General features: G+C 37.0%; 3 protein-coding genes and 1 long non-coding RNA gene across 9 annotated transcripts in view; all 4 read left to right on the top strand.

Moving 5' to 3' along the window:
• Positions 1-47,222: 47,222 nt before the first annotated feature.
• Positions 47,223-75,568, top strand: LOC149078570 (uncharacterized). Of its 6 annotated transcripts, none has more exons than XR_016193844.1 (13): positions 47,223-47,269; positions 53,065-53,155; positions 57,303-57,386; positions 62,202-62,286; positions 65,475-65,610; positions 66,213-66,261; positions 66,674-66,745; positions 68,119-68,226; positions 68,389-68,421; positions 68,575-68,603; positions 70,791-70,850; positions 71,041-71,096; positions 71,517-71,547. XR_016193844.1 is itself a non-coding variant. In XM_089240686.1 (10 exons), the coding sequence occupies exons 3-9, from the start codon at positions 65,550-65,552 to the stop codon at positions 70,829-70,831; spliced, it is 393 nt and encodes a 130-aa protein (XP_089096812.1). In that variant the 5' UTR covers positions 54,443-57,386; positions 62,202-62,286; positions 65,475-65,549; the 3' UTR covers positions 70,832-70,850; positions 71,031-71,096. The 6 variants fall into 6 exon arrangements, 1 of the variants encoding a protein (XP_089096812.1); XR_016193848.1 differs by lacking the exons at positions 47,223-47,269; positions 53,065-53,155 and adding exons at positions 71,680-71,832; positions 72,072-75,568 and having other exon boundaries at positions 54,422-57,386; XR_016193847.1 differs by lacking the exon at positions 57,303-57,386.
• A 7,269-nt stretch (positions 75,569-82,837) lies between these two features.
• On the top strand, positions 82,838-87,513 carry LOC149078569 (progranulin-like). Its single transcript, XM_089240497.1, has 3 exons — positions 82,838-82,946; positions 83,977-84,079; positions 86,668-87,513. The coding sequence occupies exons 1-3, from the start codon at positions 82,944-82,946 to the stop codon at positions 87,147-87,149; spliced, it is 588 nt and encodes a 195-aa protein (XP_089096623.1). The 5' UTR covers positions 82,838-82,943; the 3' UTR covers positions 87,150-87,513.
• A 3,638-nt stretch (positions 87,514-91,151) lies between these two features.
• On the top strand, positions 91,152-102,699 carry LOC149078568 (uncharacterized). Its single transcript, XR_016193828.1, has 3 exons — positions 91,152-91,291; positions 98,429-98,528; positions 102,459-102,699. It is a non-coding gene; the product is annotated as an uncharacterized LOC149078568 (long non-coding RNA).
• Positions 102,700-135,524: 32,825 nt separating this feature from the next.
• The window catches only part of LOC149078567 (protein FAM117B-like), a 22,139-nt gene continuing 13,484 nt past the window's right edge, over positions 135,525-144,179 (top strand). Inside the window, exon 1 of the mRNA XM_089240685.1 lies at positions 135,525-135,930. Within this exon, the coding sequence (XP_089096811.1) occupies positions 135,636-135,930 (295 nt within the window). The 5' untranslated portion in view covers positions 135,525-135,635. The remainder of the gene's footprint in view (positions 135,931-144,179) is intronic.

The raw sequence follows: 144,179 nt of genomic DNA, 5'->3' as shown, positions 1-144,179 counted from the left end.
ATGATTGAATTACATTTGTGCTTAGAGAGATAGATGGTTTTTTTCCTCAGCGCAAGATATCAAGGAAACATTTTATTTTCTGGATATTATTCTGAGGTGAACTCGGAAAGAAAAGTCATCTCAGTCAGGGTCGTGTCCCCAGTGGTGTAGATGGTAGCATGCTTGCCCGGTATGCAAGAGGGCCTGGGTTCGTGTGTCCCGGTGGAGACAAGATGACTTTTCTTTCCGAGTTCACCTCAGCATAATATCCAGAAAATGAAATGTTTCCTTGATACATTTGTGATGTTTGTAGGTCTGTTGCTCTCTGTGGCGAGACTTTTTAACGGGGAGATTGGCTCGCATTCGCGCGCCTTGAAATTGGGAACCAGAGAAAACCAACATCAGACGTCCACCACTATGACGACGGTGGGGTTCGAACCCAGGAACTCGCGCCGGGAGTCCGTCACCACTCGACCACTTTAGCGGCGAGAGTATCTTTTCATCAACAAGCATGGCTACCTTACCTAGGAAGACAAATGTGTTTCTACTACTACATCATTTCATAAAGCTACAACCGTTTACTGCTGCCATCTATAAGTATATATATATATATATATATATATATATATATATATATATATATATATATATATATATATTTTTTTTTTTTTTTTTTTTTTTTTTTTTTTTTTTTTTGAACTAGAAGATTTATAGATTAGGTTTAAAAAACACTGGGAGCATATATATTCAGCCATTTTATAGCTACTAGAGTTAAAAGTTAAGCCCGAGTCGGGCTCGGGCTTAGACCAGGAAGTGATAAAAAATAGCTGGATTTTTTTTTTCTCTCCAAACTATCGGTTTTTTACAAAACGCAGCTGGTCCTATGTTATTGCAGTGGAACGGGAAGGATGCATTCAAACGGCATCCGCTTCAACGAATTCGAGTAACCATTCGAAAAGTCAATCTATATAGTTTATTTGCGACGACAAATATGTCCAATCAAAATAACTTGCATTAATCATTTACTCACATATATATATATATACTCAATTTTACCGGTGAATTTCTTAAGATAATGAATATTAGAAATATCATGTTTCACGGACATCTATATTTAGTCCTATTCCAGTGAATTTTTGAATTTTCTGTCATTGGTAATTAAAACATACTGTTTTCCAGCATGTGCAAGAAAAATAAAATTATAATATTTAAATAACACACACGCACACATTTCTAATATAATTAAACTTAATTATCATGGGAAAAAATACACACAGCTTGTTAGAATATTACGCTTAAACTATTTTCCTTTAGGGGATTTTATTTTATTTACTATCCCAAATTTTCTCAGATAAGTCACTGGTAATTAACCCTCTTCATTTTCCATGTCATTTTGAAATGAAGTAACATAATTATATTATCAGTTGTTTCATCCATTTATGCTCATGGACTGTGAAATCGTCATTCAACAATGGTTCAAATGATAAATTTAAATTAATATCAGCTTCTATCTCGTAGGCATCCAATCAGAAAACCAGGACATGACTAATTGACTCTTGAATGTTTGTGAAACGTATTTAAAAGATGATTTTTCAGTTTATCCTGAAACAAAAGCACTTCGGTTGCTATTCTTCCATAAAAATTACAACCAGACATTTTTTTTCGTAAACTATCGGGTTTTAACAAAAAGCAGCTGGTCCTATTATTGGAGCGGAATGGGGAGGACGCATTCAAACGGCATCCGCTTCAACGGATTCGAAGGACAATGCGAAAGTCAGAACAGAAAACCAGACGCTGTACTGGAAACTGCTTGTTTCAATAGACGAAATATCAAGTCGATTTTGCACCTTACAAGAGAATTCTTAGTTTTGATTTTTTTTCTAAACTTCAGTTTTTCTTTGAAATAGAATCGAACACAAACAACGTCAACTTTTCTCATATAATAATAATAGATATGTCGATTTCATTGCTTTTTTAGAAGTTTGAAGAACCAGAGCATTTTTCCCCCGAGCATTTCAAAGTCTTTTCTTTAGCGATTCGAGAAAATACCAGAAATTTTGAAGTTGAAAGAGAGTTTTAGAAAAATAAAGGAACGCTGTACGATTAGATTTCCAACATGGATAATTATCGCTACTTAAAGTGTACCAAATTAATTACACCACACAAAAACGTCCGAATTTTACTTTAACTTATTACAATGCGATCAAAAGTAACAGCTCTATAGATATCATCAATGGACTGAATTGTCGAATCATTTTCATTATTGGACATGGGTGTCTTTTGAGGTTTGTCTCACCTAAGTCAACGGTTCCCAACTTGTGGTATGCATGCATCCTGATGCACGAGAAAGATCGCAAAAATGAGAGATGACTAATTGAATCTTGAATATTTATGAGATGTGTTCAAAAGTTGGTTTTTCGATTCCAGTCTAAAACAAAAGCACTATTCTTCTATAAAAATAAAAGGAAAGTTTGTTAAAGCTATCGGATTTTGACAAAACGCAGCTGGTCCTATTATTGGAGCGGAACGAGAAGAACGCATTCAAACGGCATTCGCTTCAAAGAATTCGAAAAACCATTCGAAAGTCAAGTCAGAAAGAAAGACAAGCCAGACATAGTACTTGAAAAACAAACTTCTTGTTCCAAAAGACGAAATATCAGGATGATGCACCTTATATCGAATTTCCAAACCTCTTTTTTTCTTTCCTTTCTTTGAAATAGAACTAAACACTAACAACACACACATATGTTTCTTACGCAGTAAAAACTAGTTATGTCGATTTTTTATTTCCTTTTTTTAGAAGTTTGAAAAACCAGAGCATCTCTTTCCAATGCATTTCAAAGTATTTTCTTTATCAATTCGAGAAAGTACTAAAACGCTTGAAGTTGAGAGAGTGTTTTTATAAAAATAAAGGGATGATTTCCGTCAATACTAAACGATTAGATGTCCAACGTGTTTTGAGATTTGTATTACCTAAGGCAGAGCAGAGTAGTTCCCAACTTGTTGTATGTATGCATCTTGGTGTACGAGACAGACCGAAAATATTCGAGAGGGATTAATTGACTCTTGAATGCTCTTGAGACGTATTTAAAAGATGATTTTTTTGGTTCTAGTCTGGAATAAAAGCCCATCGGTTTCTGTTCTTCCATAAAAACAACCAGAAAGTTGGTTTTTATTTGTTTTTTTTTTATGTTTGTTTTTTGTAGGAGCTATCTGGTTTTGACAAAACGCAGCTGGTCCTATTATTGGAGCGGAACGAGAAGGACGCATTCAAACGGTATCCGCTTCAACGAATTCTAAAAACCGTTCGAAAGTCAAGTCAGAGAGAAAGAACCCAGACACTTGTACTGAAAAACTTCTTGTTCCAACAGACGAAATATCAAAATGATGCACCTTACAAGAGAATTGTTTGGATTTTTTTTTTCCCCCGAACTTCAATTTTTCGTCGAAATATAATCGAAAGGAAACAACCTATAAGTTCCTTTTACAAGAGAAATAGATATGCCGAGCTCTTTTAGAAGTTTGAAAAGCCAAAGCATCTTCCCCGTGTATTTCGAAGTCTTTTCTGAAGCGATTCGATAAAATACTGGAAATTTTAAAGTTGAGAGAGGGTTTTAGAAAAATAAAGGAATCGTTACTATGCAAACTGCATGATTAGATAACCAATGGGGACAATATTTTTTTTCAAATTCAAATCAAATTTATTCCAATTCAAGATATGTAATGAATTACAATGTATAATATATTGGTAGTCGACAAGAGGCCGGTGCCTGTACAGTCGACCGTAGACAATTTTTATGATCAAACTATTAGTAGAAGGGAAAGGGTAGATATTAAATGTGTTAAATTCCGTGTGGAAAACGTACAAAATTTATAACAACACACAAAAAAGTAATATTTATTGTACCTTATTACAGTGTGATCAAAATCAACAGCTGCACAGCTAAGATATCTGAGGTATGATAAGATATCTAATCGTCAGAAATACATAATTCATACGTATGAAAGCATTCTGGTGTGTGTGGCTTCCGTGTACGGTTTATCTATGGTTGGGATTTCCAACCTGTGGTACGTGACGGGACAATCGGGGGATGCTCCAAAAATAATCAGCAGTGGCAGGAAAAAAACAAGTGAAACCATGAGAAGTACTGTATGTGCAAAGTATTAGTGATGACACACACATACCGAACATGAAGGTTGTGCAAGCTACATTTCCAGAAGTGCGCATATTTCCCATGGATTTCTGGGAACACTAAAGTCTCTTGTGCATTCTATGGTCAGTAGTACTTCGTGCATATTTCTTCGGCAATGTTCTCACCAAATTGGGCAATTTCTAATGGTCCGGGAGGAGGGGGGAAGGGGCAGTAGAAGGTATGGGTTTAGTATAGTATCCTATGGGTCGTCTCGAGTTGAGGGGTGATGACAGAAAAAAAATTGTAATTCCCAATAAACGGCCAGTTGTCGTTTAATTTCTCAAAATTCTTCACTTTATACTAAATTTTCTGCCTCGTTTTTATAATCTTCCATTGATCTTCACGCCATAAAATTTCTCGTGGGACGACCTTTCCCTAAAATGCCTTTCCAGTAAATAACTCGAAACTGAACATCTTGAACCAGCAATGAATCATTTGCAATATCATATACAATTATAATTTCAAAAGATAAGCCTAATCGCATCTTTTCCATGGTCTCCGACAGCTCAAAGGAAAATATACTCCATAAATTTATGGATTATAGAAAATGATCTAAAACGTCAAAGCGTCATGAAAATTGCATTTGTAAGTCAGCAATAAGTATATATAAGCATTGTTTTTGATTATTTGCTTTTTCAAAAGATGCACATCAATTGTTTTAAACGAATGTTCATATTTTATCGAACTCGATTAGTCCTTATGGTAGCAATCCCGAGATAACTCTCTGAAAATCCCGAAACATTCTGGGTTTTCGAAACTCTCTCATAACGGCAACACCGAGCCAACACCCATCTATAGAAGAAGGCCTGCGCGGAAGCTCGGGACGTAACTACTGAACCACACATGCACCTCGTCCATATTCCTCTGCGGAACTTCTAACGAATTGGTACATGTTGGAATGTGCGTGTCCGTGTTGTGAACCTGACGCGAAGCTTGTATTTGTGTAATTCTTGCTATACTGCTGCCATCTGCTACCTATTTTTCGAACTACGAGTGAAGTGTCATAATTGAAGATTTGCCGTTGTAGGCCTGTTGCTCTCTGTGGTGAGACTTTTTAACGGAGAGATCGGCTCGCATTCGCGCCTCGAAGTTGGGAAACAACTCGTGACGTCACTGAAGAAGGTCATCACACCTATAGCCATTGGATATAGCAGCCCGATGGATGCGCCATCTTGGTCCTTTTTTGTAGTATATCCAATGACTATAGGTGAGAAGGCCTTCTTCAGTGATGTCACGATCTTCGTACAGAGGCCTTCTGCTATAGATGGTGTTGCTCGAACCCAGATACCGTCGTAAGTTTTCTTCCCCTGATAGCATACTTTCCTTCCCCGTCCCGTCCTGTAAATCAACTGCCAATGGGTGGAGCCAGGAAATTTTTAGAAACCGCTTAAAGGGTTGGTAATAAAATTCTATCAGTGTCGCACAGTCTCTCATCATAAGGATCCAGGTTTAAACCCCACTGACACCACAGTGGTGGTTGGCAGAAGGTGGTTTTTCCCGGTTTTCCCGTTTCAAGGCGTGAATGCGAGCTGGTCTCCTATTTGAAAAAGTTTCTCCGCAGTGAGCAGGCATACCTTTTCAACATGATTCTTACATAACAAGAAAATCCAAGCTTTTACCGTCTTTGCTTCTAAATATGAAACACAGATGGCAACACTAGCAAAAACACGATACAATCACAACTCTGTCAACAATAAATACTTGATGGCCATGCATATGCATATACAGGGTGGGCAAAAAGTCCATAGAAACTTTAAAAATATCATAATTTTTAAAAAATACAAAATTTTTCAATTCGTTTTCGTTCAAATTTTTTCAGCCAAGAAGTGATATATTCATATATTCATTCAGGGTATATTCATATTCACATACAATTTTTTTCCGGAAATTTATTGCTAAATTTTACGTAATAAATGACACTTTTCCAGTAAACAAATATTTCCTGGAAACCATCTTAAACCCCCTCACCCCTGAAAGTTCCATTTTAAGTGCTGACCTCTGATGAAAGCCGTCAAACCTCAAAGTTCATATTCACCATAGTTCTAACTGAAAACTTGGACAATCCTTTAAGTCAGGTTTTAACTCCGCAGCGTCAAAATTAAAAAATTTTAGTGAGAAAAAAGCAAGCCACACATTTGTGGCACCAGGGTCTGAAAGGGTTATACTGTATCATGCAAGAGATTTATTAGTAAACTTTTTTTCATATAATACGAATCGCAATTTGCAGGATTATACAGCTTGTAGAAGGAGCCTCAAAACCATCTACTTCACCATACACCACCTCTAGCCATAAACGTACGCAAGGGAGGGGGGGGGGGTTCTCACCAACCCTCCCTCAAGCCGAGATTATAGAGTTACTAGTTATAATACCCTGCGCTGCCCAGGTTTTCTTCAACGAAGCATTTTGGATCACGTGATGTCTCCCACTTTCTTTGAGGAACATGCAAACCGTGTCTAAGGTAACCAATATGAGGACTACCTGAGCGACTCATGAAAGAAAGAAATCTATATTAAAGAAACATAGAAATGAATGAATTAAAAGACAATACGGAGACATTAATTTTCGTGATTGAGAGTATATAAAGAAGAAGTTGAAATCAATGTCATTGCATGAATATCCAACTTAAAAGTAGGTCCGATTAATTACTTCATTTTTAATTTTCTGGGCTTCGTATCCTAATCGAACTCAATATTTCAAAAATCGAGAATTCAATACAATTTTAAAAATTATTGATGTGGCGGAAAACCCCACTAAATTTCTTCATTTCTACAGTAAAATCGGCAATTTTAACACTGATTTCTATGGGAATCATCCTTTGTCTTACCCTCAAAGTGATGCTGATGATGGCGTCTATTCAAAAGCTCTCATTACTGGGACGATTGAAAAAAGTGACAAACCATTATAAAAGCGTAAACTACACTGTTCAAAACAATTAGGGGAGCAAGCAAAAAAGTGAAGAAAACCGTGCGAGACAGCCACGTATTGGCATACAATGGATAGTACACGCGTATCAGTGCGCAATACAGAAAAAAGACGTAAAAAAATTTGGAATTAAGCTTTAATTCTTTGAAAATATGGAAAAAAGATGATTTAGGGCAACAATTTGGTTACATGTAAACGATAAAAAAAAAGCACTGTTTAGACATGATGCATGAGTTTTAATAGGGCGTGTGGTCTCCTCGAACAGCTAAGACTGCTGCACACCTGTTTGCCATGGATGCGATGAGGTTATCGATCAGACTTTGGGGAATACTGTTCCACTCCTCAGGAAGTGCAATCTGCAAGTCTCGGACAGTAACAGGCGGCCTTGGTCGCGCAGCAATGCGTCGTCCGATTGGATTCAGGTCAGGAGAGCACGCTGGCCATTCCATACGCTGTATTGTTTCAGCTTCGAGCATGTTCTCCACCAGATGAGCTCTATGCGGTCGGGCATTATCATCCTGGAAAACAAAGGAATCTCCAATGGCTCCAGCGTAAGGGATGACATGAGGTCGCAGTATCTCGTCTGCATACCTTCGGGCCGTCAAAGTGCCATTCCGAATGATATGCAGGTCCGTACGACCGCCTATGCTGATTCCACCCCATACCATCCAACCAGCTCGTCTGTATTGTGACCTTTCACGAACGAATGCGGGGTTATTTCGAGTGCCCCTGTCCCTCCATACCAGAACACGTCGGGTGTCACACTCCAGACTGAATCGGGACTCGTCTGTAAACAGCGCTTGGCTCCAATCATGTTGCTCCCAATCTCGATGTTCAGCAGCCCATCTTCTTCTGGCCGCACGGTGGCGTGGGGTCAACGGAATGCAGACCATTGGCCTAAGTGCATAGAGCCCTCCCTCATGAAGCCGATTACGTACTGTTTGGCTGGACACCCTTCGTCCCGTTGCCAAGAACAACCGTCTTTGCAGCTGCGTAGCATTCTCTGTTCTGTTTCAACGGGCTGTTAACCTTATATACCGGTCATCAGTTGCTGTAGTGGCGCGTGGCCGACCTTGCCCTGGTCAACGTCTAACATTTCCTGTTTCTTGGAATCGATTCCACAGCCTTGCAACAACACTTCTGGCGACTCCAACAGCGTCCGCGACACTACGTTGTGTTTGCCCGGATTCACAAGACATTCCATGGATTCCGGTAAATCACGTTGTTGAGACATCCTCAAGTCACCTTGTCTCAAAAAAAAATACTGCGTAATCGAATTTCACAGTTACGGCAGTAAAACAGACGTTTCTGCAACATCCCGATTTCTGCCCTTATCTCCTTTTTCTGATTTTTGACGTCATTTGCATATGAAGTTTTCTTCTTCCGTTTCCTGCTAGGCTTTAAATTATGGATGATTCATTTTATGTTACTTATCGGTATACATCTTTGCGTAATTTTGTTAAAACCATGTGCTCCCCTAATTGTTTTGAGCAGTGTATTATACATATATACGTATAGAATTGAAGAAGTGACAAACCATTGTAAAGCCAAGCCGGGTTTTCCTAGGAAAAGGTTTTCTACGGTGCGTGCAGCGTGAAATCGCTGATTAGTTAAAAGCCTGAAATTCACGTTTTTTAACCAATCAGCGTTTTGACGCTGCACACGGTGCAGTTAACCTGCTCCTAGGAAAATCCGGCTTAAAAGCATATACATGTCTGAAACGCATTGCTAGGGAACCACGGTAACCAAAGCAAACGTTCCGAAAGTGATTGTCGACGCCCGAAAACCATTGTTGCCTGACAGTTTTTGCCCATTTGGGGCATTTGCCCTGCTCTGATGAAATTTTTAAGTAGCCAAGTTGGGCCCCATTTGGTATATATGCAAAATTTGGCGGTGATCTAAAATTGTAGATTTGTATAGAGAACACACACACACGCACAGATAGACAGAAAATCCATTTTATATATATATATTTTGCAGGAAAAAACGTAACTCTTCCCCCCCCCCCCCACATACACGATACTGTGAGCTGTAATTTTGAAACTTGCTGAAAGTAGCTGAATAATAAGGGATTTTTTTTCAACAAATTGCTACACGATTATTTTCTGTTATTTGATTATTTCGAGAATAATCGCGTAGCATTATGCGAATGAGTGAAGGCGCGTCTGATGCTATGAAAGAGAAGTGAAGTGTTTTAGCATAACACGCGTGTACGATGTCAAAATAAGCAAACCGAAGTCAAAAATGAAATAACAGCAAATAATCATATACCAATATTTGTGGAAATCCCTTATTATCTAGTTACTTTCAGCAAATTTCGAAATTACAGCACACAATACCGCATATATCTTTTTGAATTTTCATGGCGTTTAGCTGGAATTTTCATATAAGTTGCACTTTATATCTCGAAATCAAATTGTTGAGAAATAAAATTTATATTTCTTTGCACATGCGAGATTAACAATTTACTAAAAATATTCATTTTTCATTGAATAATGATTTGCCACATTTTAAATTTCTATTCAGTATGTCTCATGTATTGCGTAATGTTTCTGCCAATTCTATTCGTTGTAAACTCGGCATGTTGTAAGCAAAAATCATGCGATGAAAATTAGAATTTCTAAAGAAAGCATTTAAAATATATTCTCGTGAATATGCACAGAAAATTTGCAAAGTTAAAAAAGTTAAAGTTTAGTAAGTTTAAGTTTAAATTTAGTTTTTTTAGTAAGTTGCAAGTCAAACCGGGATTACAGTGTAAAAGTTTTATAAAAGTACTTTTAGAAAAATTTAAAAATGCCACCAATAAGATTATTGGTTACATTCTAGAAAATGTGATGGTCTTATTGGTAGCATTTTTGAAATTTTATGAAAGGACTTTTATCAAACTTATATAGTGTAATCCCAGCCTCATTTGCAGCTTTTTTTGATACAGGGGTTCATCGACAACTTCTTTTTCTTATTTAATTTTTTGTCGGTCCCCTACATGCACCAGTGACTAAATTTTCACTGGAAATGCTAAGTACCAATGTAAAGTATATATATGACCGAAATTTCAGAACAATTAGCCCTGTATTTTTCCAGAAATTCCAGAAAATGTTTAAACCCCCAAAAAAAAGGACACACTTTCGGAAATAGCGTATAAAATAAATCTATCACAAATAATTAATATCAATTTTTTCCGCCACTGCCTGTGAATCCAGCAAATTAAAATTTTTAGAAGTGAATGAAAACCTGTCAGTTTTTTTTTATTTAATTACTCTTTTAAAATGTACTTTTAGTAAATATTTTCTAAAATTTACATCAAAATCATTTCTCTTCAAAAACGCGATATCTCGTTATATATTCTATTTTCCGTATCGTGGAAGGTTTCTCTCTAGCACTTTGGGAGCTTCTCGCCCTTTCAAATGTATTGACAACTTCCTTTCCTTAACTTATCAATATTATATCTAGCTTGTCAAACAGCGGGTACACGAAAAAGCTATTCCTATACCCTACCTTGAGTTTATTTTTTCTATTTATTTTACGTTTATTTATTTATTTTTTTATTTTGGATATACTACATATGTATATTTCCCTACTTATTTCTTTTTCCTCTCCGTTGGTGGATAGTAAATTTGTATAAGGTAAAGAGAAATACAATAAGCACGTGGCAAAAGCATAACCTTCTTTGAAAACAGCTGTCAGTTTCAGTTCTGGAGATGGTGGCGGAGAATATATACATTCTTTGTTTTCTTCCTGCCAATGCGTTTTTTTCCAATTTCACAAGTGAATTTGACACATTTCTTTCCAATCTCTTACATGCATATTTATCTCATCGAATCTCACATGATCGGAAATAAAAATATACGGGAAGCTGAGATTCTCTCACGTTGAAATGCACCGTGAGTGAGAAATGCTTTGATATTTTCGTTTTTAGACGGGCATAAAAAGTCTTCCGTTTAATGGAAATAAATATAAGAAATGCATTCAAAAGGAGTTTTACTTATTACTTTGAAGGGCGTGAGTTCTGGTGATATATAATCAGTTTCTCTCTCTCTCTCTCTCTTTTTTTTAGAATTTCAACACAAATCTGTGAAATAACATTGATGGTGACATTCTCATTTCTCCAAAAAAAAAATTTCGAATATTTCATATTTTTGAGCTGTGTAAATAAGCTATAACTCCCGTGTATATTTGAATATACATGGCAAATGCATTATCAAAAATCCCAATAAACCTCAATTTCTTTTCCCAATTTTTTTTTTCGAATTTCAGGAAGTATATCTCTTGGTGTCATTTCGATACAAAATACGGCAATGTGATACAACTGTTTTTATTTTTTTAAATCTAAAAAGAGTCGATTCTTTTGTCGGTGTCAATTTTCGATAGCTGCTGAAATTTTACGAGTTCAGAAATTTCTAAAATCTCAAGAAATTGGGGGATCGGAAACAAAGTTCAAAGTTAAAAACTATTCAATTTTGCCAAGCAAGATTTCATCTATTTATAGATAACAGTAAAATAAAGAAAAACTGTAAATTTTTTAATCGCAATATTAGTCAATATATATTAAACAATGAAAAAATACCATATTAACTAAATTGCTGTGTTGATGAATTGCTTCAATCAATCATATTCCAACACTACCAATTTACGTGCGCTCTTTTTTTTTGAAATTTCAATGTGTTTTTGTGGGAGGGTTAAAGGAATTTTTTCAAAATCCAAGATGTATATGAGAAAAATCTACTTTTAGACAAAATACGATGTGTGATATCGGTATCTGTCGTTTTTCGCCATCGACCAGTCTATGTACGAATTCTGGAAATGAAGGCATTCCACGTGAGACGCGGTCAAGTCATCCACTCATTTTTTTCACTCTGTCAAATGTCTGGAAACTGATTATTCAAGACAAACTGATTAGTATCGTCAAATGTCAGTCTGAAGGAATCTTTAAAAAGTCTGGTCACAGAGAGCAACAGACCTACAAGCAGTACAAATGTAATTCAATCATAACACAATCACTCACTTCACTTCTGAAATATAGATGGCAGCACTGAAAAATCAAAACACAACAATACATACGCACTCAGACTGTTAGGCACACACACAGCTACACCTCCGGTACAACTCACTAGATAGTAAATCGCCCGCAGATGGTGAGAGACCTGAGTTGTGCTCGGTTTGAAAAAAAAAATCTGAATGAATGATGTCACAACGACTATAGCCAAAAATTCCCTAGCGAATAGTCAATAATGCTATCACAACTGATTTTGCAACAGTGTAACGTAATCATGGAATGATTTCACCCAGCCAATACATGCACATCTTTGACTGATTTTCCTGATTCAGTCATTGCTTCATTTCGTTTTCCAATCATTACACTTCACTCATAGTTAGAATAATCAATGGCAGCACTAACAAGCATTACACAGAAACAAACTCCACGTTAAATTGTGATACAAACACACGTACACGCACTTTCCGGCGAGTAGCAATTCGTTAGAAATTTCAAAAAGGAATGTGTATGAGGTAATTGTACGGTTAGGTAGTAGTAGTTGTAACCTTTTTCACATCAAGTAGTAAAGAAAATTATTCAATTGTAACAGTCTTACTTTTTTGAAATTATAATTTTAAGATACGGGAAAATCAAAGATTTTATGCCATTTGCAGTCAAAAAATGCAAATTGGTTAAATTTGCAAACCTCAATTATATACCAAAATTAAAGAAATTTACCCCGTGATATTTGAAGAAACTATTTTGAGTTAGCGATGGTTGGAAGTAGTAATAGTAGTATTAAATATTAAATTTTGACAGTCAGTGGCAGTCATTCAGGGTTCCGACAGTCATTCGATGTAACCTTCGTATGTTATCATCCCATTGAACAGAATTTCGCAAATTTGAAATGTAATTTTCTTCAAAGCAGGTTTATTTATCAAGACAGGGGAAAAAAAGTTTCCTAAATTTCTCCACCTGATGGCATTTTGGTTGCCTCGTTAAAACGGGATTCGACTGTTCCCCTGTATTTTACGGGACACCCAGGGCCATCTTAACACACTAGTTCCACCCAGGCACGGCACGGGAACATTAGTTGCATAGAGACTTCCCCGATAAGTTATGGTACAATAATTTATGACAATAAATAAGGAAAGTAAGAGGTGGTGAAAAAGCCCTCTTTCATTTTGCCCTAGGGCTATGATGCCGTTGAGACATGAAAGTCACAGACACGCTTCCACGTTAATATTCCTAGGACACAGTGATGCTGTTGAGACACGTGTCATGAAAATTCACCGACAACACTTCACAGCCGGAAAATTCACCGACCAACAATTTACCGCCATGCAATTCATCGCTAGGGAAATTCACCGAAGCAAAATTCACCGACCAACAGTTTACCGCCATGCAATTCATCACTAGGGAAATTCACCGAAGCAAAATTCACCGACCAACAGTTTACCGCCATGCAATTCATCGCTAGGGAAATTCACCGAAGCAAAATTCACCGACCAACGGTTTACCGCCATGCAATTCATCGCTAGGAATATTCACCGCCGGAAAATTCACCGCTAAGAAAAGTGACTAAGTGATGTCACTCACTCACTCACGGACTCATTAGCTCACTCAATCACCCACTCACTCCCACACTGACTCGGTAACTCAAAATCGCTCACTCCCTCGCTAACTGACTCGCATCGAACTGTTGTCGGGGAATTTCCCTAGCGGTGAATTGCATGGGGGTGAATTGTTGGCCGGTGAACTTTCCGTAAACCGGTGAAACAGCAGTACGTACACACGCAAAAAGTGCGTGTACGTACTGCTGTACGTACAATCACAATATTGAAAATTTGTTTTGAGTTTGTGGAAAAGCCTCATTATATCACCAACGACCGCTTTGATAAGTGTTTTACTGAAAACTGCTTATTTTATGTCAATTGGTTGATTCCTTTTTCTTATTATTATTAATTTTTTTATTTCCTGGACATTTCATCCATCCTGTAGTGTTTTTTGTCGCTTGAAATAGTTTCAACAAATCCATTACACGTCATGATTTTCGACTAGAGAGAGAGAGAGAGGCTCTATCTCTCTCTATTTTTTCAACAGATTCAAACGCTTCATAAGGCACTCGTCAAATTCATCTTTTCTTCTTTACGTATTTTTTCTCATTGTTTATAAACGATATGAAATGGCTTGTTGAGTTACTCCAAGTTGCTCAAGAAGTTATTTTTATGTTTGAGACGAAAATAAAATCTCCATCCAATAACTCTTGCCGTTCTTCTTGTGTAGTCTTTTGGAAAAAGCACTCTTATGTTCTCGATCTCTCTATCGAAATCTTCAGCTTCCTTTCCTTTTTTCCGAATTTCCACATGCCTCTCGATACTTCCCCCAAAAACAGGAAGATCTGTGACCATCTTTTTGCAACGATTTTTCTTCGAATGCTATTCCGTAGCGAATAAACGTCTTGCCACTTGCCATCTTTGACGTTACGTTTTGATCCATTGCGACTTGCAGCAGCAGCCTTCTATTTTCCAACAATTGGCGATTTTTCAGCAATTTCAGGTATATTTTAATAAATAAAAAAATTATCAAAGGCAATTTCATCTTTTTGCTCTTTTGGCTGCAATTTGCAACTTCACTTAACATTGACAAAGGTTTTCTTTGGCATTTTTTTTTCTGGCTATAACTCGAAAACTCACTTATCTTTAAAAAAAAATTACGATAATTGCCCCATATAGGTCGCGATTTTCCATACATTTTATTTGCAAATTAACTTATTTTTGACAATTTTTTTTTTTGGGCTACAATTTTCAACTGTACTTAACGTTGACAATTCTATCTGGCTATAATTGGCAAACCCATCTACCTTTGACGATTTTTTTTCGATGATTGCCCCACATGGATCCCGATTTTCCACATTTTTATTTGCATATTTATCTTTTTAACAAATTGTTGGCTAAAAACAGCAACTTTACAACCTTTGATAAATTTTTCTTATAATTTTCAATTTAACTTTGACAATTACTTCTGACTATAGTTGGAAAATTTACTTACCTTTGAAAAATTTTTGGCGATTATTGCCACATATGGGTCTCGATTTCCTATATTTTTACGAAGGACATATGACCAGCTGTTTTACTACAGATACTTTTCCACCTAAACACCTTTCGCGTGGCAAGGAAATCTAGCACCCTGGCACTAAAGAGTAAAAGTGTGTACAGAATTTATCAATTTATTTAAAAAATGCCTTGAATTGTAGTTGAAGTTATTTTCTTTTTCTTTTGTTCCAGAATGTAAATAAGAGCACCAATAGCTGTCTTCTATTCCGCATCGCAGCTGAAGCATTCCAAAAAAAACCTTTAAAAATTATGTCAATCCCCGTTTGCAATATCACGGCAACTATTAACGCTTGAACAGATGCAAATTTTCTTGAATTTTCAATTTTTTTTCATCTGAAATATTGAACGCACTAAAAAAATAAATAAATAAATAAAAATGCGCTTGCGTCAGCTAGCCAGATTTGCCAAAAATTCCAATTTCCGCGAATTTTTGTTCTGTATCATATTTCGTAGAATTACAGTAGCTCTTATCTGAATAATTCAAAGCTTTGAACAATGCAGAGAACGCATTTTCTTACCTAAAACATGGTAAAAAAATAATAATAATATTCTTTGAAGCTGAAATACATATTCTTAGCTTCTTTTTTTTTATTCTCTTCCGCTGATTCAGATATACAGAATAAAATGGAAAACAAAAATTCTTCCCTTAAGGTTGGAATTCGGAAAAAAAAATTGAAATGGAATTTCTGCATGGTTTAACATTAACGGCTACGTAAGCAGACAAGTATCCGGAAGCGAAAAGTCCTCCTTGGAGACCTCCACTCGTCTTGTTTTTATTATTTTTTTTTTTTTTACATTTCACGTCATCAGAATAGTAGATATATCCGTGTACAAGTAAAATATTGGAATAACGTCGTTTTACGAAATTGAATCTGTTTTGGACCATGTCGTCCGTTCGATCCCTTCATTTCTAAATGAGTCTATCAAATGACTGCCCATCATTCGCATTCATGATAACATGGGATAACATAAACTTTTATGGTTCTCATTTCATACGTCAAATACCTAACAGCCTATTTATTTATTTTTTTTTCCGTATCGAAATGATTATTACACTTATTTTTTGACGTGAAATTCAAAACGTATTATGTTTTTTCAAGTATAATTCCTGATATAATTATATTTTTGCAGTGAATTATTTCTTTGACAAATAGAAAAAAAAACCGGTAAATGGTAAGATTTACCGAAAAAAACTTGTTCTACAAAATTAAGGGGTTGGTTGCAGGCATGTTTGCCAAAAAAAACACGTTTTTTCCCTAAGTTTTCAATTTTTAAGTAGCTGCTATAAACTTTTCTGAGTCTAAGGCTGGGATTATACCATAAAAGTTTGATAAAAGTCCTTTTATAAAATTGAAAAATGCTACCAATAAGATCATCGGTTGCATTTTCTAGAATGTAACCAATAATCTTATTAGTGGCATTTTTTAAGTTTTATAAAAGGATTTTTATCAAACTTTTATAGTGTAATAATTCCAGCCTAACTGCATTCGAGCTTTTGTTCTACTCGCACTAAAATATGCTTAATTTTTTTTTTGATATGAAAGAATACATGTCCATTGTGCATTCCGACGGACTTAGACAATTTCAGCAAGACAATGCGACACCCCACACGTCCAGAATTGCTAGAAGTGACACTCTTCTGACTTTAGACACTTCCGCTGGCCACCAAAATCCCCAGACATGAACATTATTGAACATATCTGGGATACCTTGCAACGTGCTGTTCAGATGAGATCTCCACCCCCTCTTACTCCTACGGATTTATGGACAGCCCTGCAGGATTCATGGTGTCAATTACCTCCAGCACTACTTCAGACATTAGTCGAGTTCATGCCACGTCGTGTTGCGGCACTTCTGCTTGCTCGCGGGGGCCCTACACGATACTAGGCAGGGGCACCAGTTTTTTTGGCTCTTCAGTGTATATGTTTAGATAAATATAAGAGAAATAGAGATAATAATAAACGTGTGTGTGAGAGAGAGAGAGAGAGTGAGAGAGAGAGTAAGTGAGTGAGTGAGAGCTAATAGTAACAAAAGTAAACAACAACAATTTTGAAAATATTGACAATGATTTTTATATCAAGACTACCATCTGAAATACTTATCATTCTATAATTATGTTTTCTTTGATATTTATGCAGAAAATACTTCCAAAAAAGTGAACTAAATAAACAGAGTCTTAAACGAAAAGTTCAAAGGAAGATTCCGCTACGTAACTACACATGAATGTAATATAGGTATTAAAATACTCAAAGAAAACTGAAATGAATTTTTCATTCATGAAATAAACTTAATTTTCATATAAAGATGAACATTATTTTGCGGGAAAAAGTAATAAATGTGTGACACACATATACTCACTTATTTATAAGTGTTTGCAATTTTTCCTCAAATAATCTTCAATACCATAATGTTTTTATGTTTTATTCTTCGATGCTTTTTTTTCATAAATACAGCTCATTCCAGGATATTTTGCATGGAAATTGAATAAATTGAAATGATTAGAATTTGTTCAAATGACTCAATTTTGTCTTTGTGTGTGTGTCGTTTGAAAGATTGAGAAATATATTCAAGGATTTATTTAAATAATTAATATTATAAATGCTGCTTCGAAAATCTACTGTTCTATTCACGAAAGACATAAATGAAGATATTTCTTTGATAATAGAAAGGTTCGCGAATTATGTGTACTCATGCACTAGCACCTTAGTGTGTAGTGATAATTATTCACTTGTCATTTTTTTTGATAGCTGTATACAGTCGATTTGCGATAACTCGAACTCCAATAGCTCGAATATCTGTTTAGGTCAGTTTTCACTTTAGTGTTAAATTTTCCCTTTAACTCGAAGTTTTTGGGAAGAAGAAAAATTTAAAAAGTACCATATTTAGCAATAGAATTTAGCATTTAGCAGATTTATTTAGCGGATTCATTTGTCGTCCGTTTCCATAATATTATATATGTATGTCTAGTTTATTTCTAAATATATTATTTTCATTAAATAACTAAATGTGATTAATATAGGAAATACCTTATCTTTTCGAATTTCTTTCACATGCTTTACCAAAACAATATTCGTAAATAGCGGTGTTATTTTAATAAATTTTCCTTTTAAGACTCTGAAATGGGAATTTTTCCGATAAGCCGACATAACGATAAGTTTTTGTCGGCTGTTGCACATTCGACTTATCCAGATTTCTCTGTATATATTATTCTCAAATCGTTTTACGAGACCAACTAATTACATGCATCTTTTTAAAACACGGTAGGTGTATTATATTCTTTATGACTTAGCTTTCATCGTGATAGAAGTTACAAAATTTTCCCCAGATGTGACATTTTAACTCCGGGTGCACAACCTCCTGCCCACGGACCAAATGCGGTTCACCAAGGGGTTTTATCCGGCCCGCGAAAGCTGTTCCGGGGGAATCGTATCAACACACACGCACAACACAATAAATATATGGGTTGACAATATTTCTTTCATAAAAATGCGGGATATCACCAAATGAATTTTCAAAAACAAGTAAAGGTGGCTAGTAAAGGTGACAATTACAACTGAAAGAATTTGCAAAGGCAAGTAAAGTTGCTAGCTATCGTGAAAATTGCTGTACTAATAAAATAGTGTGTACTGCAAATCAAAATGTAATTCACCAAAAAAAGTAAATATTTGACAAATATGAGATGGATATATCATAACTAATTGTAGTCAAATAATTCGAGTCATACTTATAATAATATAATTTATATTATATTTATAAGTCATGAAAGCAATCTAAATTCATGGTTTCAAAAATTTAACTAAGCTTCTTTAAAAATACGGGAAAAACGGGGCATTTTATGAAAAATGTGCGACAGCTGAAAATTTACGGGAATATCCAGTAAAATACAGTTCACATATGGCTTGTTATAGTTCATTTGGCTTCATATACAAGTTCCTGGCCAGCAAGGGGTAGAAATACCGTAAATATGTCCCGCGGACTGAAAAGACTGTATACCCTGTTTTAACTAGTATAGTGTCTTGTAGCGCGTGTGAGCGTAACTGCACCACAAGGGTATTCAACACATAGCCTCCGAGTTAAATGTGGGCCCTTTTCAGCGTGGCCCGCTGACCATTTTTAGGAGAGAAAAACATGGAAATAAGATCAAATTAAAAATTTTAAAATTCAATGGAACTCCTTATTTCACTATCATTAATGCTGTGTATCTGATACATTAACAGGGCCATATGTTGGCCGTATGACTTCGTCTTATGGAGTTTGGGAGGGAGAAGACTTTTTGAAGCCCGTCATTTTCATTATCTCAGGAGGGAAGAGTGAACACTTTGAAGAGACATACATAGTTACACAGTTTACAGAATTTTTGAAAAACTGTAAAAAATATAATCGTTTCTGAATAAGTGACAGAGAGAGAAAGAATTTTAGAATTTTTGGAAACAAATACTTGCAGAGTTTTTCAGATAAATAATTCCAATATGAGTGACAATTAAATTCTCAATTAGTGACAAATAATTCCAGAATTAATGACAAATAATTCCAGAATTAATGACAAATGATTTCAGAATTAATGACAAATGATTTCAGAATTAATGACAAATGATTTCAGAATTAATGACAAATGATTTCAGAATTAATGACAAATGATTTCAGAATTAATGACAAAAAATTTTCAGAATTTAAAAAATAATAATTTCAGAATTTAAAAAAAAATAATTTCAGAATTTAAAAAATAATAATTTCAGAATTTGAAAAATAATAATTTCAGAATTTGAAAAATAATAATTTCAGAATTTGAAAAATAATAATTTCAGAATTTAAAAAAAAAAATTCAGAACTTTTGAAAAGAAATTTTCGAAATAGTGGCAGAAATATTATCAGAATTGTCATTGTATTTATTGCATCATTGGCGGTGACTGCCAGTCGAGTGATTAGGGAACTAGCTTCTCACTGTGCAGGTCTGGGTTCGGCGATGGATGTGTACTAACATTAACAAATTCCCTGGGCGGATCATGCTTATCCCTTGGAAATACGTGAAGATCACGCTTTTAAAAAATTTAATGATAATAATAATTATAACATTAAATAAAAATGAACATAGTATACAGGATATCTCGTAAGTCCTGATGCGGCCTTTATTTCATCAACAGTTCATCGAAGAGAAATGGTTAAAATTTAAAAAATTTTCACACAATATGTTCAGAAATACAAGTTAGAAGCAAATCATTTCAGAACTTTCAAAACATTTCTGAACTTTCAAAACAATCATTGCGGAACATTCACAACATTTCAGAACTTTCAAAACACTTCAAAGCATTTCAGAACTTCCAAAAAACTTCAGAACTTTAAAAGAAAATCATACCAGAAATTTCGAAACAAATCATTTTAGAATTTTCGAAACAAATCATTTTAGAATTTTCGAAACAAATCATTTTAGAATTTTCGAAACAAATCATTTTAGAATTTTCGAAACAAATCATTTTAGAATTTTCGAAACAAATCATTTTAGAATTTTCGAAACAAATCATTTTAGAATTTTCGAAACAAATCATTTTAGAATTTTCGAAACAAATCATTTTAGAATTTTCGAAACAAATCATTTTAGAATTTTCGAAACAAATCATTTTAGAATTTTCGAAACAAATCATTTTAGAATTTTCGAAACAAATTACTTCAGAACTATTGAAACAAATCACTTCAGAACTATTGAAGCAAATTACTTCAGAACTATTGAAACAAATCACTTCAGAACTATTGAAACAAATTACTTCAGAACTATTGAAAGAAATAATTCCTGAATCAGTGACAGAAATAATTCCTGAATTTTTAAAAGAAATATTTTTTTCAGAATTAGTGGAACAAATGATTTCAAAATTATAATGAAAAATGATCGAGAGAGAGAGAGAGAAATATTGAAAGAAATAATTTCAAAATCACTGAAATAAATCAAATTAGAATCAATCAAAATGATTTCAGCATTAATAAAAGAAACAGTTATTCGAGAGAGTGAAAATACAGTGTGTCACAAAATAAAAGAAATCTAAATTTTTCTATGGTCACCCTGTCTTAAAAACACAAGAAGAAAGTTGCTGTCCTGTTTCTCCTGAGGCCAAGAAAAAAATTCACGTTTCTAACTGCAATATCATTTGAGCTATTCAAGTTTAAAAATCTGAGAAAAGTTGGGAAAGAGCAGTATATAAACTAACGGTAACGCTTTTTTCCCTTATTTATTTTTTATTTCCAATTTTTTTCCAATCCCTTTCCCAATTTTTCACCATTTTTTGCGAATTGAAATATGTCAGCGAATATTGCATATTAGAAACGCAATGCTTTTTCTTCGTTCGCCTAAGAAGAGACAGGTCAATAACTTTGCAATTGAAAGTTAGATGATAGAGTGACCGTATAAAAATTTCGTTTTTTTTATTTCGCGACACACTGTATTTTTACTTTCAAAACTGGAGCAAGTTGATTTCGGAACACATTTTCATCCACCTTTTCAACTGAAACCATACTTCCACGACGAATGATTGATGAGATAGATGCCGAATTAGGACTTATGGTCACGGATATTTTGTTGATAGAACAATCGCCCTGTATTACGAAAATTGGGTTTACTTCACGGTCACCAAGTCTTGGCAGCCACCGGCCAGGGTCATCTTTAGGGGCGGCTTGGCAATCGGGCGACAGGTAAGCTTGAGCCTCCTCTGTCAGCCGTTATGCATAATAACCGGATTTATCATATTTAATGTAACATAATTATGGTATCTGCGAAGTTATACCTCTTTCGAGATTTTCCATCAAAAATGCAACTGAGTATGAGTTATGCGAGCAACTCAGCTGTCGAGTGATTTATAGATGCCTTGTGTTTCGACAGGTGTGGATTCGAATCGCAGAGAGAATATATAGGCAGAGATGCCTATATGCGTACTCACCGTAGGCCAAAATCGGCTTTCGCGTGCATGAATTTACAGTAGTGCGTTCTATAGAAAATGGTTACGCTGCAAAAATATTCACCTTGAAGGTAAATTATATTATTTCCTCTTTTTTTAGTATCCGAAGTAAATCGGAAATTCACGTCAGTCTTTTTATTCCCTACAGATTAAGGTTTACATCTTATCAATCACAGAATTGCATAATTCATGATTCTAGGGACAGTAATAACACACGAATTGTGTCTTCTTTTTTTTCGGAATCGTGCATAATTTCGATCTATTACCTTTACCTAATTTACGACTGCTTTACCCATGTGAGGATAAATTTTTGTGAAATTTGAAGTTTTTCCTGATTTCACACACACACACATATATATAAACAGCTTTATAAACATTTTCGGTGATCGCAAAATACCGATGTTACGCTCTTGGAAGCATGGAAACAAATGAATTTGAAATTAAATTCAAGACGATTTTGAACGAAAAATGAAAAAAATATCGTTGTAAAGGGACTTACGGTAGAGTATGCCGTTGTATCGAGGGGTGTTTAACGTAGTCTATAAGCAATTCGTTGTAGATTGATTAATTGATGACCGCTCACGCCCAGAGCTGTTGTGCAAGACAACTTCCTCTCTTCACCTCCTGGGAAACTGGATCGTATTGGAGAGTACATCTTCTATTTATTCAACAAATGAAACAGTTATATACACTCTATGGAAACAATCCATCAGAAAACATTGAGCACGATACAATCAGGATTAACATAAGAATGTCGTTGTAGGGGGATATCGTTATATCGAGTATCATTGTAGGATGTTTTACTGTATAATGATATTGAATATATCATCATTGATACCCCAGGTTTTGACTTGCTTGTTGGCATGACACGTATACGGGACTTCCCGTTTTCATAAAAAAATTTACAGTTTTTCAATGAAACCTTACTTGAATTCTCATTCTTTACTAAAATCGGGGCTTTAGATAATGTGCGTAAATTATATAAATGTGACTCAAACATTTCTCCTGTTTCAATTTTTTTTCCTTCAAGAAATTCATTTTTATTCACCGCAAATTTTCTGGTAGCACGCTTTATTTCCCGCCACATATTATTAATGCGCTATGCTTGGCAATTTCGGCAACAAATGGTAAAATTTTTAGTTAGTATTGGCAACGTCCCGAATTCATTATCCTGATTTCTCCGTATTTTTCTGGCTAAAATATAGCTTTCCTAATCATAATAAAATAAAAACATCGCGTATAGCGTTTAATTGCATCTGGTTATGTTTTCGTATTTCAAAGTTCTTGAAAACGTTTACCTTGGTTATAACGACAAACTTTGTGGAATCTTAGATTTCGTTATAACCGAGTTCAACTTGATTCGTCTTTGTTTGAATTAGACTGATCACAAATGTCTCATCATAGTTTTAGCTTATTTAGCATTGCACTGGGATTGTCACACCAACTAATGGGAACTAACAACTGCAAACATGACAAATCTTCAGCTGCTCCTTCATTTCTATGACTAATAATTCTCTGAGTTATGGATTTAAAGTATGAAATGTTGAGTCACGATGGAAACTAAAATTGTCAACATTAATTTATCCCACTGACGTCAGATCACGTTATTTTTCATAACTGAAAGACTGCAATGTTGACGCTGATAGAAAATCCCCATTTAGTGGAGTTGCTGTAAGCTACAATAGATTTTTTTACGTATTTCATTAACGCGGCGGATTTCATTAAGTTACCTACCGGCGAGTTTATCTTTTTTTTTTCTTGTATCGAAAAAAGATCCCGACACTTAGACATGTCTAAAGCCGCAAAACGCCACCCAGTTTGTCAATTTGTGGATTTTTTTTATAATTTTTCTTGTAGTCCATCCAAATTTATTGGACGCTCCGTACCTCGGATATACTCTAAAACTGGATCAAATTAAAACCTAAAAAGTTAGACAAAGCACTCGCACCAACCATATTCTTTACCAGGGGTGTTACATTCAACTGAACCTTGGGTCATTTGCTTCAAAATTATATCTCGTAAAGTGGGCCACCAATTATTAAAAATTAATAACTAAAATCTGTTGATGAATAGCAAAAGTTTTGCAGTTAAAAATCGATTATATAAACATTTAAAAAAAAACTGTTCGAATGAAATGGAAGAGAAGTGAAAAATAAGAGATTTTAAACCATAAAATTACCCACCACCTCTGTACGAATGGAGATTCCAAGGTTCAGTCCAGGGCCATCGTTTCATCTTTTTACCGGGGTGGGTGATTCCCCCCAAATCACGGGCCTGGTTCAAACAACTGTTCTGCTTTACTACTGTTACTTTGAAGCACTGTCACTGATAATTAACATCATTTAGACACTACATATGATACCGGCATAATTAAGTGAAAGCTTTTTCTATCAGTCAATGAATGTCCCTTTATTGTTAATCAGCCGAGGAAAAAATTTCTCGTGGAATTAACATTTTCCTGCCAAGTATTTATTCACTAAGATATTTTTGGGGACATAAATACCCATTGCAATCCTTGAATAATGAATTTCTCCTATAAAAAGTTCCCTGAATGTAATATAAACCTAATGATCTTAACGTCTTTATAACAAAACTTTGGATCGATAATCCATAACGATGACTAGAAATAAAAGATACTGCTAATCATGATATTAATGGAGGTGGTTCTTTGTTGGCTCAGATCTTCTAAGCCCTTTAAATCTGTTAAGTCACCCCTGGCGACGGAGTAAAACATAGATAAAGTGCATTACGAACACCTGCTGTTGTTGGGATTAATCCTACATTAAAGCTCTTTCAAGAGCGCAATCAAATGATCTCGATCTTTAGAATGAAATCTCCTCTTTGCAATCTCAAAACAACTGGTACATTGTAATCACGTTGTAAGTATCATTATTCAGTTCTTAATCAGATTGTGAATCAAAAATTATCCTTGAAATCACTAATTGATTATTTTGCTTTCATTTGAAATCATTATGAAATATTTTCGAGGAAAACAAAAAAATACCAAGTAATTTAGTTATAGATTCTCGGAGAATTTACCGTTTTTCTTAACCATTTACGTGTTTTTTTTAAATTTCATTGATCCTCATTATAACTCCCACAGTGAAATTCACTATAAACCCTCTCTGAAAAATACCACAATTTTTCAAGAATTTTTTCCCCAATTTTGTGCCGCTGATAACACTTTCTCCCCCAAACAAGAGTAATAAAATACCAAGAAAGAGAAATATTCTGACTTTCTTTCAATTATTCATACTGTACGATATTCCTATAGTTCACCCTGAAGGGAAAACATAAAACCAAACCATCGTTTCTCTCTCTCTCTCTCTCTGTCTTGTGACCTCCGGTTAATAAACTTTGAACAAAAGCTGATTCCACTCACTGGCAGATGATCTGACAGATTTGGAAGAGCATGTTTAACTGTAAAAAAAAAACACACACACAACGCAATGTCTAGGATTTTCATTGCGGAAATAAAAGGGTTTTAAGGAGACCAGATATCTCGTAATTGCCGAAATAAAAGGCCTCGAGTTAGATGAGATAACTCGTCGATGCCACTGCAAGGGTTAACCTTTTTTACGCGGCACAGTAGAAATCACTAAGCTCCAATGAAATACCATATCTTTTTGTTTTCTTCCGATTTTCAGCATCGGTTATAGGGAGAATTGTTCCTCTCATTGAGAAATCATCTTTACAACATATCTCGGCTTGTCAATGCCAAAATAGGATTTTAAGGAGGCGAGATATCTCGTCAACGCCGCTTAAAGGGTAAATGGTTGGATTGATTGCAATTAAATGCAAATGTATATTGAATTTTTAAAATATTTATTCCATTCCAACGTAGAAAAAATAAAATCGGGGATAAGGGACAGTGCTGAACTGATACTGCTGAAATGCTGAATAATACTCTTATAATTATGGGCCCTTCAGCTTTAAACGTTGGTGATCGAAACAAACTTTCAATTAGAAAAAGTATCCAAAATAACGTACCGGTATTCATTTTATAAATGGGTTCTACTTTTTCTTCTATTCGGGGTCGTATATGTACTGAGAGTGATACAAAATCTAAAAAATATATACATACCCCAGTAGCACAAAGATATAGATCTATCTACGTACAGTTAAATAGTAGTGTTTGTTTTCAGTCCAACGAAAAATATTATGTGTTTTAAGTGCACTTTTAACCAAGATATTTGAGTTCGAAAATCACTGGAAATCAATAGGAGAAATAACAGCATATATATCAACTGACCAATTCGAGATAAAATTGGAAACATTCTTTTCCAGTTTTTCAAAACTTTTATAAATCCTGAAATTCTTCCTTAGCCGGTTCGCTTACAAGTTTCGGCGAGAAATTCGGATGATCTCTATTTGACGAATGGACGAAAAATATTCTAAACTCGTCCTAACCTAACCTCACGTTAGAGAAAGGTAAATAAGTTGAAGGGGAAAAAAACAAATGAAAGAAAAACAGTACATAATACATTAGGCAGATAAGAAATAGAGATAAGATAGTGTAGTTACACACGATCTGGCTGTTGCGAAGATGAATTTTTGGAAAGAGAGAAAATTCAAGTGCCTTTGCGGGGAATCGAACCCACGTCCTTGCCGGGTGAACGCTCTAGACCACTAGACTACAGGGGCAACAAATCTCAATATCTTTTACTCTTCCAAAATTGTTTTCTTTCTTTCCAAAAAAATTTTCATCTTCGCAACAGCCAATCAGCAGTTGTAAGCTCGGCCTGAGAGGTCCGGCCGTGCATGTACGGTCCCTATCAGTACACACGAGCTCCAAGGAAAGATTGAGAGATTCGTTGCCTTTGTTGTCTAGTCCGTTCACCCAGAAAGTGAAAGGACGTGGGTTCGATTCCCCGTAAAAAGGCAAATGAATTTTCTCCCTTTCCAAAAATTAATCTCCGCGACAGCCAGCTGTTGAAACCTTCGTATGGATAAGCGGAGAGTGACGTCATCCTTTCATAATATAGTTAGTTATAGGAAGTGAATTTCTCTTTTCACCTCACCCAGCCAGTTCTCTTTAGCTCTTATACGTATATAGTAGAAGGATATATCATATGTGGGGAAAAAGTCACTAATAATTCTGTAGAAATAAAAGAAAGGTAATAAGAAAACAACTCCGTAGGATTACAACAAAGTCTGACGGCGATAAGAGAGGAAAGAAAACAGAGAGAGCTTGTTTGACTTTATTCCAAAGCCGTTTGGATGTAATATTACGTCCTTTATCGTAAAGTGGTTAAATTTCGACGAGCAATACCCCGATGAATATTGTGCTTGGAAACGTGTACTTTATTTCCTTGAGCTGCGAAGAGACAGAGCAAAAATATTTTGAATCGGAAGCTAGAGAACAGGAAAACCATATAAAAAAATCAAATGTTTTTACCTCAGCACATATACGGCCCGAGTAAAATAAATGGCATATACAAATTGGGCAGGTAAGTTCGGATACTTTTCTAATTTAAAATGTCTTAATAAACAACAGTTCAAAAGTGAAAGGGATGTATGAGGACTTCACTATGTACACACATTGTACATGAATATATGCCACCTACATTCTTTGATATTCTGTATACAGGGTGTCCTGTAAGTCCTAATGCGGCCTTACTTCTCATCAATCGTTTGTCGTATAGGTATTTTTTTCCTTTTAAAAAATTCTCAAAAGGCGTTCAGAAATCACCCTGTAGCAGTTCCGAGAGTGAAAATACAGGATGTCACAAAATAAAATAAAAAATCTAAATTTTTATACGTACAACCTGTTCTAAAGAAAGCAATTAGAAAGTTTTTGACCTGTGAGGCCAACAAAGAAATCCCTCGTTTTCAAGTGCAATATTTGCTATGATACTGTATTAAAAATTCGGAGAAAACTTGGAGAAGAACAGCGTTAAATGAGGGAAAGATGCTTTGTGTGCGTTAGTTTATGCCTTTCTTTCCCAAATTTTCCCGGATTGTTAATTCGAATAAATCAGCGAATATTGCACCCTTAGAACTTCGTAATTTTTTTGGATGGCCTCTGAAGAGACGATGCAACAACTTTCGATTCCGAAGTTAGAGGGCGGAGGGCGACCGTATAAAAGTTTAGATATTTTATTTCGTCACACCCTGTATCTTCACTCTTAAAACTGGTGCAGGGTGATTTCTGAATCCATTTTTGAGAATTTTTTTAAACTAGAACCGTATCTCCTCGACGAATGGTTGATAAGATGAAGGATAAATTAGGGCTTGCATTACACCCGGAATACATGCAATTATGAAAAAAAAAACAATAATAAGTCTAAATTATTACATATGTGTGAAATGAATTTAATGAAGATATCATTAATGAAGATATCATTTAATGAAGATATCATTTAATGAAGATATCTGCACGATAAACTGCCTAAAATGATATTTTATTTCGTTCCTAACGATACCTATAGAATTACGAGGTTTGACGACGATCAAAGCAATTTTGTACGATCAAAGCAATTTTGTACGATCAAAGCAATTTTGTACGATCAAAGCAAAGTTGTGTCAAACAGGAGGTATGGTCAGCAAGTTTGAAAACCAATCGCTTCCGTTTTTTGTAGCGTGCAATGTTATAAAATTTATGTGATATTAAAACAACTCAATTTTCTCACATTTCAAATTCATTCATTTAATCATATTTGAATTTCCAAACAAGTATATTTCGCTCGTCATAAAAAAGGAAATACAGAAAATTGAGATCCTAACTGTAGGAAAATACGGGTCATCGCCAAATGTCATCAAAATTGCTAATTATGTTAAAATGGGTACTTAACCGTACATGCACCTCGTACACTTTCCTCTACGGAATTTCTAACGTACTGATAGGTGCCGGAATGTTTGTGTACGGGTTGTGAATCTGACGTGGAGATTTTTCTGTGTAAATGTTCTAAAATAGCTGTAACATGGGTGTGAAAACTGCGGGAAAAAGAGCTGCTGCCGATCGTAGTGAACTAAAATGCATTTAACTAAAAAGAAAATTAAATGACAAATCTCATAATTACTATAGCACAATAATATTCATAAGTTATATGAAAATGTCATTTTTGATTTCAGTAACAAAGAGAATTTTTCAACTTCGTTTAGAAACGTGAAAAAACGATTTTATGGGGGAGAAAAATGAAAATATGAGAATGTGCTGTGTAATGTACGGATCATATGGTCACCATGATCTGTCCGTAAAATATGCAGAGATGTCTCTAGTGGAAGTTTTTTTGATCAATTCACACAGCATTTTACGATGTTCCTTCGAAATTTCACTCCAGTCCGTATATTTTCCCAAAGATGGCGACACTTGCCTTGAAAGGATATTTTCTTTGCGACTTCTTTCGTAGATTTCATTTCATAAAGTTTGCAACTTTTAAAAAATCCAACCAATAACGCTAATAGGTTACATTCGAGCCGGTATTGGTTGAATTTTTCATGTTTTATAAGAGGGCTTTTGCAAAACTTTTATAGCGTAATATTGGCCTTAGGCCGGAATTACGCTATAAAAGTATTAGGCCGGTATTGCAGTATAAAAGTTTTTATAAAACTTGAAAAAAGCAGCCAATAAGACTATCGGTTGCATTTGCGTGAATATAACCAGTACGATCATTCGTTGCATTTTTCAAGTTTTATAAAAGAACTTTTACCAAACTTTTATACTGTAATACCGGTCTAAGGCTGGTATTATACTATAAAAGTTTGATAAAATCCCTTGTATAAAACTCAAAAAATTCAACCAATAAAGCTCATAGGTTACATTTGAGCAAATGAAACTGATAATCTTATTGGTGGCATTTTTCAAGTTTTATAAAATCACTTTTATCAAACTCTTATAGTGTAATCCCGGCCTTAGAAAACTCTTTTCTGACTTTTCTTCTTCCAGGACGAACAGCCAACGATCCTTGTGGTTTCGAATTTCGTTATCATACTCCGAAGGTTTTTGACCTTCGTTGGACCTTTCAAAGTCCGATATTTCCGTAGAGAAGTTACTGCGGAATCGCTGTTTCGGTAAAACAATTTGACCAAGAAAGCGCGATCTCGTAAATTTATAGTCATTGTGAGCAGCAAACATATTGAGAAACAAGATCTCCGCGAGTGTTTCTAGGTTTTGTAACATGCGGAATGCGCATATAAATTCACATCAGGTATTAAAAGTGGAACGCCCTCTGGTAGCGACATGTGCAACTAATTTGTTTTCCCCCTTAAAACAAATACCCATCCACTTCATGAAATCCTCCACAAAATTTCACACTTTTCAGTGTGATGTGTGTGTGTGACTGGTTTTACCTGTAGACTACTTTAAAATAGGGTCTTTTAATTATGGACGCCCTATATACAAACATTTTATAGTGCAATTCCGACCTTAAGGTAATAATTTCTTTAGTAAATACTGAATATTCCTTCACAGTAACTCTGTATTTCCATCTGAAAGAAATTATTCTGGAATTATTTCTTTCGTTTATTCCGAATTTTCACGCGCGCATATAAGTTATATCTTCCAATTATTTTTATTTTCAATTCGTGAATACAGTCAAACCTCGTTAGTGCGTCATCCGGTTAACACGTCACTCCGCTTACTGGGTCATTTTTTGGAAGTCCCAATTATCCTCAGGCATGAATTGGCACAGCTATGGCTTATTCCGTTTAACGAGTCACTCTTGCTTAAAAAGTCATATTTTTGCTCTCCCAAGAGTGGCTCATTAACGAGGTTTGACTGTACTGAATTTTCATTAGTTCTCAGACAATTTCTTTCATTAAGTACTAATTTTAACTGGTTTTCAAATTCTTTCAAATTTTTTCCTTGTCTTTCTTAAACTTAAGATCTTCTTCAGTTCAAAATTTTATTTTATTTTTCATTAACTTATATATTCAGTTGTGTCCACATTTTTTTTTGCATCGATATTTTTCCGCATTCCTGCAGGTAATAATTCCAGCATTCCCGTATGTTTTCTAATAATGTACCTATTTTTGGATGCCGAAATTATCAAGATGTCTCTGGCCTCCCTATTATTTTCGCAGCGGGCCCCGCGTCTGGTTAGGGCAGGCATTCATTTTTAATGATTTTCGGCCCCCCGTTTGATTGAGTGGTCTGAGAGGTCGGCCTGTCAATATGCCGTTAAATGATGCAGAATAGTTGAAAATTAATGAAACAAATAATTATAAAATTCATGAAAGAATTCATTTCAGAATTCATCAAAGAATTCATTTCAGAATTCATTTCAGAATTCATTTCAGAATTCATCAAAGAATTCATCAAAGAATTCATTTCAGAATTCATCAAAGAATTCATTTCAGAATTCATCAAAGAAAAAATTCAGAATTCATCAAAAAAAAATTTCAGAATTTATAAAAGAAATAATTTCAAAGTTGTAATAGTCAAAGCTTTCAGTAACTTGAAGTCCTTGTTTGATTCGTGGCCCTAGGCTCGGGCCTATGTCGCTCAACTGTTAGATGCTAATGACCGGTTTAACTAATTTCGAAAATTAAAAATTATGCTAAATAGAATTATTTAATAAAAATTTTCAAATCGAATTTTGACCAATGTGACGTAAAGTGTATCGTGTCATTGATTTTGAGTCGCAGCTGAAAGAGTTCAAGAACCTCTGGCACATGGCCTACAGGCATAGGAAAAGTGATCGTCGAATACAAAATAAGTTTTGAGCGAGAAATGAGAGATGCATTCAATTCAAACATACTCGACCAATAGCCCTCGGGCCATATGCGGTCTTCGGAGTCATCTGATGTGTGTGGCCCGTGACCTCAAAGTTAATATTGCAAACATAAACTTAGAAACATTCTTAGATCGATCAAGTGACCGCGGTGTAGTTCCACATCACTCAAGCGTCCTGCTACACGTTTGGCAATAAGTTAACCCCGGCACGTTTACAGATAGCTTGAGTGAACCGTGGCACATTTAACAATCACTTAAGTGACCTGTGGCACAGTTCTAGAGCATTTAAGCCACTCGCAGTGCAGTTCCAGACAACTTCAGCGGCTCACGGAACATTTCCGGATCACTTAAGTGGCCAGTGACACAGTTGCAGAGAATTTAAGTGGCCCGCTTCACATTTATAGAACACTTAAGTAACCCTCGGAACATTTTCAGATCACTTAAGTCAGTGTTTTTCAACCGCCGGGCCCTAACACTAGTCACACCGGGCCGTGAGTGATCGCAGTTTCATTTTTCCCATTAATTTCTCGTTAGTTGTATGTATGACTTCACTTATACAAAACACATTAACCGGGCCGCGGACTTCCAAAAGTTGAGAACAACTGACTTAAGTGACCAGTGTCATAGTTTCAGATCACTTAAGTGGCCCACGTCACTCTTCCATACTAATGATGTGGCTCGCACTTATCAAAAAGTTGAGCACCCCTTGATTTAATTCGTCAATTTCTTTTTTATTTGATTTTTTTTTCTCTCGCCCAGGTCCGACAGGGACGACACAGATGAAGAACGTCAGACGCAAACGAGGTATCAAGTCAGACATCTTGAACAGCCAGACACCAGTGGCAACCCACGTCTATTCAAACAAGGCCAGTTCGAAGAGATTCAAAGCCAACGCGAGGGAACGCACGAGGATGCACAATCTGAACGCCGCACTGGACAGACTTCGTAGTTGTCTACCAGTTCTGGGAAGAAGAGACAAATTGTCCAAGATCGAAACTCTCCGGCTCGCAAGGAACTACATACTGGCTCTTACCGAGACGTTGCTTCTTGGACAGTGCATGGAAATTACGTCCTTTCTGAACATCGTGACAGAGGGCGTCTCCGCCAGCACTTCGAAAGACGTAGCGAACTATTTCGACGTTTGGGAGGACCGTAGTCACAACACGACTTCTGAAAATGAACTGGGTGTCGACGTTTCATGCACTGTCCTTAAGCTGACCGAATATGTATTGCCAGAAAAAATGGCGGCGGGTTTGATGCTGGCAGGCAAACCGCAACAGACATTGTATCGATCATAGATTTAGAGAGCTTTGAGAAAAGACTGACGTCTGGAATGAAAAATCCATGTTATCATCATCCATTTATAATATCAATAAATACTTCTATTCACAGGAATGAATAAAACTTTACCGCTAAAGTGAGAGAAGCCCGGCGAAAAACAAATAAATGAATGAAAATTGGAAAAGAAACCTAGGGTCGCTAATGACTTTTATTTCCAGCACATGAAAGTGTAGAATTTAAGTATTTTTGTATTTTGTTTTGAGCGTCCTCTAACGTTCTTGAAATTTTCTATTTCCGTCCTTGTTTCCAGGGTTCCGGATTTTTTTTTCTTTCCACAAAAAAAATGCACAGAGCGAAATAAAAATATGTTTATCGGTGTGTGTTTATTTGATTTCTCTCCCACACATATTTACACTCTTTGAGGAAACCCCCCAGGGCTGTACTTACCCGCAATAAAAAAAATATTCCTTCCTCTCCCCCCCCCCCGCCCGATAACAAGAACGACGCAGATGAAGAATGTCAGACGTGGTACTAAGTCAGATAACTTGGACAGCCAGACACCAGTGACAGCCCACGTCACTTCAAGCAAAGCCAGCTCTACAAGTACTGCTCTGGCTTAACGAGGGACCTCTGTTCACTCCCAATCTAAGTTTAAAGAAACCAAGTACGATCGCGCCTAATCGAAAAATAAACTTTGGCAACGCAAATTTCGTGAGACACGTTTTTGCAAGGGAAAGCTAAAATATCGGTAAGATTCATGCCGCCTTGGATCAGTGAGCATGGTCTCGGAGCCGCTCTGTGACGTCTCACGGACCCGCTATTTTTTTCTCGCAGATGACATCTCTTCAATACTACTTTTCATAGACTGGATTATGTTAAATTTTATTTGTTTACTAGCTATAATACCCAGCACTTCCCGGGTTTTCTTCAATGAGGTTTTTTGGATCGCGTTATTTTCTCCTTCTTTCTTTGAGGGACATACAAACCGTGTGTAAGTTAACCAATATGACGACTACCTGCGAGACTCGTGAAAGAAACAAATTCAGATGTAAAGTAACGTAGAGAAATGAATATATATATATATATATATATTTATTTATTTATTTATATATATATATTTTTTTTTTAAGGGTCCCTAAGCATTTCGAATTCCCCCCCCCCCGAACTTCGAATTTTCCATCTGCATGATTCTGTTTCCCAAAATGTTTAATTAAAGCTATAGAATTTCTGCGACGTACTTTACGGGACCATAATTAATTTTAATAAATAATAAGACATCTTAAACTACATGAATTTATATGCAGTTGAATATCAAAAGACAATACGGAGACATTAATTTTCATGCTGGAGAAGATATAAATACAAAGTTGAAATCAATGTCAGTGCATGGATATCCAACTCAAAAGTAGATCGTGCTAATTACTTCATATTTTATCTCCTGGGCTTCGTATAGCTCTAAGCGGAATCAATATTTCAAAAATCGAGAATTTCAATGCAGTTTTAAAAATTATCGATGTGGCGGAAAACCCACCAAATTTCCGCATTTCTACAGTAAAATCGGGAATTTTAACACTGATTTCTAAGGGGATCACCCTTTGCCTGACCGTCAAAGCGATGCTGATGATTATTATGGCGTCTATTCAAAAATCCTCATTACTGGGGTTATTGAAAATGTCATAAACCATTATAAAGGCATAAACTAATATACAGATATATATATATATATATATATATATATATATATATACTGGTAAAGAAGTGGCAAACCATTGTAAAGGCATATGGAGCCGTTCAAGTATTACGTAAGCAGATTTTTAGCCATTTTTAACCCCACCCCCCCCCCCTTTTCAGCAAAATTTCGTCATCAGCTCTGCCCCTCTGAATCCTAACGCATATTGGTGAGATCAGAGATATCAAAGCGTTCCCGAAAGATTGGTGCATCCGGAATTTTATTAAATATGCATATGTGTATATATCTATATATCTATATCTATGTATATATCTATATAAATTTGTATAACAGAATAACAAGTCCAATTACAGAAGTATAAATCAACGGAATAATTATGATAAATCGTGATCTAAGAATCGAAATCTAAATTGATATTATAGCGTCCTTGGCACGTCCGGACTCGATAATCAAATTCCGTTGGTGGCGGTCCGTCCGCGTTCGTTGGATGTCACTAGTCGTGTAGGCCGTACAACGACGAATCGATGTCATGTTTGCGTCACATGTCATGGTCCAAGTGTCCAAGTCAGCCAATGTTCGGACACCCAGATGTTTTAGCTCATTCTAGGCACACATTCCTGTTCATTTGGATGTGCGCCATAAAGTTCAATTTACTATCAAATTACACACCAAGGTATCGTATTATCTGAGACGGTCGAATTCGTGTACCTTCAATGTAGATCTTAGGTTTCATCTTTTTCTTTGGGTGCGGCCACAAGAAGCTGGTTTTTTCTACTTTCATTTGTAGTTTATTATTAGCCAGCCAATTGCTCAATTTTCCGAGCACTGTCTGTGCTTCATCCGTTATTGCCATATGGTTTTCGCCGGATATAACATATACCAGATCGTCGGCGAATGCCTGTAGATATACCCGCGGGCCCCAGTTAATCTGTAAAAGCGTGTTGAGGACAAGTGACTACATCAAGGGGCCGCTGCATGAGCCCTGTGGACACCCTTTCATCTGCTTTTTCATGGCTATTCCTCCGTCTGTGGACATCATTATATATCTGTCTGAAAGCATATTCTCAATAACTCGCGTCAGGTTTCCAGGAAGTGGCAGTTGGCGAAGTTGATTGATAATTATTTCATGGCGCAGCGAATCGAAGGCTCCACGAATATCTATCGTGACTATCGCCGTCTGATAGCCTTGTTGATGCATACCGACAATTACTTGCAACAGTGAATCTATAGCTTTCGCAGCTGACCCTCCAGCACGAAATCCAAATTTTAGAGGACTTAGCCAGTTCATGCATCCCAATTGATACATAAGTCTTTGTACTATAACTTTCTCGTAGACCTTACCTAGAGTGGGTAGTAGGCAAATTGGACGATATGAGCGTAGCAATTGTGGGTCTTTATCTTTCTTAAGGAATAGCAGGAATTTCTCCTTTTTAAAATGTTTAGGAAAGAGAGATAATTCCAGGAACCTGTTGAGAACTTCAGTAAACGATTCGGCATTGGCTTCGAATAATGTCTATAGTATGGGAACAGCAATATTATCAAAGCCAGGTGCTCTTCTATTCTTCAATCTTGTGACAATACTCCTGATCTCTTCCACTGGAATTTGCTCGTCATCTGGGATTCCAGTTCTAATAGGTTTTACCAAGGATATTGTGTCCGTAGGATCTGGGTAAATCGTATCGAGTTGCTGCTCCGCCGCTTCCAAGATTGTGGAATTGTGACTCCCGCTTTGCATCATCAAAACTTGAGGCGATACTCTCTTGCTTTTGAATTTATTTATAGAATGTTGTATACAGTTGCACCCTTCCCCCTCTGATTCCGACCGTCGTGGTAGCACAATCGATTTTTAATAAGTATGTTTTCACTAACATTCACACATTTTTTCAAGTCTCCACTCAATGCATCGCCCACTTTTACTTCATTCCCTCCTCACCTACAACTTCGAATGAAAAAAGCACGTACGAAATATTCTGATTACTTTTACAAGTGAGAAACGGCATACTATATAACAAACATTATTGTACATTATCATTATACAGAACATCAAAAATAATTACTTTTTCAGAAAAGCAATTATCATTTTATAACACCATCATAATATCATTTACGTTTTACAGAATCTTGTTCTAGTGATCTTTTTCACTGATGTCGCTTTTGCATTCGTTCTTGTCCGACTTCAACGGTGAACAAACCACAAATATGCCTCACGTATAGGATTTTCAAAGAAGATTAAAAGAGGTTTAAAGATTTAGGGGTTAATCTCATTTCAAAATTTATTAAGATGTTCACCTCAATGAAGTTAATCACTTTCCCCCGATACGTGGACGATGAAAATGCATCGAAATGCATATTACCAGAATGCAAATCAAGAATCAGGGTGATTTATACAAATAATCAAATTTATTTGTGTGTTTTGAAAAATATTTGTTTCGAGAAGTGTCATTTGATATAATATATATATATATATTGCTCCCCATTTGATAATCAGCACCGAGTAATAAGACTAACACATGTCAATTCCTGATGCCTGTTGTGAGTTATTGTCATATAATGTTGCGTTTTATAAATTTGTAAGTAATAAGTATACATCTAACAATTTTTAATTGGGTTGCTGTATTTTTGAAATATATGACAACCATATTTTTATGGGCATCTTTTTATCAGCACCTCGTTGGGCATTTTGTCTGTTGTGGCGTTGTATTTGTATTTGTATAATACATATCGCTATGGTTGAAATGGTTGAAGTGTTTCTATTCATTTGAAATCCTGAGGTACACATATGTATACCTAAAATTTCTAAGCGCCCCTCCCCCCTTCCGAATACTTACGGAAAAAACTTTTCTTCTCTATTACAGTCTACAAACACTAAAGAAACGTATAAAATCGAAAAATACTTTTTTAGCTGTTTTTGAAGCTTCAGGTTTGAAGAGAATATGGTATATCAGTGATGGACAACAGTGATGGTAGCGCCGTCTTAAGAGCATCATGGACCTGCTGGCAGAATGATTTTGTTGAGCCCCCAACCTTGCTAGAAATCAGTGATGTCTGAATGCATTAACCGAACCGGGCACGGACCGAGGGTTTTATGAATAATGAGAATTACATTTGGTTCAAATTTGCGACAATAAGGCTAATTTTTTCCCTTCTGGTCCGGTCAGAATTGACATACTGTATACGTCATTGTAAATATTTCATGACTTACATATAGAGTGAAACTTCCATAGGCGCTACCTCTATTGCCCGACCAAATTCACTTCTCGGTCAATTTTTCTCGGAAAGAACAATAGGTTTCCATAGATAATACAAAAATCCACCCCTGTTACGCGGCCACTTCTGTATGCTGTCTGTGGCCAACTTGTCCGTGGCTACTTCTGTATAGATAAGAGTTTTAAAAAAAAATCTGAGTTTTTTTTCTTTCCAATGCATTTAGAGTTGCTAGTTCTCTTTGTAAAACCTTATAATCTTTATATATCAACATAAATACCTTTTCGGATCAATCAAATTTTGGGTTCATGTGTGACTGTGACACTGTCGGATTGGAAACATTTGTAAATAGCATGACAGAGGCTAATGCTATTTGGTTGCTAATAGCTGATAAGACAGTTTAAAAATTTGCTCCCGGGGGGGGGGGGGGGGGTGTGACAGATAAATAACATATCTTTACTGAATAGGTAAAGGATATGAAAGTTTTGGCTTTTTGGATACATTCTTCCCTTTTTATCACGCAGAGATTCCGTAGAACAACAACAATAAAGGAGTAAAAGAAATGTGAAGAAAGAACATGTACAGTACGTGAAAGAACAGATCCCGCATAATACAGACTAAGGAATTGATCGGATAATCTGGCATTTCAAGCTCTGCAAAAAATACAGTGAAACCTAGATACGCATAACGATACCGGGCAAATAAAAAAATATCTTTGTAGACAAATTTATGCGGCTGTTAGCAAATTTTCTAAATCGACGTTCTTAGTATCACCAAAAAATACGCTTGTGAGTATTTATTCATTGCTAAATATTTTTATTAATCAGCTGATGAAAGAAATCCAAATAGATGTTTATTGCCCCGCTACAAAATGGTTTATCTCAGTACAATTTGGTGTATCACACAGAAATTAGTAACACCGAACACTTCCACTGATTCATACCCAATAGCCATATTATTAGACGTCCTCAGAGGAACTGAAACATGTGGGATGAGTTGAAAAATATATTGAAGGATATTTCGAGCAACAAATAGATGAAAATAATAAATTTTGTAGTGCTTTCAAAATCCTCCTAAAAATATCGTTATAGAGGGATTTATCATAGTAAAGGACATCGTTACATGATTATTATCGTTGTAGCGAGGTTTCATTGTAGTTAAAATAAAAGTTGAGAAATTACATAGCTTTTAAAAAAAAACAGTGACGATGAGATCAACAACCAATAACGTTTGTGAAAGAGATATTCTACATTTCTGTAACATTTTTCTGTTCAAATTCAATACTCGTTTCTAGTGGCAGTTGGTCATCTCTAACACTGAAGAAAATCTGTGCACTAGCCAAAACACGGTATTGCTAAATGGTGAAAATTTATTGTCTCCTTTGCGTATTACTCCCGAAATTATCAACCTTTTTCCAACAGATAGCAGCGGAACATTTATTCTAACAAAAGAGTCACCATTCCCCCCCCCCCATAAATGAAATGCTAAATAAGCTTTTACTAAATTTTTAATAGTAAATCCACTTCCTCTCTCAATCCCGACCAGTTCAAATAGATAGTAAGCATTTATCCTTTTTTCCCATGAAGTGAAAGAGTTTACCTAATAAAATGGAGATCAGAACGATTTAACTTTCCTCCCATCCAAAAGACGAAAACTTGCACTTGGTCAAAAATTCTTTCCGTTTTAGTAGGTCTTGTATCTACAAATCGACTAAATATGCCTTCCGTTTCCGCATTTGACATTTTCCGTTTTGAAGAGATTACCTATGATTCAAAAAGCATTAATTATTCACAAGACTTTTATATATTCCGCATTAAGACTATTTATTTGCTCCGTTTAATACAGGTTTCCGTCTCATACAGTGTCCGTCTTAGACAGGTTTCACTTATTATTCATCATTATTTGTTTTATCTACATTGTCATATCATAAAACATTTATCACATCACTATTAAAATGTTGCATCTTCAGCATATTACTCATCGTACGGTGACTTTATAATCATTTCTCATATATACATGATATTATCACATATAATTAGTTAGCATCAATCATCATCCATATATGATATCCATAGTTCCTGTAGAGGAGGCTGGAAACTTCTGGGGAAAAGATGTACTTCCAACCACATTTATAAATTTTGCGCCATCTTAAAGATGGTGTGACATGGCTCATAAATTGTCATCGTGTCTGTTCTTTTAGACCAATCATGACTTCAATGCGCTACTGTGTCAAATTGGCAGAGCGATGATGAAGGTGATATGAATTGTTAAAATTCTCATCTACAGCACCCGGATATAAGAGTGAACGTTGAAGGGCATAATTAATGTTTACATTATGATTCGCATTACATAAAAAAACTACCACAGTTCTCAGTATGAGTACCCTTTGTAGTTCAGGGTACGGAATAAACGTGTAAAGAGATGCTCATGTTTAAATATGGTTTTTATAGTACTGCACAACGCAAACTGACATAAACACTAATTGTACACTGTTTGTATCACATTTTATGTGTATGTCGTGATACAGCGCTACCTGTATTATGAGAGAGAGAGAGAGAGATTGAATTTTTTTATGGAAAAAAATACTCTTGGCCAGGTGTTCTCAAATTGTGCGCCGCTGTGTCCTGATGCGTCTTGACTCCTTCACACGGGCGTCGCGAGATATTATATAATGTTTATAATTTTATTTACACTTTTAATTCAATTTCATAGATCGAAACATTAAGCTTAGCAAGTTGCGAACGTAACTATAAGTGTAATATAAGTTTTACTATAAAAGTGTATTATATATATACGTTCGCAAGTTGCGAACGTAACTATAAGTGGTGTGCATGAGCTCCGTTAGATGTACATTTTTAAATGAGTGATCCGGAATTGAGTTTTTTCTTTTTTCTTTCTAGGAAAAAAAAGGTTTTAGTGAAACTATGACCAGATAGAGTAGGACTTGTTCCAGCTCAGGATAAATATTATTATGTCTTCTGCACTGTAAATTTCCTATAAAAGAGCCAGTAAAAAGTCCTGATCTGCGCCGCGCGTCAAAGATCTCAACCTATAAGCTTGGCTCTAAGATATGGAAGAAAGCATGTGAATAAAAAAATCCGGTTCATCAGTGGGTGTTAATTTTTTTACGCATATTTACAGGTTTCTATCAATTACGACAAAAATTCTCAAAAAAAATTGAATTTAAGTTTCCCCCTAGCAGGACAGATGCTCTTCTAGTTACTACGTTCCCACTGCTCCATACAGATCCAAGAATAGAAAATCACATCCTATCTAGAGAATGCCATTGTTCCCTCGACAAAATAACAGTTTCATGGGCCTCCAGGAAAAGTAATATTTCAGGGACCCTTTCTCTACGTGACTAGAAGAAAATACTTTGTCCCTATATATTTCTTTACCTATCTAGCCTGGGGCGACCACTGATAGATGGCGCCTTCATTTCCCACCAGTTGGAAATAGTCATATGGCAATAATTCTTTTTGTACGAAAACAATTGTTGCTCATCTCATCAAGGTAACGTAGGAAATGAAGAATCCGATAACGTAGCTAAACACTCAATAAATGATGGACAAGTTATTATCAATGAACTTCAATCCAGGTCGAAGTTAAAGCAAGCAGATTATATTTAATGCAATCAATGCTCAACTTTTTAGTGAATCAGCGGCAGGAAAAATGTTTGAACGATATCAGGCTTGTGGTATAATGCCATGCCAAAACAATCTCGCTTCTTAATAACATCTGACATATGATTTATAAGTGCATTTCATGCCTTCTGGGGTTATTATTATTGTATTGTATAGAGAAAAAATACTCTTTTTCACGGAAGAATGGTCCATTCCCGTAGTTAACAGTCAATCACTGTAGTTAACAGAGATTCTGCATTGCAAACAACAACCTATACAGCTGCGGTTCTCCGGACAATTATGTAACATTATCATATTTTTTCCATGTAAGTAAAGGAAATTCAAAGAAAAAGAACGTATGATATCAACGCTTCCCATCACATCAACATCCATTGAAGAGAGTCTACAAAGTTATGAATTTCCCAGAGGAAAATTTAAATTATTGCACCATAAACGGATTACTATTCAACAATGTGGCCAACACGGAGTGTCAAGAGAACTACAATGACAGCAAAAATAATGCAAAACAATTCAATGAAATTTTATTTTCAAAACATGACTTAATTATGATTCTTCCTTAAAGCGGGTTATGATCATTAGAAAATTACACGTTAAAGTTAAAATTAGTTGAAATCATAAAAATATATTTGTTACCATGAGGATGTGAGTGTTCTTACAAATTCTTTCTTCAAATTTGCATTCGAAGAAAATGAAGTAAAAACAATCGCCCGATCCCTCCAGCAGCTGTTGCCGACAGTTATTTGGTTTTACTGCAATAGAAGTCAACATACACAAAAAACAACTTAACGTACTTCAAAGCATGCATATGCTGTCAATGAGCTTTTTGGTAAAATTTTCTTGAATTCGACCAAAATGAGCTCGTTAGTTGAGTATGCTAGAAAGTGTCATCCTTCCCTGCTACTTATTGCCATGTGTATTCCAGGCCTTATTGTTATAAATTTTGATGTCCTTTAAAAATGATTCAGTTTATTTCCTTCTTTTTTTTCTCACCTAGTGACAACTATAATCATGCCGCTGATAGCAAATCACCTATATAATAATCAAGAATTTTTATCTATTTATTCTTGGTTTTTATGGATTACTATAATTGAGTATTAGGCCACAGCGTCATATTTGATATCCTTTGTCGGGGATGGCTTTGACTTTCAAAACACCGATAAATGTGAGCAGACAGTTATTGAGAATTATCTTATTGTGTTTTAGAAATCTCCCACCCCCCCCCCTATTTTTGGGACCCAATTTAATTTGGGACTCAAGTTATTTCATAGAATAGCCATCTAAACCATCTAAGTATAAAGAGAAGCATTTACCTTCCAACCTTATTGAGTGACTCACCGCAACGTAAATTTGTTATCTCACTGTTGTGAATCAATCACTATGCTATCACTTGATAGTCTTGGCCACACACTCCACGCGGTCACGGCCCGACGTGGGGCTCCGCCCCTACCCCCATAACCCTGTATCTCCACGCTCGATGTTTTGGGGCAACCCCTCGAAGGCTATAACTCCATAATCGGAGTCGTCAACCAAACATCGAACGTGGAGAGACGGGGAATAGGGACGTGACCATATAGGAAGCAGCCATAGTTATCACTATAGTGATTATCTTGAAAATTGATTCACACAAAAAATCGTCTCCCCCCCCCCCCCATACCAAAGCGTGAGCAACAAGCAGTCATGACAAAATTAAAGCTAAATCATTTGTTAATTGATTGTTTATTTATTTATTTATTAACTGTTTATTAATTTATTTATTTATTAACTGTTTATTAATTTATTTATTTATTAACTGTTTATTAATTTATTTATTTATTAACTGTTTATTAATTTATTTATTTATTAACTGTTTATTAATTTATTAATTTATTTATTTATTAACTGTTTATTAATTTATTTATTTATTTATTAACTGTTTATTAATTTATTTATTTATTTATTAACTGTTTATTAATTTATTTTTGTTCATCAATTTATTAATTAGTTTTGATAATTAATTAATTAATTAACTTTAGTGTTATGACGGCTTGTTCGTCACGCTGTCGTGCGGGGCTAACGGTCTCTTGTGTGAATCAATTTCAAGATAATCACTATAGTGAGAGCTGTGGCCGTTAACTGCGGTCGCGTCTTACGGGGGCAGCCCCCGTATTCCCGTCTCACCAGGTTCGTGGTTGGGGATTACCCTCTAAACCCCTCCAACTAGTAGCCCGATAGTACATACACGTCTTAAAGAACGACTCAAAATTATTTATATTAAAACGTGGTAATATACGATCAGTTAATTATTATAAGGAACTGTGATTATATATATTAATCAATAAGTGTCAAGAACTAATAAGGTCATGATGGCAAATTTGTTCATTAAGAAAGGACTTTCACTGTTTGGAGTAAATTACTTGATTAAATATATATATACTAGGGGGGGCTCTGCCCCCTGCCGCCTTTGGTGGCCAACCCCTCCCCCCAACTTCTCTTCACAACATATCTTGTTTATTTCGTCCCACTTCATCAGCGTGCTATGGAAAGGAACGTGTGAAAGCACCAGCTTACTGAAGAAGCGAATTTTGCAATAATAAAGCAACAAAAAACAAATGTGGTTCATCAAGTACCCCCAGAAAACTTGCATATGGGGTCCCCAGACTTCAATTTGCTGAATTTTAGTGGGGCTCCTGACAGGATTTATCTCAGGCTACCGATGTGTTGCAAATTTTACAACAGAAAAGAATGAGATTCATCCAGGGCCCCCAAAATGAAACCTGTAAACATGAGGCCCCCGACTTGGAAGCTTGTCGTTCATCTCCCACTGCGAGTGCCATGAAAAATTTTCATTTGTATTCGTTTTACCAACGAATAAAATCCAGGGCCCCCAACCAATTACCCGGGACACCAATTCGTATACTTTTAGTGGGGCCCCAGACTGGCTTTATCTCGGGCTTCCGCTGTTGCAAATTCTATAACAGATAAGAATGAGATTCATCCAGGGCCTCCAAAATGAAACCTGTAAACATGGGGCCCCCGACTTGGAAGCTTGTCGGTCATCCCCCGCTGCGAGTGCCATGAAAAATTTTCATTTGTATTCGTTTTACCAAAACGAATACAAAGAATAAAATCCAGGGCCCTCAACCAATTACCCGGGACACCAATTCGCATACATTTAGTGGGCCCCAGACTGGCTTTATCTCGGGCATCCGCTGAATCCGCGAATTTTGCAATAATAAAGCAACAAAAAACAAATGTGGTTCATCAAGTAATTTCCTGTTGCAAATTCTACAACAGAAAAGAATGAGATTCATCCAGGGACCCCAAAATGAAAACTGTAAACATGGGGGCCCCCCGACTTGGAAGCTTGGCGGTCATCCCCCGCTGCAAGTGACATGAAAATTTTTTATTTGTATTCGTTTTACCAACGAATAAAATCCAGGCTCACCCTCACAACTATCCGTGACCGAATTCGCAAATTTTATGGGGGCCCCCAGACTGGATATATCTTGGGCTCTCGCTATCGCAAATTTTTCAACGTTAAAGCAGCAAGAAAACAATGAGATCCATATCAAGGGGCCCCGGAAATGAAAACTTTTAACTTCCTCATGAAGGTATACGTGCAATCCCCCCGGGTACCCTGTGTGTTGGGAGCACTGGTGTTGTATGTATATTATGCATACCTCTCGGCATGACCCCCCCCCCCAAGGTCAGGGCTGACAGGGGCCGGAAAGATTCTTATAACTTTTTGATTTTTCACACTATAATTTAACCCCAGAGGGCCTCCCCCTAAAAAGCTGGTTTGGGGGATCGCCATCTAAATTGCGGCCTAAGGGCCCTGTTGTAGGATGTGGGAGCCTCTCGGTACATGCACATAACATGGTCCCGATATATGCTAGAGTTAAATGAGTACTTGACCCCGAAATCGTAACCGACTTCCGTCACTCAAAAACGTAACATAAAATCGTCACTAATTTCGGTTGCTTAGAAACAGGCCCTTTTCGAGTTTGTGATTTTATATTATAGAGTAGAAGTATAATTTTTTGTCGGTCAAAGCCGGCCATGCTTCCAGATGTCTATAGGAAACGGCCGTCCGGTTCATAGCTAAGATTTATCGAATGTTCTCGTTGGTACGGCTAACAGCAGCATCTCTGTGTATAATTTTTCCTTCAAGTGCAAGAACAGTGTCGGAGTTGAATTCTTAATAAAGATTGGCTATATTTCCGTAATCGGGTTTCGTGCCAACTTGGCAAAATTTCTGTAACAAGTTTGGCGAGTTTCATATTACCCATAATTCCTCAAGAATTATAGCTATGGTAACCCTAATAAGACATGGAGCGATGATATTCCCTAAATTATTAATTTTTGATCATGCCACGCACTGAAACTAACTTTAATTGTTATATATAATTACCTTTCATCAATTTTATGATAAATAATCTTTTATTGAAGTGATGAATTTAAACTAAAGGTAATATGAGCGTTTTAATCTGGCTATATATTCTTCCACCGGGGCGCCATGTTTGTTTTTTTGTTGACATCTGGAATTCGGACGCCCTTGACCACCTGTGCGGCTTTGACGAATCAAATAATTGAATTTCGCTGTATTTGATGGTATTTATAACCACGACAGCGATTGGCCAGACTGTGACGTCACTAGATTAATATTAAGAACATTAATTTATTACATAATAATATAAATTATTATTTAATGAAATAAATATTCTAAAAAAACAGTATAAAGGTCATTATACTGATTATAAAGATTATTTTATCCTTACTGGATTACAGATCTCTTGGTGCTGTTGGAACAAAGTCAATAGTTACCCAGGGCGACCGAGCGTAGCGAGGGAGCTGTGCCCCGCGACCCCCACGCCCGAAGGGCGAGGGAGCGAGCGTAGCGAGCGGGAAGCGGATATATCCGCGGCGCAAGCGAAGCGCGCCGCGTTACTTGTTGGTCGATTTTCTTGCTACAGGGGTTTTCTACAGGTATCATGGTCATTTTATCAAGAATGACCATGAATGACCATCTTGCTTGAACCAATCAAGCAAGAAAATCGACCAACAAGTAACGCGGCGCGCTTCGCTTGCGCCGCGGATATATCCGCTTCCCGCTCGCTACGCTCGGTCGCCCTGGGTAACTATTGACTTTGTTCCAACAGCACCAAGAGATCTGTAATTCAGTAAGGATAAAACCCGACGAAAGGAATGTACCGACAGTCCAATGAAGTAATTAATAACTATAATAACTTATAATTACTGACTATAAATATAACATAGGTTATATACATCAAAATAATAATAATTATAATAATAATACTTAGTTTTATTATATTAATTTGTATTTCTTATTATTACAGTATAAATTATTAATTACAATTGTTAATAATAACATTTATAATAAATATAAATTATTATTAATTATCTGACATAATAAATCAATTTCAATTCATTAGTTCTCATTTAATTGTAAAATTGACCTTTTCTGCATATTCGTGACGTCACAAGATGCTATGACGTCACATAGAGCTGTTCTAACACAGCTACCACATATAAGCAAGTATCACACATTGGCGAGAAAAAAAAATCGCCAAGTTGGCACGAAACCCGATTACGGAAATATAGCCTAAAGATTGTCAGGAACAGTTGTGAAAGCCGAATTATTCACAAGCAGGTAATTTATTTTTTCTTATCGCATCTGAATGTTTTCAATTGATTGCACTAGTCATACTAGCAAGTGCTATAAGTTGTCCTGCCTCAACAAGAAAAGTGTTCCACGTTATTTAAAGTCCTATACCCGCTGAGATATCCCAATCAAAAATGACTGAAACTGAGAGAAAGACTAGTATATGAAGCGTAGAATTAGCTTGTCCGTTAGTTTATGCTAATGTTTCTAGAAGTGTGCGTGGTGGCTCCTAGGAGTGTCGCCAATCTTTGTCAGGGACGACGCGACAAGCTGGAGATATTGGGTCATATGCGTATTTATGCTTTGAATTGGTTCTTTTATATGGGAAAATATCCACCGAACTATTCTGGGTAGCCACAGATGGATCATGAATTAAATCATGAGAGAGCCGCGGGTGACAAAAGTTTGAGAACCACTGATTTATACAGTGCTTTCCCTCATTCTCAGAGATTTTCGAATTCAAATGTCTCAGCGAATATTGCACTTAAAAACATGTACCAGGCTGATATGTAAAACATCTTTGGGTTTCATGGGGACGCTGCTTATTTCTATCGCTTCTAAGATTTAAACACTTTTTTCTATTATAGTTATTTTTCTGATTTTTCTTTAAATAAATGTAAAAATGTCATCCTTTTTGGATAAAAGGAACAGCTGTCATATGGTCCGCCACTTGGCGATTTTTTGGCGCCACACGTCTGATGGCCCGATGAAAAGTCGCCAAGGCCGTCCGACACTGCAGACGCTGAAAAAAAAACATCAGCGTGCAAAACGTAATAGAAACCACCAAGCATAAAAATAGAAAAAATATCAGTTAAAAAAAATTGCACCTGGCCCATTTTTTTAATAATAAAAAGATCGGGGCATAAGGAATTCCGGGCATAAATATTCTATTAATTAAAACTAAAACCCGGACCTTTTTTTTTTAATAAACTGATCCGGGCATGAAAAATTCTGTAGGTTCATTTTAAATAATAAACCGATAAAACCGAAGGCATGGCAATGGATGACTAACTAATAAATACAACGAAATAATAAAATGGTATGATACAACCTGAGCAGTAGATAATAATCCAAATGACTTAAGCTACAGAAGGGAGGAATAATAATCAAAGAGAGAGAGAGAGAGAGATGCACTGGAAATGGAACAACGGCTGCTTAGAATTTTTTTAAAAACGCGGTGAACAAAAGAAAAATCCAGTTTGGCGAAGCCAGTGCCATCTGGTATCACCCAGAGAAAACTAAACAGATGTTAAAAAATACGGCAACCCAGAGCCCCATTATGGCTGTCTTGGCAACTTATCGCAAGGAAAAAGTCATCAAAGTCATGGCGGACCATACTGCATCTGTTCCATGAGTGAAATTCATAAAACCGGGGAAAGGGTGACAGAAAGATTGAGATATATACTACAGACTGCTTTTCTTAACCCTTTTCTCGGTTTTATGAATTTGACAGGTCCGCATTATAAACTGGCAAAGTGGAAATAAAATAAAAACCATAAAACTTATGAAATAAAATAAATTCTATTAGAGGATTGGGTCTCGGTCAATTCATCAGTCACAACGCATTGCGCGACAATCATCGTGGCACAAACTTGTCATTGCGTCATTTGATCGCGACGTCAATTCTCGTCGCAACAAACATGAATCACTTTACATGTTTTGGTACAATTTAATAAATAGGGTTTTTGTTTTACACTTAAAAATAAACAAAATGGTTTTTTTCCTCATTCGTTGGAAATGTCCCTTCCCCGCCCTATTTCCATCCCTGATTTAACTTTTGACAAATGAAGGAAAGTATCATTGAAATAAAAATATAGTTGCAAAAGGTTTATTTTTCAATGACCATTTAACGAAGTAGTTGACAACACAATATACAAACACTAACATATGTTACACGACACAAAACACACACCTATGATACATACACTATGTAGCCTCAAGGGACTATGAAGTCCTTCCAGCAGGCCTATATGATTTTTATTACATTATTTTCTCACTCAGCAACAGCTCTTTTTTTCATTAGATGTATTTTAGTATATAATTAATATGTGTTGGTGCAATTATTTATTTCAAAGTACTGCATTAATAACTAATTACTAGAGTAGATGAAGTTCATTATTTTTGGTGCGGTGTAACAAAAACTGTTTTGAAATGATGTTTTGTTACTTTTAGGCACTTGATAGATATTTTTACATCTATTCGAGGTTCTATTTTCATTTTTTGCTAATCATTCTTCGTTTTTGATGATAAATTTATAAATTCTGTACATGTAGTTCTGTCTCAGTGTCAATATGTGGCACTGTATGTTTTTGTTTTCTGTTGGAACATTTATTAATTCTCTTAATTTATTGTAAGGATTGTCTAGATTGCGTATGTTTTCACAATATGCTCCTCCCCAGACACATATTCCGTAATTTATATTTGAATAAACCCACGCATAGAAGATATCTTTCAAGAAGTTATTATCAACTATGTATTTAAATTTATAAATGATTCCTGAATACATTGAGTTTTTTTTATCATTTTTTTCACTATGTATGTTCCATTTTATGTTATCTTGTATAAGTATTCATAATTAAACACTCTACCTATTTCTTCACAATTGCATACTGATATAGTTTGAGATTGGCAGTGAGTGTGTAATTTTACGTGGATTTCTGCACTGTCATTTATGTTTCTTGTTTTTGTGCACATATAAATTTAGTTTTTTGTGTATTTATTTTTAATTTGTGTTTAATTAGCCATTGATTTATTTTTGTTAGGTCCTTCTCTATTCTTTTAACCAAACTATCGGTTTCTGTATCCTCAACATATAAAACTGTCATCTGCAAAAGATATAATGCTACCATTTAGATTTAGTTTATGTAAATTAAAAATAGTATCCACCCTAAGACCGACCCCTGTGGGACAAATTTTTTTAATTCTTTAAAATTGCTCATTTTTTTCTCTACTATGACAGCTTGTCGTCTTGTGTAGTAGTATGTAGTAAGATTTAAAACATTGTCAGATATTTCTTCTTATACCTCTTATTTAATTAGAGTGCCAATACAGTCAAACCTTGTTAATGAGTCACTCTTGGGAGCACAAAAATATGACTTAGCAAGCGGAGTAAGACATAGCTGTGCCAATTCCTGCCTGAGGATAATTGGGTCTTCCAAAAAGTGACCCGGTAAGCGAAGTGACGTATTAACCGGGTGACGCACTAACGAGGTTTGACTGTATATATGTGAAGATATTTGTCTTTTTTAATACAGTGGAGAACCCCCGTTAAAATTCTCTCGTTTTTATGATTTTTCCCATTTATAAGATGTTTGGCTTCGTTCTCAAATCATTCCTATACGTTTTATTTCATTTATACATCGTATACTTTCAATTACACGACGTTTTCGTTTCAACTTAAACCCTCGAATTTCCATGAAAGTATCATTTCTATCAATCGAATTGCATATCATTTTTTATGTTGGTGGCTTAAATAGCGGTGCGACTGAAATAATCTTCCATGAATATTTTCGGTGCAAAAGACATAAATTTAAATGTGATTGTCAGCATTTAAGATACATTAATATTCAGCAGGCTGATTACCATTGAATTGTATATTGAACCAAAGTGGTTTTTTTTTTAAATCCACTTTGGTTTTTTTCAAGATCCTATTAAGAATATTTCACATTTTCATAAAAGGTGGTTGATCACCTTTACGTAATCATCATCTAAACCCCCTTCCCCTTTGTCATCAAAAGTCAGCAAATCTGAAACCCCATCGATGCTGACGTAATACTTGAATGACCCCTAAAAACAGTTGCCTGAATCATTTTGGGGTTTGTGTCTGACAAAGACAGTTTATTAGTTTATTACTTTTCCTCATGACGCCGCTGGAATCGTAGTATGTCCCATTTAGAGATAGTAGAGATGAGCGATGTGACGAGAGTCAGTTGCGCTGCGCAAAACCAGTCAATCATATCCGTGGATCAATTGCACTGGACTCCACTCTTATCAGAAGGCTAGTTGCGTGGGAGGGAGGTATATAAGACTCACCAAACCATATCAGATCCCATTATCCATCCCATTTGTTCTAGTCCAGAGATCGTCAAAGCATTGCTCGTGGGCAATATTTGGTCCTCTGTGCTTTCTGTCGTGAGCTGCTGATCAATTTCAGGAAATAGTTGAAAACATTGAAAAACGATTAATTTTAGAATTAATGAAAGTAATAATTTCGGAACAAATTGATAAAACTTATAATTAATGGAAGAAATAATTTTTAAATTTTTGAAACAAATAAATATATTGTAATGAATGAAAAAAATTGATCAATGAGAGAAATATTTTCGATATTTCTGATAAATAAATTATTTCCCAATCAATAAGAGAATAATTGCATGTAATTACTGACAGAAATGATTCAAAAATATCTTGAGAAGGAATATAATCTCAGAACTACTGAAATAACTAATTAAAAACATTTAAAATGATTTTAGACCAAAATTAATCTCCAAATTAATTAATTTAATCAGCAATTAATCAAAAACTATTTCAGAATTAGTGGACGAAACTTTTTTAGAATTAAAGAAAAAAATTATTTCAGAACTAATCAAAACTGGTAATTAATAGAGAGAAATAATTTCAGAATAAAAAGAAATAATTTCAGAATAAAAAGAAATAATTTCAGAATAAAAAGTAATAATTTCAGAATAAAAAGTAATAATTTCAGAATAAAAAGAAATAATTTCAGAATAAAAAGAAATTTCAGAATAAATTAAAAGTCGAATTATTTTTACCCCTGTTCATCTTGAGGACCCCATTGGCACCTTTAATTAAGATGTCACTAAATTGTATAAGTTAGAGACCCGGGGGCCTCGCATGAAGATGCAATTCCATTCGTTCCGCCGTGCCTGAAAAGTTGAAGACCCCTGTTCTAGCCGGCAGAGCTTTTCTCAAGTGTCTTGAGTGTGTTAGGCTTTACAATTTATGTACGTTGACAAAGAACGTTAATTATATATATATATATACATATGTATATACATATAATTAATGTTATATGACATTGTGCAAAAATTAAAAATTTTATAAAGAGTACCTTTAGAACTCAAGTGGAGATGCGTTAAACGCAATTGTAATGTAAAAATGTATTTGGATAAATATTCGACTGTAATTTTGAAGCTGGATTTACACTACAATCACGAGCCTGGGAAAAATTTGAGTAGGCAAATCATTTCTAACAGTGCGAAAGCTGTCAGTGATTTCAGCGAGTGACACCGCAGAAGTTAACTCTTAGGTTATCCCTGATGAATTTTAATATTTTTTTTGCACAGAAAATGCCAGGTCTTTTTTATTTTTCATTCTATAGATATGTCTATGACTAGGAATTACTGAAAAGTTTAGGGCACGCAGTAGCCCAGGTGTATTAAGATACTCTCCTATAGTACCAAAGGATGTTTAGAGGTGTCGGGAGTTGGATAGCTGGTTCGTCCTGGTCAGAAACGACTCAAGGGTGCAACAGAAACATCATTGAGACCACAGAAATAGATTGCTACCGCAGGGAGTCCCACATCGAGGGGTTAGCGCACTAACCTCTCTGTGAGTATAGAAAAAAAGGCTGCCGTTTGGAATTGGCAGCCACCTTGTTGGGCATTTTGCCTGTTGTAGCCTTGTATTTGTGAGCTGCAAGTCCCGGTCTGATTAGCCCTCTTGTGCAGAAAATGACCTTGTGCGCCAAAAATGATCAAACCAACATTTTTTATCACTGTCTCTATTAGAAACTCAGAATAGAGTTTTTTTCTTCCTTGAAGGTGCATGCCGTTTCTATTGTTGATACATGCATGATGTTCCACGCAAGAGGATTCGATACCTTAATGGAAATCGAAAAAATGGCAAAAGAAGGTAAACAATAACTTTTAATTTTAATTTTTTTTCTGTTTTGATTTTAATAATTCATTTCTTCTGATCAGCAAACTGCAAATTAATTTTCAATGGTTTTTTTACGGCAGAAGAGAAGAGAATAGAATCATCTTTCCCTTCATTCTGTTGGCGGAAATACAGGTCAACAAAGATCACCGCATCACCGGGGACTCAAAAGCAATTAGAGAAGCAAAAGTAATTTAATCCAAAAGAAAATTCTTTTAAAAATTTTATTACTTTGAGTATCATTATTCAAAATTACTTCATGAACAAAATATTCAGTTTCATGATATATTTACGTGTATATAATTTCCTAATGCTTGTATTGCTTCGCTTATAAAGTGAATGTGGTCTTTTTCCCCCTTTTACATTGTTGATTTTTTTTTTTTTTTATTTCTCATTAATATTCTGCGTAATTTAAGCCCTGAAGATCAGGGCAGGCTAATTTAAATCAAGTTTTGGATCACTTGATCTTTTAAAAAAATCATTGATTTAAATCACAAGATTCAAATTATATTTTTTGCTAGATACAGTACGGAAGGATAGCTGTTCTCATTCTATATTTGATCGTGTACGAAAAACATTTATCAAAAACAGCAATGAAATAACAAGCTATAAGTTCAGCTTTATTTTAATCTTTTAAACCATTGAAAAGAAATATTAGGAAGCAATATATTCCTTATTTCTCTAAGTTTTAAACAAGAACGGCATTGACTGATTACTGTCTTTACCCAATAGTCCCCACGCAGAACGTGCCGAAATCTGCGACTCACGTCGTAGACCAATCTAGAAAAATTTAAAAGGGGACACGGGACGTTCAAATCATAATAAAAACAACGATTTTTTTTTTTTTTTACTTTAAAAAATAGTAGAAACTTCGTAAAATAATTTAAAACAAACCGCATCAAAATCCATTCAGTAGTTTTTAAATCTCAATTTTAATTATTCAAAAATCAAGTGTTTACATCACCTGCCGTCATTTAAAGGGACCCTGAATTTTCAAATGTCGTCTGTCAATTTCAACCTAAACCTTTGTTTTAACTTAATTTTTTGAAGTATTTGAGCTCTTATTCAAAAGTATTGAATGAATCAAATGTTCGGATATATATATATAGAGCATATCTTTTAAAAATAAAGATTGTTTTATTGCAATCGGCCTTAGAGGAGCATGCAATCGGCAGGAAATTTTGGAAGTAAGTCACAGCCAAAGCCGCTTGTAAGTTAATGCAGTTTAATGCAGCTTTGGTCACGGCCGTTCATCTCTGTTGTTTACATCTCTTGTTGGTTTCCGCGTGTTCCTCATTTTTTCTTCATCTTTTTGCTTTTATTTTTAAAAACAACGGTCCTTTTCAAGACCAGAAGCAAATTTTTTTAAATTGTTTCGAATTTGCTTTCATTTTCCGAAGAATTTTGCACTTTACATTGTGTAATGCATTCCATGTGCTCGAGGTGGTGGAAGCCCACTTCTCGAAGGTCAATGAAAAAAAGCTTGGGCTACTGAAAGAGCAAAGTACAGGTGGAAGAAGAATGATTCCAGTGATGCACACCATGTGATTCCAGTGATAATCAATCTTCCCAGAATTCTAATCACTCGTTAGTGCTAGTGAAATGAAGATCACTGCCATGATGCCGACCAGCTCACTAGCTGAAATCTCAGTGGTGCCTGCCTACACTCTTGTAGATAAAACTGTGTTTGACTCAAATATCACTAATGAGAGAATCAATTGATATTCAGGTATCATTTGATGACACTTGGCAAAAGAGGGGCCCATTCCTCCAAATATGGTGTGGGTATTGTCATCGACATTATCACAGATTTAGTGGTTGATTATAAGTTTTTGCCAAATTATACTGTCATGAATGCACAGCAGTTGAAAATAAACTTGCTGTGGACTCCTCAGAATACCACGCATGGTTCTATGTACACAAATCCTTGTGTTCAAAGACCTTTACTGGCTCAGCTAATGCCATGGAGTCGCACATAGCACTGATGTTGTGGTCTCGTTTCGTAGACGTGTGGAATGCTCGATACACCACGATATTGTGTGATGGTGATTCAAAAACATCCAATCTTGTTAGCGTGCAATGTATTTATGATGGTATCAATGTAGTGAAAGAAGAATGTGTGAACCATGTAGTCAAATGACTTGGCACGAGTCTTCGCAATAAGGTGAAAGAATGGCGCGTGAAGGGTGTGTGTTTGGGTGGGATGCGAGTCATCAATGATCATGATGTTCCGGATAATTTTCCACAAGACTTCAAGATTACAAAACAAGACGCAGTTCGACGGACAAACACAGATTTATTTACAGAACAGCAATTTACACGTATTTACAGCCTAATCAGAGAGCTAACAACTTTTTCGTAAAGTTTAAACACAACTGACTGTTCAACGAATCTTTCTATTCGAGTCTCTTTGAGCCTGCCATCTTGTGAGCACCATGGTATTCATAACCCCGGAGAAACTTTGAGAAAAAGAACATTCCACAAGATTCTATTTTACAGTTTCCTAGTCGGCAGCGCCACCATACGTACTGCCTGGAGGGGCGTTGAATCACTGTTTGGAGGGGGCGGGACTTTCTAGATTTTTCTCTACACTTTCTGCCAGTTCTCCACCAATCACAGTCATTTCCGCCAAACCGAAACCAGTATCAACTGATTTCAATATTTTGAGAGCCATCAGAATATTGCGATAAAGACTTGTGCCATCTATCGTTCATAATTCGTAACAATGACAAATCCAAATACAAACTCTGTTTCTTTGGGTTCAGCTAAGCATCGAGATGAGCGAAGGATATCACAGGATGCCAAGCGAACCTCCTTAAGTTTCAAAACTGACAAATCGAGGAAAAAAACCAACTGAGAACAAAATAAAGTTAGAAGGTCTATCTTATGGTGCTGGAGAATTTTAAAATAAGTTTTGTCAAATAAGGGAAAAAATATCTTTGTTTCTAATTTTCTTGCTTCTTTTTTTTTTTCTCACATTCCATTAGACATATCTTAAAATGCATGCTTACAAATGTTTATGTGAATCTGTGGAAGCAACATGAAAAAAAATGAGTTGATTTCATCAAAATAGGAAACGCATGGAACAAATATAGCTTACTTTAGTTTTTCTGTTGTTTTTCGACAAATTATACATTATTATGACCCAGGCCCGTCATTTGGGGGGGTCATTGCCTCCCTGGCTTTCAAAAATACACTAAAAATGGTGTGTATATACAAATATATATATACATTGAGTACATGTGCTTTGCCCCCCCCCCCCCCTTAAAAAGTGGAACAAATAATTAGATTAGATACACAAGAATGCATTTATTGTATGTGTTTAAGACATTTTGAAACATTAGTAGAAAATAATGAAATATGAATTTTCATATTGAACGTCCCTTGTCCCCTTAAAGAAAGATGTAGTGAAGAAACAATATTACGGGAATTTTTACTGCAGAACAATGTAAAGCAATTCACTTTGGGGCCCAATAGAAAAACCAGGATGAAGATGACGAGAGCTCAATGCTTGTTACTTCACGCCAACTATCAACGTAGTTTTATATTTAAATCAGTTTTTTTTAAAATCATAAAACAATCTTTCAACAGATGCAGAAGTATATCTTTACTGCCTGTTGCTCCACAAAGACTTGGATTAAAATGAAGAACATCGAATCAAAGAATAAAATTAGGACACAATCATTAAACAGATATATTCTTGCTATCACGCTGAGGTGAACTCTGAAAGAAAAGTCACCTCGTCTCCCAAACCATGCCTTCTTGCATATGGGACAAGCATGCTGCCATCTACGCCTCTGAAGACAGAACCTTGTCGTTATTTGTATTTCCAGTGTTGTAGATGGTAGCACACTTGCCCCGTATGCAAGAGGGCATGGATGAGTCCCGGTGGGTACAAGATGATTTTTCTTTGAGTTCCTCTCAGCAAAATATCCAAAAAATATCTGTTCTGTTCCTTTGATATCTTGGGCTGAGAAAAAGCCATCTATCTCTCATTAGGTCATAATATTTCCTTGATGTTTTTATACCCCTCTCAGATAGATAGCATTGTAAGCATTCTTACAAGCTGAAAGAAAGGAAAAAAAGTTATTTTTTAAGCTTCATTCAAAATTTTTTTTTCCAGGTGAAATTGAGTAATGATTGTGCCTTCTTCATTGATAACAAAATCAAAGAAAATCCATCTTTTTATGTCCAACCTTACAGCATGGTAATCTTTCTTTTCATCATTCTTTTATCATTCTGGTATTCAAAAATTCTGAAGTTAAAAAAAAAACTTTTTTCATTCTACTGCATTTTCTTTTCGATTTTTTTCATCAACTCAATCTATCTCACAGGATCCTATACATTATACCCATAGCTTCTGTCTCCCTGAACCCATACCATCATTTTCCCAGTGGAGGTAATATTGCCTTCTCAGGGAAACACTGAATTAAAGTCTGCATTTGAAAAGGTGATTAAAGGCATCTTAACAAGTAACCCTTTAAGCCCGACCTATTATTTGGGTGAAATACAAACAAAAATTCATGTTTTCAAAATTTTCTTGGTCTTAAAAGGGGGGGGGGGGTTGTAAAAGATACTCCAGGATTCAAATACTGATCTGTTCAAGTTACTGCACTCACTACACTTGACTAAGTAGCCGGTCATATGGGACACACTTCTTTGAATTACCATGACCTTATAGTAGAAAATAACCTATGACTCATTGAATGAAACTCAGCTTATACCTTATTTTATAAATGTTTGTTTCAACAATTTCTGTGAGAATATTCCTCATAAAGAGCCTGGCTAGATACATTGGCGAGCATAATACTTAATCTCTGGGTCATAGGTACAATTCTCACGCTGAGCAGCACTGATAAGGAAGGTTTCAAAGAGAATTGGGAAAATCAAATCTTTGTTTAATGCTATGTTATTATCTGTCTATGTTTATATCTATCTATAATCTATCTATGTTTAATAATTATCATATCCATCAGCAGAAGCAGACTTTGATAAAAAAAAAAAAACACTTTATTCAAAATTGATACACAGAAGGTATTTTTGAAAGCTAATTTACTTACTTAGGTTCCCTCTCCCGATAGGTGGAGATAGAATTGTAAGTCCGGGGGAGCACGATGATGTCAATTATATGTACATTAGATCAGTCTACTCCCCCCCCCCCCTGTTGAATAATCACTTGAAACTGCTAATTACTACATTTAATGAACACAAAAACACGGATGGTAATACAACATAAACGAGCGATATCGCTATCTGGACATCGACTGACTATCTTGTAAATACAAATATTCCTCTTAGAGATGGAGCCCGTGCTGCCATCTGTCAGTCACTTTTCCGGTTAGTAATATTTACAACATTCCTTCCTCCCTAAAGGAAAACAGTTAACCAACCGCTTTGGAGGATGTCTGACCCTTGAAGATCTTCGAACTGGTATTGATGGTTTCACCTTTGCACATCGGTTGTCTTCGTTCTTCTTCAACCCACTCTCTGCATCTGCATGCTCTGTAGCTGAAGGAACACCGACAGAAGTTGTATCGACTGTCTTCTTTACTGCCTCCTTGTTTGGTGACATCTGATGATGGCATGGCTGTACCACGGTGTAGCTGATCCGCATGCCTGAAGAGAGAACCCGAACCAACAACAGTTCCTTTAATCCAACGTGGTCCTCTTCCAAAGTTCCTGGCCCACACCTCATCTCCAGGATGAAAACTTTTTGCAGGACTAGAATCATCTGGAACTGGAATATAACTTTCCTCTGGTCAAATCAAGTCCAAACGAGATCTGAACTGCCTTCCATACATAGTCATCGCCGGAGCAACACCTGAAGAAGCAAGAGGCGTTCTGCGTAAGTCGAAGAATACTCTTTCCAACCTTTCTTTAAAAGAACCAAATCTTATTCTTTGCTAACCTAGCCTTCACAGTTCTTACCGCTCGTTCAGCCAATCCATTTGAGTTTGGATGGTAGGGGGCTGTTCGAATATGTACAATACCACGACTATGTAAAAACGAAGAAAATTCTTCACTAGTGGATGACGGTCCGTTGTCAGACACTATACTTTTTGGAAGCCCAAAACGAGAAAACAAGTTGTGCAATGCAGAAACAGTAGCAGCTGAAGAAGTTGAGGGCACAGTAATCGCTTCTACCCATTTCGAAGCTGCATCTATGACAATGAGAAGTGTATGGCCTTCCACTGGACCAGCATGATCAATATGTATCCTGTCCCATGGAACCATAGTCACTGGCCAAGGAACATGCTTGGCAGGAGGCATGGATGCATTTTCTTGACATGACACACACGAGTGAACAAGAGACTCTATGTCATTATCAATTCTTGGCCACCACACACTTGAACATGACATAGCTTTGACTGCTGACATTCCTTGGTGGCTACCATGAAGTTCATCCAAGATGAATTGCCTGAATCGCAGAGGTATAAAAACTCTAGTTCCACGCAATATCACACCTCGGTCTACGGAGAGTTCATGTCGGCTGAGCCAAAATGAATGTAACTCTTCTCTGACAGTCTTTGGCCAGCCATGCTGGATGTATTTCTTGACTTCCACCAGAATAGGATTTTCATCTATAGCAGCAGCAATTCGGTGAGAAGTTAATGGACTGTCATCAAGCTGTCTCAATAGCAATACCACATCCGTTGGCACAGGTTCTTCATTAACCTTGATATCCATAGGTAGACGTCTGAATGCATCTGCATGACCAAGTTGTGAACCTTTCCTGTACTGTATTTTGTATGAGTACGCCAACAAAATGAGTGCCCAGCGTTGGATACGTGCAGCTGCCACTGCAGGAACTGGCTTTGTTTCTGACAACAAACTGAGCAGGGGTCGATGATCTGTCACCAGTGTGAATTGCCGACCCAACGAATACTTTCTGAAGCGCATCACTCTGAAGACTAGAGCCAATGTTTCTCGCTCAATTTGACTATAGTTCTTTTCAGCCTTACACAAAGATCTAGAAGCAAAAGCAATAGGCCTTTCTCCTATTGCTTTTGCTTCTAGATCTTTGTGTAAGGCTGAAAAGAACTATAGTCAAATTGAGCGAGAAACATTGGCTCTAGTCTTCGGAAAAACGTTCTTGTGCTTACGGTACACTGCCGCAGGAATTAATGAAAATGGTGCTCCCGAGTCGACGTCCATGGTGATTTCTTTCCCTTCGATATATCAACACACCCGTAATGGTGGTGGAGCCTGTCCCACAGGATCGAGGTGAAGCAAACTGTAATTTCCGATGACCTCAGTAGAAGAACACAGTCCCTCTCTCGATGACTCCGCTTGCAACTTGTTAACTTCCGGGGTATTATTTTTCGATCGACATACCCGCACGAGATGCCCGATTTTCTTGCAACCGAAGAAAGTTGAATTTTTGAACTGGCAGGCGTTAGACAAATGTCGTGGATCCCCACAACGATAACAGCTTTTGCTCTCCGGTGAAACACGTTTCGATTTCGAAACTCGGATTGCTTTGCTCGTTGGTTTCTGTACACGAGTCTGACGAAACCTTGGATCCATTGTCTGGTTTCTTTCTGGGAGGCCTTCGCGCCTGAATTTTGTGAGCATTTTCCATCGCTGGTTTACGCAAGTTCACTGCATCTCTCTCCACAGCTTCCATCGAAACTGCTATTTCCATTACGTGAGCGTTAAATTAACCTCGGACAGCAACCTCCGCTGGATAGACTCATCTTGTATGCCGCAAACGATACGGTCGCGGAGCATGATGTCCAACGTTGTGCCAAAATTGCAAAATTCTGCTGCGGATCGAAACTAGTCACGTTGCCGAAACTCATCATGAGAAGAGAAACCTAAGCAGTTCGGCAAATCACTGGACGAGAGAGAGCAAAAAAAAAACTTACAACACAGAGAAAAACATCCCATCCTCATCGCCAATGTTGAATAATCACTTGAAACTGCTAATTACTACATTTAATGAACACAAAAACACGGACGGTAATACAACACCCTCTGACACTAGGGGGGGAGGGCCTGTATCTCCGCCCATGCCCCTCCCCTACATATTTTATGCCGTATGTGTTTTGAAAAATAAATTCATAATAATTTTTAATAACATCGTACAGTGCCTGCATCTAATTCCAAATAAATTGTGGTCTTGTATCGGGGGAGGAGATTATATCATTAATATTAATGTTGCAAAATAAGTTTACCAAAATTTTATCTAATTCTAATGGAAATATAACTTTAGGTAACTACACAAATCTTAACATCTTATCTACATTAGTATTTCTAGAAAATCTACATAGTCGTCTACTATAAATCAAGTTCAGTACAATAGACGAAATGTTTTCAGTCCCAGAAGGCCAAATCATACTTTGGTTATTCCTAAACCAAATAAAAATATTTTATGTAAAAACCACTTATTTTAGTCCCAAACTCGTGCAATAATTTATTCATTGAAATCCAAAACAAATAAGTCAATTAATATTCCTTTAAAAAAGTTGTTATAAAAATCCATACTTTTCATTACAACTATTAAACAATATTTCCAAAATATTGTATCAGATGTCTTGTTGTTTATTTGTCATCTATTTTTCACTCTAATGCTAAAACCATATTTTATATATATATATATATATATATATATATATATAATCGTTGATATTATATTTTTTGTGAAACTGACTTCTTTTTGCGGCATATTAATATTTTGTTAATTTCCTTCAACACCATACCAATCATTTTATGTCTAATGAATTCTAACACCATTAATGATGAATTGATTCATATTTGTATCTGATGATTATGTTTTCATCTTTATTTTCATGCTACTCACAAGTTATTTCATGTTATTGTCTTTATATATATCTGAGTTATGTATGAGTGTCTATATGATCATAGTATGGATCGTATGATCCTTGTTTTTTGGGTTTTTTTCATTATCTGAATTTGAAGTATATTGTGTGCGTATAAATAAAATTTAAAAAAAAATTATGGTAAGAGAAATGAAAGAAAGATGACAATATAGAAACTTTTTTTTTTTTTTTTTTTGTAGATGTCCAAAGAAGATATCTGGGGTCACAATCCTCTCACTAAAGATGAAAGAATCATCAGCGCAGGAATCCAGCAGAAAAGATTGAGTATGATTTTTTTAAGTAATAAAAATATGCATATGTATACTACTACTACTACATAACCGTACACATGCACTTTGTAAACTTTCCTCTCGAGAGGTTCTGATGAATTGACACATGCAAAAGCGTGAGTGTATGTGTGACCCTAATGCATTAATGTATCACAATATAAGGAAGTTTCTGATATGTTTTGAATATTTAGTTAAGAATTCACGCATCAAAACAAACGGAATGCTAATATTCTTTGCGTGAAAGTGGAAATGATACTTTGATAATGTCATGTCTTTTTAAATTTTCATTTGTAAATGAGAAGTAATCAAAAAAATGTTTTTTTTTCTAAATTACAGGAGAATAACAATATCCCTTTACCTGTAATGATATTAACATGTCTAAAAGAATAAAATATTAGCTCGTCTGAAAAACATAACACCTGGAAACATAGCTCAGAAAGAATGCTACAATATAGAGTGGCTTTATTTGTGAGCAATGTTTCCAGGTGTTAATCTTTTATACTAACACTTGCCTGATACATGGTCATTGCTAAAACAGCAAGTGACTGTTTGACCTAGAAGGTAACCAGGGTTGGGAAGTTTTTGACAGTTTAAACTGTCACGTCAAAAACCTCAAATATTGCTTTTCAATATAAAAATTCCCATTGGAAATGCACACGTTAATTGCATGTAATGTTTAAAGTGACTATGTTATACAAAGAATAAATATTTAATATGATTCTAAAATAATGTTCTACTCTACAGAATCATTTTGAACAAAAAAAAATATATATAGGGTTTTTTTCTTATAAAATATATAATTTGAATAAAGCATAGCATAAACACTGAAGGAAAACTATGGAATGATTTGACATTCCAAAATTTCTTCAACTGCTTATATATGTGCTTTGATATAAACCATATGCTGTACTCTTTTTATAACAGATATGTGCTTAAAAAAGTTTATTACATCATATATGTAATGTTGTGATTTCTGTTATTATTAAATTATCTAGATAATCACAAAGATACTCTTATTGTGCATAACATTGAAATATATCTAGCGATCAAAATACTAAATTGTGCAACTAAAATGTGATTTAATTTGGCAATGCTAGCGTGTACATGAAGCTTAAGAAACTCCTGTAACTTATCCTTAATCAAACCTAGTTAGTTATTCTTACTTCTGCACTATGATATGGTATATTTACTAGCATTTATGGACTTTACTAGCATATTCTGCAATGGTTTTCTAGTTGTAGCTGTGTTTAATTTTAAATGTGCAAAACAAATGCTTTGGGTATCAAGTCCTATCAGCTCTGTTGGTTGAAAATACTCTTTAAAACACTGAGCTCTTAAGAAATTTTTAGATGAAAATAAATGTGTTTAGTGAGAATTTTTGCATGCAATAAAATTTTGGGCAGATCAGAAAATTTGAAGTATCAAAATAGATTCTCAGTAATTATAATTCCAAATATAAAACCCTTTAATGTACGTAAAAGTAAGTGTTTTTTTTATTTATCATATTTATCAGGTTAAAAAAAACTATTTGACAACATTGACAATAAGTTTTTTACTGCTTTAATACTGATTTATAGTTTCTGAAGTCTAAAACCTAACTCTTTGATGCCCCCTATCATACATATTTTGAATAAGCAGCTCTATTCCACCTAGCAAATTGAGCACAGGTAATCAGTAACTTAGATAAAATGAACCACAAAACTATTTCATATGTTCTAGACTATGTTGAAAAATTCAAAATTGCAAATTGTAATTAATATTTTGTTTTAATTATTGTAATAAATTAGTATTTAAAAATAAAGCATTGTAATATACAAAAAAGTAAGTTTTTCATCATGTTATATTCCTATTGTGTTAAAAACATTATCAAAAAGCATTCACTTAGGTTTTTGACAGTTTAAACACAGAAAATTTTCACGCTTGTCATGTCAAAAACCCAACCCTGAAGGTAACATATGGTGTTGCTTTGTATGTTCGTATATTCCTAAGAAGTGGTCAAAAGAGACATATCATTAATGAAATTACAATATAATTAATTTAGTTATGATGTAATGTCAGGGGGAAAAATTCCAAACTAGAAGCTTTAAAATTATGTTCAGTGTATTGAAAGCCATGCTAGTCCTATTAAGGAATATTTTTATGGTCAGTTTTCCCTTTGGATCAGGTGTTATTCCGTTTTTCAGGACTAGAAATGTACTGAATAAGGTGCTATGCGAGATGGCACGGATGATCCCTAATTGTATATATTCCCCCACACAATATTTCTATATTTTTTTTTTTCATCAAATCCACCGGGGTGAGTGAATTCAATTCAATAAAACTGATGCTGGCTTTTAGTCCGCAAGTTGTCAAACCCATTTGCTCACCAATAAGCTGTTAAGCGATAGATGACTCGCTCCGATGGATATTTTGTATTTCACAATAAGATTTTCATTTTGCTTTTTTTTTTTTGTATCCTGTGTATATGATATGACACGTGCAAGATAACAGATGAGATGGCATGAACTACCCCCAAGTGTTTTTGAAATATATCTCCATCCTAATATGCGTACATATTCTCCGCCTTCACGAAACCCCGAAACTTTTCTCCAACTCCCAACCCCATCTCGTCTGTAATCACCACAAAAGTTTTAATTGCCACAGTATCCAGTTGTCCAGAAAAAATATGTTGTCAAAATTTTATTTTTTTGACACAAAATAAAGTGTTCCAGACTGCCACGAAGCTGGGCTGGAAGAGATCTCGGCAACAGGATAAGTACATTGGCAAAGTTCTGGCATTCATTCAGAACTAGAAATTAAATCTTGATAAAACATTCAAGTATCGAATACAACTGACAGCTAATAAATTAATGCCATAATGACGAACGGCAACAACTCAAAATTTCTTATTTTGAGATACCCGCATTTTAAAGATTCCCATTATATGGAACTCAATGGGACTGGGCAGCTTATAAGCAGACTGCAAGTTCTTTGCCGGGGAGATATCTAAAAGCATTCTCCACCATTCTCATTTCGTGCATGACAAAAATCCAATTTTTTGAGTTGTTTGTTTGAACTTGGCAGAATTTATAAGCTGACTGTCCATCCAATTTAAATTATTTTTCTAGTCAAAGTAGTGTAGCTTTTTTGCTTCTTACCACACTTGCAAGCAGTCAATAGCCTAAAACAAATTATGATTTACAGATTCTAGTAATCCTGCTGACCGACGACATTTGTTGTGAACTGCTGAGCATCTGCTATGAAATCTTCACAATCGATATGCATGGCTTGCTGTCCAGAATGGAAAATCAGAATTTGCCATTCATGGATATATTCTGCGGTAAGTCATTTTGATATGAAATTTTTAGTTACTTGAGTCTTTTTCAAATGATAATTTTAAATAAGAGCATATCAAGCTCTTCTGCTAGTTGTAAAATTTCTTATTTTTGAATCTAAATGAAACTTTGAATGTAATAGTTCAGTGGAACTAAATAAAATGACACCTTCATATAAATTCTTCACCCTCAACATGATAATGCCAAATGTGATAGGGGCATATTTTGATTCTTTTTGCAAGAAATCCACTACTATGTGAACAATTGCGAGACTTCAGAAATGTGGACCTCCAGTGTGGCAAAAGCAGGCATTTCATGTTTATTTGAGATCCACATAAAAATAGTTTTATCAGCATTTAGCTTGACTCTGCTATTCAAACACCATCTTTCAATGTCCCTATTACATTGCTGAAGGTCATCGAGCGCCCACAAAGGGTTAATGTGATTTTGTGCAACCGCGCTGTCTTCAGCGTAAGAGGCCATAATGCCTAATATTTTTTCCCCATCATAGTATTATTTTATTACAACAACATCTTCAAAGTTTCTCAAATGTAAAATATTGGAAATACGTTAAGATCAAACCATTTATTTCTTTATGTATTTGCAGCTTGGAAAGAATCGGGAAAGCATAAAGTTATTGGCGCTAATGAAATGATGTAAGTAAATTTTCTTGCGCTTATCAGTGAAATTTATTAGTTTGAAATTACAGAGCTACATATCAATGTCATTCAAAAAGAATTTTCTGTGCATAACATTTCTTGTAATTAAAGCAAACAACAAATCACTTTCTTTAATTCTTTCATACACGTATTTAATTTTCATTGGTTTTTATAAGTTCACAGTAATATGTTTCATTAGCTATATTCTTCCTTAGTGGTTTATCGAAGGGTGTGTCTCTTCAAAGCTTTATAGTGTGTTTTCATCTCATTCTGGGGAGCCGCGAATAAACAATGGCTGGATCAAGGGAGTCGTAGGAAGCAGAGATTTTTAAATCATTGCTATCTTGTTAGAATCAGCAACAATTCATAATTTCATTATTAGGATCTAAACTTTTTTTAAATTTTGCAGCCTGAAGAGAAGGATAATAACATTTGTTTCTATGATGGTTGATGGTTTGAAAGATGCAGTGAAAGCCATTCAGTAAATATTTTGTTTATTACAATACGAAATATATTTTTTGAATTGGTCATAATCATCATCGCATGTATCTATTAATTTCAACTGATTCTCACTAATACACTTGTTTAAATGGATGGCGCTCCCATCTCTGTATCTGCCTATGACTCTTCGGTATAGTTATAGTAATGTTCTTTGGGAGGAGCATTAGAACGACGCTCAACCAAGCTCTCTCAGAAATGTTAAAATCTGTTATAGGTTGAGTTCATCGATTAAACTCGTCATCACCAGTTTATAATATAATTTTTCACCATGAAAAAACCTTGATACGTATATGCAGTATATGCATATACGTATATATGCATATCTGCAGTATATGCAGTATATAATATATATATTATTCAATATCTGTTAAAAAATGTTGTCTCTATATTAATTTTTTCAACTGTTAGAAAAATTACACACAAAAAAAACTTTCGCTTGAAGAAATTGGCAAAGGTTTTTTTCAAATGTTCATATTTCTTGAGGTTTCTTACACTACTACTAAGCCAGACATGCACCTCATCCCATATTCCTCTGCGGAACTTCTAATAAATTGGTACATGTTGGAATGTGTGTTTACATATAGTGAACCTTCCGTGAAGTTTGTTTCTGTGTAATGCTGCCATCCACAATCAATTTTTTTCAAACTATGAGTTCTTTCTCAACTCATAGTGAGTGAAGTGTGATAAATGAATAGATATATTGTTGTAGGCCTGTTGCTCTCTGCGGTGAGACTTTTGAATGGGGAGATTGGCTCACATTCTCACCTCGAAGTTGGGTACTGCAGAAAACCAATTTCAGCCGACCAGCACTGCGACGACAGTGGAATTTGGACCCGGATCCTCGCGATGCGAGTCCATCACGATGACCACTCAACCACCACAGCAGCGGTTTGTTATGCTGCAAACAGTGTATAACAGCAAAAGTAGAACATCTTTGGTTTTTGTGTTTGGGTTTGAGACTCAAACTAAAACTTAACTCTTCCTCCCCCCCCCCCCCTTCTCCTCCAACTCTTGAAGAAGGACTTCCAAATACTATATCACACTCGCTGACTCGTATATAGAAACATTGAAGCTGTCAGCTTCATTTTAATATTTGTGGCATATGTTAATATAAAATTTTACTTACTAAATATGTGTTATGTGTAAGCCAGTCCTTAGTATCCATATAAATATTCGTTATAGATTTAGGAAATCTGACTATCAAAAGCATTATTTGCTGTACTACAAAGGTATATTATAAAATAGATTTACTAAAGCTCTGCTCGACTGTATATGTTTTGTATTTAGATACAAAACAATTTCATCAATTGTGAAAATCACAAAAAGTTGAAAATCACAATTTCTCTTTCTAAGGAAGATCGTCAAGATAAACTTCGAGGATGAAATCAGGGATGGCATCAGGTCAACAATGATGACTGAACTTCGCTTGAACATAGAGAACATGAAAGATCTTCATCTAAAGTAAGCCTAAAAATTCTTTTGCTTATAGGTAGCTTGTTTTGATCAACTGTTTTTTTATCACTGGTTTTTACCACACTGCCCACACAATCTTGCCAACAGTATAGTTTTGAACACTTCAAATGTATTTTAAAAGTTATTAAAGTGTTTTCTACTTTTATTTAGGTTGCTCAAGTTGTGGCTGCAGAGAAAAAACAGGTAAATGTACTCATAAGTTTATTTTTCGCTTCAGGAATATTTTAAATCACATTTCATGAGTTTTTGTAGTTTGGTAACTTAAATGTCTGCATTACATTTCTAATTCTCACCAATTGCTCAATGAATAGTAATTTTCTCATGTAATTCTTTCAGCGTAATCAACAAGAAAGTGAAACAGACAGGTGAGAGCCTTTTTTTTTTATCGTGTTAAATATAATTCCAATCGACTCACCAACACCTAAAATAGAAAAAGGCTTTATTTTTTAACTATTTTTTATCCCAGTTTATGGAAAACCATGTAATCTAATCTAGCAGATCCTGGTAATAGTTGTTGGATATTGTAGAATTTGAAGAAAAAAACAATTGTGTGTGAAGTTGAAATAAAATGCAGTAGACAAAAAAAAAATTAATAAAATAAGCTAACAGAATTTTTAAATACTATAACTTACCCAATAAAAATTTTACTATAACCCAAGGTTCATTATATCCAAATATGTTGAAAAATTTATATTTCTTAGCATTTGATTTTGGTTTTATTGAAAACATCAACTACTATCAGGAAGCAGTTATTTTCTGGATATTATGCTGAGGTGAACTCGGAAAGAGAAGAGGGCCTGGACTCGAGCCCAGGCCCTCTTGCATACCGGGCAAGCATGCTACCATCTACATCACTGGACACATGACCCTGCTTTCCTTATTTCACGCACTGTGGGGTGAGGCACTGAAGTACAGACATTAGTAGGCTCATAACTTCAGGAAATGGCCCCCAGGTGGGACGATTTTAGAGAGATAGATGGCTTTTTCTCAGCTCAAGATATCAAGGAAACAGTTATTTTCTGGTTATTATGCTGAGGTGAACTCGGAAAGAAAAGTCACGCACTGTGGCATGAGGTGCTGAAGTAGAGAGTTAGTAGCCTCTCTTGACTTCCGGAAATGGCCCCCAGGTGGGACAGTTCAGCACCTCACACCACAGTGCGTGAAATAAGGAAGGCAGGGGCATGTCTCCAGTGGTGTAGATGGTAGCATGCTTGTCTGGTATGCAAGAGAGCCTGGATTCGAGTCCCAGCGGAGACAAGATGACTTTTCTTTCCGAGCTCACCTCAGCATAATATCCAGAAAATAACTGTTTCCTTGATATCTTGAGCTGAGGAAAAAGCCATCTATCTCTCCCCATCAACTGCTATAACACACAATTTATTAATAAATTATTAATCTCTTAAATAGACAATCGATCAAATATTCGAAAGGAATGATTTTGAAATATTATTACTTTTATAGTAACTTACTTTAATTCTGACATCCTATGGAAAGCATTTGTTATTTTTGATTGAATACATTGTGATTTTAAGTCCATAAATTTTCTTATCAACGATTAGGAAAGAGTCCAAAAATTTTTGTCCCCATTTTCCATAGAAAAAAAAAGTATTTAGAATGTTTGCTGCTGCTTTCACTTCAGAGATTGAAGTTTCTGACATTTCACCTTCTTCTGAGGGTAAGGAATCTTCTTTGTCAGCATAGTTCTTTTGCGTTACTTCGAATACGATGTCATCATCGGTAGGAATATCTGAAGTACGCATCTCATTATCACAAGATTCGAAGTGTTTAATTTCATTTCTAGGAATAAGATTTATACCGTGCTCTTCCAGCCATATAGCAGTCAATAGGTTTTCATCTTTGTCATCTGCAATACTGTATCTTCTTTGCCTTGATACATTCATAGAAAGACCCACGTGTTGAAAGCAGTTGCGAATTGTTGCATCTGCTACTTGTCTCCAAGACTTCTCCAGAAGAACAATTGCTTCCAAAAAAAGAGATGTTCATCGCTGTTCATTTCAATCCTTTCCAAAATACGCATGACAAACTGCTTCCTGTAGTGAAATCTGAGGCTGTGAATAACGCTCTGATCCCTTGAAAAATTGGAAAAGAATCTACGGAAGGGGCATTTCAATGCACTGTTAGTAGACTTTAATTTTTTCAGCCTTTCACTATAAGCCTTTAAAATAACATTAAATAGGTGTTCAGTTGGAACCACTGTAAAAGTTCACTTTAACCCAGGTGCCACTATATCCTGGATTCACTATACCGAGATTTTATTGTATATAATATTATAACATACATTCAATAAGGAAAAGAGTTGTTGCTGAAGGAAAAACAATCAATATAATAAAAATTGTATTGCTGGAAGGATCTTAGTCCTTAGGGGCTACATAGTGCGTGTAATATATGTATGTATTTTGTGTCATTGTTGAATGTATGTTGTATTTGTATATTTTTGTATCTTGTAATTTGATTTAAAAAAAAACCTGAAAATAATGAAGGCTATATATAAGACATTAAAATAAAAACAGCATTATTTTTCATTGCTATAGGAATAAACATCATATCACAAGGAATAGTTATCTCGATCTGAGGGAAACGATCATTTTGAAGTTAGTATATTTTGATTATGTGTGTGTAAGTAGTCTATTAGTCCTATGTTTTTGTATGTGTGTGTGTCCCCCCCTAACATTACGTTTGACACTCATTTTGAGCACTGCTTCTCGAAATTAATATTTCTTTGTCTACAAATGAAAGAAAAATAATACTAATATACAGTTATTTACTTTCGGAATCATACAGAAAGAAGAAGAAAGCGTATTGGAAGAAATAGATGACAAATTCCAAGAGCTGAAAATGTAAGTTTTGAATAGTTACAAAGACATATACCTTCTCAGAACAAACGTACCCATTAAATATGTCACGCCAATAAAATGAATATGAGTTTGCAAAGACCCTGATAACAAAAAAAAATAATTATCAAAAATCCTATGTTTTAATGTTTGCTTTTCAAAATAAGATACTTTGATTTGGAAAATAAATTACTACCTGACTTGATTCAGTAACTATGATAATTTCCTGACTTACATGAACTCAGCTTTGTACTATTGTCAACGAAAAATTAATTTCCTCAAATCATAACAGAAGTACCTCAAATTTGTGTTTTTCAGTAAATTTTTTTTCATGTTTTTCTTTGAAATTTGGTGACTAATTCATTGTTTTATTGTGATAAAAAAAATTGAAAAATTTATTTTAAATGTATTGTTTTTCTTTAATAGGATGATCCTGGAAATTGACGAAACAGTATTGGTAAGCTTTTCATTACTTGGTTGCATTGTAAAATTTCTATATCATAAAAATTTTTACATCATAAAACATGCACTTAGTGTGTATGCAATTTAATTAAATAAATTTCTTGATCCTAATTTCTTTTTCTTTCAGCCGCAACTTCCCGATCTTCTGGATCCTACTGAAAGGTACGACCATAAATTTGTGATGAATGTATATTTATGAAGTTGAATTTTCTTTTCTTACCAGAAGAAGAAGCTGCAAAAGAAGACCCTGAAACTACTTTCCCTCCCTATGATGATCTTGGTGAGCGGAGATTATGCATATCATTTAAACTTTCTTACTTTTTTTTCAGTTTTGATAAAAACTTCATTTTTCAAAAAAAAAAATTTAAATTTCTTTTATTTCTAACTTTTTTTTATTTCTTTCAGTTTATTATTTATTTGTAGTCTCTACGTTGTAAATGTTAATTTATATTATTTTGTGTATATCTATCATACAGAATTAAAATTTAGATTCTTATAATTTGCTTTATTTTAATGCAGCTGCCAGAATTTTATTCAATCTTGCCAGACAAGAATGAAGACAGCATTGAAGAATAGACCCACCATGGACAATATCTTTCTTTTTTTTTTTTTTTCTTTTTTTTGTGTCTATAAGAGGAGTCTTGGGAACAGCACCAAATGTTTAAATTTTATATCAGCATCTCTGTCAACATGAAAGAATGTTGACTATATGACATTTGTTCAAAAAGTATCAGGTTATAATTTTTTCGTGCATTAATCATTGGAGCTAGAAAGACATGGTTTGCCACACATATCTAGGCAATCCTTGTGTGCATGCTTGAATTTTTTCTTGTTTGCATAAGTTGCCAGTGGCGGGCAAGCCACTGATGAGTGAGGAAGGGTATGTGAGTGTCGCCACATTTTTGCTTTCAAAATGGCAGGAAAAACTTGAATAATGCTACTGCATTAAATGTGATGGAGCTGCCGATTGCGACACATAACCTCTTGGTTGTACTCCTTGGTGATGGTTGTGTGCCGTGTGGTGCGTACTGGTGATGAGCCGTATGCCACTAGAGTCAAAGAAGACGGTCAGCATGACTTTGACATTGTATCTCCTAAAGACCAAATCCTCAGTCAAAATAAAATGAACAGATCCAGTACTAATGCTCACCTTTTTTGCAAATTCTCTGATCATGATTTGACGATCCTGGCATCACCAGATCACTTTGTCAATAACAACCTTATTTCCGGATTTTGGGAACTGCCAGAATGTACTTCATTCTCCATTGGTGTGTGGCCATCTTTGAAGCAGTTGTACCATTCCTTTATGGGTGTGGTCCCCATTTCTTTATCCCTAGAGATCTATTGAATCGTGCCCATTGTCTTCACTCAGGCTTCACAGAAAATTTAATGCAGTAGCATTGTGTTTTTCCGTGCCATTTTGCCAAAAACAGAAATACTACAAAGCTCACACTTTAAGGGTCTAAACGTAAAAAAACATTTCATTCAAAAAATATTGAAGTATGATACATTGCGAACTCTGTTGGTATTTGAAATAGTTTTTGGAACCGATTTGGCATTCCCTGATGAAGATTGCATGCAAACATAATGCTTAATTATGCCTGAATAATTGTTCAGAGATTTATTTGCACCAGTGGGTGATGTGTGTGTGGTTGTTGTTAATAACAAGTATTTAAACCTTGGAGCATGTCGTTGTCCTCACTCTGCAAGTTTTTAAAATCAGTTTTTTTATTAATTATTTGTATATCTATCTATTGATGAAAAATTTATTCAAGATCATAGCTTTCTGATTATCTTCCAAGTTGAACATGGAAGTGCATATTTTGCTGATGTGCCAAGAAAATGAAGTGGTTTGAGGAATTTTAAAAAAGCTTCATTGAAAACATAACTTTTGAACTGTTTAAATTTTAAAAATACTTGAATTTTTTTCATAAAGTTAGATCTGAGTACTGGAATTATTTCTTGTGATGAGTTTATATGAAGTTTTTAATTTTCTTCGCATCATTTCATTTGTCATCAAAAGTTACTGATGTGTTACATGGTTCGAATCGACCAATGAAATCATTAAGTGGATTGAAATTTCTGCGTCATAGAAATTTTTCAATGACAGCAAAAAAATGTTTATATATATATAACTGGATTTTTAAATTTTCACAGTTCTCTTGAAATGCACCTCCTCATTCCTTATCGAGGTAATACAGTGATCTCTCACTTATGCGTGGGTGCAAGGGAACAAGGATAAAAGATGCATAAGTGAGAAAGGCATAAGTAAATAGCATTATTTACATATACATTTAACCGGTAGTGCAGAAAAATCATTTTGTGACTTAGAGAGAAGCGTATCAGTGAGACGATGAGATCATGGGAACGTTTTTGAAGTTCTCTTGCTATCCTAGAAATCATGTCTATCAGTTTGAAAACTCTTGGTTATGTATGCTAAATTTTGTTCGAAAGAGGTTCTGTAGAAAATTCTGCAACATGTTTTTTAATCTTATTGTTGAGGCTACTGATATCGAAATTGAAAAATAAAATATTGTGACAGTTCTGAAGAAATAATGAGTACTGTATGTTCTTCCCCGAATTTTCGAGCTATTTTGAGAAATCAACAGTTTTCATGTTATGGATTGTTTGTTCTTTTATCAATATGTATTCTCGTAATTGTTTATTTATATGAAAAAAAATCTTTGTATGGGTGTTTAGTATTAATGAGATGAAATTGGGCTAATCAAAAATATCTCAGTGTAAATAATGCAATACTTTTTTCATTTGCCTTATCATTTTTAATTGAAATGAGTAGCACCAATCGTATAAGAAATTAATCTTTTTTGCTGGCAGTAAAACTGAAAGGTAAATTATTGTCTTGTATGAAAATCTTTTATATAGAGGTTATATAAAATATTCTAAATAATTTTGGGAACTCGAGTTTGTAGGCCTTTAAGCAAACTCTTATTGCGTAAGTCTGTCTTTTTGTTATGTGGTGTTTTTTTTTTTATTGATCTGTTCACATTCTTTGTATTGTACTTTATTATCAAATGCTTGTGTTTTATCACTAGTCTTAAAGCCCTCAGCAGGTATAGAGAACATAAGTCAGTCATGTTAAAATGGAATTGTTTCCGATTTTTCATATGTAAAAGAATGCCAAATACTGTATAAATTTACTCTTAATGAAAATTTTTGTTGATTTTGCTGCTTTTTAGATTGATTTTTTTTAATGATAGATTCACACCAGCGCTATATAGTAAGGACTGCCTCTACCCTTTGAATTTGCTCTCACCACCGCCTTGACTCAGTGGGCTTGGTCTCGGATCAGGTGTGTGACGTCACTATAATACATTTTAACTGAAGCCCAGCCTTGAATTGCCAGGATAGCCAATGGCAATTACCCATTTCTGTCGGGGATGCCAGCTGGTACCAACTCCAGCACGTCATAAGACACCCTTATCATATGACCCTGGGTTCACATAAGTCATGAGACAAGCAATGAATTAGCTGATTGTAAAAATATATTCATATGTTGGTACCTCAATATTACTCTTGCCAGCATCCTAATTCTTGTATTTGGGGAGGAAAGCAATAGCAATTTTTGTTTGAATAGGGAACAAAACGAAAAGTCAAGCATATTTCCCTAAAGAAGAAGACAGGAAACAAAGTGAGATTTAGAGAGCTAGAGACTTTAGTGAGATTAAAGCAGTGTGTGAGTTCCCACCCCAACAGAAGCCCGCAGATAATAAAATAACTTTTCAAGTCTTTTCCGAAATGAATCATAGAAAAGTTACTAAAATTTTTGATGCAAAAAAATTCTGTTACTACACATATCGGACAAACGCAAATAGAACACTTGAATTTGTGATAAGAAGACTGCCAGCAAATGTCAAACTACACGATATTCACAGTGATCTTGAAAAACAAGGCATTCCTACGATCAAGATTTGTAACTTGAGAAATTACTCCATTGGTAGATTATTTCCACTTTTTCTTGTTGAAGTTACCATTGAAAATAAGAACTTTGCAAATATTGGTGATATTCCCATCAGTGTTGAAAGGTACAGAGGTACACAAGCACCTCTTCAGTGTAGAAACTGTCAGGCCTATGGACATAGTAGTTACTTTTTCCGGGAACTGCCTGCCTGTGCATTCTGAGCTGGGAACCATGAGACGAGAGTGTACACAAGGGTGACAAAAAATACTTAGTGTCTTTTTCGTGGGGGTAAACATACATCAACTTTTCCAGGTTGTAAAAATAGACCTGAGATACCTGGAGGGAGAGGTAGAATATTTGAACCAAAAATTCCAACAACTTATCGACCCCAACTTGACAGTGATTTCCCTACTCTTCCTAATCAAGAAGAAAATACTATTTTTGATGGACAAAATTCTCTTTTTGTACGTTCTCCAAATGGTGGGAAACAACAAACTGAATCAATAGTAATTGATATGACAAAAACTACTGAGCATGAAATTGACACCTTATGAAGAAAACAGAATGAGTTAAACAGTACAATACATAAGGGAATACATCCCTTAGGTAGATGGAAAACACAAAAATCTGATGAAGAATTAAAAAAAGAACTACACAAGCTGACTTTCAGAGATGTACTTCATCAAATTATCACTCACACAAACAAATTGGGTATGAGTGGTATTGAGTCACTTAATGAAGATAATTATCAAACTTCAAATGAGGATATGGACAATTTTGATGGAAAAAATAGTGACAATATACTTCAAATGCTAAATTTCATCTTTCAACTACTCAGATCCTTATGCTCGGTGTTGAAATATCCTGCCAACAATGAAAAATCAATCGAATTTTTATATTGTTACTTAAATAGGGGAAAAATGACGAAAAAAAACATTTTATGCATTTTGTTTGAAATTTAATGTTTTTGGTACACTCTTTTAATAAATTTCTTCATGACCCCCCCATCAGCAGCCGTGGCTCCCCTTTCGCGATTTTTTCATCTATGGCCCCCTGGAATAACCTGGGGACTACCGGTTGAGAACCTCTGGTTTAAACCATGTCCGTGAATACCGAAATTAGTACTTGATTGAACATGGTTATATTTTTCATACTTGAAAGGTATTGAAAACATTATCATCGCTTACAATGGCAGAATCTCTGATGTCGTTATAATCGAGTTTGACTGTATATAAAATGACGCTACGCATGCATAACCTTTTGTGTATTTCTCTGGAATAAAGCTCTCAAATGTCTGTCCGGGTTTGAGTTATATCTTCTTCCATCGCTTTTAAAGTGTTACTCAGTATATTGGTGCAATATTGTTTTATTAATAAATGATTATTAAATAAAACAATAGCTGAAATGATTGCAAAATGAAACAACGGTCTATGTCTTTTCTTCCAACTTTAGGAGACAAATACAACAAAAGTCATCGCTGAATTTATTAGCGAAACACTTCTTTTGCATGGATTGCAGCTGCGTGAAGGTGCATATCAACTGAATCTGTTGGTTTCTGCATGAACTTGCTTCAGGAAAATTTAACGGAAGCTATTCAGTCAAAAATACCGATTGAACGCTTCATTTGAAAAGAACTTTGCCCAGATTTTAGGTCATTTTGACCATTGGAACGCCCGACAGAGCCCACTGAAATAAAGAAATCAATTTAGATGGCCTAGTAGTATACCGGGTGTCCTGTAAGTGCTAATGCGGCTTTTATCTCAAAAACCTTCTCTAAAAGGTATGATTACAATTTAAGTGCTCAAAATGTGTTAAAAAATTACTCTGCACCAATTTTGAGAGTGAAAATCAATGTGTGTCAAAATAAAAATATCTAAAATTTATACGGTCCCCTTGTCCTTTAACTTGCAATAGGAAAGTTGTTATCCTGTCTCTCCTGTGGCCAACAAAAAGTATTCGAAGTTTCCAAGTGCAATATTCATTAAGATATTTGAATTCGAAAATCTGAGAAAAGTTATGAAACAACAGCAAAATCTAACGGACAACGCTCCTGTCCCTCATTTACACTGTCCTTTTTGATTCTTTAATTTGAATATCTTAGCGACTATTGCACTTTGAAAACTAAGAATTTCTTTGTTGGTCTCGGGAGATACAGGGCAACAACTTTCTAATTCAAAGAAGACAGGGTACCGTATGAAAATATAGATTTTTTTTTAATTTTGTAACACGCTGCATTATCGCTCCCAAAATTGGTACAGAATAATGTTTGAACACATTTTGAGCATTTTTAAAATTCTAATCATATACCTCTACGACGGACGGTTGGTGAAATAAAGGCCGCGTTATCATTTACAGGACACCCTGTATGTAAATGTTTCATAAATTTTTGTCATAACAGTGTTTCTGAACGTTGAAACCAAGTTACAGCAACACATCGAGATCAACCTCATTGTCTTGAATCGTGAGGCACCGAACCAGGAATCATAAAGAATCCCAACAGTGAAAAATTCTCTGATGAGAATATTTCTAAAACCTTTTACAAATGACATTTTTTTTTTTTTTTTGCAACGTGGTGTTCATTCGAATGAGCATGAGAGGATGGAACTCTTTATCCTCAGTTCCAAGAAAATGTTTGAATTTTGTGTGTGTGAACTTATCATGGAAGTATTTGAAGAGATCTAAGCCCAATCCATTCTTATTATGTGAATCATACGCAAGATCATTTTAACAATTTATTTTAAGAGATGGGGTGACTGGGGTGGGGCAATGTATCGCAACACGTTCACCCACAATATGTAAAATATCTGAATAAAAGTTCCACGGTGCGACAAAGATGGATTTTTTTCATGAGCCACTTTTTGTACTCAAAACTATTCAAAAAGTAGCAAAACTTCCAAGTTCCATTTCCTAAAATAATTTATTCTACGCAGCTAATAAAACAAAGAATCGGAAAGAAAATAAAATCCCAAAAAGAATTTCGTATTTTCAACTCAAACACAACCGAGTAATAAGCTCAGAAAGTTGAGTTTTTCATTGCATTTCAGCGAAAATCCCATTTGATTTGGATATCACTCTACCATTGATCCTCCGATGCTTTTGCGATGTAGACAAACATCACGAAATTAACAACACTTCAAGATACAATAATAAAAAGATACAATAGACATTTCACTACACACTGATATTTTATGACTTTCTGATACGACAACCTAATTTTTGATTTTTTTCCCCCATCTAATTTCGCGATTTGGACCCCTGTTACCCGTAAGGCCGGTACTGCCCAATGCCTGTCAAATATTTTATAAATTCATAAGCAAAATTTTTTCAGTATTTCGCAACTTGTCTGAATCCTGATACCAAGTTACACCCACATCGAGATCAAATCCATTCTCTTGAACCGTGAGGCATTGAACCAGAAACCATAAAAGATCTCAGCAGTGAAGCCTCTCTGCTGAAAATTTTCCTCAAACCTTTTCAAATGACAATTTTTTTACGATGTGGTGGTATTCGTTTGAAAGAGCATGGGATGACGGAACTCTGTGTGTGTTCCTTCGGTTGAGCCAGAAAACGACTGTCCTAGAATTGGTTGCCGCTGCGGCCTGGTTCATACCGGACCTGGCAAAAAATTCTAGACGACATCGTTTTCCAGCCTGGTTCGCAGCTATTTATCCTCAGGCTTCCTCCGTCTCATCGCAACAACCTCGAGTGAGCTACAAATAGACAGCCCTCAATCCACGGTGATCTTTCCCCGGAAGTCTTCCCCAATTGTCAGAAGGAGATCTGACTCCACTGTAACCGACTGAAGCGATTGCTCATACAGGCGAATGGGAGATCTGTAACGTGCCCTTATCTTACCCTGCATTTATAGAAAAAATCCGGTCGATCTTTCATTGTTGTCAATGAATGTCACTGTTGAAATGTTGAAAATATTCATTGTTGCATTTTTATGCTTCATTACCTTATTTACGATGAAGAGTAGTATAACAATTGAAGAAGAAATACAAATGCAAAGACAAAAACGCCACAACAGAGGCCAAATGCCCAACGAGGTGGCTGAGAAAAAGATGCCCATAACAAATATGGATGTCATATATTTCAAAAATACAGCAACCCAATTAATAACACAATCACAAAGATTATAAACAATATATACATATGATACCATGCCCACAAAGAATATCATGGTTGTATTATTCTATGTATGGATAACTTCTCGATTTACCCAACATGTTTATCGTATTTCTTTTTAAACGTTTCAATTGTGTTACAATTAACTACCTCCGGGGGTAAGCTAAATGGAGTCATGGTAAGTTAATGCTCAATCAAATCTATCGCGTTGAAATTTTGAACACTTCGATCATATCTCCCCGACACCTGTGCTCATCTAATGTAAACATCACGAAATTAACACGTCAAGATACAATAGACATTTCACTACACACTATGTTATGACTTTCTGATACGACAACCTAATTTTTGATTGTTGTCAATGAATGTCACTGTTGAAATGTTGAAAATATCCATTGTTGCATTTTTATGGTTCTTTATCATTACCGTATTTACGATGAAGAGCAGTATAACAATTGAAGAAGAAATACAAATAAACCGCCACAACAGAGCCAAAATGTCCAACGAGGTGGCTGAGAAAAAGATGCCCATAACAAATATGGATGTCATATATTTCAAAAATACAGCAACCCAATTAAACACACAATCACAAAAATTATAAACAATATATACACGTGATAAAATACTATACAATGCCCATAAAGAATACTTATGAACCCCCCCCCCCCCGCGTACGCCAATGTGTCCATCTTCAGTGGTGTATATAGCAAATCAAATTGGTTCTTCAGCTCTAACTGGAATTTATATCGATGTTCTTGAAGCGTTGCCATATCGATAACAGTTTGTGTATTTTTGATAAGTTTCGCTCTTTCCATTCGAGCGTTAAGCCTTATTCTGCATCTAACCAGTCGATGATCGCTTCCTGTATTGAATTTGTTGAGAACACTGCAGTCTTGGATCATATGCTTCTTATTAGATAGGATGTAGTCGATCTCGCTTGTTGTTCCAGTTGGGCTTCTCCAGGTTCACTTTCTTTGGGGTTTGTTCTTAAAAAACGAATTCATGATGCATAACTGTTCGATCTCTGCAAATTCCATTTGCCTGTTTCCTCTCTCGTTTCGTTCACCGTAACCAGGACTTTTAACTGAGCTTTCATCGTTTCTTCTCCCTCCAATTTTAGCACTGAAGTCGCCCATTACTATTTTGATATGATGGTTTTCTTTACTATTCATCTCGTCTCATTCTTCATAAAAGCCTTCTACTTCTTCAGAATAGCTTGTTGTGGGTGCATAAACTTGTATAATCCGTATCCGATACCTCCTTGCTCCTTGATATTTGCATAACCAACTTTGCAATTCTATCAGATGTACTATCTAACTCAAGGATGTGATTTTTCCACTTTTTATGAATGAGAAATCCTACTCCACTAGTTCTTCCATTCTGTTCCTCTGTAGTAAAATATATGTCCTGGCAAGTTCGATTTTCTCCTCCCCTTTTCTTCTTACTTCACAGATGCATGCCTAAGATGTCCCAATTTATTTTATCCGGTTCTTCTTCCAAATCCTGCAAACGATTTTCTGAAGAAAGAGATCGTCCGTAATGAGTGGCCAAGGTCATCATCTTATGGCAGCCTGGTCCAATCCAGAGATTCTTAGCACCCTCTGTCTGCATGTCTTTCCGGACTCTGCCACGAAGATGAGATGGTAGAGATCTCAGCAACGGGATAAGTCCAGAGGCAAAGTTCTGGCGTTAATTCTTGCATGTCTTCAGCTCCGTTTACGTGGGAAATAGAAAAAAACTGGTTTAAAACTCGCTTCAAGAGTTTTCACAAATGACTGTTCTTCATTTTTTTTCTTAAGGAGGGGAAAAAAGTCGTCAAGCGGGTGCTAGAACTCCCAATGCTACCGCAATATTGCACATGTAACCGGGGCTTTTATGTCTTGCTGGTCGCTGCCGTAACCAGGAACACCCAGACTGCTGGGGACTGAGAGCCTTAGTTTAAAGACAGAGTTCATATTTCTTTTTAGATGGTGTTTGGCCGTAATCCTCCACGCTGGTCAGTGCGGGTTGGGAGAAGTCCATCCGCGCCCGTTTACCACGTGTTAAACATGGCTACTTACAGGCTGCACCACGAGTGGGTGCGGATTGGATTGGATTTTAAGACTCTATTGCTAGTCGATTCCTTCACGTCCTCATAATGGAGCAATCCAAGGGTCTTCTCCTAGTTAACAAGTAAAGACTATTCAACAGCCCGATATTATTCTGTAAGGTTCTATTAATATTAGTCATTCAGGTGACTGGAATGTTAAATTTTGAGTTATGAGTATCGGATGATTTTAAACACTTTAGCATGCATCTAATGATTTTTTTTTTATGTTTTCACGTTATCAGGGTACCGTGTGTCCCAGTGAGCGAAATCCTTTTAGTAGCGCCAAAATATCAAAAGATATACACAAGCGAACAAACTGGAAAATGGGCCACTTTTTTATGGATAAAATAGGATTTTTCTTCTCCTGAGGTTGGCGGGTCGACAATTTCCTAACCCGCGACTGAAAAATATCGCATTCTGGCCCACGAATTAAATTGGTTGTGCACCCGTACTTTTGTTAGTCATTTTATTTATTTTATTATTATTAAATTTTTTATATTACCCTGTGCCGCCACCTTCCCCCCCTGAAAAAAATACAAAATACTTTCGCATCGGCGAACATCTTTCAACAAGACATTTTGTAGGCTATTATGCAATGTGATCGAGATGAAGCAAGACTACTGAAGTTATATTCCAATTTTTTTATTTAATAATTCAAAACAGCACAGATAAATACATGAATACAAATATACAAAATAAAATAAAGACAACAGAACAAAAGACAGAACATACACTATGCAGCTCTTAGGGACCCATTTGGTCCGTCCTAGAGCTTAATAAATATTATATATAATAAACGGCACGCTCGATTTACATTTATTTAATTTTATACATTTTTTTTTATTATAGATATTTCATATTTTTCCTTGGTTACCTATATATATTTTTAGTAAACCTAAGTCTGTCCTCCTTTCTGTAGACAAAGGAGAAATATGGAAATCGAAACATTTCTTCGTATCAATTTTTTGACAATAGAAAACACACACCTTGCTTAATCACCATAATATTTTATGCCGGAAAATTCTTCACGGAGCTTTTTTTTAACTGGCTGTTTCTTGTCCAATCGTTTTCGAGCTTAACTTCTTATCAGAAGTGCAAAAGTTTGGAAGGAAAAAACAAAATAGAGAGCATTATAAATAATAAGATTAGTTTTTACGTATGTATCGTAAAAACGAATTTAGAAGTTCTAAGAAACATAATAGCATCAATTTAATCATCTACTCATTTCTCTGAGCTGTCGGTTAACGCAGTAAAGATGGTAAGTATTTCGCTTCCCGTAATGTTGCGTTTCCTTCATTTCGCTTTAATGTTTTTCCTTGCTTTGAGCGTTTTTTATTGCTTACATAAATAACATTCATTTATTTTCAATAACATAAGTGAAGTAAATAATTATAATGATATAGAGATTAATACATATATAATACTTATTTCTGATGACATGATAAATAAACATGAGCAGAAGAAATCACTTCTTACCCAATTGGTTGTTTGTTCCGAAACTTACCATATCAGAAAATTACTACCGTAAACACGTTATGCTGGAAAATAACAAACAATAAATGTTGAAATTTAAGGTTATTTTTAGATATTTTAAACCTTTCTATAAAAGACTGATATAAACAATCAACTTTCTATAAATTTCATGATTTTTTTTGGGCCAAAATAGCCTATAGGTTAGGGCAGGGAAAGGAAGAATATCCTTTCAGACACAGCGAGCCAAATTGATATCTCACCTTTAAAAAGTCTCGCCACAGACAGTAACAGGCCCACAACAATACAATTATTCAATCATTGCACTTCACCCATAGTTAGAAAAATTTATGAGCAGACGGCAGCACACGCACACAATATATATACTTTGTTTCCTGATCTTCTTATTCTGTATGCAATATTTCCAACCATATTTGCATATGAACCATGTTGCTTGTGTAAATTGATACAATTTCTGATTTTTGGGGACCCGTGATGTCGCCATGCAGGTCTGCCTATCCATCCTCACGTAATTTTTTTTTCCTGTCCAGCGCGTCCCATATATGATAAAAGTTCCTCAAGAATATTAACGTGGGAACGCGTTTGGTTTAATAAAGCGCACACACGCATAACAAGTATATTACACAGTAACAAACTTCACATTAGCTTCACAACACGTACACGCACATTCCAACATGTACCAATTCGTTAGAAATTCCACTGAGGAATATGAACGAAGTTCACGTGTAGCTTAGTAATAGTTAATAATCACTCCTTTACAACCCTTAAATCTACCATGTGTTTATATGTATATATAGGAACCTGGTAAAGTTCGGTACTTGTTTGGATGTATCGTGATGCTCATCATCTTCGACAGATCGTGCTCCGTCAACTGCGCTGATGGCACTCAGTGTCCTGGAAGTAAGACTGTGGTTTTTTTCTTTACATTTAAAAATATAAATTACAGTATATCGATTACGTGTCAACAAAAAATAATCAACGATGTCGATATAAACGCTGTTAAATATATTTCCGAGACGTATAATCACACATTTTGAAAATGATTCAACTTGGCAATTTGATTCATATAAATTATGTAGAAATGTTCATTTAAAGGAAAAAACGGGGTATTTTTTTTGTAAACAACGTGTAAATACAGGGAGGAGAAGAGGAACTTTTGGATTGAAAAAGTGTATGTACTTTAAAATAAAATAACCACACAGGTCTCTGATAAAAGAACTTTCATAAAAATAATTAGTGTTTCTTGTCGTTTTTTTTTTTTGGATGCTAATTACAGGAAAAATAATTAAAAAATTCCATCACGTCCAGTTTTTTAGATAAAGTGAAAATTAAATTTTCAATAGTAATGAATAGCCAGCATGCAAACTACATTGAAACTGTGCGCTATAAACAAATACAGTAAAAATACAGCGCCCCTCAAAATACAGAAAAAATAATTCAGTGATTTTGAGGGGCGCTGGTTCCAAATCGGCATTGGTTTTGTCATACACATGCATATGTAAAGTTAATGTGCGGTAGTTCTGTTGTAAAGAAAAGCTAACTATTCTAACAGTTGCTCTGATTGGTCTAAATCAAAAATTACTAGTATAAATCATGAGTGTACCAGTATATTTTGACAAAATTTTAAGTAATAGATGCTCTAAAAAAGCTTAAAAATTCCTATTTTTTTCTTTTGCAATCCAGAAATTTTATTAATATTGTAATTTTAATTCATATTTTAATAAATGTTATATTACTTTAAATTTATACGATTTTTTCTCAACATTGAAACTAACGGCACTTCACTTAATTCGTCACTCCACACTTAAGTTTTACTAAACATTAATACACTCCCTACAATACCATCAGACTCATTTGATGGTATTTTTGAACATTTGACAATTATATTACATAAAATCTAGGCTGAAAGGTTATATATATATATACAAATATACAAATACAAATATACAAATACAAATATATAAATACAAATATACAAATACAAATATACAAATACAAATATACAAATACAAATATACAAATACAAATATACAAATATACAAATACAAATACAAATATACAAATACAACAGGCAAAATGCCCAACGAGGTGGCTGATAAAAAGATGCCCATAAAAATATGGATGTCATATATTTCAAAAAAAAAACAGCAACCCAATTAAAAATGCAATTAACACAAATTATAAACAATATATACACATGATAAAATATCATACAATGCCCATAAAGAATACTTATGGTTGTCTTATTCTAAGAATGGATAGCTTCTCGATTTACCCCAACATGTTTATCGTATTTCTTTTTAAACGTGTCAATTGTGTTACAATTTACTACCTCCGGGGGTAAGCTATTCCATTTATTAACAACCCTATTAGAGAAAAATTCCCTGCGACACCATAACCTTGCATTGTCCCTCACCAATCGATACTGGTGTCCCCTTGTAAAAGCAGTCGATTGGCGGTGTACTAAAAGTTCATGGTCCATCCTATCCATCCCATTGAAAATTTTGAGCACTTCGATCATATCTCCTCGACACCTACGTTCATCCAATGTAAACATATTCAAAACAAAAAATATATAACAAATGGTTATATATTATTCTCAAAAATTTGTATTACCTGTCAATACGTTATAATTATAAATTTAGTGGAAAAAAAAAATAAATAAATGCATTTTTACTTTAAATATATCACGAAAAGTGGAACTTTTCTTTAACTCAAATTTTTGTACCTAAATTTTATATTGACTGCTATAAAAGTTACAAACGAAATATATTTAAAAAATGTAATAAATAGCAAAAAATTAATCAATATAATTAATATGTTTAGTTTAATGAAACTTTTTCTCCCAAACAGTTGTCCTTTCATATTTCATTCATATTATTACAAAATGTTTTGTTTATTTTTTTTATTTTTTGTAAAAAGTTAAATAATAGAGTTTTTTACATAAGGTGGGTTAATCGTACACCCTGCATTTTATAGGACTCTGATTTCCATGTTTCCAATGATTAGCTTTTGTGCAGTGTCCTCTATGGACAATCATTTGAACTAAATTTTTTCCGTACCAAGACTAACTCCCCCTTTGTGAGAATAACTTTTTTCAAACCGCTTTCAAATATACTAATTCTTACAAATTTATGAATTTTTAAACTATTTACAAATTTTTGAAACATATACGTATATATATGCATGTTTCCAAAAAAAAGGAGACACGAGGCACCAATATGCTGCATATACTCTTGCAATATGAATGATCAAAATCTGAGGTCCACACGTTCTTTGGATACTTTTCCTAATTGGAAGCATTGCAAGCTCGTATGAACGGAATGGTTCGCGAGTCATTCCAGGGTGAATGGAAACACCCTGTGTATGATTTTATTTTTTCCCAAAAATTCATTGGTTGTTTTTTTTTACGATTATTAATTTGATGGGTTTGTGTGTGTTGTGTATTAAAGAAAAAATTTTATTTTCTGTTTTATATTATTAAACAGGAACCACGTGTTGCCCAACATCAGCCACCAGTTACGGATGCTGCGAATACGGCGACGCCGCCGTCTGCTGTAACTACGAAGGTTGCTGTGCGGCCGGAACGCGTTGCGTTTCCATCTTCGGCTTCTTGAACTTTTGCGTACCATCCAATCGGGCATCCTACGGTAAGATGCACTTCTGGCAGAGGTCTCTGACGAAAAAGGGAGCATCCCGAGAATTCTCGGAATGGACCAGGTACAGAATTGGGCACGAAGCAGCTGATTCTCTTCGGGTTTTTCCTAGGATCGATGAATTGGCGTTCATGTACCAAGACTGCGCAAACAGTAGCCTGCATTGCTACTATTACGATACTTGCTGCCCGATGGGTGAAGGTTACGGTTGCTGCAGGCATACAAACGGTGTCTGTTGTCCCGACAAGCAGCACTGCTGCCCGCAAAATACTATTTGTTTGCCTCCGGATTACGACAGATGTGTTCTACCATGATTCGCGATTCGTTTGAAAGGTTTCTAAATACTTATCACGAGAGCTAGGATTTTTATGACCTGAAAAAAATGCATTATTCACAGCTGACAATCGTCGCAACAGATTCATGGTTGCTGCATGGAGATCCTGCCATTTGCATGTACTCTGATTGTGAGTCGTGCGTTGTGTATAAAATGACTGAGCTATGTTACGCTGCTTCACTCGCTTTTTCACTGCTTCCGCTACTGCCACCGATTCGCAATGTAAATTTATATGCTGTCTGCTCGCAGCCCCTGGGGTGCTGTGTAATATATATCTTAAATTCTAAAGCAATCATGTTTAACTGTTAATTGTTACAATAAACTTGTTACCGTTGTGTCATCTGTCCTTCCGTGAGTGTCTTACTCCGTTCGTTGGATGAATACACTTAGTCCTGTCTGACATTGTCTATAAGGATCCGATTTGGGAGCGCCTATCTATACATCGAGATACCTAGCGCCCATCGAGAACGAGAAAAATCTAAAAATGTGCCCTAAAAATCTATAATATGTTCCAAAATCTAAAATATGTCTTAAAAGTCTAAAAATATGTCTTAGAAAGCAAAAAATACAAAAAAAAACCCTAACATTTTCCTTTATTTTCGGTAACACTATTTAAGCCAAATTATATAAGAATGAATTTTAAAAAAATGTAATTATTGTATTATTATAAAAAATTTATTGGTTTGACCAAAGTCCTTCAGTTTACTAACTACTGCATATATATAACACAGAATCGGTAAATACCACGGGAGTGACCCAGAGCCCCCCCCCCCCACCTTCCCCGCCGGCTATGGCCTTGACCGATAATAACAATAATGAGGAAAGATATGTGAAAATATAGAGACCTTGTTATCTGTGAGCTAAAACCCAGAATCAAACAGAAAATGAATCAATTTACAGCCATGCTATCATTGAGAGAGGTGGAAGGTGATAGATGGGGGAGGGGGGGGGGTTGAGGAATCACTAGATAACCTTAAGGAATATACTACTTCTTAACCGCACATCCATCTCATAAACATTTCTCTAGTGAATTTCTAACGAACTGACCACGAGCTGAAGCGTGTGTTACAAGTGTATGTGTGGCCCTAACGTATTTATGATGTCAGAGTTACGCGTTTTTCGTACTACGGCTGTGCCGCCACCTTTCTTCCGCTTTTCGAATTAAACATGGAAGTTGTCTGAATTTTTGTGTCGTGTTGAAGATCTGCCTGTTCTCTGCAGGGAGGCTTTGAGCAACTTGCACAAGTGCTGAAGATAAGAATATCGACTAACAGCCATGATAATATTCCTGGACACTTTATGTCCAGTTTGAAAAAAGTGGGGTACAGCAATCGGTAAAATGTGTCACTATGATGAATATGCAGATATGCTGAACAAAACCCCCCCCCCCTCCCTTTACTTCTCAATCATGTTTAAATCTTTCGGTAGTAACATGAGGTGCAAGGACGGGCTTAAGTGAATCGCGGCCCGGTGCAAAAAAGAGATTTGCGGCCCCTCTGAACAGTGGTTTCCCAATACCCGAGGGTGTCCACCAGGTTCATATGGGCGCCTGAAAACGACTGCTAAAACCACTACTAATTTATGGTGATAAAAAAAGTCATCCGGTAATAAATATGGGCAGAATGTCCGCCGTCCAGTGAAAAAATTGTGAGTGCGCACTCAGTTCATGTGCTTAAATTTTTAGTTCTATCAGGGATGGAAAACCGATTATCTACCCAGGCCCTCAACCTTAGAGGTTCTCTATCTTGGACTGCATTTTAAGCTATTGCTTTATTAGGAAGTTGAAGTCAAAATGTAATCAAAGCATCTTTTTCCATTTTTTGCGGAAAAATTTACCCCAAAAATTTAGCGGCCCGGTGCGGCCGCACCCTTCGCACCCGCCTAAGTCCGGCCCTGATGAGGTGGCAAGGGAAAAGAAAACTGTTTTCATTAAAAATGTTGAAATAAGCAAAATAATGCTCAAAAAATGTTTAAATTTGCCTTCGTACGATTGAAAACATGAAAAGTGCCTCATCGCGCAAAAATAGAGGAATATGCAAAATCATTTTTTAAAAAATAGAAAGTCAAAAGTCACCATCCCTACTAATTTCATTTTTGTAGAAAAAAATATATGTATTTTCCCTCCAGATATATATATATATAGAGGGTAATAATAGACTGAACATAATTCCTTCAGAAAATACGGGAATTCGAAATCCTTAACATATGGAAATCGCTAACTGACGCCAGAAATGATGCCAAGAATGAGCAAAATTGACAATTATGACCGATATACCCAAAAAATTGCCAAATGGTAAGAAATGAAGTACTACTGCAGAACGCAGTGTGTTTGAATAAATTCTACGAAGGAAACGTCCCCGCCCCACATGGCAAATATGTGAGGTAAATAGTCAGATTTATGCTAATGATTTTGCCGCCCCTCACCACTGTGAAATTCGATTATTTTTGTTCCTAGTACCTAAAATTTTCCTCCCGGGACAGTTGCTCTCTTTGTTCTCCCTTCCCCTAGTTAGCCCTGCTCGTGGTTACCCCCCATCATAATTTCAATGTTAAAAAAGTAGTTTTAACCCTTGATTTCAGTGAAGAATATTAATTCACGTGTATGTGGGCCTCGTTGTGAAAATACAAGAAAAAACGGGACATTTTTACAAAAAAGTCGGGATCGTTAAATTTACGTGGAAATACGGGAATGTCTCGGGAAATTCGGGCTTCGTATAAATTATAGATATTACTAATATATTGACTTATTTTGACGTTATGTGTTTCTAGGAAAGGGGTCATTCAAGTATTACGTCAGCATCGGGGGGGGGGGGTGATTGATGCTTACGTCATCAACCCCCCTTTATGAAAACATGAAATAGTCTCCATGGCATCTTACTCGGTAAGCCAAACACGAGAGAAACTTTTCCCTAATTTGTGTGGTCACCTGAACTATAACACATTCTCCCTATTAATAAATCCTCTACAGAGACACTTTAGTGATCTCTAAATGTTTCGCCGATCCTTCAAGTGATCTGCTAATGTAAATGTGTCCAGGCTGCTCAGGTGTTCTAGAAATGTGTCGCGGGCCACTTAACTGCTCTGGAACTGTGCCGTGAATCACTAAAATTATTCGTAATTCTGAAGCGGATCACTTAAGTAATCTGGGAATGTGCCACGGGTAACTTGAGTGATTTAGAGCTGCAATGCGGGTCGCTTAAGTGCTCTAAAACTGTGCCGCATGTCACTCGAGTGATCTTTAAATGTGTCGCGGACCGCTTAAGTGTACTGGAACTATGCTGCAGCTTTCTCAAGTGATCTGGGAATGCGCCACGGGCATACTTGAGTGATCTGAACATGTTTACTCTGAAATGTACTCTTAGTGAACTTGTACCTGAAAATATCTGGGTACACAAGTAAAATTGGGTTATCAGAGGTTTGCTACATCGGGGGTGTGCTCGTATAATTTGTTAAATCGGAATTCGTTTAGTGAGGTGAAATTTACCAACGCTGCTTGGGTGTTAGGCATAACCGATAGTAGAAGTGATAAACTTAGGGAATTTTACCAAAATGGTCAGTGATTAAGCATAATATAAACGATTTATCACATTTACTCATTTACGTAACATATGCATAGGCGGATTCAACGGTGGTCGTGCAAAGGACCCCGACTTCTGAAGCTCTCCCGCAAAACCCCAAATTGACACTTTTTCTAATTTAAGGAGGCCCAAAATATATTCTCTTCTACGCCTGTGGCCTCAACCGAACTTAATCCGTCTCTGATCGTGTGCACCCTGTATACACAGAAAAAAGAATCAGGTCTTGAGCGACGACAAATATCTTGATTCGAAAAATTTCGCGATATCAGCATCGTTAGAAGCGAAAAATCATTTTGCAGATTCTTCCGTGATATCAGTATCAGAAATCCCAAGATTCAAACATTTCTATTGGATATCTGGAAGGAAAACATTCTTATCTAGATGAAATACAAAAACAGAAAATAGTGAAACGCTGTGTACATCAGTTTATTATTATTTTTTCTCTTATGCACTGACATTTCCTTGATGTAACACTTTTGAGGTTTTTCTGATGTTGCGAAGTTTTTAGAACCATTTATAGCGGGACTAATTACAAGAAACGAGGGTGAGTCCATTAGACTCTATATTTGCTTATGGTTTTTTTTTTATCATTGTTTATTTCATGCTGATTGTCATTCACTTAAGCGTAAGTTCAATGATTCAACATCCCCGGTAGCACAACGACATAGTGTAACGTATCTATTTTTCCAGTATGGACATTTTTTACTAACTCTCTGTGGTCTTATACCATATAATATGCTTTGTTTGTTTATACGGGGTGCCAGTTTTATAAGGGGACGTCGTTTCGGAGATGCGTCTCTTTTCCGTGAGGTGGCGGAATATTCCTAGACACTTGATATTGGTGGGGTTTCCAATTAAAGCACGAAACTACGGAACTTAACGAATGAGCCTTTATTTCGAAGCACACTCAAAACAGACAACCTTCCAGGACGGAGAAACCACATTCCAACTCTCGCTCTCTTCTCTTGGAAGATAGATTTTCTCTTCTCACCTTCTTTTAACAACGTATAAACAAACAAAACACATCATGTGATATAAGACTACAGAGAGTCAGTAAAAATGTCCATACTGGAAAAATAGATTCGTTACAATAGTACAATATCTGGACCATATCGTCCAGTATAACATAAGAATGTCCGAGACGATCTTGTCCTATGTTTTGCAAATCATTAATGCTATTAATTTTAGTCCTTAATTGTCATTCAAATACTTATTTTATCCCATTTTTCTTTGAAGAGAAAACAACTTGAAACAATGATTTTCTTTAAAATTGTTTGCATTTTTGCACTTTTCCGTCTAATAATTTCGATGCAAAATTGTATCAATCTATAATATGAGGCCATCAAGTATATCAATTACTATCGTGATACTGACAGATACGTGATATTCTTTTTTTTTCAATGACATATAGATGGCGAAGGCATATATATATATATATATTGTAGTTTATTTTATTTATTATATTTCTCTATTCTCTGACAGGCTTGCTTTTACTACGTGGTATGATTGTACATGGTTTAGGGGTGGTCAAGTGCTTGACTATGTGCTCTCAATCACTATTTTGTTGATAATTGTGGATTAGAACCCTGATTCTCTGTATCACACCTTTTCTTCGATTGTATTATGCAATGAAACCTGTAAGAAACGGAACGTCAAAAGACAGATAATACTTCATTTTAAACAGGTTTCCTTTTTTACAAAGGTGCATATAAAAAGTGAGCATTAATCAATGAAGGGAGTATTTTTTGATTCCGTCTTACACAGTGTCCGTCTTAGATAGCTTCACTGCACAATGATTACCTCGGCTGACGAACGTGATTCCAGAACTAATTATCTGCGTTAGCCGAGGTATTACTGTATTTGCAAAGTATCAGTTTGAGTATTCCCCATCTATCTTTCACAAAATCAACTGAAAAGAAGAAAAAAAAATTATTTTAGGCAACCGTTTTAAGATCAAGTTTTCTCCGACTAATCTCGCAGCCAGGATATACTTGAAAATACAAGAATATCCCGTAAAATACGGGACATGGGTCACACTGCTCATGCTGTAGATTAGTGGTCCGTCTAACTCTGTTTCAGACATTTCACCGGTCCTTGGGCGTAGAAAGATTGAGAAACGCTGCGCTAGAGGCCATCGATCAATGATTTCTACAGATAGTCAATCTCAAAGTGCAGAAAATAGGCTTTCGCGTCGGGAAAAAAATCAATCAACGATTTGGTTTCAACTTATCATGAGATCGATAAAATGAAGGATAATCTCAGTAAAAAGAATATTTTCAAAATAGGATGTGAAACTGCAATATTTATTCTACTTTTTTTTGTGTCTGAATGTTCGGGGATGCGGAATGTTCAACATGCATAATTACATATGATACAGATTGTATTTGAGTAGTACACGGCTGATATCCTGAGAAACTTGCGGCTTATCCGAATGACCCGACAGATCACGTGTCTGGAATCTGGAAGTTTCCCGATTCGAATTACGATCTCTTTCTCTTGTTGGAGGCGCGTGGTTTTACCTGACCACCCGTCGCCTCGGCGCGTTGCTGCTGCTGCCCCGGCGCCTCCGCGCGTTGCTTCACCGACCCCAGCCCCACGACGGGTTGCTCGCACAGGGCAGAGTAATGCTGGACGCTGGCCGTCGCGTTCTGGTCGGCGCGTTTGGCCATGCTCTCCCCGAGCGTTTCGAACACGACGTCGCGCATGTCCTCCCACTGCACTTTTTTCTTGCCCTTGGCGGCGACCCCGGTTATCAGTTTGTCCTCGATCGCCAGCAGCATCTCGCACGCCAGGCTCCTCGCCGGGAAATCCATCCACGAGAAGAACGAGGTGCTTACCTCGGTTATGTAGCGGAAATGCTGCAGAACGATCGGGAAATCGCAGAACTCTTGATCGGTGGGTTGCGGGTGACTGCTGAAAGACGCCCTGGCCACCGCTTCCATGTTGTCCTTCAACGCCGAACTCATCCCTTCCTGGACAGCTAGATGTTTCAGGTCCTCGGGCATCAGTTTCCGGACGGCCACGCCAGCGTGGTGAGGAGTAATGAACTGGCCTATCCCGGCATCCTTGCGGCACGCGTCTATGGTCATACTCACCAGTTGCTCGTTCACGTCCCTGCAGAGGTAGTCCATGAACATAATCGCGTCGGGGGTGTAATTGAATTCCTGGTTTTTGAACCAACGATGCAAAGCTGGGCGGTAATTGGTGTCATCCATTTTGGTCCCGGATAATTTCGTGGAATCGAATCGAGGAAACTGGAAAATGTTGACCGGATAATGGTGGACACAAGAGCGGGAAAAATTGAGCTTGATTCTTTCTTTTCATAAATATCTCTAAAAAAACAAATTGTAACTTTGAATTCTGTTCCTGTTGCTTCGTATGTACTGTTGTTCGTTTTTGTTACAAATAATTCTTGTTAGGAAAGCACTGAATACGCTGGAACAATGGAACCTCTCTGTAACGGACACCCATGGGACCGAACGGTAATCCCGCTGGCGGAAATTTTCCGTTAATACATACGAAATACGTTAAAGCGCCTTCTTTTCCACGGGTTTCAAAAATATCCGTTCTGTAAGGTTTCACTGTATACAGTGAACATATACAGTATGTTACACGATCAGCGTATGCCCTCAGGAGTGGGGCGATTGATCTTTTGCTTGATATATGTTACACGAGCCGAATGAATGAACGCCAGGGGCTCTGCCACCGGACTTATCCCGTCGCCGAGATCTCTTCCAGCCCAGCTTCGTGGCAGAGTCTGGAACAAAGTGAGTGCACCTAACAGTTTGAGTGTATAGCTAGTGTTGTGTTTGATATTTCAGTGCTGCCATCTATACTTAATTGTGAGTCAAGTGTAATGATTGAATATTTGTAACGTTGTAGGCATGTTACACGAGCCGATCTCCCCGTTAAGAAGTCTCGCTACAGAGAGCGACAGGCCAACAAAGGTACAAATCTTCAATCATTACACTTCACGCAGTCTGAAAATTTGCTGGCAGATGGCAGCTCTACACATAACAAACTTCACATTACGTACAAGTACATGCACATTCCAGGATGTACCAATTCGTTAGATTCCGCAGAGGAATGTGGACGAGGTTCATGAGCGGTTTAGTAGTAGTTGTAGTAGTAGTATATTAGTATATATATATTACATATGTTACGGTAAAATGTGACTATGAACACTTACCAATCATCTTGATAAGTTTAATAAATTTATCACTTTAACCGGCGAACATACATAATACCCAAGCGTCGTTGGTAAAGGGGATAAATTTCCCTAAATTAATCACCTTTACCGGCGATTAGGTGTAAGGCGTGTCATTGAAGTACTACGTCAGCATCGATGGGGGAGGGGTTCCCGATTTGCTGACTTTTGATGACAATCGGAAGTTGGGGGGTCCAAAAATAACTAAAAATTTGCTGACGCAATACTTGAACGGCCTCTTATACATAATAACCAAGTATCGTTAATAAATGTAATAAATACTTTGGATTTATCGCTTTTATCTGTGATTATGCATCATTTTGCCCTAGTGTAATTGGTGAATTTGATAAATATGAAAAAAATAATATTATAATAATAAGATAGCAAATTTTACGATCGTACCCTGATATAACGATACAATACATGTATGAATTATCATCATAGAGGAAATCACCAATTATCGCCAAAAGTGAGCAAAGATGCAAAATATTGTGAAAATCACCAAGAACATTTCCCATCACGGAAAATGAAGCATTTGATGGACACATAACCCATAACTACACTTCCTGCTAACGGACACTTCTTTTTTTTTTAATTTCTTGACCTGCGTCAATGTATTTTACTGTTCATTAACCTTCTCGATAACGGACAAAGTTTTTGGTCTAATCGGTGTCCGTTATCGAGAGATTCCACATGTAATATAATTTAGGGAAATAATTTATCCCTTAATTTGAATCTTATATTATAAATGTGAAAGTATGTATGTATGTATGTATGCTCTTTATACAAATCTACAGTTTTGGACCGATCGTCGCCAGATTTTGCATATATACCAAACAGGTCCGGGATTGAACCGTAGGCTTACTTTAAAACTTCGTCAGAGCTGGGCAAATGCCCGAAATGGGCAAAAAACTGCCGGGCAACAATGGTTTTGGGGACTCAACAATTACTTTCGGAACGTTTACTTTGGTTACCGTGGTTTCCAACAATGCGTTTCAGACGTGAATATATCCCTTTACAATGGTTTGTCACACCTTTAATTCTGTTATTATAACAGCACTAGCTCAGTGTGTAACAGTTTATTCCTTTATAACGGGTTGTCACTTTTCAAATCCTCCCATTAATTGCAGAAAACCCGGGAAGCGCCGGGTATTTCTGCTAGCCTATATACAGGGTGTCCTGTAAGTGATAATGCGGCCTTTATCTCATCAACCACCCATCGTATAGGTATAGTTTCAATTTAAAAATTGCGTAAAAGGCGTTTGAATGATATTCGCTGCACAAGCTGGACGTATGACGTCGCTAACAACAGAGAACAACAACTACGCTGACAAAACTGGGAATAAAAATGTTCAACACCAACTGATGAACTCAATGCTTGCCTCAAATCATCAACACTATGGCACGAAGCTAAAAAATTATCATTATCCACCAACATGCGAGTTCAACTGCAAAATGACTCAGCACTGCTATCATTTTCACATCAGTTGACCAACCAGTAGACCCAAGCACTGGACCGATTACGTTCCCAAATGGATTTTGCCAGTTGTTAAACTCAGTTCAAGAACTTGCAGACAAAGTCTTCCCAAACATTCAACAAAATGACCAAAACCGTGAGTGGCTTTCTGAGAGCGATTCTGGCATCGAAAAATGACAGTGTGAACAAGATCAACGAAAAAAATCCTGAAACTTATTCCGGGAGACTCCACATCTTATAAATCGGTTGACACTGTCACAGACACACATCGCAGACAGTTCTACACACCAGATGGACAAACAAAAATATTGTGTATCCAAAAGCGCTTGCCTGAAGTTTTTAATTAAAATATTTAAAAATGAAAGTAATTTTTTCTTACTTAATGCAGAAATATTTTGATTAAGAAATAATTAATATAAGCTATATATATGTAAATTTTCTACCGGGCGGGCTACGTCGCCGGGTATCAGCTAGTAGACAATAAAAAGTTTGAATAAACTTCATTGAAAAAATACCAAAAGAAACGGAACAAAAAAATCGTTTCTTGGCCATGTCCTGGTTAGGAGGAGGCGGTACAACTACGGGGAAACACGCGAATGTCCGCGAAACAGGGGTGATATGGTCACGCTAGACATACTATAGTAGAACCACTAGATAACGGACGCCCATAGCACACCAAAAATTTTATCCGCTAATAGGAAGGTACGATATACAGTCGAACATCGTTTATACGACTTTCACATTTATACGACGTTTGGTTTCGGTCGCACACACAATTGTTGTTCCCCATACATTTTCATTTCTGTCAAAGTGATACACCGGTGATTATGCATAATCACCAACCGTCTTGATAGAGAATGTTTGATTAAATTTGATTACATTCTTCACTTTTGCCAACTATTATGCTTAATTACCAAATAAAGTTGAAAATTCTGAAAAATAAGGAAAAAATTCTGTAACCTTTCTTCTCTTTTCCTTCAACCATGGCCCCCAAATCCTGAAGCAGGGCCCCTAGGCTAGGATCTTTTACGGGCCCCCCCCCCCCGACCAGACTTCCACGGGGCCTCCTTTATGATGAATTTATAGCGTGAAAAAACAAAAAAATTATTAAAATCCTCCTGGGCCCCATGGCTGGAGCCTTGTCAGCCCACCCCTTGCGGGGGCCATGCCTTCAACCAATTAATTATTTTTACCCGTACATAAGATACGTGCACTACATGATATTTTGCAATAAAAATTATTGAACTAAATTAAAATAAATTTGAAGATGAAAACATCCATAACAACATTATCAGTCTTGTAATATGTTGCTTTCTTCACACGTTATCAACAGCCAAAACTAGCGTTACCATTCGAATTCACCATCCTGGACTATATTAGTTAACTAAATAATTATTTTTTTTAACTAAATTTTATTTGTTTAACCCGATTTTACTGTCCGCTCACGGGCAGTTGGAATATATTAAACCCCCTATTCCACGGGACCGGGAATCGGAAAAGTGTCCGTTACGGAAGGTTACGCAGTATACAGATTTTGGAACGTGGGCGGAGCTGCTACACACCAGCACCTCCTAGAGATAGAAGGCCTCCGCAGTCTGCTTGTGACGTTCATTATCCCTCAGAATATTCAGGGGGAAAAAAAAAATTCCCTGCTCGCGCCAGTATCATCGTTGTGAGAAAAAGAAATGATCGCGATCATAATTGGCGATTTCTATGCCCCTGATCCAATCACTATGCGGTATTTGTGAGCCAATAAGGAAGATTCTACGCCAAAATAAGAAGAAACAGAATAGGATGCTGTGTTTCGAAATGTGACAAACTTGCTAGGTATAGTCTGAATGACGTTTATGGCAAACAGTGCAGAGGCCTTCTATCTCTAGGAGGTGCTGTACACACCCACACGCGGCAGAAAATTTTAGAATTTCGGGATTATTACGCAATCTTTATTGAATCATGGTACAATCATGAAGTCTTTAATTCACTGATTTTGATTTCAGATGACGATACGCTTGATTCTGATTGGTACGACTGTCTTATTTCTGTACGTGATTGGTTCCTCCGGTACTATTTGCCCCGGTGGACTGGAATGCGTTGATAGTGAGTCCACCAGCATTGACGTTTTGTTAATTACTTCGCATGTTTAGGAAATTTAGCACGCAAAAAAAAAGAACTTTCAATATCGTAAACTTAATATTTTACCATATAGATTGTTGTTATTAGAATAAGTAATAATAAATTTACAATTAATGGCAAATTAATAATTAATTATACAAATACAAATACAAATACAACGCCACAACAGGCAAAATGCCCAACGAGGTGGCTGATAAAGAAAATTTTTTTATGTTTCTGGAAAGAAATTGAAAAATACATTGAAAAATTAATAGGGAAACTTTTGAAGTTTATATTTGTGATTTTGAATTTGGTTGATTTTCCGTGTAATTCATTGTGATATGGGGAAAAACAATGAATTTTCAGTATAGGGCCATTCAAGTATTACGTAAGCAGATTTTTAGCCATTTTTGACCCCCCCCCCTTTTTTTAGCAAAACACTGACCCCCCCGTCAGCAAAATTTCGTCAGCAGCTTAAAATATTTCATATCTTCAAAAAAGGTGATTGATGACGTAAGCAACCTTCAAACCCCCCTCTCCCCCTTGTCATCAAAAGTCAGCAAATCCGAAACACCCCCTACCCCGATGCTGACGTAATACTTGAATGACTCCTAAGACAGAATTTCTAAGTTAGTTATAATTTTCTTTTTTTTGCAATAGGTACCGCTGCAGAAGAAACTAGAATACGATGTTTCCAAAATATCCATAATTTGCAGCAGCAACAACATGGTGTAGCCTCAGAGCAAAATCCGTGGCGTGGTCACATAGCGATGAACTCGGATCGCGAGCTCCCTGACACAGTGGTGGGCGGCTGAAATTAGTTTTCCGCGGTTCATTACTCCGAGGCCTGAATGTGCTAGACAATCTCCCCTTCGTCAAAAAGTTTCGTCAGAGAAAGCAACACACCTACGATGATACGATCATTACACTTCACTCGTAGTTTTGAGAAATAGATGGCAACACTAAAATTATAATTCACTCACAGTTTGGAAAATAGATGGCAGCAGTAAAATTTACCTACAACATTGGAAACGCACTGCACTCGGACTGTTAAGTACACATGCATATTTCCGGCACAACTCGTTTCGGTAGTAAAGTGCCCATGGCTATACACCGGAGCAGTACTTGGTTTGAAAGAAAGGCAGAACAAAATTTCTGACTTTCTCTGCCGCATGACCTCCTCCTTCCCTTCCTAATGGAATCATGGCCCGCCACTCTATCTCAATTAAGCCATGCTGGGAGCTGTGCTTGTATGGGATGAGAACCTAACGTAAAGTTTAGTTCTGTGTAATGCTTGTTTTATGTAGTGCTGCCATTGGCCGTCAGTTTTTCTAACTATGAGTGTTGTGAAGTGGAATGATTACGACTCGGATATTTATGTCTTTGCATTTTTTTTTTTTTTTTTCATATTTCGCTATATTTACGTGATAGAGCATATTTTCAAAATTTTAAGGCATGTTTTGCATATTTCATAATTTTCGATAGAAAGTAAATTTTTTCCTCGCTATTCCATTCGAGCTAAAGACTTGTTTTTTCGGTTTCGGTGTTTGACGGGAGCTCCTAGGGCTAGGATTTTCATGCACTAAAAACGGAACATCGTTACTGATTGGTAAAAAATCCTGAAATTCAGTGATGGTAACTCGTGGGAAATTTCCCATATTACAAATACAACGCCACAACAGGCAAAATGCCTAACGAGGTGGCTGATATTCGTGGGAAAAATTGGCCAAAATTTGTCCAAGTGGGAAATTTATTAGCATTTGTGGGAAATTTTGGGAGTTCATCAAGCAAAAGAATTTTTTGAAAAAAATAAAGAAATTAATGCAGCGCAATACTTTTTTATTGTAAAATACTTGATTACGTAGTTTCCCCGCTAGATGGCAACACATTTTTCGGAATGCGTGGAAAAAATTTAATCAAAAGGGAAATTTTGCTGGAAGAGGTTACCATCACTGCTCTTTTTCTCTTTCTCTCTTTCAAACCGAGCACAACTCAGGTCTATTGTCATCTATGGGCAATTTACTACCTAATGAGTTGTGCCGGAGGAACTGCGTGTGTACCTAACAGTCTGAGTGCATATGTAGCGTTGTGTTTGAATTTTCAGTGGTGCTATCTATGTTTCAGAAGGGAAGTGAGTGATATGTTATGATTGAATTACATTTGTGCTGTTTGTAGGTCTGCTGCTGTCTGTGGCGAGACTTTTTAACGGGGAGATCGCTTCACATTTGTGCCTTGAAGTTGGGAACCACAGAAAACCCACTTCAGCCGACCACTACCATCACTGCTGAAATTCATGTTTTTCAACCAATCAACAATGACATTCAATTTTTAGAGCATAAAAGTACTAGCCATTCACGACATTGTTGTGTGGGGCTGTAAATAGATTATCACCTGAATCGGTGTCGTTGATGGTAATTCATGGGTAAAATTGGTAAATGGGGGGAATTTTTTAGCGTTTGCGGGAAATCTTGAGAGTATTTATCAAATAAAAAGAATTATTTATTTATTTATTTCAATTTTGTGCGATGTTTTTCTAAAGCTAAATACAGTACTTGGTTAGGTATTTTTATCTATAGATGGCAGCACATTAATTTTTTGGGTGGGGGGGGGGAACTTACGGAAAAGGAAAATTCATTCACCATTTTGGGGGAACATTGGCTCGAGATGAGATTAGTTGATAAAACGAAATTATTTTTTTTGTTCATACAATAAGTAAGGGTTCAAAATAATTTAGACTGGATCAAAATTTCTCATTATCTTTTGTTTGTTAGAAACCAATGTTATTCAAGATGAAAATTAAAAATATTTTAGGGCATATTTTTCGTTTTATTTACATTTTTTTAAAAACAGAATAAATCCATTTTTTACAGAACATTTTTTAGAAGTTTTCGAGCATGAAAATCCTAGCCCTAGTAATGATTGAATTGTTGTATTGTCACACATTGCAATGCATCCGGGATGACCTGAATTGAATTTTTAAAAATTGCAACAGAAGTCTGGAAAAACAATAATAAATACAAACAAACAGCAAAAAAACAAAATCCATGAAACCATATTTTTTCATTTCTACAGACTACAGTGCCCTCTGTTAACAAACTTTTTTCAATGGAATCAGGTTTCTGTCTAAATTCCGGCTGAGACGTTGCACGGGTTTCTGCGAGTTTCGTCCCGACATGTTGCTGCTGCAAATTATGAATATTCTGAAAATACCGTTGTAGTGTTCTGTAGCGCGTCTCTCAGTTGAGAACCTTGACATAACAATATGGTATAAGGCTCGAGAGCGCAAAAAGAAGAAAAGCCTCAGGAGACGGAAGATTGCAAAAACAAAATTGGACATTCGAAAATAAACAGAGAGGGATAAATGTGTGGGAAAAGCGATCGAGTAGGATCGTCGTCGCATATTTACGTTCTTATTTTAATTTTTTTATTAACAAATTTCTGTTTATGTTTGTCATGATGAGTGCTCACTATTCAAAGAACATAAGGTCACTACAACCGTATTTAGTTTTTACCAGACTATACTCAACCGCATATGCACTTCGTAAACATTCCTCTGGGGATTTTCTAACGAATCGGTACATGCCGAAACGTGTTGTGCGTGGGGTCAAACTTATTTGTGTCGTCAGAGTTACGCTCGTTTCGTGTTACACTGGTGCTGTCATCTGTCTGTCGCAATTCAATTTTTCAGCGACTGCAGCGCCATCTGGTGTAAAAATTTATTTAATTTTGGAATTCTGCCTAGCTTTACTGTGTGACAAACGGTGCATTTCTATAGCTTTTTCCGTTGTTTATTTCTTTTTTCAAATATCTCCCGGCAGTTTTGGGACACCTGTACACATGACACGTACAAATTCCATTATGCATATAACGTTATATTCTATCATTCACATCTAATTAATAATTCCATTTTCCTAGATTCCACTTGCTGTCCAATGAGATTTGGTTACGGTTGCTGCCCGATGGAAAACGCTGTATGCTGTCCCGACTTGAAGCACTGTTGCATGCCTCGTACAACTTGCGATGCAGGTCGTTGCGTACTAAAGGAAGAAAACTCGTTGTACTGAACATGTCCCGTTCTTCTTCATCGGAATGCCTGTGCTAACATTAACGCTTATATGCACCGTTCGATGTAAAATAAAATCGTATTAATCTAGCATTATGCTCGCAGAGTTTTTCACTGCGCAGACAAAAATCTCTCATGTTATATAAGGTAGCACTTTAATTTGTCATTCCGCACAGATATCGAAATTCTGTGCGCAAGGAAATGTCAGTTCTGTGCAGGTGAAATAAAAGAGAATGTGCCTCCTATCGGGAAAAATAGAATCCTTGTTAAACACCAGACCAGACCTTTACCCCCATTCCCAGCTTCAAGGGGCTGATATTGGGAAATCCAGACGGGACTAGGAAGGCCTTAGGGTTAAACAGGAATCCTTGTTGAACACCACCAAAATAAACGTTTTTATTCAGCGTATCGGGTTTCTTAAAGCAGGTTATGTTTAGTGTTTTTTTATGTTTCATATCTGACAACAGAGGGCTCCAATGTAACGATATTATTTACGTTTTCAATATGTGAGAGAAGGTGCTGAAGTAGAAGATTACCATAAATTCTTAAACTTGGGCATGAGGACGCATTCACACGCACCTTCGGCTGTGTTCCTTACATATGTTTATAGCAGATGGCGCCACAACACGAGCAATGAACAATTGTTTTCTAACCAAAACAGAACCCCTTTACATTTTTACATCGGTGCTTTTTCAAAGGGGGGTATTTATTAATTATCAGTCATTAAATGTTGTTTCGCCCAATTTGATTATTTCTGAATTGAAGAAAGAAGAGATTGCCCAATTCTCTAATAAATTTTCCAAGGGCTATCTTAACACATCAGTTTGTACGTGACGGGATGGGAGGATGCTTCTCGGGTGCATAAAGACACTCCAAGATATTGGAATCAGGTGCTATGGTAAATAGAGCTACAAAGACATTATAAGAGCTCATTGACATCAATTTTTAAATACAAATACAACGCCAGAACAGGCAAAATGCCCAAAGAGGTGGCTGAGAAAAAGATGCCCATAACAAATATGGATGTCATATATTTCAAAAATACAGCAACCCAATTAGAAATGCAATTACAAACAATATATATATACATGATAAAGTATTATACAATGTCCATAAAATGCATTTATGGTTGTCTTATTCAAAGTATGGATAGCTTCTCGTTTTACCCCAACATGTTATCGTATTTCTTTTTAAACGTGTCAATAGTGTTACAATTTACTACCTCCGGGGGTAAGCTGTTCCATTTATTAACAACCCTATTAGAGAAAACTTCCCTGCGACACCATAACCTTGCATTGTCCGTCACCAATCGATACTGGTGTCCCCTTGTAAAAGCAGTCAATTGGCGGTGTACTCAAAGTACATGGTCCATCCTATCCATCGCATTGAAAATTTTGAACACTTCGATCCTATCTCTTCGACACCTGCGTTCATCCAATGTAAACATATTCAAAAAATGGAGTCTCTCTTCATAACTCAAGCCCCGTGTGCCAATGAGGACACACGTAGCTCTTCTCTGCACCCCTTCAACCAAGTCTATGTCCCTCTGTAGGTATGGTCTCCAAAACCTTACAGCATACTCCAGTCCAAGACTAACTAATCCTCGAAAATGCGGAAGAATGACTTAAGGAGAACGCGAAGAGACCTTTTTGAAAATGAGACCAAGCATTCTATTCGCTTTTGCGAATTTTTTCTATTCCACCACTGAACAATGTTCAGAAAACCTAAGCCGCTCGTCAATGAGAATTCCGAAATTGGAGACCTCTACTAGCATCCAGGATAGTGACACCATTCAACTCGTAAGAGAACCGTGGGTTGTTCGAACCAAAATAAGCAACCTTGCACTTATCAACGATAAACGTCATGCTCCATTCATTTGTCCATGCTGCAACCCTGTTTAAGTTGGTCTGCATCAACTCCCTATCGCTTTGATTCGCGACTACCCCCCGTCATCTGCGAATTTGCTAACAATCCCATCGATACCCTGATCGAGTTTATCGACAATAAGTAAAAAAAGTATGGGGCCAAGGACACTTCCTTGAGGAACTCCACTTGTGACGTCTGTCCAACCAGAGAATTCCCAATTCACCATCACTCGTTGCGACCTATCTCTTAACCACGATTCTATCCAATTCAGCAAGTTACCCCCAATTCCAAACTCGTGTAAACGCTTCAAGAGTTTACCATGTTGAAACCACATCTACATTTTTGCTCTTACCCAAAACCTTAGTCACGTGATCATAGAAGCAAAGGAGGTTAGTTGCACATGACTTTCCCTTCCTGAACCCAAGCTGATTGTCCGACAATACATTATTCTCGTCTATCAAATTCACAAACTGCCTTTTGATGGTAATCTCCAAAATTTTCGAGAGGGAGCTCGTCAAACTTACTGAACGATAATTGGATGCAGCTTCTCTACTACCCTTCTTTAATATCGGAACAACATCAGTAAGTTTCTAATCCCTTGGGACGATACCCGCAGCAACACTGCTCCTATACATCTGTACGACTGGCCCCAACAATTCAATAGCACCTTCCCTGAGAACCCTGGGATAGATATCATCTGGTCCTGGTGCCTTGCTTGCACATACATTTTTTAGAAGATTCAGGACCTCCACTTGAATATCGTTGAGGATTTTATTACCCCATACAACACCCGTATATTGAATATCATTATCTCCATTAAAAACCAACGCGAAAAAGTCATTGAAAGTACTACACATGCCTACATTGCTCTCTAACCTAGACCCTCCTATCGAGAGGGGGCAAACTGTACCCTTACATTCATTATTGACGTATCGAAAAAATTATTTTGGGTCAGAACCAATGTTATCTGCCAACCTAGATCCAACTTCCTATTTACTATCCCTTATCGCTTTCTTCAACACTCTTCTTTTATCAGTAAACAATGATAGGTCACCTCGTCCACTTTTAAACTCTCTGAATGCTCTTTTCTTTTCAAGATAAAGGTTACGCACGCTATCCGTGAACCATAGAGGGTGCGATGTACAAACAATCTGTATAAATCTGTATATACTTTTTTTTAATAATATGTTTATATTTATGTACTGTATTTTATATGCATAATAAAGTACCCGGCATTGCCCAGCCCCCTCCATCCAGGGCAATGGCTAAAATTGACAATGGTCGTAGAGCCTGGGCGGTGCACGGTATGAAATGAAATGCCTATGATAAATAGCAAGTCCCGCTTTTTTGGACAAATGCCTTTTTTCCACGCGGAAATTCGAGCAATTGACAATGGCCTCATATTCTTTGCGCCCTCCGATGAGAGCTTTGCCCGAGCCCGCCCCATCCTCCCGAGGCGTATTTATGGTCTTGTCACCCATAGAAATTTTGATACAAGATTCCTCGAAAGGCTAGTTATAATTTTTGGAGATGATGATTATAAGGAAGAAAATTCATCTCTGCCCCCCACGGGGACGAGCGCTCTACTAACTAAGCTATGGAAACAGATTGAATGTTCCTCCCTTGGAGGGTTTATATAATAGACTCGTCCTTCAAACGAAAGATCGGGGCTCCAGTCCTCGTGGGAGCAGCGATGAATTTTCTTCCATGTTAATCATCATCTACATAAATATAACCAGTATTTCGAGGAATCTTGCATTAACAAGTGGAGAGGACATCTCTACATATATATATATATAGAAATTTTACCGCCCTTCACCTATTTTACCACCCTTGACTACTCGTTCTTCCAAATTCGCCACTATAGTACTTTTTTGGACTATAGCCGGGCGCGGTAGCCCAGGTCGATAAAATACTCGCCTAAAGTCCCAAAGGATGTTTAGAAGTGTCACGAGTTCGATACCCAGTTCGTCCTTATCAGAAAACTTTCCTGACACAGGGGTGCAACAGAAACGGTGACATTACCGCAGGAAAAATTGCTACCGCAGGGAGTCCCCCTTCGAGGGGTTAGCGCACTGACCTCTCGAAAAAAAAACAAGCCTGCCGTTCGGAATCGTCAATAAATTGTAGGTCCCGGTCAAATTAGCCCTTTCGTGCAGAAAATGACCGTGGTGCGACAGAAAAATGATCAAATGAAGTATAGCCTGCTTAGACCTCTCCCACAGCGCGAATATGCCTACGTATCACTCATTCGGTCATTTATATGTTCATACATTCTCTAGATTGCAGTTTCCGTCCCTCGCTCACCAGGTCATTCTTTTGGTCACTCACATGCTTGCACACTCTCTAGGTGAGTCCCCCAAATTGGTCTGAATTTTTTTTAACAACACACACTATCTCGTTAAAACTCAAAATAAAGAACAGCTTTGCGAGAGTACCAGTAACAAGACAGTTTCCTTCTTTGAAAACTCTCTGGGTTCCGGGATTTTTTAAGGGTTCCGTGGAGTTTGATCATGCGGGAGCCCCCCCCCCCCCCAAAATAAATGCCGTATTACACAGTTTGGAACCCGCGACTTAGAGAGCGGGGGACCGAGTGGCTGAATGAGTGATCAAGATAGTTAGCAAGCAGTGATAAAAACAGTGACTTATTACAGGGAGTGGGGCATCCAATTTGACGAATGATTGGTCAAGAAAATTGGACTGAAATGGGAGAAGGGCGGCAGCAAATTTTGTGTAGCCCATAGGTGGAGCAAAACCATACATCCAACATTGTGTCCAAGCTTATTCTGGTCCTTGTAGGAGTTCACTATACAGTGTATCCTGTTAGCGTCCTTTATCTCGTCAAGTGTCCGTCGTAGCAGTAGGATTACAATTCAAAAAATGCCCAAAAGGCGTTCAAAAATTACCGTTCCAGTTTTCAGATGGAACATACAGGGTGTCACAAAAAAACCCCCAGATTTTGCCCTTGTCCTCCAACTTCCGATTAGAAAGTTGTTGCCCAGTTGCGATTTCCGCTGAGATATTTCAATTTAAAAACCAGAGAAGAGTTGAAAAAGAACAGCAAAAACTTGCCTCATTTATGCCGTCCCTTCCCACTCCCTGAAAACCGCGCCAATCAGACAACTGCCCGCGAGGTGGCTGGACCACCTTTTGGAGGCTGTGCCACGACTGGCAAAATATCGCGAGGCAGCTATGTGTAGTATGTGGAAGAATATATGAATGTCCTTTCGCAACTTTTCTCCCATTCTTGAATTCAAATATCGTAGTGAATATTGTACCTAAAAACATGGGAATTTTTTCTTTATCCTTCTCAGGAGCTACAGGGCAACAACTTTCTAATTGGAAGTTAGAGACAATGGGAACCATATAAAAAATTTAGATTTTTTTTTAATTTTGTGACACGCTGTATTTTCACTCTAAATACTGGTACAGGGTAATTTTTGAACACCTTTTTTGAACGTTTTTTAAATTGGAATTATACCTCTACGACGGACGGTTGATGAGATGAAGATCGCATTAGCATTTTCGGGGGACACGCTGTACTCCAAACAATGATAACAACAACCAATATTAATTGTAGATTTCTCAGCATTTACAATTAATAGTGATAATACAGTCGAATCCCGTTTTAACGAATATCGTTATAACGAAAATCTCGTTTTAACGAACAATTTTCTAACCCCCCCCCCCTCCCCACGTAAGTCTCCGCAGGGACAATGCAAGAACCTGGAATCCCTTTATAGCGCGAATAGATTTCTCCGGTCTCTTCGAGTTCGTTATAACGGGATTCGACTGTATAAAAAAATGTTAAGTAAGTACACGTAAGTAACAAGCGGTAATAATCGAGGCAAGTCTTTTATTCTTGATGTGATGATGATGATGATACACGTTGGGACTGATCCTGTTCTGACCTGACTCTGATGTCTCTGAATATCGCTATGGCTATAATAATAATGTTCTCGGAATCTGTAAGGACTGGAGTTCTTGTAAACTGGATGATATATGTGTGCTTGGGTAGTTTCTCTTCGACATCTCTGAGAACGCCCATGATGGTTCCTCACGTGGATGAAAATCTGGAGCTACTTCTTCGATTTCTGGAAAAAAAAAACCACCAAAGTAGTAGTTATTGGCACTTTTTCTTTGGTACGAATTCACACAAACAGGATTCATTCATTGAAGAAAATCTTTATTGAAGAGTAAGAATATTCATGTAAGGCCTGCATCAGGGGATGAACAACCTTTTCAGTCCGTGGGCCAGAAACCAATGTACATTGGATGACCATATGACCCTATTTTGCGTTATATTATAACTTTTTCCACCCGCGGCGCCCCTTTTCCCTATTCAATGTTTATCACAAAGGAGATATTTTCAAGAAACTGTATATTTTCGAAAAAAGGGGCTCACGAGGGCGCCGCGGTGCACAGTTTGAGAACCCCTGCTGTAGCTGTAATGTGTAATCTTTGCTTTGACAATAGTTTTGACATGTAACTGACAACTTAACTCGCTTCTGAATTTTTTTTTTTTTTTCTGCAATGGACAACTTGCTTTTGACAATTTTTCTTTAGCTGTAACTTGAATTTTTAAATTTTTTTTGGCAAATAATTTAGTTGCATTTAACAAATTATTGGCGATGTTCCGATTTTCCGTATTATTTTATGAACAAAATATGGTTAGCCAAGAGGCATTTATCGTGTTGTGTGTATTGATAATTTTTCTCACGGAACAACTTTCACGGGCTGGAATAGAACCTCTTGGCGGGCCGGAAGTTATGAACCCCACCCCGTTTTAAATTGTTTAGGCTCATTATACAATTATACAGGGCCTTGCAATGGCTTCTGGGGGGGGGGGGTTGCGATGACCCATCCCAAAGAAAGAGGCCGTAGATGCACGGTATTACCAACTTGCTAGGAAACCCAGCCCTCAGAAGACGGATGTGCATAGACCAGCAAAAAATTCACCCTATACGGATATAAGCGGTCTTTTTATAGTATATATACTCATCCCATGACCCTCGGGCCAAATGAGGACTCGCGGTACATATACAGATCACTTAAGTGACCATCATTTCAGATCACTCAAGTTACTCGCGACACATTTACAGATCTTTCAAGTGGCCTGCAGCATATTTACAGACCACTTGAGTGAGACCCTTGGTATATTTACAGATCACTTGAGTGACCTACGGTATAGTTGCTCGGCACTTGAGGGACCTGCAGCACAGTTCCCCAACACTTGAGTGACCTGCGGTAGTTCCAGATTACTGAAGCGGCCCACGGCACATTTACAGTTCATTTAAGTAACCAGCAGCACTGTTCCAGATCAATTAAGTAACCAGTGGCGCTGTTCCAGATAACACGTTGCTCGCGAAACGTTTTCGAATAAATAATGTGGCCCGCACTCTCCTAAAGGTTGAACACCCTTTCTTTGCAGAGTGTGGCCCTTCAGAGAGGTCCCACTGTATGTATGATACAGTAATTTTTGTTGACATTTAAATCCCGCGAACCGGATTGAGGGCAGCAGCAGCTTACCTGCAGGAGCTTGTTGACCTTCTGAGGTGGCATCAGGGGATACGACCTGGCGAGTTTGGCCCGAGCCATCGAGAAGCACGGCGACTTCCTCTTGTACGAATCAACCTCCGTCACGCGGTATGTTCCAGGATCGGGCAACTGTAGGGCGAAAACAATATCAAGAGGTTAGAAACTGGTAACTCTCAGGGATTCTTAACCTTTTTCAGCCAAAATCAATCAACAGAATCAACTTTGTGACCCATGGGACTGTTTGATTTTCGAAAAATTAATGAAACCAGTCACGCAAAAAGTGTATTTATTTGACAGCTGTAAGCGGATTTGTGCGACTCATCGCTGAAGTTCCTGGGAATCGAATTCAAATCGTGGCCCCCATAGATCAAGAATCCCTGATTAAGTGGATTTGTGCGACCCATCTAGGAAGCCACCCACCCCCCCCCCCGCCCCCGAATCTATCTTGGATCGTGACTGATAGCTCAAGAAACCTTGTCTTTAAGTGGATGCGTACGACCCTTCTCGGATGTCCCTACGAATCAAGTTTGGGTAAGGACTCATAGCTCAAGAGCCTCTGACTGTTAGTGGATTTGAATTACCTATCTCGGAAGCGTCCCCCGGGCTTCACGGGGGTGAATCAAGTTTGGGTCGCGACGCGACCCATAGGTTAAGAACCCTCTGCAGTTCGTGTTCAAGTCAGACGAAATCTATTCCAACCGTTGGCTCTCTTACCCGTTTTCCATCGTCCGCCTCGTAGTTCGGGGGTATAATGCAGGCCCTCGGCATGTGAGACTTCGGTATAGTGTAGCCAGGTGTAGCGTGGTGCTTGTAGATCTCGACCTTCGGCAGGGTGTAACGTCCGGGCTCTGGAGTCTGCAGAAGACAGAAGAGTCAATAACGTTATAGTATATGAATACGGTGAGTGGAAATTTGCAAATACACGTCATAGTCGAGTCATATTACAGTAACCACCAACAGGTTTTGGCATCAACTTCGCTTGGCTTATGAGATAGGGCAAGAGTCGCGCAATAGCTGGCTTGACGTGAATATGTTGGCGACGTGAATTCTTTACCAAAATGCGAAGGTACGAATGAATGATGTGGGGAATACGTACTCAACCCATGGCCCGTGGGCCTTCGGAAGTCATTTATGTTTTCATAACATTTCTTGACAATGGCCCGAAACCTTAAAAATATATGTTTCGTAGCCATCTTTTAAGGAGGAGTTTTTTTTGTCTCATCGGTGTGCGAAATTTACGGCCACAACTAGGGAATGGGCACTATAGGAATGATCGGAAGAGTGACCTGAAGAGTAGACAAGCATGTGAGTGACCAAGAGATTTAACAAACATGTGAGTGATAAAAAAAATGACCTAGACAGTGAGGAATCATAGCAGTGACAGTCGGAAAATGTGACCGAGAGAAAGTGCAAGTACGGAAATCACCAGAGAGTGTGCGAGCACGGGAATGAACAAGAGAAAATACAAGCACGGGAGGGACTTAGAAGGTGTGCGAGCATGTGAGTGACCGAAAAAAAGTGATCTAGAGAGTGAGAGGACCATGTGAATGAGAGACCAAAATAGTGACCTAGAAATTGTGCAATCACGCGAGTGACCTACAAAAATGCAAGCAGTGAGTGAGCTAAAGAGCGTGCAATCATGAAAGTGACCAAAGCAGTCAGTGGTCAGATCAGGAAGAAACTAAAAGAATGACCTAAAACGTGTGTGGGCATGGGAGTGACCTGAAGACAGAGGGTGCATTTACGGGGGGGGGGGAGCGAGTGTGTCCAGGGCAGCAAATTTGTGGAACGAATGGTGAATAAAATTAGACTAGAACAGGAAAATAGTGCGAAAATTTGTGCAGCCCACAGGCGGAAAAACCATGGAACCATCCCCGTAAGGGCGCGGCCCTGTATATATACTAACTTAAAAGTTATTATAACTTACCCGAGGGATTGTATCTCCGTAGAACGGCGGAATGATGCACTGCCTGGGCGTCTTCGAACGCGGGATACTGAAACGAGGCGACGCGCGTTGCTTGTAGATGTCGACCCTCGGAAGACTGTAAATCACAGGATGCGGTCCCTGCGAAGAATAAATTTAAAAATTAATAAAATTGAATTTAAAAATTAATAAAATTGAATTTAAAAATTAATAAAATTGAATTTAAAAATTAATAAAATTGAATTTAAAAATTAATAAAATTGAATTTAAAAATTAATAAAATTGAATTTAAAAATTAATAAAATTGAATTTAAAAATTAATAAAATTGAATTTAAAAATTAATAAAATTGAATTTAAAAATTAATAAAATTAAAAATTTTAATAATTTAAAGAAAAAAAAATGACAGACATGAAAGAAACCCGCATGAGAGACATGATACACATGCAATCAATTTTCATCAGTAATTGTGTATGTGTGCGTGCTCCTGGGTGTACACCCCCTCCCGAACCCTCTTCCCCAAGAACAGGGTCGTCGGAAGTGTTTGGAACTTGCGGTAGGGAACTTGTTTCATTGCTCTCCTCAAACTTTAGGACACAGTGCGGGCCACTTGAATAAAGTATACCACAAGTCTTTTATGTCATCTGTGAATATGCCGGTGGAGTGATCTGTAAATGTGTTGCAAAAGCCGCTAAAGTTACCTGGAACTCTTTTCCGAGCCGCTTGAGATGCGGTGGATCACTCCACCGCAAGTCACTCAATAGATCTGTTAATGTGCTGCAGTCCGCTTGAATGATTTGAAAACTGTGCCGCGGGTCACTCGAGTGATCTGGAGATTTACCGTGGATCACTTAGGTGATTTGTGAATGTGCCGCTGGTCTTTCAAATGATCTGTGAATGTGCCGCTCGAGTACTGTGTAAATGTGCTGCGGGGTGCTAAATTGATCTTCAGATGTGTTGTAGGTCACTTTGGTGATCGGTAAATGTGCCGCAAACCGTTTTTATTATAAACTGCACACTGGGTCACCTCACCAAGTGATCTGTAAACATGCCTCGGGTCCCTTAAGTGATCTGTAAATATGCGACTAGCCACTTAAGTGATCTATAAATGTGCAGCGGGCAGCTTGAGTGATCTGAGACTGTGCCGGTGGTCACTCAATTCATCTGTAAATATGCCGCGGGGTCACTTAAGTGATCTGTAAATGTGCCACCTGTTTCATTTTTACAAAATTAGGTTTGAGGCCACGGGTCACATCAGAACGACTCCAAGGGCCATATTAGCCCCCACCCCTTCCCCCTCGGTTCATGGGCTGAGCATGTATGATTTTCAAAGAGATTCACAATAAGTACACCTCACCGGTGGATTCGGCAGCTGAGGCCCCTTGTGCTTCAGTCTCATGCTGTAAGCGGGACAGCGCTTGTACAGCTGCGTGTCCTGGCCGATCGAATCCGGAATTTGATGAAAACCTGCAACACGTTAAAGCGCAATCAACGTAAGTCGGAGAGAAATGAATAAAATAAAATCTATTTTCTTCTTAATACATACTACACAATACAGGATGCCTCCAAAACAATACTACACAGGAGGGATCAAAAGAGTGACCAAAAGAGTAAACAACCAGTCAGGGAATGACCAAGAGAAAGGGATCAAAACAGCATATAAGTATGTGAATATGACCAAAAGATTGACGAGAGTGAGGGGTGGCAGGGTCAGTGAGTGACCAAAGAGGGACCTGGAGATTAAGGAACCAGATCAGTGAACGATCAAAACGGTGTGAAAGCATGTGTTACAATCCACCGAATAGGGATCAAAGCTACATTGCCAAAATGCATGATGAAATTTCCTACATGTGTAAGCGACAGAGGGTTCTCATACTAGGGGATTTCAATTACCCGGGTATTGATTGGGAGAACCTTTCATCTGGAAATCAGTATGAAAGAAACTTTCTTAAGTTGGTGCTCGATAATTTTTTGTATCAGCATGTATCAGAAGCCACAAGGGGTACTGCTATTTTGGATTTAGTTCTTACTAGTTCTGAGGATCTAGTTGAACATGTTTCGGTGGGGGAAGAGTTTTCTTCCAGTGATCATCGTATCGTCAGATTTCACTGTAACTTTTCCTCGGGTAAGGTTGATAACAAAAGACTGGTTCCTTGTTTTCGGAGAACTAACTTTCATGTTTTGAGAGGAAGGTTAGCGGAAGTTTTCAAAGACCGGTTGAAATCAGTAGGGGTGGTAAGTCAATGGGAAGAATTTAGTACGAAGCTGTCCTCTGTTTTGCACGACGTCATACCCTTTGTTCGAAAAAAGCGTGTTTGTACATCACACCCTCTATGGTTCACGGATAGCGTGCGGAACCTTTATCTTGAAAAGAAAAGAGCATTCAGAGAGTATAAAAGTGGACGTGGTGACCTATCATTGTTTACTGATAAAAGAAGACTGTTGAAGAAAGCGATAAGGGATAGTAAAAAGGAAGTTGAATCTAGGTTGGCAGATAACATTGGCTCTGACCCAAAATCATTTTTTCGATACGTCAATAATGGATGTAAGGGGACAGTTGGTCCCCTCTCGATAGGAGGCTCTAAGGTAGAGAGCAATGTAGGCATGTGTAGTGCTTTCAATGACTTTTTCGCGTCGGTTTTTAATGGAGATAATGATATTCGATATACGGGTGTTGCATGGGATAATAAAACCCTCAACGATATTCAAGTAGAAGACGTGGAGGTCCTAAATCTTCTAAGAAATGTATGTGCAAGCAAAGCACCAGGACCAGATGATATCTATCCCAGGGTTCTCAGGGAAGGTGCTAATGAATTGTTGGGGCCAGTCGCACAGATATACAGGAGTAGTGTTGCTGAGGGTATCGTCCCGAGAGATTGGAAACTGGCTAACGTTGTTCCGATATTTAAGAAGGGTAGTAGAGAAGTGGTGTCTAATTATCGTCCAGTGAGTTTGACGAGCTCCCTCTCGAAAATTTTGGAAATTATCATCAAAAGGCAGTTTGTGAAGTGGATAGACGAGAATAATGTATTGTCGGATAATCAGCATGGGTTCAGGAAGGGGAAGTCATGTGTAACTAACCTCCTTTGCTTCTATGATTACGTGACTAAGGCTTTGGGTAAGAGCAAAAATGTCGACGTTGTTTACCTTGATTTCCAGAAGGCATTCGATCGGGTACAACATGGCAAACTCTTGAAGCGTTTACACGAGATTGGAATAGGGGGCAACTTGCTGAATTGGATAGAATCGTGGTTAAGAGATAGGTCGCAACGAGTTATGGTGAACGGGGAATTCTCTGGTTGGACAGACGTCACAAGTGGAGTTCCTCAGGGAAGTGTCCTTGGCCCCATACTTTTTTCACTTTTTATCGACAAACTCGATCAGGGTATCGATGGAATTACTAGCAAATTCGCAGATGATGTGAAGCTAATGGGGGTAATCGGGAATGAAAGCGATAGGGAGTTGCTCCAGACCAACTTAGACAAGATTGCAGCATGGGCAAATGAATGGAGCATGACGTTTAGCGTAGATAAGTGCATGGTCGCTCATTTTGGTTCGAACAACCCACGGTTCTCTTACGAGTTGAATGGTGTCACTATCCCGGATGCAACTAGAGTCACCGATTTGGGAATTCTCATTGACGAGCGACTTAAGTTTTCTGAACATTGTTCAGCGGTTGTCAAAAAAGCGAATAGAATGCTTGGTCTCATTTTCAAAAAGGTCTCTTCGCGTTCTCCTAAAGTCATTCTTCCGCTTTTTCGAGGCTTAGTTCGTCCTGGACTGGAGTATGCTGTAAGGTTTTGGAGACCATACCTACAGAGGGACATAGACTTGGTTGAAGGGGTGCAGAGAAGAGCTACGCGTGTCCTTATTGGCACACAGGGCTTGAGTTATGAAGAAAGACTTCATTTTTTGAATATGTTTACATTGGATGAACGCAGGTGTCGAGGAGATATGATCGAAGTGTTCAAAATTTTCAATGGGATGGATAGGATGGACCATGAACTTTTAGTACACCGCCAATCAACCGCTTTTACAAGGGGACACCAGTATCGATTGGTGAGGGACAATGCAAGGTTATGGTGTCGCAGGGAATTTTTCTCTAATAGGGTTGTTAATAAATGGAATAGCTTACCCCCGGAGGTAGTAAATTGTAACACAATTGACACGTTTAAAAAGAAATACGATAAACATGTTGGGGTAAATCGAGAAGCTATCCATTCTTAGAATAAGACAACCATAAGTATTCTTTATGGGCGTTGTATAATATTTTATCATGTGTATATATTGTTTATAATTTGTGTTAATTGCATTTTTAATGGGGTTGCTGTATTTTTGAAACATATTACATCCATATTTTTATGGGCATCTTTTTATCAGCCACCTCGTTGGGCATTTTGCCTGTTGTGGCGTTGTATTTGTATTTGTATTTGTATTTGAATAACCAAGCAGAGTGACCTGAAGAATGAGGGACCATGTCAGTGAGGGGCCATTCAAGTATTACGAAAGCAGATTTTCAGCAATTTTTGACCCCCCCCCCCCTCCGCTTGTCAGCAAAAGTCAGCAAATCCGAAACCCCCCTCGATGCTGACGTACTACTTAAATGACCCCTGAGCGACCAAAAGAGTGGCCCCAGAGCGTGTGCAAGCATGTTAGAGACATAGGCGGAGATAGACCTGGAAGTCTGGGGGGGGGGATACGATGATGATGATGATGTCAATTCATATATACATATATACATTAGATCAGTCGACTCCACCTTTGACGCTGGGGGGAGGCAATGACCCCCACGCCCATGGTTAGAGACCAAAGGAGTGGCCTTAGAGCGTGTGCAAGCATGTTAGAGGCCAAAAGAGTGGCCTAGAGACAGAAGCGTACAGTATTCTCTCGATAATCTGGCCGTGCGCTTGTCCGGTCCGTCTAGTAACCCTGCGTTTTAAGACAGTTTTATCCAGCACACCCTGGTTTGATATGTACTGGATTACCGAGAGTCTACTGTATTTACAAAAGAGCAGGGGGCCAGGCGGGTTATAGCGCAGGGATACAAATTTGAGTAGTCAAGAAAATTACACTAGAATGAGCAAAGAGAGAGAGAGGTGGCAAAATCATAAATTCGCCTTTCCTCCCCTCTGCTCCTCTCATGGTAGTATAGGTTAATTGTGCCGCAGGGGCACAGAACTGGAAATTTGGCGCAGGTCACTCAAGTGATCTGAAAATGTGCCGTGGATCCCCTCAAGTTATCTGTAAATCACACAAGTGATACATGTGCCTCGACTCACGCAAGTGATCTCGAAATCCCCTCGTTAGAAATCGTCCAGCGTGGGGGGGGGGCTACGGGCTTTCCCGCAGCCACCATATCGACATCGGGTTTAGTGCGCATGTCCGATCGACATAGCACTACTATTGGAATTACAGCTTCCAATCTGACTGGTAAGTGACATTTAGTGGCCTGGAAATGTGCCGTGGGTCACTCAAGTGATGTGAAATTGCACAGTGGGTCACTCAAGTGACGTGAAATTGCACAGTGGGTCACTCAAGTGATGTGAAATTGCACAGTGGGTCACTCAATTGATGTGAAATTGCACACAGTGGGTCACTTAAGTTATGTGTTATGTGCCGCTTGGTTCACTTTTACAAAATTAGGTTTGGGGTCACGGGGACCACATCAGATGTCTTCGAGGGCCCCGTTTGGCTCGCGGGCCATGAGTTGAGCATGATTTAAACCCATATTCTGATTTAAAAACAAGAGCACCCAATTTTTAGGAGAGTGCGAGCCACTTTAGTGGTCCGAAAACACCGATTCACCGTGCCGCGAATTGCTTGAGTGATATCTGGAACTGTGCTATGGGTTACTCAAGGGATCTGTAAATATGGTGAATACGTCGTAGGAATATAATGATATATAACGATCTGGGCATATGCCGCGAGCAGATATTCCCAGATCATTCAACCTTCCAGCGAGCGCGTCTATGTAAGAGATACGCAGATTAAAGATCACTTATCTCTCCTACATATGCGGGACCGCTGGAAGGTGAAGTGACCCCCGGCATATTTACACTTAAGTGTTTTGAAATTGTCTCGCAGGCCACTTGAGTGATCTGGAGCTGTGCCGCAGGACGCTTAAGGCACTCTAGAACTGTGCCGCGGTCACTCGAAAGATATTTGGATGTGCTGCAAAAAGCTTAAGGTGCTTTAGAACTGTGGCGCGGGCCATTTAAATAATATGAAAATGTCCACGGATCACTAAGGTGCTCTAGAACTATGCCTAAGGGCACTGATCAGGGCACTTTGTTCATTTTTTACCACATTAGGTCTGAGGTCGTGGGCCACATCAGATAACTCCGAAGGACACGTTTGGCCCACTGGCCATTGATCGAACATATATTGTCTCTACGTTGCATTGTGTTTAGACAACAGAAATCATGAAATTGAAATGTCAAAATAAATATTAGTGGGGGGGGGGGGCTGACACATACCGGGTGAAGCATTAATAGGCGGCTTCCTGACAGCCTCGGGGAAACTGAAAGCCGGGGATTTCTTGAATTTTATCCATTCCAAGTTGGAAACGGAGTAGGAAGCGGGCCCGGGGCTGTCGTTCTTGAAGGGCACCACGTACGACCTCAGCTCCGGGTCCTTGGATCGTTGTTTGCCGTCTCCGCTGATTGGGATCTTGACCACCAGGTAGTCGCCGATGACGCTGTTTTCCCCATGTTAAAGAAGGGGAAAATACAAATGATTATCTCAGCAAAAATATATACAGGGTGGTCATAAAACAACTTTGCCGATATTTGAGTCCCTAGCGGCCGCAAAAATCATTAATTCATTCAAACCGACTCTGGTCCATCACCATGGGCAATTAATTAAAGATTGAGTTGTGCCTGAAGTTACAGCACCGGGGTCCCCCCGAATCTCCTGAAACTTGAAACCCCTGCACCACGACATTTGGCCAGTTTCAGGGCGTTGCCTCGCGACATTTGCATATACGGCAACGCTCTTTCCCTCCCACGAGTAAGGTTCTTGAAGTGTAGCTAATGGGTCTTCTGGTGGTGAGCCCCAGTGCTCGGTTCAGCCCTTGCTACCTTGCTATTGTTGCCGGCCGGTCCTGAGACCATAAAAATTGGTCTTTAGGTGGTTGAGTGGTGAACTCCCGGGTATGTCCACATTGCTCAGTTGAACCCTTGCTGCTTTTTCGTAGCTGCCGGCCATCTGATGTCGGCCAATGGGTCTCTGGTCTCCCCCCACTTGGTTCATCCTCATGATGGTCATCTTGTCTAGGTTGAGGTCACCCAGGCGGGCCCTCCACTCACATATTTTTGGTCTGCTGAGCTCTGAGTTGGTTTGGCATTGCTAGCTGTTCCAAGTGCCGGCCAGGTGGCTTTGGTGTCTGTGAGCCCCAGGTGCCTTCTTCATGGTCTTCTTGCCCTTAGTTGGGCTCTGCATTCGCAAAGACAGTGTGTCGTTTCAGTTACAGCAAGAAAATTTTAAAAACTTTGAATGGCAACATTTTTTAGTTTTTTGCATTGCAAAGTGATCAGAGCAGTTTAAAAAAACCGCGAATGGTAATGAAACGGTACCTATAGCACCATAAACGCAGGTGCAAGAAGCAGACAAAAAACATGTAGAAACAGCCAATGCAGATCCCATTTCTGCCGACAAAACTTCACCTCCGAGGGTTGATCTGACCAACACCCCCTTTGGTTAGATCTTTCTTTCTCTGCGTTTTGTGCAGGCGTTTATGGTACTACAGGTACCGTTCCAACGCCATTTTTATGTTTTTTTTAACTGCGCCGCTCAATTAGTATTCATAGCATAAAAGTGAGTGTTGTCATTTGAATTTTCTTGAAATTTTGTGACTGTGACCGTAACTGCGATGTCTAGTTTTGTTTTTCTTCACATTCTCCAGCGCCTACTTCGAGAAACACCTACATCTCGAATTCCACTCGCATTCGTTGAATTTTCCGGCCTTTTAGGAGAGTCGTATATCGGCAAAGTTATTTCATGACTCTTTATTCATAAGAGCACTTGTATTAAACAGTCATAATAATGATGATAGTTGTGACTAAATATTCATCTCGTATGTCCAATTTGCGCCCCCCCCCCCGTAGTCCTAGGATATTCTGTGGGGTGTCACGGGTGAAAATCAAGGGGAGCCATAATAGGTAGCTAAGGGGCCCACATAGATGGAAAAAAATTCAGATGTGGAAGGGAAACTTTTAAGTGAAATATACGCGGTGAAAAAATTGTGACTTTTTTTCACATTTCTTAATGATGCCAATAAAACCACGGCCCCCTCCAAAAACACAATATTTCCATTTTGTATTCTTTTCATCAAAGCCACCGGAGTGAGTGAACTCAACCCAATAAAACTGATGCTGGCTTCTGATCCGCAGGTTATCAAACCCATTTGCTCACCAATAAGGTGTTAAGCGAGACACGACTCGCTGCGATGGATACTTATATTATACGATAAAATTCTCATTTAGTTTTCTTTTTTTTGTACCCTGTGTATATAATATGACACAAGTGTGTTGTCATTCAGGCCACTCCCATTGAGTGGTCTATCCCAGTGTTTCTCAGCCTATGGTCCGCGGACCAGAGTTGGTCCTCGACGATGGTGTAGGTGATCCGCAGGCAGACTTGATAATTCAGTTCTAATTGGTTGGAAAATTATTCAATTGTTGTAATTGATATTATAACAATATCGATATGGATTTCAAATAAAAATTATACCTTCATACTTAGGTTCATCAAGAAAAATGCGGGAAATTGCGATCCCCTTAATACAAGATATCACTAATTTGCAGCCCAAAAAGGCAATTTATGATTATGACAAATTTGCTGATTACTGAAAGAAAGGGGTTAAGGGCGGGGGGAAATTGTTACAAATCCCAGTAAAAAAAAACTTTTTGATCCGATTACTGTAAAATACGGGACGTCGCCAATTGTCTTTAAAAACGTTGCCATAAGTCAACAAAATCCCCAATTGTAGTTAAAATTGTTGAAAAATTGGAAAACCAGTTTAACTTGACGATGTGAGATGAATATTTGTATTTACACCCAAAATTATCATGTTAAAAAACACTGTTTATTAACGATTTTTTACATGTGAACATTATAAATTCAAACAAACATCATTGAAAAAAACGGGGCGAAAGTGTAAAAAAAAAATTCAGAATAACTAAAAATACAGAAATGTCCCGTAATATGGGACGCAAGGGGTCCGTCGGATTGTTTCAGACATTTTACTGGTCCTTGGGTTTAGAAAGGTTGAGAAACAACCAAGTACATGGTTAGAAATTTATTTATAGTTAGAGTTAGTTAGTTTATTTATTTATAGTTAAATTTATTTATATATAGTTTATTCAAATATTCTATCCAACCATGACTCTGGAGGGGAAGACCTCATGCGCATGGGGGGGACCTACATAACGATATCTAGTACCATGCTTTTCGAGAATAAGTGTGATATGAACGTGTAAGCTGTTGCTTCTAGGTTATTACAGAGCCTGAGAATATAACTTTGCCCGAAAAGGAGCGCTCATGATGTCCTGCAAAGGACTGTTCCCCTCAAGAGGGAAAGTTCGCTGAACCTTATCACTGGGGTTCGGAGATCGATCTTACTTGAAAAAAAACTATCACATCACAATAAATTTTCTCAAAAAATCAATTCAATAAGTAGGAAAGGGGTGACACTCTTGGATGAGGGTCGAGGCAAGAAGCGCCGAAAGCATTAAGACAGTGCCGTCTTAACGCATGGGCCAACCTGGGCACGGCCCGTGGCCTCAAGAGAAGAGGGGCTTCATATAAACGAGAGAAGTAGTTGACTTTTTGCGAGAATTTTCCAAGTATAGTGCCTCAAGAGCATCATGGGCTCCCGGACCAAATGATTTTTCTACGACGGCCCTGCATTAAGGTAAGGGTAGCTTAAAGTTGCTTCGTCCCATGTATACGGGGCTCTCTCACACGCATACATAGGAGGAGGAGATACATTGCATTGTTTATTCATAAATTATTGGAAAAGGGGGTTTGTAGTATTAAAGGTGCTTAAAATATCCCGAGCCCTCATGTTCTGGCATTTACGGCTGGAGCCTGGAATAAAACGGGGGGGGGGGGCATGAGAAGAAAATATGGTTCGGGGGAGGGGGGGTCCACGGGCCGGGAAAAAAAGTTGGGAAACGCTGATTTTTAGAAGCTAAAGTTGGTGGATTTACCGACAATTCGGAACATTTCTGGCAAGAAACGCCTACAGCCTGTATTTATGATTCCAATTACCCGTATTTTTTATTGATCAAACATGGTCACCCCACCCCCCAAAAAAATGCGATATCTGCGATGTCGTTATCACCGCGTTTGATTGTATTCAAGCATTCGGAGATTTTTTGCTGCCGGCTCGTGTTAGTCAACCTACTACCCTCCCTCTCCCAACACCTATAATGGTTGCTATTTGAAGGGATCAATTGAATCCTCCCGCGCACGACTAAAGCTACGGCTTCGGAAAATACTCTCGATCCTGAACTTGATAAATATAGAACAAACTCCTATATACGGGCGAGGATTTCTAGGGCTTCATTTAATCTCAACCGATTTTATTGGACGGTTATCGTTCGAGAGAATGTACCTTTTTTTGGTAATGGCACATTACCAACACTTGATCTTTGTATCACACTAGAATATGAAACAAGAAAAATAACGGTTACATTGGCAGTCTTACCTGGAAGGGTCGAAGTACAGGGTCTGGTTTGATGCATAGCTTTCTTCAGGTGGAGAAAAGAGAAAAGAAAAAAATTATTGTGTCGTCCTTATAATTAACATTCACATCTTCAGCATATCATACGGCAGGGTTGCACAACCTCCGACCCGCGGGAAGAATGCGGCCCACTCCAACGGGGTTCCATCCGGCACGCGAAAGGTTATCCGAAAAAGAAATATCACTAGTAAAAGGATGGACCATGTCCTTCATAAAAGTCAAGATCCGTGTGGTGTTCAGCTGAAATTGGTTTTCTGTGGTTCCCAACTTCGAGGCTTCAATGCGATCTGATCTCCCCGTTGAAAAGTCTCTCGCCACAGAGAGCAACAGCCCTATATAACGCTATAAATGTTCAATCTTCACTCACAATTTTAAGTATAGATGGCAGCACTAATTCCCGCACAATATCATAACGTACTCAGACTAGGTACACACACTTCCGGCACAACTGAACAGGTAGTAAATTGCCCAAGGCGACAGACCGGAGTTGTGCTCGGTTTGACAGAAAAATGAAAGGGAGTGGAAAAACTTCTAACTGATTAGTTGGTGAATAAAATTTACTCCATTTTTTCAACATAACTTTACGTTACGTTAAAAATTTTGTAATTTCACGATGTAGTGGCGAACTATTGAAGCTGAGACTTTGATTCACTTTTTCTTTCAACAAGAACCCCTAGATTGCATTTCTGGACTTAATTCTGAATTATTTTTGAAAATGTGATTTACACATTCTGGCTTTAAAACCAGCCTTCCTAGAGATAGGAGGTGCTACTTTAGCCAGTACCATCTATTGCAGAAGGCCTCCGAACGAAGGTCGTGACGTTACTGAAGAAAGTCATCTCACCTATAGCCATTGGATACGGCAGGCCGACGCATGCGCCATCTTTAATTTTTTTGTAATATATCCAATGGCCATAGGTGAAATGACCTTCTCCAGTGACGTCACGAGCTTCGTGCGGAGGGCCTTTGCTATTGATGGTGTTGCTTTAATTCTCCCCCCCCCTTCAGTTTCTGGCCCTGAACTACTACGGCAGAAATACTGCATGTCTGGCTCACGGACTGAAAAAGGTTGCGCACCCCTGTCATACGCGACAGCATGTATTCAATGTATTCGGAAAGACTTTTCTCATTAAAACACGAAAACTAAACATAAGCCCGGTACAAATGCAGAATAAGTCGAATTTGTCACCGTGGGTAATTTTTAACGCCAAGCCTGTCGCCAGTATAATCCCATTTATCCTTATCTATATGGCTTTGATGTGGCCGATGCTCAATCTCAGAGCTCCGCCTTACCCGGCATAAATGCAGAACACGATCGAATCTGGTGCTATGGTTTATTTCTAACGCCAAATCTAGTCGCCAAAATGAACCCCCCGATGATCATTCTTATCCATTTTGTCTCGATGTTGCTGATGTACGAGAGGAAAATAAATTATCTTTCATTTAAATTATACAGTATTGCATCACACCTTCAGGTTACCATAAAAAAAAAAAGCAAAACGGAATAGCACCCATAATAGGCGATTTCGATTAAAGTCATCCGTATTGTGCATTCAAGCCATACAAAGCTTATAGCGTTGGAACTTAAGGAAACCTGAAAGATTTGTTAAGGGGTCATTCAAGTATTACGGCAGCATCGGGGGGGGGGGAGAGGGGTTTTGGATTTGCTGACTTTTGATGACAAGGGGGGGGGGGGTTTGAAGGTTGCATACGCCATCTACCACCCTTTTTGAATATATGAAATATTCTAAGCTGGTGACGAAATTTTGCTGACAAGGAGGGGGGGGGTCAGTGTTTTGCTGACTTTTGCTGACAAGGCGGGGGGGGGGAGGGGTCAAAAATGGCTAAAAATCTGCTTACGTTATACTTGAATGGCCCCTAAGACTCTAGCAAGACATACCAAACTTGAAACGCGGTAAAAAATAGACTCAGGCGATCAATAAAATCACGCCAGGATAACACACCTCTTGTATCATCCTCTGAATATTAAATCCCACAGTATAATCTCATCCAGTACCCCCAGACACCCCAGGGTTACCGAAATCGCCGGTTAATTACCGAAATTCCTGGAAGGCATTTGAACAAGAAAAAATTTTAATCTTTAACTTCTGTCCATAGACACGCACAGGATCCGATTTCCGTAGGGCATTTGCCTAGGGTCCCATGGTTTATGGGGGTCCCAAAAATTTAAGCAACATATCGACTAACGAAAAATCTTTGATATACGCTCAACTCTATTTTACCCAAGGCTCCTAACCCGAATGCACCGATGGGTGGGACGGGTGTGCAACCAGAAGCAAAACCCAGGGCTCCTATATCAAAGTCGGCCCAGGACACGTAGGACACGTAGTAGTAGTGGCCTGTTTCCACCTATTCTCTTGAGGTACGAATCTAGTGCACGCTGATTTCTGATTCTGCGAGTCGGCGCTGTTTGCTATAGCGCCGGCGCCTTAGCCGGGAAAGTCACGTATTTTGGCGTCCCATTTGCAATGTCGATGGAGAAGTTGAAGGCTGAAATTTATGTCCCCCCCCCCCCCGTGCTGTACCCGGAGCACCAAACCCTCCTACTCGCCCATATGTTCGACCCAAGGTTGGACTAGCCAAAGCCAGTTTTAGTAGAGCTGGTGTTGGACTATATAACTCACAGCCGGATTTACGGAGAGTCTACTACATACTGAATTTCTTGTAGCATTTCAGTACCTTTGTACTTGGGTTTAACTCCGAAGCGGATCCCTGATCACCCTCTGATACCAAAGGACCTGAAAACATCTAATCCTTTTTTTCTGGCAGCAATAAACTGTTCAAACATCGATGTCATTTACATTTAGAGAGGGTGCATAGAGGGAGTGGGTAAGGCCTCTTGATAATGAAACATAACAATTTTTTCGAAAGTAAGCATGTAAAATGGTAGGTAGGCACTTTCAGCTTGGTAGGCACCCCAGAACTTCATTTTACTCCCCGCCCCCCTCCTCCTTCGGAGGCCCATGATGTTCATAAATACAAATACAACGCCACAACAGGCAAACTGCCCAGCGAGGTGGCTGACTTCAGAACATCATGGATCCCCGAGCCATTTTTTGGAGGCCCTACCTACTACTGCTACACCACACATGCACCCCCCCCCCCAGCGGAACTCCCAACGAATCGGTACATGCGGGAATGTGCGTGTACGTGTAGTAAAACCTGACGTGAAGTTTTTTTTGTTTCTCTGTAATGCTTGTTATGTGTAGTGCTGCCATCTGCCACCAGTTTTTCTAACTATGAGTGAAGTGTTATGATTGAATGATTTATCGTTGTAGGACTGTCGCTCTCTGTGGCGAGACTTTTTAACGGGGAGATCGGCTCGCATTTGCGCCTTAAAGTTGGGAACCACAGAAAACCAACTTCACCGACCACCACTGTGGCGTTCGAACCCGGATCCTCGCATCGCGAGTCCGTCACTATAACCACTCGACCACCACAGCGTGCCAGCCAAGACGACCCTTGTGTGATTGGCACCTTTCATATGACGACTACTTTCTATAGAGCGAGATAGACAGAAAAAAAAGGGTCACTCACTCACCTTTGTCACTGGCCGTGCCCTCGTACGGAGTGTTCTTGGTGGACATGAGAGACTCGACGGTCTTGCATCCTCGAGTCAGGGACGAAGCTCTGCTACTTGATCGATCCATGTGTCGATGTCGGTCGGGGGAACTTCTGTTATTTCCAGAGACTCTAACACGAATCCGTGCTGTTAATATTGGTCGTATAACTTATAGATACAGAATCATGATATATAAGAACATATTAATTATCTTAACTCATGATGTCGGCTCTGATCTGTGTTTCTGGGGAGATTTTACTACGATTGGTGTTTTTCAACGGGCAGTTTCCCGAGGACCCACCTTGGTCAAACTTCGAGAGATAGAGCGAAGCAAACCTTCGGCGATGTCGTAGCCGTTACATATATTCTCACTCTAATTTCTGTCCCGCGTTCTGAAACATCCCATGGCACCCTTCGCAGAACCCTCGAATATAGTTTTCGGACCATCTTTTGAAAACCAATGCAATTTGAACTAAAAAAAGTTCAAAACATCAAACTAGCATGCTTGAACAAGTCCTACGCCACTCTTTTGGTCGCTCACCGACTTAACCCTCCCCCCCCCCTGCTCTTTAGGACACTTTTTGTCATGCTCTCAAAATCAGCGGTTCTCAACATTTCTTAACACTCGCGGAGCTCTTTTCAGTGTATAATTTCTATGGCGGAGCACCTTTTTGTACATAATGTTTATGGCAGAACATTGTAGGCCTCTCTTATTTACTTATCTATCAAATTTGCTGATTCATATTATTTTCTTCGAGTCGCCGCGGAGACCCCCGGAGGTGCACATGGAGTCCTGGCTCCGCGGCGCACCGGTTGAGAACCGCTGCTCTAGATCACTCTTGTGTTTGCGAACTCCCTAAATCAATCGTTTGGTCACTCACTGACCTAGTCCCTCATTTTCTTGGCAGAAAAGGAATTTATAATTTTTTTTTACCGTCTGTAAAATTTTTTTCCCATTTTGCCAAATTTCTTGGTCTTCAAATTTACCGCTCCCTCCGAACTCACCCACCATTGGCTATAGCCCGTTATAGGTCCCGACTGTAACTACGCTGGCACATTGGGACATCGATTGGGTCGGACACGAATTCTCGCTCACGCAATCCTCAAAATTATAGGGAGATTTCGAGTAATTATTTCTGCTTCCATTTTTCTTCTACTTAGCACAGGCATTTTAAACCTGTTGCTCCCTGACGCACCAAGAGTGCTCAGAACTCGTGTCTGATTGCGTTCCCGCGAGCACTTGTGTGTGTGTGTGATCAGTGACCCAATTAAACACCCTGTCCCGTTATTCATATACATATATATGTTACCCTCAAAGCTCGAAGTTCCCCAATTGGCCTTGAGTTTTTCCGAAGTGCGGCCAATTCGCGAAGTGGACGGAGATCCTTTGTCTAAGTTCGATGTGCTGCTTTAAGACGGTCCGGGGTAGGTGCCAAATTACATTTTTTTCAACATATAATACATGGCTATATATAGTAGCTGTATTGAATAGCTTCGTGTAACGAGAGGGAAGAAAAAGCTAAAAACTTGAGAGAAAAACTATAAGAATAATTATATATATACGTATAGTTTTTCCGGCAAATTTTGAAGGGAAAAAATTATTACTGCATTGTAACTGCGGTTGGATGAGTTGCCATAGCTAAGGAGGGCATAATTATCACGAAAAAATACGATGATCCTGAATCATGGCATTTGTTATCAGACTTTGACCAGAGATCGCCGGTCACTTCGCGAACTGACTGGCCAAAGCCCGAAATTTGACAATAATTGGGTCAATTTACAACGAAATTTGCCAATTCACGAACAGGACGATTTCGGGCTCTGACAGTAACATATATATAGCTTTCTGTTGGCGCATACTTAACATATTAACCCCGTCGCTCACAAGTGATTGGCAACAAATTCGGATGATCCCAATTTGACGAATCGGTGATAAATATGGTAGCCTTATCCTAACCTAACCGCACGTTAGAAAAAGGAAAAGAAGGAGAAGGAAAAAAAAAGTAGAAGAGAAAAAAAAAATTTCATAAAATTTGTGGACCCGGGACACATGTCCCTGACTCTCTCTCTCCCCCCTCCCCGACAGGGCTCTGGCCCTGGAAGCCCAGGATGATTATTTTACCATTTCTTGTTTTTTCACACTATGAATATTCACTAAAAGGATGGGGGTGGGGGGGAACATGCACATGACCCGTTCGCCCATGCGAGAGACAGACACTACCTATACAAATTGCATTCAAGGATTATAATTATCCTGATTTCAGGCAAACGTTTGTTAAACCTTGACGAAAGGATGCCGTAAGAATCGCAATGAAATGCAATCACGTACGTACAGTGTTATTAGACACCGAAAATCTTTCTCAGATATCTTAGTATTTTAAAATAGGTATTAAAATTCAAAATTATTATTATTACTCACCGATGAATTTGCAAGTTTTTGGCGGCGAGAAACGTACAATTTATTGCTGGCTACGACGATGTTGGAAGCCAATGTGCGTTCTGAATCACTTAACTAAATTCTCGAGCCTTAGAAAGAAAAATTATACAAAAAAAAATTTATCAAGTCTTTATAAAGGATTGTACGTGCGTGATAAAAAAAAATACTACCGGAAATCCAAAAATAAACTTTTGAAATTTTTTCATTGCTATATATTTGTTATTTATTCAGAGAAAGTAAAGAATTTTTAAATTATGAATGTGTGTTACAGAGAGGAGAGAGTACAAATACAGTGAAACTCGGTTATAACGACATCGAAGATTCCACCAAATTTTGTTTTTTTACCGAGGTAATGCGTGAGGTGTCTTTACAATCAAAGCTGCTTGAATGTTACTCCTTTAATGCAGCTTTTGGTTACAATCGAGGTTAACGTTTTTAAAACCTTTTTTGACGAAAAATATCATCAGAGTCGTGATTAGAGGGGGACCATATTTGATCGTGCAAAATGCGGGAAATTGGGATAATTAATACTGGACATCGTCATTTCTCTCGCCAAACACGTTGCTAAATGTCGACGAAATTACCAAATGCAGTAGCCACCGCTTATAAGAATCACTGGTTATAAGAATCAACCGCTTGAGAATAAAAGTAACAAAACGAAAAAACCAAATGCTATTTTTTAACGTAGGAAAATCATCGGTTATAGAAATTAGATTTGCACTTATAAGAATCAAAAAGTTTTTTCTCCAAAACTGTCATCGTTCATCTATCTCAGCAGAGTTATCTATCATTTATCTACCTTTGTTACGAAGCAGTGAGGATTACAGCTTTATAGCAAAGTGAGCTTCCATGAATGACAGAAGTTATTAGCAAAATGTCTATGGTAGAAAAAGAAAAAAAAACACACAAACGCAGCTCCTACCACCGACACCCGGACCATTATTAGTCACTTTGAAAAACGTTGATGAGTTATGCGCTCGTACATTAGTAATACAGTTACTGTGTTAACATTGTCGTCAGTCGACACAGAGAGAGAGCAGCAAGTCTATAACGGTACAATTACTCAATCATTACACTGCACGCATAGTTAGAAAAATTGATGGCAGATGGCAGCACTATACATAACAAGCATTACACAGAAACAAACTTCACGATAAATTCACAACACGTTCGCGCACATTCCGGCATATACCAATTTGTTAGGAATTCCGTAGAGGAATGATGTGTACGAGATGCATGTACTTCAAGTAGTAGTAATAGTAGTCGACACTCACAACGAACGATGCCTAAGGATAACGATGTGCTGTGGATATTTAAACTGATTTAAAATTTTAGGGATTAAATTTTCATTATCAATAAGACATTAATGAGAGTTGTTCCCCCCCCCCTTTAATTCAAAAACATCCCAATCTTGCGTACTCCACTGGGTACTAAATAGTGCCCCACATACAATCAAGGCCGGTTCTGCCAGCAAAGTGCAAGTAAATCATATCTTGGCTATAAAAAATCGCCCCTCCCCTTCTATTGGTGCCCTAAAAAAACCACCAACCCCCTTCAGTTGGCGAACTAGAAAACAGGCTCATTTCAATCGGTGTCTTCTGCGGCCGCGTAGTTCCACAGGCCCTGTCCACAATCGATTGATGGTTTTCAAAATGGGAAGGCGAGAAAACGGTTACAGATATTAAAGTCATTCTTGCGGAATATAAAAGAACCAAGTCAGGAATTTCAGATTCGCCATTCATGCTGCAAGTGTTTGTATAGTTATTAAAATAAAAAAATTAACTTTTAAAATAGGGGAAATTAGGATCCCTAAAATGGGGAAATACGGAACATCGCTAATTACCGGCAAAAATGATACTAAAAGTAAAAAAAACCGTAAGTATTATCAAATACCTCCGAAAAATTGCCAATCCTAGGCCATTAAGGACTACCGCGCAAACAGCAGCGAATTGAAGTAAATTCTTCGAAAGAAAAGGTTCAATATGAAGAATTTGTGAGATGAATATGTATTCAAATTCCTAATCTTAATTATCATAACAGTGTATAATAAATTTTATGAGTTGAAAAAATGCATGATTTCAATAAAGAAGAAGGAAAATGTAAGTACTCGGCTGCGTTGTTGGACATTGTCACTGAGAAGTCGATATGACTAAAATACGGGAATAGTTTAGGAAATCCAGAACGTATGGTCACCATTGAAAAGGAATGTGGAATGGGAATTTAGAAAACCATCCCTTAGAAAAATGTTTTGTAAAACCTAGAGATGGCGCTAAAGCTTTGTCGAATCTAAATTTAATTGACCATATATCCTGTTCTTCCTGGAACATTTTTGCATTTGTTTATTATTTGGGTCATCCCAGTAAAAATATAATATAATATTACGTTTTTTAATTATTTTTCCAACGCGCCCGAAGCCTACTCTTCTTTATTTAAATCAAAGATCAATATTATTACTAGGGTAACCATACGTCCCGTATTTCCCGGGACAGTCCCGGTATTTTCTGTTTTTTTGGCTGTCCCGACTTTTTAGCAAAAGTGTCCCGGTTTTTCCCGTATTTTGCACGAAGCCTACTTGAATTTTTATTCTTTATTCAAGTCAAAGATTGAAATTATTTTCAACTTATAAATTATATTATGATAACCACAACTATAAATGAGTATATGAATCTCCCACATTTGTCTTAGTGAAAATTCTTTTTCGTGGAATTCATTTCAATCCACAGCAATTAGCAGTAATGCTGCATTTCCCGCCATTGTGATTTCTCCGTTATTTCAACAATATTTGGCGACTTTGTTCGGTTTTGGCGTCATTTTTGGCGATAATTGGCGATGTCCCGTATTTTCCCGTATTTGGAATCCCAATGCCCCGTATTTCTCTCGAGGAAATATGGTCAGCCTAATTATTACTCAACTCATGAACTATATGATATTAGGGGGGGGGGGTCATTCAAGTATAACGTCAGCATCGATGAGGGGAGGGGGGTTTCGATTTGCTGACTTTTGATGACAAGGGGGAGGGTTTTGGATAATGCTTAAGTCATCAACCCCCCCCCCCCCTCCTTATAAAAATATGAAATATTCTTAATGGTACGCCAAAAAAGAGAAAAACCTGTCACTAGTTTAAACTAGTGAAAGGTTTCTCTCTTTTTTCACAATTGTGGGCACCTGAACTTACATTCTCCCTATTGATAAGTCCCCTATAGTCATAAGTCCTACTTTAGTGATCTCTAAATGTGTCGCGCGTCCAAGTGATCTCTAAATGTTCCGCGCGTCCAAGTGATCTCTAAATGTTTCGCGCGTCCAAGTGATCTCTAAATGTTTCACGCGTTAAAGTGATCTGGAAATGTGTCCGGGCCACTTAATTGCTCTGGAACTGTGTACCGCGTCACTCAAGTGATCCATAATTATGCCACGGATCAGTTCTGGGTATGTGTCGCGGGTAACTTGAATGATGCATAACTGCACTGGGGGCCACGTGCTCTAAAACTGCGCTACATATCACTCAAGCGATCTCTAAGTGTGCCACCGATCACAAGTGTTCTGAAACTGTGTCGCGGGATTGGCCTGTGAATGTGCCACGGACCTACTTGAGTGATCTGAAAATGTGCCATGGGTCACTTAAGCGATCTGTAAATGTGCCACTTATTTCATTTTTACAAAATCGTGTTTGGGGGTAGGCCACATCAGATAACCCCCAGGGCCATATTTGGCCAAGAGCCAACCTTTGGTACGTGGACCAAGGGTTTACCATACATGGCTTAGAGCAGTGTTTCACATCCGGTATGTCCCGGCACCCCAGGGTGCCCTGAGATATTATGGAAATAACTAAAAAACATATGACAGTCCACTTAAGGTCTAAAAATATTTTTAAATCGAATTAATTACCCTCCTCTCATGCATGACAGGCTCATCAGATAAGTCGCCGTCTGGTGGCAGTGTCAGCAATGTGAGCTTTGACCTAAGTTTAGTCTGGCTGTCCATGTACGGCCTCGTTCAGCCAACACCATAGTAGAAAGCCTCTGCGCGAATCTCGTGACGTCACTGAAGAAGTCTATCTCACCTATAGTCATTCTGCAAAAAAAAAATAAGGTAAAGATATCGCATGCGTCTCGGCATGCTATAACAAACGGCTACAGCTGAAATGGACTTCTTCAGTGGCGGCAAAGCTTCGCACGATGGCCTTCTGCTGTAGATGATGTTGGTTCAGCGCACACGAGCTTGAGGAAAGAGAATTCGTTGGTTTTGTAGTGTAATGGTCTTGGGTGCTCACCCGGAAAATGAGGGGACGGAGGTCCGATTCCCCGCAAGAACAGCTGAATTTTCTTTCTTGGATTTACATTCGCATTAGCCAGCTGCCGAAACTTTGGAAGTAATAACGGAGAGTGACACCACACACACACACACCTTCGGATAAGCTGATAAAGCCTCATTTGTCAACACTTATCAAGATTGTAAGATGCACAATTGATATGTACTTTCCATCTCTTTCCACTGAGAATCTAGGCTGGATTGTCTCACCAGTTGATTTCGTAGACAATACGGAGGAAATAAATTCACTGCTTGCGAACGAGATGAATTTATTGGTCTTTGCGCCAATTCCACACTCAAAGGTAAGTTCACCAAGAGCCCGGCGTCGGGCCGAATGGGAGCCTCCACAAAAAAATTCACACTTCTTTCGAAAAAAATTTCTTTCAAAGGCCTCCAAGAAAAAATCTGCCCTTCTGTTCCGAGAAGGCAAGTTTCGGTCCTGGAAGGATACAGATTTACACCTGTACATATGGTCACTCGTATTATGATTCCCATCTTTTTCTCGATAAAACATGGTCAGAATGGGTATACGTGAATAATGAAAGATTGAAAACCGTCATTGTAAAAACTTTCTCCACCACGTAGAGATGGCGCAAGACACTGTGAACTCTAACATCATCGCATTTCTTTATCTACGAGAAACTAGAAATTTTTTCCAAAACATTCAGCAAATATGATCCTTGAGCATGTTAAAAATTTGAAAATTAATATTAAAAATGGAATATAACACAATTTTACACAAATACTACAAAAAATACATTTCTGGCGATTTTTCAAGAAGATAGAGATGGCTAGTTTTGTCCCCGGCCACTGGATCCTGATCATCCCGTCTATTGCATGCAATCGCATATTCCCTTCACCACCACACTCTCGTCGCTATCCTTCCTGTGTGGCAGCAGCAAAACCGTCGTCACCACAGTGGTGGTAGGCTGGAGTTGGTTTTCTTTGGTTCCCGAATTATGGGTGCGAGCTGATATCGCTGTTAAAAAATCCTGCCACAGAGAGCAACATTCCTACAACGGTACAATGATTTAATCATTACACTTCACTCATAGTCAGAAAAATCGATGGTAGATGGCAGCACTTTTTTCGTGATGAAGATCATTCAAAGTCAGAGGCTATCCCTTTGCGGTCACACTATATACGTACGTGAATACTGCAAGATTAGAAGATATCGTTGCAAACATGTTTTCTAGCACGTAGAAGAAGAGGGTTTCCCTATAGCTCAATGGCTATGCATGCAATCACATATTCTCTTCACTACCACACTTTTGCCGCTCTTCTTTCCAGTGGCTGTGTGGCAACAGCGAAACTTTCAATAATCATGTGAAAGAAATAATGTTATAAGGAATTTTTTTCTCTTAATTTTGACAGATTTCCTATGGCTCTTATGGTCAGCATAGGTATATGTAGGCTAACCATATTTCCTTGACAGAAATACGGGAAATTGAGATTCCAAATACTGGAAATACGGGACATCGCCAATTATCGCCAAAACCGAACAAAGTTGCCAAATATTGTTGAAATTACGGAAAAATCACAATGGCGGGAAATGAAGCATTACTGCAAATTGCATTGCATTAAAATGAATTCCACAAAGAAAAACGTTCAACAAGACAAATGTGGGAGATTAATATTCTCATTTATAGTTGTAATTACCATAATATAATTTATGAGTTGAAAAATAATTTCAATCTCTGACTAAAAAATGAAGTAGGCTTTGTGTAAAATACGGGAAAAACCGGGTCACTTTTGCCAAAAAGTCGGGACGGCCAAAAAAACAGAAAATACCGGGACTGTTCCGGGAAATATGGGACGTATGGTCATCTTAGGTATATACGGTGGATAATGCAAGGTTAGAAACCATCGCTGTTAAAGTATTTTCTAGCACGTAAAGATGGCGCTAAAACTCAATGGACTCTAACTTAATCACGTTTTTCAATCTACAAGAAAATTCCTCTTAACTATTCAGCAAATATAATGCCTAAGGGCGGTTAAAATCGAAAAATCAGATTCGGAAAGGTAATGTAACACACAATTTTTCTAAAAAATAATAATTTTTCCAGTGATTTTTCAGTAGGACGGCGATGGCTACGATTTTTTTCCCGGCCGCCGGATCCTCGATCATCCTGCTATTGCATGCAATCCAGAATTCTCTTCGCCGCTGCAATTTCGTCGCTCTCCTTTCCTGTGGCTGTGTGGCAGCAGCAAAACTGTCACTGATCATGTGAAAGAAATAATGTTATAAGAAAAAAAAAAATTTTTTTCTCTTAGCTTTGACAGATTTCCTTTTTTTTGACACTTTTTCAAACGTTATAATTCTATCGGAAGAAAGAAAAATAATCCCCGCAAGTCAATAATAAAAAATAATAAAATAGGGCAATGGATAAACTAATAAATCGCTGCTTAGGAATAACTAAAATCATTTCCAGAACGATGTAGTGAACAACAGAAAGAAAAAAAAAGTGAATTTATTTCATAGATGTGAAATCTCTCCGAACATCGTACGCTTTTTTTTTTTTTTTTTTTTTTCTACAATTATTTTTTTAAGATATTATTAGAGAGGAATCGAAATTTCTGTAGGAACTTTTTTAATTTTTTTTTTAAATGAGAAGAGGATTATCAGAATGCGCCGTAACAATTCTCCAGGTTCTACAAAACAGGGGCCTTTAAAAGCTACTGTCCCATTATCTTTGATGCACCAGCAGTCGCCGACGTCGTGCAGTCCTACTAATATGTGCCTAAAAGAAAATGTTATTAGCCCGTCGAATTCTCCTCCGGAACATACAACAGAGGTTCCAAAAATAAAGATTAAAAACTCTCCTGAAAACACATTTTCACCTGCTGCTGCTGTTGGAACAACGCCTTCCCCTACGCCTTCTTCTTCTTCATCTTCTTCTTCTACTACTTCTTCGAGCCGAGGTAAGAACTAATAATATAATGATAATTGTCTCCAAAATAATGATAATTCATCTTCATGTATGTTCTTTCAACTAATTTCTTACAGAGAACGTTCTCATGATCTTAGCATCTCTTACGTGTATAATCTTAGCACCTCTTTGATGCATAATTGTCAGGTCCCATTTTTTTTTTAATACAATAAAAGTTGTGGATTTTTAATCATTTTAATTAATAACTTGATGAACAAGAGGTTTTCAATTTATCTTAAGTTGACCTTTTATGAGTGAAGAAGAGATCTTATCTCTTGTATTGATCAGTGATATTTTTTCTTTTACTTTTTTTTTTAATAAATATTGACATAAATGAGTGTGTTACAATAATTTTTAAGGTTTGAGGGGGCAATGACATTAAACATTAGGAAGTTTCCATAACCAGGGTCAAAAATGGTTTGAGTCATTTAATATTGAAATCATTCAAACTGACAAATGCTCCATGTGTGTTTAAGTTCAGATCACTCTTATGAAAATTTTATATGATTTGTGTGTACAATTGTAATCAATTAGAAAGTTTTTTTGTTAGGTTTAGCCTAAACTGAAAACCATTTTCATTTTGAATGTATAGACAGAATGATGAATTTATCTTTGAAATAATCTTATCATTCAATAACAAGAGAGCAGATAATACTGAGAAGAATAACAAGCAGAATAAGAAGGGCCATACCATTAGCTTCAGAGGCCCCAGGACAAATTAACATCCAAGGTGCAGATATTAATCTTTCTACATTTTATTAGCTTTCCTGGGGGACCCTTTTCAAAGTAAGACCTGGTTGCCTTTGTGTAGTTATAGCCCTTACAATCAGGTTGAGATTTTTTTTTTCTCCTGTATGTTTTCTTCTTTTACTACTTCTTCAAGCTGAAGCAAGGGCTAATACTAATGATAATTATCTATTATCTTCAAATAATGATAATCTTATCTTCAAAGATATTCTTTCAACTATTTGCTAAAGAAAATATTCTCAATCTTAACACTTCTTTGATGCATAACTGCAACATTTATTTTGTGAGTAGAATAAAAGTATATTTTTAATCACTTTAACTAATAACTTGATGAATTAGAGGTTCAGTTTATCTAAAGTTAATTTCTTCTTGTGAGTGAAGAAGAGAAGATCTCATCTCTTGCGTTGTATTGATCAGTGATGTTTTCATTTTATTTCTTTTATTTTTATTTTTTGGGGAAAATATTAACATGAATGTGTTGTAATTATTATTAGCAAGATTTGAGGGGTCAATGACATCAGAAAGTTTCCATAACTAGCGTTTTGAACTAAGATAATTTTAGTCAGTAAATATTTGAATTATTCAAACTGACAAATGCTCCATGTAATGTGTGTGTGTGCAAACTCAGATCATCCTTATAAATATTTGATATGAAGTACTTATAATCAAACAGAAATTTTTAGGTTTAGCTTAAACTGAAAACTATTTAGTTAATTTTGACTGTATAGACAAAATGATGAACTTATCTTTAAAATAATCTTATCATTCAATAACAAGTGGCAGGACAATGCCATTAGCTTCAGAGGCCCCAGGACAAATTGACATCCAAAGTGCACATCTTTCTACATTTGATTAGCTTTTCTGGGGGACCCTTTTTAAAATAAGGCCTGGTTGCCTTTGTGTAGTTATAACCCAGACAATTAAGTTGATATTTTTTCTTCTCCTATATGTTTTCTTGTTCATCTTCTTCTACTGTTTCTTCTAGCCAAGGTTAGAAATAATAATAATGCTAATTATACTCAAATAATGATAATCCATGTTCAAAAATATTCTTTCAACTATTTCCTACAGAAAACATTCCCATATTCGTATAGCATCTCTTTAATGCATAATTGTAGCATCCATTTTTGTTTACGTGAAATAAAAATTGAATATTTTGCTATTATCTCAATTAATAAACTTTATGAATAATACAATTTATTGCAATAAATTCATAACAAGTTGATCTTTTATTATGATTGAAAAAAGATCTTATCTCTTGTGTTTTGATCAATGATCTTTTTTATCTATTATTGGAAAATATTAAGTAAGTAATTCAGTAAATGAGTGTTATAATTATAATTTGTAAAGCTTGGGGGCAGGCAATGACATTGAAGAGTTTCCACAACTAGGGTCAAAGATGATTAGTCAGTAAATGTTTGAATTATTGAAATTGAAAAATGCTCTACCTGTGTGTGCAAGTTCAGAAAATCCTCATAAAAATTTTATATGATGTGGTTATATACAGTCATAATCAACTGGAAATTTTTTAGGTTTAGCCTAAACTGAAAACTATTTAGTTAATTTTGACTATAAACAAGATGATGAAAGAGAGAGAGAGAACCATTTGAAATAATCTTACCATTGAATAACAAGTGACAGGGTCCATTGATGTACACAGCGGGGGGGGGGGGGGTTCTAACTCCTCCCCACACCTCAAGTGGAGATTATAGTATTTTGCAGGAAACAACTTAACCCCTCCTTCAGCAGAAAAATAAAATTTGAAAACCTTCCCCTCGAGAAAATTCTGCATAGACCTACACCTATGGCAGGGTCATACTGTTAGCTTCAGAGGCTCCAGGACAAATTAACATCCAAGGTGCAGATGTTATTCTTTCTACATTTGATTAGCTTTCTTGGAAGACTCTTTTCAATTATTGAGATCTGGTTGCCTTTGCATAGTTATAGCCCTGATAATCAAGTCCAGATTATTTTTCTCCTGTTTTCTTCTTTTATATCCTTTTTCTTTTACTACTTCTTCAAGCGGAGGTAATGACTAATAATAATTATTTTCAGTTAATGATAATCTATCTTCATAAGTATTCTTTCAACTAACTTATCTGTTGCAGAAAACATTCTCATAATGTTAGCATCTCTTTAATGCATAATTGTAGCATCCATTTTTATTTAAGTGAAATAGAAAAATTTAATACTTAAAATCATTTTAACTAATAGCTTGAATGAATGATACAATATATGAATAATGCAATTTATTACAATCAATTCATAACAAGTTAATCTCTTCTTATGAGTGAAGAAGAGAAGATCTTATCCCTTGTATTATATTTACCAGTGATCTTTTTCTTATCTTTTGTAGAAAATATTAACATAAATGAATTAACCAGGCTATTTGTTACTGAAAACATTCTCATAATCTCAGCTTCTCTGTGATACCTACTTGTAACATCCATTTTTCATAAATAAAAGCAATTGAAGATTCTTAATCATTTTAATTAATGACTTGATGAAAAAGAAGTTAAAGTTATATTTTATAATTTGATCTCTTCTTGTGATTTACAAAAACATCTTATCTCTTGTATTGATCAACCCTGATTATCTGTGGATGATGTTATGATCACAATTTTTATTCCAGATTCTTTATTGTATATATGAAGTATCGTTGTTTGCTATTTTCACATAAATTAATAAATTTCCAGATACACCCATCCCCAGGAAAGCTTAGGTATCTCTCTGAGATGGGAAGTAGGGGTAGGCCGGGTCCTTCAATGTTCACTGTATTGATCAGTGAAATTTTTCTAAAATCGCTGATTTTTCTAAAAACAATTTTTTCAGGAAATATCAACACAGATTAATGTTTTAATTATTATTTTTATGGGTGGGGGGGGGGTGGGACAATGACACTAGATATTTGTGATTTTCTATTACTAGGGTCAAAGATGGTTTGTCAGTAAATGTTTAAATTGGTAAATGCTCTGTGAGTGTTCAAGCCCAGCTCATCCTTATGAAAAATTGCATATGATGTGTCTATGATTGGAATTGGTAGATTTTGTTACACATGAAACAATACATATAATTTGGTTAATTTTAGTTTGTGCAGACAAAATGATACTGACTTACATTTAGATGTGATCTTGTCATTAAATATAGGCCTACAAAACTTTTTCATGAACTTCAGAGACCCAAATTAGCATCCAAGATATGCATGTTAATCTTTCCGTATTTAATTAGCTTTCCTTGGAGAAAGCCTATTTTTTTCCTTTTTAGGCTCGGGGCTTGGTTGCCTCTAAGTAATTACAGCACTAACAATTAAGCTGAGAGGATTCCCTCTATGTTTTCTTTTTTCTACATCTTCAAGCTGACATATGAACAAATATAATTACTATAACTCCAACAAAATATAATATAATACTCAACTATTCATTAATAAATATCCAATATTAATTTACATTATCATTCATGTCTTTGATGTGTGATTTCAATTTTTAAGTAAAATAAATTATAATTTTTAAATCATTATAAGTGGATCAATTAAATAACTTCAGGGACAAAAGATTCAAGTTTGATCTAATGAGATTTTTTCTTGTGAGTGAAGAAGAGAAGATCTTACTTTTTATTTTGCATTGATCAGTATGTTAATTTTTTTTAATCAGATCAGCATAGACAAAATGTATTTTAATTATTATTAGTAAGATTTCAGAGAGCAATGCTATACAATCTGGGGAGTTTCTATTACTGGAGTCAAATATTGTTTCAGTCAGTAAATATGACAATTTGGCAAATGTTCCGAGAGGGGGGATATAAGGGGTTTGATACCAGATCATTCTTAGAAAAAATTTTGTTTAATTTGTCTACATAATCATAGTATGACTTTGTTAGTTTTATAAGATTTTGTTCGATCTGTGAAAATTTGATTACTTTTAGTAGGTAGGTGTATAGACAAAAAATGGCTTTAAGGTAATCTGATAAATGAATGGCACTACCATTAGCTTCAGAGGCTCCAGGGTAAATTATTATCCAAAATATATAGATGTTAATGTTTATTTAATTCACTTTCTTGGGGGTGGGGGGGGGGCATTTATGAAGATTGGGACCTGGTTACCTTTGGGTAGTTATAGCGTTGAGAATTGAGTTGAGATCTTGCTATTTTATGCATAAATTTTCTACTTATTTTCCTCTACTCATTCTTTTTTTCACCTTCTTCCAATAATTCTTCGAGCTTAAATAAGAATTAATAACCATGGTAGTTACTATTTATATCTTCATACAAAATAAATGTTTCACCCACCTTTGGGTAGTTATAGCTTTCAGAATTACTGGAAAATGCTCTCACAATAAAAGCATCTCTTTGATGCATGATTGTAACATTCATTTTTAAGTAAAAAAAGTCTTTGATCGTTGTATTAAATAAATTATTCTTCAAATGTTATATAATGAGATCTTTTCTTATGAGTGAAAAATGAATCTGAGTGGAGAGAGCATCTTAGGGGCCATTCAAGTATTACATAAGCAAATTTTTAACCATTTTTGACCCCCCCCCCCGCCCCTTGTCAGCAGAATTTCGTCATCAGCTCTGCCCATATATATGGAAATATGAGTGGAGCAATATTTTCATAAAGGGTGATTGCTGACGTAAGCATTATCCACACCCCCCCCCCTCCTATCGATGATGACGTAGTGCTTGAACGGCCTCTTATCTCTTTCATTGTATTGATAAGTTTTTTTGTTTTTTTTTTGCATCAAATATCAACATGAATATGTGTATTTTAATGTTTTAAATAATTATTATTTATAAGGCTTCAGAGGGTCAATGGCACTGAGCATTTTCAAAAAGTAGACCCAGAGATGGTTTCAGTCAGTAGGTGTTTAAATTAAGAAAATGGGTAAATGCTTATGAGGCGCCTTCAAGCCCAGATCTTTCTAAGAAAATATTTTTTGTTTTATTTATTGTCTTTTAATTTAATAGTTACTAAAATAGTTTTATAATTTTTCATTAAACTAAAAATTTCTTATTGGTTTTAGTTCATACAGACAAAATGATGCTGACTTATATTTTGGGGGTGACATTTTCATTAAATATATAATTGTCAAGGCATACCATTAATCTCAGAGGCCTTAGGGCATATTTTCTACCTTTCAGTAGAAAAGTAAAGAGTTCCCCCCCCCCCTTATGCTTTCTTCTTCTATTACTTCTTTACTACTACTAAACCACACATGCACCATGTACAATTACTTCTTGACTAGAAGAAGTAGTAGAAGAAAAAAAGAAGTTTTTAATCATTTTAATTAATAACTTGATGAATAAAAAGTTCAATTTATGTTTTGTATTCTATAATTAAATCTCTTATCAGTGAGTAAAGAAGTGAAGATCCAAGCTTTTGTATTGATCAATGCACTATTTTTTTTTTTTTTTTTGGAAATATCAACATAGACTAGAATATTTTATTATTTTAGTTATTAATTTTTCAGACATTATTAAATTAATTTCATAAATAAGAGATTCAAATGTTATTTAATGAAATCTCTCTTACAAGTGAAGAATATATTTTATTTATTAGTATTGTATTGATCAGTTTGCTAATTTTTTTAGAAAATGTGAATATGGATTAGTGTATTTTAACTATTTAAAAAACTTGAGGGTGGCAATGACATTAGGGAGTTCATATAACTAATATCAAAGATGAGGTCAGTCAGTAAGTTATTAAATTAGTCATGTGGATTTAAGCCTAAATAATTTTAAGAAGAAAAAAACTGATCATGTTTTGTTGGAACTGAAAATTATTTAGTATTATTATTTTACATTTATTTAGTTTATAACATACTAATGATGCAATAACAAAATGCTGAATTATCCTTTACCTAATCCTGTCAGCTTCAGGGGTCCTTCTCCTCCAGACAAATTAACATCAAATGTGTGGATGTTAATTTCCCTACATTTAATTAGCTTCCCTTTGTAGCTTGGAACCTAGTTGCCTTTGCATAGTTATGGATCTGATAATTAAGGCTCTCGCGATGTGTCCCCGTCACTATGCCCATTCAACACCACAATGGCTCACCATAGAGCTGCAAAATAAGGAACTTCAAGGCAAATAAACAGGAGAACATAATATAAATTTGCTTCATTTTTACGTTTGAATAAATCAGCAAAATTAGCTCTGCCATTATTTTTGGTTATTATTTTTGGTCACAGAACTTCTGTACACCTTTGCAGATTGGATATAACCTTGGAATGTGCATATGTAAAAATTAAATAGTTTGATTGTTCTAGACTAGTGTTTCCCAAAGTGGGCAATATCACCCCCGGTGGGCGATAAGCTACGGACTTAACATAGGATCCTATGGGTTCACTTCAGTTGGGGGGCGATGAGAGAAAACAAATTGCTGATGAAGAAGGCAATGGAACAAAAAGTTTGGGAGACTATGCTCTAGACATACAAGGTTTTGGATATAGGAAGTTCACTGTATCATTCAATAACCTGAAGCCTTTCCAGAAAAAAATTCAGATGCTGCTCTTAATTTTTATAAGGTTGTATTCATTTAAAGGCCTGTTTACACGCATTAAGGGATTAAGTAGTTATCTGAATTTTAATTTGTCCAAGTACATTAAAAATGTAGGCAGTCGATAGGGATCGTTTACCTAAGTTTAGTTGGTTAAGTGATTTAGTAATTTAATGGTTAATTAGAATAGAGTCGGATCTATTTTTTCGATTAAGTAGGCATGATATGCATGCGCTAATGGCTGTGGTCTTGTATTATCCAATGAGCATTTACTAAATCAATTAAATATGTGGACACTTTTCTAAATTTACATTATTTACCTTAATCTCATTTGTCTTATATATATATAATTTTTACTAAATTATTGAATATTTTTATACATTTTATAAAATTCCCCAATGATATAAGCCTAGACCTATTGTAAAACAGAATTTCATTCAAATCTGATTCTATGGAAGAGAAGTAATAGTAGTTATGAATGTTATCAATTTACATAAATACTGTGTAAATGGGTCATTCTCACAAAATGGGACAAAAAATGAAAAAATGTTATTAAAAAAAAATTCAACCAAAATATCCAAAAACATTTTTAGAGACACTCATGTACCTGCTAATAAATGAAATATAGTCAGCAATGAAGTTTATTAAAAGTTCATGAGATGAAAAAAAATTAATTCAAATTAAACCGTGTTAAGAATAAGGCAGATCCACTAAGGCATTTTGCCTGTTTCCGAATTTAACTTGATATTTATAATTGACACTCACAACATGTTCCATATATTTTGGTATTTTATTTTCAACGTGGACAAGCACTGGTCCTCTGAATAATTTTTATAGGGCTGTAGCTAGCCATTCCTGTGTCCTGTATGAGAATTTGAATTTAGGCCCCTTCTGCCCCATTTAGGCTCATTTGCAACACTGATAAAAAACTGAGCATGTTCAGAACATGTGTTTTACTGAAATAATATAATTCTCTGAACTGAAAAGTGGTAAAGTGAA

This window comes from Pholcus phalangioides, unplaced genomic scaffold (assembly GCF_987345545.1).
Source record: "Pholcus phalangioides strain wild (caught in Gottingen) unplaced genomic scaffold, Ppha-v1.0 ptg000013l_1, whole genome shotgun sequence".
Classification (NCBI taxonomy): domain Eukaryota; kingdom Metazoa; phylum Arthropoda; class Arachnida; order Araneae; family Pholcidae; genus Pholcus; species Pholcus phalangioides.
This window is presented reverse-complemented; position numbering and strand designations above follow the sequence as displayed.

What these genes read in the sequence shown, in the direction of transcription:
- LOC149078570 (XM_089240686.1), top strand. Translation starts at nt 65,550, where the DNA reads ATGCATGGCTTGCTGTCCAGAATGGAAAATCAGAATTTGCCATTCATG. An exon ending in ATGAAAGATCTTCATCTAAA is followed by an intron (nt 68,227 to 68,388) that starts GTAAGCCTAAAA and finishes ACTTTTATTTAG; the next exon opens with GTTGCTCAAGTTGTGGCTGC. An exon ending in TGGCTGCAGAGAAAAAACAG is followed by an intron (nt 68,422 to 68,574) that starts GTAAATGTACTC and finishes TAATTCTTTCAG; the next exon opens with CGTAATCAACAAGAAAGTGA.
- LOC149078569 (XM_089240497.1), top strand. An exon ending in TGGCACTCAGTGTCCTGGAA is followed by an intron (nt 84,080 to 86,667) that starts GTAAGACTGTGG and finishes ATTATTAAACAG; the next exon opens with GAACCACGTGTTGCCCAACA.